The sequence below is a fragment of the Ursus americanus genome, chromosome 21, assembly GCF_024610735.1.
Source record: "Ursus americanus isolate L20-20 chromosome 21, mUrsAme1.1.p, whole genome shotgun sequence".
In the NCBI taxonomy this organism is placed as follows: domain Eukaryota; kingdom Metazoa; phylum Chordata; class Mammalia; order Carnivora; family Ursidae; genus Ursus; species Ursus americanus.
The window spans coordinates 12,876,708-13,015,294 of NC_142147.1; the positions used below are offsets into that span (position 1 = coordinate 12,876,708).

A 138,587-nucleotide genomic window follows, 5' to 3' on the forward strand; every position below is an offset into this window, starting at 1 on the left:
TGTGAACCTCTGACTGTGTGCTCGTTTCAGCCACGAAGTGGGAAAATTTGAATACCAACACGAGATATAAAAGTGCACAGCTCTGTAAACAAAAACTTGTAACACGAGGACTGAGGAGGCTCTCATGTAAGCGTGAATTCCCAGGACACGTGGACTCACCCCCAGCTGGGACAGCTTCTGGAATACTCTGTTAAGGGTGTGACTCCATAGACACAACAAGATAACTGCCATCCCAACTGGGATTCCCGTTACCAGTAGCAATGTTAACTCCTGGAACTTTCCTGGAACTCGAGGTGGTCCTGGGACCTCCTTCCCACAGGGGAAGGCCTGGGCACCCTTTAATCTTCTTAGAGCAAAATCCACTGGGTAAAATTATAATTTGATATGGCTGCACTCAGCCAATGGAAACTCATAAACCGTCTTAACACCGTAATGCGTTGTGGAAAAGAATCGCTAAGTACCACGAAACATATGAGAACCCCAGGCTTCCATTCATCTCTAGCTTTATGCGAGGGCAGCATATTAAAGTGATTTCAACTTCAGAGCAGAGCTCCCCAAAGAGTGCTCCAGTCTTAATTAAAATGTCAATGAAATACAAAAGTGCATAGGGGACATTCTCAGAAATCATTCCCTTTTAACTTCCGGCTGGCTGGCTGCTCCTTCCCTCAAGCCTGCTAGCTTGGCCCCTCAGTACCGGTACTCAACCCACCCTTCTTCTCTGCCATGGGGGGGGACCCTCGTCCAGACCCTCACCATCCCCACGGGAGACCGGACGGAGGTGGGCGGCAGATTCCTGCTTGAGGCTTCTCTGGATCTGAGCTGCCCGAGTTGAGGGCCTGGATTAGCGTTACTTGTGTGCATAGCCCAGAACTGCAGAATAAGGGGTACACTGGAAAGGTGGGGGGACATAAGAGAAAACATCAGCTTCAGACCAATTGGGTGCAACATCAGCAAACTGAGGGAAACAAGAGGGACATGGGAATTTTTTTTAACTCAGGAATTGAAAATGCAGATAGCTGTGGGGCTAGACAAGTGACAAATGATTGAGGATGTAGGGAAGGAGCAGGGGAGGAGGGAGTGGTGGGGTTTGCCGTGAGCTAGAAATCATTGTCCCCTCAAAAGGGATGGTGGCTACTCAGCTTCAAGATTGTTTACATGTGGGAGTGCAAACCTGGCATCACTCTGCCTTCTGAGTTTGTTAAGGAAAATCCAGAAATCTGCATTTTTCAAATGTGAAATCTTATGATTTTGTATTGACTACTTATTAAATATTAATATTAATATTTATTAATATTATTTTAATATTAATATTTATTAATACTATTCAAATATTTAAACCTTTGCATGGATCAACATAGGACCAAAATAAAACATGTGTGAATGAATTCCGGTCCCGGGAGGGGACTATTAGGTCCCAGGCATGTCCCTTCCTTAACCTCTATATCCATCCATCTCTCCATCCATCCATCCATCCATTCATCCATCCACCCATGCATCTATCCATCCCTCCATCCATCCAACCATGCATGCCTCCATCCCTCCATCCATCTATCCATCTCTCCATGCATCCATCCATCCATCCATCCATCCATCCATCCATCCATCCAACCATGCATCTATCCATCCCTCCATCCATCCAACCATGCATGCCTCCATCCCTCCATCCATCTATCCATCCCTCCATGCATCCAACCATGCATGCATCCATCCACCCATGCATCCATCCCTCCATCCATCCATCCACCCATCCATCCAACCATCCATCCTCCACTGAATATTCACCAATGCCTCCAGGTGCAAGTGAATACAATAGAAACAGAAATGAGTCTAACCACAAGTTCAGTCTTACCTCCAGGCCCATTCTGATCCTATCTTGGCTTGAGAGAGGGAAGTAGCCAGATACAGTATTTAAATAACATTATGTGTGTTTTAAGCACAGACCAGGAATTAAAAGGCAAGCTTTTTGGATAGACCTGTCTTGACTTCTAAGTTGCATATGACCTTGGATTCGTGCCTTCCCTTCTTTCTCAGAGCACAAGCCAAAGACCCTTTTATGAGACTCTCAATTGTCACAGGGACCATTGCTGGTCTGGTTCCTGACCTCACTTCAGGCCCCAGGTCAATGGTCACTTTTGCGTTGACATCCCCTCTGGGGAGCTGGCCTTCAGAGGCTCACCTACCTGAATCATGACTTCCTCCCTGTGTCCTGCCTGGACCATAACTGCAGGAAAGGCTTCCACCATTGTGGACTTGTTGCATTTTATGTTTTTAGCCGAAGGAGAAAGTAGTATCCATCATCTCCTCAGAGATAAGCGACTGCCTGGACTGCAAAAAAGCTTTTGCCAGAAGGGGAACTTCCTCCTGTGTCCCCAGGTGTCCTCATGCATGGCAGGGGGAGAGGGAGGGGAGGGGGGTGGGTCTCTTAACTGCACGAGCAAGGCAGGCCCTGCTCTGTATGTGGTGGCCTTCCTTGCTGCTGAGCTGAGGGCCTTGGGAAGAGGCCAGTCCTAATTATCCCCCACCTAATGCCACTGATTCCTTGTGAGGGCAGGGACCTCGACTTGTCACTTGTACAACCCCAGGGCCCAGCACGGAGCCTGCACGTAGCACGTGTGACATTTGCAGGTCACCGGCCCGCTGGGGGAAAAACCATGTTGCTGATGGGGAATTAAGGATCAGAGAAGAGAAGAGACTCACCTGAAGCCTGTTCCGCTCTTCTCCCTCTTACAGTCTTCACACACACACACACACACATACACACACACACACACACACACTCAGATACGGATACACACATACAGACCCACATTCACGTGCAGACAGGCACACAGTCACACGGAGACATCGACACACATGTGCGCGCACACGCCCCTACCTTCAGCTCCCAGCTCCCAGAGGCCACTCGTGCAGCAACGCACCCAGGCCTCCTGCTCAAACGCGCCGTCCCGGGTGCAGGATGACGTCATTTCTCTCACACCTCTGTCAAAGGAACCCGGTTGTGCTAGTACTTGACTGTCATGGAACTTTACATCAAAAACCAGGGATGTACTGTATGGTGACTAACATAATATAATAAAAAATATTATTATAAAAAAATTAAATTAAATTAAAAAAAACACTCAACTGTCACTCAAGCTGCCCCTTGGGAAAAATTGTCCCTGTTTAGCAAGGATCTCTACCTGGAAAGACATTTCCTGTCATTCCTGAGGTCCCACCTTGGAGGAAGCATTTACTTCCCTTGAGGCACAAGGAGGGGGCACACCCATTTGTGGGCGCGACCAGACTTGACCTTGGGCTGACTAATAAAGCATGGCTCAAATGTGTCTGGGGTTGCAAAACTGCAACATAACTTCTGGGCTCTTCTGTATGCAGAGCTCAGGATGCTACCACTAGATCACGGACGCCCGCTTTCTCTGTGCCTGTTTTGCTGAGTCCAAAGTTCCTGTTCTCCTTATCTGCTTTTCCTGTGTGTCATAGATTGGGGGCCTACGTGTTCTCCTGCACATAGTCATGGGGTGGGAGCCTTTCAGGCTGTGTTTTCTGATCATCCAGGCTGGGGTCTTTATTCAACTGTTCTTCCGAATGTGTGGGTCGGCCTCCTCTTCAGGGCATAACTTGGCCATGACTTAACATGTGTGTTCTTTCAACTGTGTCGAACGCTCTCCTTTCATGGGGCTAGCAGCCCTTTTCGAGAGGCAGGGACGGGGAGAGAGGCTTGGGTTTGTTCTGCTTTCGTGTGCGTCTGTTGCTAAGAAATAGTGTATATTTTGTTCATCTTATCTGTCCTTCCAGCTTTCAATTGATAGCAGAGTGTGTGTTTCTTCTGTAAGAACTAACCACATTTATTCAACAGATTACACATTAATTTCACTGCCAGGACAGCATATGAACAGATAATCTACCAAAAAAAAAAACGTTTTGAATTTCTTAAAAAGTGAATTTAATTATAAGTAGTAACATGTGCTAGAGAATTATAATTATGAAAAGTCATGTTCTGTGAGCCTGAAATGACAGATTATATTTCAAAGACTTATTGCGGAGGAATTAAAGGACCCAATTTATTAGTTGTAAATGTATGATTATTGAAGCTTTGCTTGAACACAAACGCGCACACACACACACACACACACACACACACACACACACACGATCACAGCATATTCGAGCCGGGTTTAGCACGCCTAATCCTTTCGACAAGAATCGTATTTTGCACCAAAAGCTGCCACTCCATTAATTTGTTTGTGAGACAGAAACAGGCAACTAATCTTTGTCTCCTGATCCCTGAATAGCAATAATTTCAAGCACTTTGTGAGCATGTTGTGTGTGTGTGTGTCCCTCCCTCCATCCTCACAAAGTGATTAGAAAGTCGACGCGGATCAGAGAGCAGAAATGCTCTTGTCTACCCCCCCTTTCTTTATCCCTTTCTTCCCCTACTGATCATTCTAGTTCTTATGAAACATGAGAGACTATGGACTATGAGAAACAAACTGAGGGCTTCAGAGGGGAGGGGGGTGGGGGAATGGGATAGACCGGTGATGGGTAGTAAGGAGGGCACATATTGCATGGTGCACTGGGTGTTATACACAACTAATGAATCATCGAGCCTTACATCGAAAACCGGGGATGTACTGTATGGTAACTAACATAATATAATAAAAAATCATTATAAAAAAAAAAAAAGAAATGCTGTTGTCACGGAGGAAATGAGGGTTTTGCGGGGATTGGTGGGGAGGGCAGCGGCGGGGAGGGGACGGCAGCCTTTGCAGAGGACCTGGGATCCAGCCTCGCTGGTTCACACGACAAATACTTACTGACCAGCTACTACGTTCCAGACAGCAGACTAAGTATATTCAAGGAGTTATCTCAATTAAGCCTCTTGGGTCAACCCCCCAAGGTAGATATGTTGAGAACTAATTTTACAGACGGGGAAAAACTGAGGTTCAGAGAGCTCATGCAACGATTAACCCAAGGCAACTGGGTTTCTGGAGCTGGTACTTGAGTGGCCGAAAGCCTACCTTGTCCACACAGCTCCCCACTCCTGGCCCCGGTGGGACTCACGGGCTCCCTGGAAGGCAGAAGCACTGGGGGCAGTGGCGTGAGCGTGAGGTCTGTGCGTACAGTGCTCTCGGAGACGGGGGAAGAAAAGGAGGGCTTCGTGGTGCCAGGTCAGGTTGGGGAGGGTGGTGTCAGGGGAGACCCGAGAAGATCAAGCAAGACTCTGGAGACCGTGATCGAGCCAAGCCCTGAAGCATGAGTAGGCTTCCCCGGGCTGAGGAGAAGAAGTCCCAGCAGAAGGAACAGCCCGTGAAGTTGACAAATTCTGAAGTGTACAAAGTCTTGTGTTTGCAAACATGGGAGGAGGGCTTATGGTATAAGGAAAAGCAGGGGAGGAGGGAGGCGAGGCCGAGACAGGAAGTAAGCCTGGAATAGGCATGAAGGAGGGCCTCCAGCGCCAAGCTAAGGGGCTTAGTCCTTCTCCTGTAGACAGTGGGGAACCATAGATGGTTCATGAACATGAGTTGGTGGTCTCGGGGAACGACGTAGGCAACTCTTTTGCCTACAGGCGGGTCACATAGGCCCGGGGAGGCCGCAGAAGCCAGAGAAAGCACACCCAGTCCAAAGGGGCAGCCACTCCTTGGCTCCAGTCCACTGTGGACAGAGACCCCGGATCTCCCAGCTTGTTACGAGAAGCTAGAATCGTGGTAGGCGGATTGCAGCAATAGTCCCAGCTTTTTCTGTCTTCATGCCTTTAAATGGGCCTTGGTAGCTCTTCCCGTTACGTGTTGGCGTCTTCTCCCCCACCACCGGATCTGCTCATCGACATCTCATGGGCTGTAACAGAGCCTGGCTTTCAGGCGGCCTTGCACACTTCCACTGTCTCCCTTGGGAGTGTGCCCCACCTGAGCACCCAGGCCTGCCTGCTGGGAGGTCGCAGACCACGTGCAGTGGACCGTGTGGCCGTCCCAGCTTGGCCCACATAGACCAGCCCACCCCAGCTGACTTGCCAGCTTTGCAGAAACAAGCGTGAGCCCCCAGACCCCACCAGCCAGCCAGCCTATAGCCTAATGACAAATAATAAACGTTTGTTGTTTCACACCACTGAGTTTTGGCGTCTTTTGTTACGTGGTGATAGCGAACTGATACAGTGATTAATTTGTGTTTTAAGAAACAACAGTGCTGACATCCTTCCCCTCCCCTACTCCCCCCACCTCCCCCCACACACAAATAGAGGGGCCAGAGACTCAGTAAATATTTCCGGTTCACCAAACATTCCAAAAGGGTTCCATTCTAAGTTGCTGGGATCAGGGAGAGGGGAGGAAGCCTACGAACACGTCACACCCTGCCACCTGCTCTGTCCTTCCTGCAGGAGGTGCTGCTGACTGAGGAGGCCACTGTGGCCTCTGTCCTCAGTCCCCCCCACTGCTGGGCCCATCTGCCCCAATCCAGCCATATCTCCCTCAGCCCCAACCCCCAGCGCCATGTCTGGGGCTGCAACACCCAGCAGCCCTGAGCCCCAAGCATTTGAATCTGAAATCTCTCCCTCTTTGGATACCACAAAGTTTGAACACTCTGTGGTCTGAGAAGAGCCGTCGGACAGGCTGCACCCCATCCTCCAGCCTCTAGTGGGTCTACAGAGTTCTTACTCTGGGCCTGCGTGCCTGGCTCAGAGGCCAGCGAGGCTCAGGGGTCAGGGCGGCCTCTCAAGTTGGAGCCTACAGCTAGATCTTCCTCTGTCCCCCAGGCCTTGCGTTGTGTGAATTAGAAATGCTCTCTCTGGGCCAAGGACCCTCCAGCAGCCGCGGACAGACACAGCATGTCAGGGCTGGTCTTAGCTGGGTGTAAGCCCCGCTCAACACGCCAGCCAGGGCCCTTGGTTTAAGGCAAAACGTGACATATATTAGAACTTCAATCAGCCCAGGTTTTATGGAGCCCTGTCCTTCAGTTCGGAAGATTCTTTCCCCTCCTCAGCCTTTAAGGCCCCATTTCAGTGATGCCTCCTCCCATTTCAGGGAAGTCCTCCCTGATCCCCTCCTTTGACCGAGACTTCTCCTTCTGAAACTCTTGAAGCCCTGGGAGCCCCCTTCTTCAGCTTCGGCCTTGTCCTGGGGGTCCTTTGTCACCTGTTGGTCACCCCTCCACCATGTGAGCAAGGAGGGGTGCTCACCTGCCACCCATGTGGGTGCCCACAGGCTCCAGGGCAGGAGTCAAGGTGGGGGGGAAGTGGTGCCTGGTGAAGATTCCCCAAGGAGATGGGGCATTGCCTACAAGGTGCACTGTGGACACCCCCCCCCCCCGAGCTTTCCTCGGCTTCCCTCCCAGCTCCCCCTCCGCAGTGCCACCTAGATCCCTCTCGGATTCTGCCACAGAGACACTGACTCCAGTGAGCCTCCACTGGGTACAGGAAGGGGCAGTGGCTTGTCAACCCCTTAGTGCTGGTCACCGAGGGGGGAGGCAAGGACTAGGTGAGTTTGACGAGTGGGAACAGGACATGGAGAAAGTTCCAGATTAAGAGACTGACTTGGGCATCCCAGTCGGGGCTTTGGGAGCCTGGACGGGTCTTGGGTCTCTGGGCTGTGGCAGGGAGGAAGGTGGACTGAAGTCAAGCTAAGGGGAAGGAGGGAGCTGATGCCCTGGGTAGCAGAGAGGAGCCAAGTGGCATTTGTGGCCAACTTGGGGGAGGGGGAGGTCGGGGTGGTACTTACAGCAAAGAGATTTTCTGGATTCTTAGAAAAACAATAGCCAGGGCTTGTTGCTGGGGCAGAAGGATTGGGGTCACCAGCTGGCTAGTGACATTGTGATTGGTTTCTGATGCTTCGGAATTCAAGGGCAGGAGGCACTCGGGGACACCCGCTAACCCTCGGGCTCCCTAGCCCTCTCTCCAGCCCCCACCCGGATCCCACAATATGTACGATGTTCTGATTGCCCATTTCTCCTTCCTTCTCACTTTGCTCTTCTTTCGCTGGAGTGTGTGGTGGGGACAAAGTCTTAGAGGCGTTTCCCTGGGCCTTATAGAGACCTCACGGGCACGTCTCAAAGCCATTGGCTTCTTGCCTGATCACCTACTGAAGGCCATTGCTTGCTAGTTGTGGAGTGGGGTACAGGCCTGGGCTTGGGTGGGGGAGGGAGCATTCTGGATGGGGGCTGGTGGATTAAGGCTATCCCTAGGTAAGGAGCCACCAACACACAGTCCTAGGATCTCAGAAGGGTAGTACCAGAGGCGTCCCCGGGTTCCCATTGTCCTCAGAGCTCAATCCAACTCCTTAGCTCAGCCAAACAGCATCATCTGGCCCCACCGACCCCCCCAACTTCATCTTCCTTTATTGCCACACTGAACCCTTAGGATTATTTGGGTGCAAGCAACAGAAATACACCCTGACTGATTTAAGGGCAAGGGGGTTATTGAGGTGATGACAGACAGGTGGGCAAGAGCCTCACAACTGGGGCAGGGGTCAAGATGGGGATACCAGTCCATGGGGCCCTACAGCCAGTACCCTTGGGCTGCCAGCACTCTATGTTTACGTTCACTCAGGATTTCATGGGCATCCCATTGGCTGAGTCTAGATCACAAGCCCACCTGTAGGGTAGCCAGAGGAAGGGCCTGGTCCAAGAAGGTTTCAAGGACCTTCTTGGCTGCTGAAGTGCGAAGGCAAGTGGCTCAGTTTACCTTCCCAGCAACACTGTCCTCAGTGGGAAGGACAGAACTCCCCCAGAGGAAGAGGGCACACATGCTTGGAGATCAAACCCACAAATGTTCATTGTGCCCTTCACTCACTCTGTGGTAGCCACAGTGCCTTGCTTATTGTTGCTCAAATACAATAAGCTTGCTTCTACCACGGGGCCTTTGCACTTGCCATTCTCTCTACCTAGAACACCCTTCCGTCAGTTCTGCACATGTCTGGTTCCCTTTCTTTCTTTAGAACTCAGATCTAAATTTAGTTCCCCTCAAAGCCTCCCACTGCACCACCTTTCTCAAGTTTTCCCCATCAGATCATCTTGAGACCATTCTTTGTAAGTCTTCCCACCATCCAAGATTACATCATCTATGACTGTGTCTGCTTTGTGTTGCTTGTCTCCTTCCATTAGAATGTAGGCACCATGAATGTAGTTAGTCATTGCTGTAGATGCTTAATAAGCTTAACAAGCCTCTTCCAGGTAAATATGCAAATAGGAACAAGGAGACCCAGACAAGGGGTGGGCAGCCTGGCCAAGGACGCCCAGTGATGGCATTCAGGGTGCAAAAGCCAAACTTTGCCAGCACTAGGTGTCAGCTGGCTAGGAGCTTGGGCTCCACAGCAGATTGCCTGGGTCAGTGCTCACTGATTGTGCCTCAGTTTCCTCATCTTGGAAATGAGAATCCCAGATGTGAAGTGCATGACTATTTTATTACTGAATAGGTGGGGAGCGGCTACAAATGCATCTGCAGAAGTCCCTGTAAAGTCATGCTTCTCAAACTTCACCTTTCCCAGAGTTATAATAACCTGGGAATGTCGTCTAAAATGTGGGTTCTAAGGAAGCATCCCGCCTACACCCGAATTCTGATTCAGTAGCTCTAAAGTGGAATCCTAGAACTTTCCAAGAACAGCCTCCCATGATTTTCAGTTTGAAACGGATAGGCTATGATTGCACCTTAAGGACACTAGATGGAGCCACCAGCCCAGAGAAATTGTCCAACCCAGGCCGCTGGGAGCCCTAAGGCTGCTTTACCCAAGAGTGGCCACCAGATGGCGTAGTCTGTCCTCAGAAGGAGCCGCACCTCTGAGGTACAGCCGGCTGGGAAACGGATCGCCCAGCCTTACAGAATCAGTAGTCTGAGGGGTACACACACATCTTTCCCTACTAAGGTGGATTTTAGCCGCAAGCAGGAGCCCCGAGGCCAGGGGAGACCCAGTTTTTTTCAGGGTGATAGATCTCCAACCCCCTGTCCCGATCAGAGTCCCATCTGCTGGTGATGTCAGCGCTCTCTCCCAGGGTAAAGGCTTTGCACTCAGTAGGTGCTCAACAAAGACCTGATCACTTGAGTGGATGCACACACACACATACACACAGGTCTGCTTGGTGAGCCCTGTGGAAAACAATTATTATAAAGATAGTGATCGTTTCGTTATTAAGTGCCTACTGCATGCATGCCAGGCACTGTGTTAAGTGTTTAGTACACACTAACAGAGCCTCCCCCATAGCCCTGAGAGGTGGTTATGACGATTATTGCACATAGAAGGGGCATGAGGTTCTATGGGGTTAATCACATGGCCAGGAAGCCATAGGCAGCACTCAAGTGTGGTTGCAGAGCAAGGGCTCTGAACCAAGGAGGGCTTCCTGGGGGTGAGTTCTGAGCAGGTTCCAAAGTAGGGGAGAGTCATGGACTGGCAAAGGGAGAGCATTGGGAGAACACCCCTGAGCAAAGGGGAAACCAGTGGGCTGAGGGAGGTGGAGAGGCAGATGTTTGGCTGCAGGGGTGCTGGAAGGGGATGGAAGCCAACCGGGGGTGGGGAGCTGGCTGACAGGGGACTCAGTCGCTGGGGAGGTAGCAGCTGCTGTGGGGGAAAGAGTCAATAGACTCAGGGTCCAGTGCTACACTTACATGCTGTGTGTCCTTGGTCAAGTTTCTTAACTTCTCTGGGCTCACTTTCCCTCATATTCATAGCCCAGTCACAGGTTCATTGGGAGGACTGAGTATAGTCACCTATGTGAAGGCACCTGCCACCGTTCCCAGTTCAAAGTGAGCCCCTTCGAGTTGCCGATTTTCTTTCCCATATCATGGAACCTAAGCAAATCCTTCTCTGTGCCTCAGTTTCCCCATCTCTCCAGGGTGGCCGGGTCATGTCATGGTTGGGTCCAAGGGCTCTGGTGTCAGAGAGCCCGGGGGTCTCCCAGTGCTGATGCTGGGTGTATGACCTTGAGCAGGGGTCCATCAGAGGCATCCAGCTGGGGCGGGGGCGGGGGGTGGGGATGGCGGCTGTAGGCTGCTGCACCAGCCAGTCCCGAATGCTGTTCCAGTAGGAGGACATGGCCGTGGGAGCGGCGGGGGCAATGCACTTAGGCTGAGGCAGTTCCCAGAGGGTTGACCGCTGGCCTACAGCACATCAGCAGCTGGGGCCACAGGTCCTCGGGTCCAAGACCACCCACTGCAGAGGCCAGATTACAGGAGTCCTCTCTGCAGCCTCCCTGACGCCCGGAGCCCCGGCCTTCTTGAACACATCCAAGTACGGGGAGCTCACTACCTCCTGGTATTCTGTGCTTCTCTTTGCCTGCTCAAGCAAGCAACGGCAAGAATGGAGTCCGTTCCTCGCTGAGGCCCTGGAAGCCGTGGAGGCTGGATCTTGGCCCTGACATTTCTTCCACCTCATGATGTCTAGAGAGGAGGGCCCGACCCCCAGGAGCCGAGGAAGGGGTGCTTCTCTGCCTGGCCTAGTGGCGTGCGGACAGAAAGGCAAGCAGGCAGACCGACACTCTCAAAGTCCGTGATGGGCACAGCCCCATCCACTGAGGACGCACATGCCGCCCCCCGCCCAGCTGCGTCCCACCTGCAGAAGCAGCCCAGTGGAGACCCTTCCCAGATATCACACGCATCACCCAGGATGACTTTAAGTACAAACAACAGAAATGCTGCTCAAATTGGATTAAGTCTAAAAGGACTCATCAAATGGAAAAATCCAAGGCAAGATTGGGTTCAGGTAAAGCTAGATCTGGGGGTCTCAACAAGAGTCCCCAAGTCTGCATCTCCTCCTCCCTCCTCCCTCCCCCAAGTGGCTTCCCTTCCTCAAGGGGGCTCCCAGCTCCTCCTCCTGCTGGCCTGGGCCTCGGGGGAGGGAGGGGCCGTATCCCAAGCCAAGTTCAGTGCGCTGTGAACAGAAGAATGGAGAAAAGTGCTGAGCAGGCACAAAGAGCACCAAGTTCTGTCCTGACCATCCCAGCCAGAGACCACACATCTGGACAAAAACAAAGGCACAGGGGGAGTGAGAGGGGGTGGGCAGGGAGGGAACCCTGGAAGGAGGCAGTGACTCAGGGACTCAGAGACCTCAACGTTGGCGTGGTTGGGAGAGAATGAAGGGCCAACGGGCAAGGTGGGGGCAGCAAGGAAGGAAGCCAACGGCCCACTTGTCTGTCCCTGCCCAGACAGGATCTTTAAGCTGTCTGAAGGCCTTTGTGTCCACCGGGCTAGTCCACGAAAGGTCAAACACGGTCTTGCCTGTCCTCTGTCTCTGCCTCTTAGGGAGGCAACTGTCTCAGCCTACCTCATGGACACTTTAAGGCCTTATTCCATTCCCCTCCCCCCATTGGGAAGTCCTACCTGAAGTCTACCCCAAGTTTCTCCTGCTGTTGGTCACAAATGAACAACTCTGCCTTCAGATTCCCCAAAGTCTAAAGTGGTCTGTCCTCACCCCACTCCACATGGCAGGAAGGGAAAACCTAGGACAGAATCCTGGCCTTTATAAGACAAGAGAAGCCTCAGAGCTTTGAGTCATCCAAAATGACTCTAGATAACCCAACTCAGAGCCCTCAGGTGCTCGTTCTGGCCTTTCCTTTTACTCCGGGGACCACCCCACCACTGCTTCCCCTGGTTACTCAGCCTTTCTATCCATGTCCCCACATCGAGGGGAGAATCATTAATTAATTCAACCATTTATTTGACAAATACAGTACCTCCTTTGTGAAGAGCCCTATGCTAGGTACCAGAACAGCTGCTGACATTCTAGTGCAGGAGTCCAGAAACAAGTAAGAAATTGAAGAACAACATTGTTTCAAGACTCTTGTAACTGCCAGGGAGGAAATAACATGGGTGGGGGGTGCTATCCTTCTGGGGGATGGTCAATCCAGGAAAGCTTCACAGAGGGGGCTGCATTTGAGCTGAGACCTAACAGAAAAGAAGTGTGCAGGCCAAGAGGGACAGGTGTGTCAGTTGGGTGGCCCAGGCAGTACATTCTAAGATGGAGTTGGGAGTTCTGTTTGCAGAAGATGCTCCAACCTCCCACCCCAACCCCCACGCCCCACTCCCTGCCAGAATGCATGGCCCAGCTCTATGCCCTTGGCTTTGGGCTGGGGAAGACCAGCTAAGGATTGGAAGGAAGAGAACAAGATCAGGGAATTCGTTCCTGGGTCCCTCCTCCCACCAGCATCAGAGGGGCTCTTGGGCTGGCTGCATGGTTCAAGGCATCTGCTCTGCGCAGTTCTCTCTCCTGTGGGGTTCCTGTGACTCCTGTCCTGTCACCCCTCTGAGCCTGCAAAGGTCACAGTCCTGCAGCATCTGGCCCAGGTTCCTGCACCACAGGCTGGCTTCCCCAGCGCCCTGCCCTCAGGCTTTGGATTTAATCCGTTCAATAAGCTTTCCTAGAATTATCCTCCTCCAGGAGGGCCATCTGCCCCCTCCTGGGTCCTGGACTACAGAGAGAGGCCATGGCAGGTCAGGGAGGGCCCCCTGCAGGCCGCGGCAAGGAAGTGGGGTTTTGCCAAAGAGTGGGTTTTAGTAGGCAAAGTGGTCTAAAATGGTCTGTCCTCACCACACTCCACGTGGCAGGAAGGGAAAACCTAAGACAGAGTCCTGGCCTTTATAAGATATAATATATATCTTATCCAATATATAATATATAAGATACAATATAACTAATAATAATATTTTATTCTGTTATGTTAGTCACCATATAGCACATCCCTAGTTTTGATGTAATGTTCCATGATCCATTACTTGCGTATAACACCCAGGCAAAGGGTTTTAAGCAGAGGGTAGCCAAGCCTTCTGAGCCTCCGAGCCTGGAATCCAGAGGCCTGGGTCTGGGGCTGGGACCCAGGCAGAAAACCTAAAGGGACCTGGATTTCCTGGCTCCTGAGAAGGTCCTGCCTCTGCTCCTCTGGGGCTCTGTATCTTGACGTCGCTAAACCCCAGCACCTGGAACCGTGCTCAGAAAAGTTTTCCCAAATGAATGAATGACTGATAGAAATTTATCCCGTACCCTGATGTCTCCTAATGCAGCCTGTATGAATTTTCTAGGGCTCCTGTAACAAAGCATCGCAAACTGGGGAGCTTAAAATTGACTCTTGCATGGTTCTAGAGGCTAGAAGTCCAAAATCAAGGTGTTGGCAAAGGCCATGCTGCCCCTGCAGGCCCCAGAAAGAATCCTTCCTTGCCTCTTGCAGAATCTGGTGGCTCCTGACGATTCTTGGCATTCCTTATCAGGCAACTAAGTCATTTTAATCTCTTAACTTGATTATATCTGCAAAGACTACAGCTGACCCTTGAATAGCTCAGGGGGTCAGGCGGGGGCAATGACCCCACATGCAGTCATACCTTTGGACTCCCCCCAAAATTCAACCACTAATCGCCTATCGTTGACCCGAAGGCTTATTGATAATCTAAACAGCAAATGAACCCTCTTTTGATGTTATATGTATGTATCGTATGCTATCTTCTTACAATAAAAGAAGCTAGAGAAAAGAAAATGTTATTAAGAAAATCACGAAGAGGAGAAAATACATTTACAGTCCTGTATTGTATTTCTGGAAAAAAATCTGCATAGATGTGGACATTTCAAGGGTCATGTTGTTCATGGGTCAACTGGATTTGCAAAGGAGGACACATTTACTACGGATCCCGGAGGTTAGGATTTGAACATATCCTTTTGGGGGGAGCACGGTTCTCCCCACTACACAGCCCCTTTACACTGCCTGTGTTAGGACTGGCTGGAAGATGCTGCAGGCCCAAACCCAGCTCCGAATCTTGGCAGCTGTTATGCAAAAGTTTGTCCGGTTGCTTTCGTTTCGTGGTTGCACCACACCAACATGGGGCTACGAGGATTAGCAAGGTGGGTTCTTACGGCAGACGGTGAAAGGGGTACACAGGGAGCTCATGGGTCACTAACAAGTCCATTCGCAGCAGACACAGCCTCTGCCATCTGGGTGCCTTGGGCCCCAGTCGCTGCAGGGCACTGCCACTCCTCCCTCATTTCCGTAGCTGATGCCTTCTCTAAATGGGTACCAGGCCCCTACCCTGGACACCAGTGCCCTCCGAATGCCAAAGCCCCACGGGTTGTCAAGAGCCATAGTCAGGGTGCCTGGTGGCTCAGTCGATTAAGCATCTGCCTTGACCCCAGGGTCCTGGGATCGAGCCCGCATCGGGCTCCCTGATCAGGGGGGAGTCTGTTTCTCCTTCCTCTCCCCCGCCGCTTGCACTCTCTCATGCTCTCTCTCTCTCTCACTTGCTTAAATAAATAAAATCTTTTTTGCTAAAAGAAGAAGCACAGTCAAAGCTGTCTTCTGCAGAGAAGCCTCAAAGCTATGTTGTATAGGCCGCAGTGTCTTACAAAGCCTTCTGGGACACGGTAAACCCTGGATGGGGCCGGTGACGTAAATGAGCACAGCTGAGCGAGAGGAGTCAGGAGTCACATGTGAGGCAACAGAGAACAGTGGGGACTGTGGCAAACCAAAGCCCACGCCTCATCTAAACGGGACAGCTGTGATTTAGCTCCGGCTACTGGCTGCCATGTGAAAATTGGCACCCAGGATTGCCAGATCTTGGGGCATTTTTGAAAGAAAACCAGAAAGTCCGATTTCTACATGAAGGTGCCCAAGTTTCAAAATGCTGCTCAGGCTGGATTCAGCCCACAGGCCACGAGTTTGCAAGCCCGGCTTTAGTGAGACAACTTTTTCCATCTCCCCAGCTCTCCACTCCGCAGCTTGACTCTCTGGCTATCCACAGGACGTGGACATGTATCAAATGGGGGCAGAGCCAGGAACGATCCCCCTCCCCCACTGACCTCGGACTCACCCTCCCTCAAATAGCCAGGGCTTCTCCCTGGGGTCAGGCTGATGGGTCCGGCTCCCTCCTGTGGAGCTAAGTCCCTCCCTAGGGAGGGCCTCCTTTCAGACTGGGAGCTGGCAGGCCCGCAGCACAGGGTTGCCAGGCAAGCCTGTGCATGTCCGAAGCCCACTGAGACCCAAGCTTCGGAGGCTTTTCCGGTTCTCAAGAGAAAGTCCAGACTCCTCACCATGACCCCTGAAGGCTCTCACTAGCAAATGTTTCCCGAACGTTGCAGCTGGTGACTTTGTTCCTCAAACTGGTCCCTGCTGACCCCAATCCCATCTCTTCACCCTGCCCTCCCCCCACCCTTTTTAGATAGAGGGAACCTCCTTCCCCAGGGCCTCTTGCTGTGTCTTCCCTCTCTGGACCTTTGCACGTGGGGTTCCCCAGACTGTGCCTGAAACGTCCCCCACCCAACACTCCTGTGTCTTTCTGTAGGTAGTAGCTCGGAAGTCGCACGTCCCTTCTTCCAGGAAGCCTTCCCTGACCATCTATACTAGTTTAGGGGTTGAGGACAGATGTTCCCATAGCCTGCTGGAGTTCCCCTTAGCACTTAATTCTCTTTCCTGAGAGAGGAAGGGGACGTGTGCGTCAAGGACAGGGACCCTAACTGCTGTGTTTCCGAGTGTACCCAGCATCATCCCCGAGGCCAAGCAAATGCTTCAGTATTTGCAGTAGGAAGAAAGGAAGGGAGGAAGGTAATAGGGAAGCAAGGAAGGAGGGGAGGGGAGGGAAGGGAAGGGAGAGACCCTCCACTTTTCCCTGTTTCCATCTTTCTGTCTCTTTCCTTTTCTCTCCATCTCTCTCCCTGCTCTCTGTTCTCATCTCGAAAGTTCTAAAATCTCTTCCTCGGACAATCTGTCGGCGCCGCGCGCGGATCATGTTTCTAAGTCTGCCTTCCCGTCTCGGACCCGCAGGCTGTCCTGCCCTCGCCCCCACCGCGGGCGAGCCTCCGAGAACCGCTGCTCCCCAACCTCAGGACGTGGAGACTCTAGAAGGGTCGCGCCAGCTGTTTCCCCGCAGGGTTCCTGAGGCCGGGCGCCCGGCTGGGAGGCAGGGGTGGCAAGGTCGCGCAGGGGCCCGGGGCACACCGAGGCCAGGAGTGGCGGGCGGCGGGGCTCAGAGGCGGGGAGAGGAGAGAAAAGAGGGAGGGCGGGTGGGGGGTGGGGCGGCGCGGGGCGGGCCTGAGCGCGCCCCCCTCCCTGCGCAGCCCGCGCCCTCCCAGCCCAGCAGGCCACATCTGGCGGCGGCCCCCTCCCTTGTTTCCGCTGCTTCCAGACTTCGGCGGTGGCTGGAGGCTGCGCATCTGGGGCTTGAAACATACAAAGGGGCTGCCAGCAGCGGCGGGAACGGGCGGCGGCGGCGCGGGCTGGGGCGCGGAGGCCGGACCATGCGCCGCTGAGCCGGGCCCAGCCGAGGCCACCGAGTCGAGCGGCCCCTCGGAGCGCAGCGCCGCGCGGTGGAGCAGGCGCCAGCCAGGCGGCGACGCGGCCACACGCACCGAGCCAGCGACCCCCCGGGCGACGCGCGGGGCCCGGGAGCGCAATGACCGAGGCGCGAGGGGCGCGGGGCGCGCTCGCCGGCCCGCTGCGGGCGCTCTGCGTCCTGGGCTGCCTGTTGGGCCGCGCCGCCGCCGCGCCCTCGCCCATCATCAAGTTCCCTGGAGATGTCGCCCCCAAAACGGACAAAGAGCTGGCTGTGGTGAGTTGCAGCGCCTGCCTCCGGGAGTCAAGTTCGGAGAAACTTCGGGGAATGGGGGTCTCCAGAATGGCCACCCCCGCGGTGGGCACGCGGCGTGGGGAGGAGCTTCAGGAAATGGCTTGGGGGGGGGGGTCTTTGGCTAGCTGAAGGAGGGACCTCTTTTGCAAACCGTAGGGGAGCCTTAGGAATTGGAGAAGGCCTTTGATAAACAACTTGTCAACTTTGGAGACCGGCAGGGTGGTGGGCAGGGTGGTTGAGAAGCCGAGGTGGTGGTAGGTCAGGGAATGCTTTGGAAACAGCTGGAAGGGACCTCGATTGTAAATAACGGCGGCATTGTCTAGTATCTGGGGGATTTGGCAAGGGGGCCGCTGTGTAAACAACTTTTGGACACATCTGGGGGCTTGGTTAACAGGCCCTTGGCAAGCATCTTTGTAGGCCTTTGGCCAAAGGCCTGAAAGGGGTCTCTTTTGAAAATGGAAGATCTTTTGAACCCCTGTGAGACTTTGGGAAGAGGGTCGTTTGGCACACGATTTGGGTTAACTTTTGCACGCATGTGGCTAGGAACTCAGGGCAAAGCAGAGTTTGGCCAACATCAAGGAACCTTTGGCATACATCTGGAGAGAGGCCCTGGAGGGGATCTTTTGGCAAGTTTTGGGGGCAGGAGGGAAGCAGAGAGCACATCTTTTTCACCTGGCTCAATGAACCAGTTGGCCTGAAGGGTCAAGGGTTGCACCTCGGAAAGTTTCCTCGAACTTCTCCAGAGGGGTTGGAGAACGGGAGGAGAGAGCTGGCTGGCCAGGCACAGGGAGGGGCAGGCACACGAGGGCCCTGGCGCGTGGGGCGGGGGCGGACAGAGCCCCAGGCGCAGGCCGGAGCTCAGCCAGTCAGCCCTCCCTCCTGGCGGGGCTCCGAGCTGTGGCTCAGAGGTTGTTTTGCCAGCGCTCTGGGCTGGCCGGAGGAGCTCCCCCCTGACCAACCCACCGCAGCATTACACAAGGGGGCTGGGGGCTTCCTCTCACCCTGTGAGCCCCTCAGGGGCAGGGACCCCTCCAGATGTGTCTCCCAGCCTACAAGACATCTGCTTCCTTACTCTTTCAGCCACCCCCCAGAAATCTCCTATTCTTCTTCATCCTGGTCCCCAACTGGCCCAAGACAAGACTTTTGTACCCTCTGGTCACCCTAGGAACCCCTTCTCGGGATGTGACCCCACCACTCCCTTTCCCTGCATATAGGCCTCCGTCCCTGCTATGTCAACGGGTTGGGAGACCTTACATTTTTAGGGGGCTACTTACTTTAAAGGCCTGGAGCTGTCTTGCCTGATGAGGTGGCTGTGGGTTGAGGGTGAGCTTTGGAGCCCTAACAAAGCTCCATGGGTCCCCACACCTCCTACAGCACGTGGAAGTGCATGTTGCCCAGAGGCCATGCAGGGGGAGACTTGAGGAGCGCCTCTGGACTTAGATTGCCTGGCTTCGCATCAGGGAGTCACAAGCGACTGGCCTCCTTGGGGAAGTGACCTCACTTCGCAATCTGAGCTGCTTCTGCAAACAGCATGATAGTGGGGTCTCAGGGTTAAGGGGGAGGTAATCCTGGACACCTTGAAGGGTACCTGGGAGTGGTAAACACTCAACAAGAGATAACCTTTGTTATTACTCTCATTGTCACTACTATTATACCCTGTATTCCCCTTTCCTAACTACCCCTCAACAAGGTTGGGACCCCTGTAATAAGGTCTCCGGGTTCTTTTCATCATTCCAACATAGCACAAATCACACATCCAATTTTGCATTGACTGTGGTCCATCCGCAGCCCCGCACTGGGATTTGAACCCTGGATACTAGAAACATCTGCCGTGTTCACCAGTTTCTCCCCAGTACTGGCACAGGGCTTGACACACAGTGGGAGTCAAAAAATATTTGTTGAACAGATAAATAAGCTGGCTGGTCCCTGAAACTGCCCAGAGCCCTGCTTGGTTTAGACCTCAGTAAGCACCAAGGGCAGGATGGTTTTCTTTTTAGAAATGACAGCTCCGGGATTTGAACCCAGGTCTATCTGCTGCTAGAGTCCAGGCACATAAGCCTTGAATCTCCTTGCAAGGAAAGTGAGAAATGCCACTGTCATCAGCAGTCAGGTGAATTAAGAGAGACGGGAGGTAAAGGAGACTGGCAGGGAGTTCTAGTTCTGAGCATGGGCTCTGGAGCCAAATGGCTTGGGTCCGAATCCACCTCTGCTATTTGTGAGCTGTGGGATCTTAGGCAAGCTTCTTAACCTCTCTGTGCTTTAATTTCTTCCTCTGTATGAGAGTTAGAATAACTGCATTATAGAGTCACTATGTGGGGCATATAGCAAGCACCCAACACGTGCCCCAGGTCACGCGTTACAGCTTCTATGTCCCTCAGCTAGTACGCCACAGAGCTAGTTTGGAACCTGGGATTCTACCCAGGACCGTTGGGTCCCGGACGACTTGGGTCCATAGGATGCCATCCTCACGTGGCTGCTGGCCTCGGGGCGTTCATTTCTTCCAGCAATATCTGAACACCTTCTACGGCTGCCCCAAGGAGAGTTGCAACCTGTTTGTGCTGAAGGACACGCTGAAGAAGATGCAGAAGTTCTTCGGGTTGCCCCAGACGGGGGAACTGGACCAGAGCACCATCGAGACCATGAGGAAGCCGCGCTGCGGCAACCCCGACGTGGCCAACTACAACTTCTTCCCCCGCAAGCCCAAGTGGGACAAGAACCAGATCACATACAGGTGCCCAGGCAGGGCGGCCGGAGGCAGGGCGCCTGGGCTGTGGGACACTGGGTCTCCTTGGGCCTTGCGGTCTCCCTTCCCGGGGCCCCGGGGAGTACCCGGTGGGGGCCTGGCAGTTTAAGGAGTTTCCTACAAAGTTCTCAGGAACTAGAGTCAGACCAGAGCTTGAATCTCACACTTACTAGCCTTGGGGCAGCGGGCTACTTGGGTTCCAGAGCTCAGGCTTTGCAGTCGACAGAATGGGGCTAAAACACAACCTTCCTCATAGGTTCATTGGGAACTAAGCCTGGTCACATATATAATGGGGTACCAGGATATATATCAGCGTCCAGCCCACAGTGAGAGCGTAAGGCATGCGAGTCACCGTTGTTCTTAGATGGGCTCATTAGGGCGGTTGGAGGGATTTGATGACTGGCTGCTAATTGAGTTTTATATTCTATCATAGAGTTGTTATCATTGGTTGTTAATTGGGCTGAGAGCTCTGCTCTGTATGTCTCATGCTGGATTCCAGGGGTGAGATCCCTGCCCTGTAGCCCTGAATGCACTCACTATTCATGCCTCCCCGCCCACCAGCCAGAGGTGAGGAAGGAGACTCCTGAGCCAGGGCGTGGAGATGTGGGCTGGTCTAGGACTCCACGGAAGCTCAAGGCATTCTGGGTGGGCTGTTCTCCCAGTAAGCTCTGCTCCACACGCACACACATACGCCTGCCCGTACATACACACTCATGCACACTCATACGTGCAGGCAGAAACCTGTGCACTCCTTACACTCCCAAACTGCACATGTGCACGCACATTCGTACACATCCATGGTCACACACACAGCTGCACGCACACACTTGGGCATGTACGAGCATGCTAGTGTGGCTATGCACACTCCCATTGCTTTGTGCACACAGACACACTCCCACGCATTTCCACCCCCTGCAGGATCATTGGCTACACGCCTGACCTGGACCCCGAGACGGTGGATGATGCCTTTGCTCGCGCCTTCCAAGTCTGGAGTGATGTAACCCCGCTACGGTTTTCTCGTATCCACGATGGAGAGGCTGACATCATGATCAACTTTGGCCGCTGGGGTAGGCAGAAGAGGGGTCAGCAGAGGGCCGGTGTGGAGACAAGGGGCGGTCTGGCCATTAGAAGGACCTGGGGTCCTGAGAAGAGCTTAGGCAGGAGAGTAGAAGATGTGGGCAGCCACATGGACGTGGGGGCAGGTGTCGTGATGGTGGGTAGACACTAGAGGCAGTGTAATCCTGAAAGCAGGTGGTCTGTCTGCACCGCCCAGCATGGTACCCGCTAGGTCCGCAGGGCCATTCACATTTAAATTAGTTAAAATTAAACTGAAAATTCAGTGTCTTGGTCACACTAGTGACATTTCAGCTGCTCAGTGGCCACGTGAGACGAGTGGCTCTTGAATTGAACAGCACAAAGAATATCCCCATCACCGCAGAAAGTTCTGTTGGCTATTGCTGGTGGACACTGAGGCATTCTCGATGTAAGAGGGGTCGGAAACAGCGGAGCAGTGTAGACTTGCGTTCTAGATGTGAGAGGGGTCAGAAACAGCAGAGCAGTGTAGACGTCAGAGGAAGTGGGCTAGAACCTGGGACCGAGGGCACCATGTGGGTTGGTCTTGTGTACGCCGGTGGCAGTGTAGACATGAAGGTAAGTGGTGTGGACATTACGAGTGGTATTGCAATGTGGGTAAATGACATGGGCACAGGCAACCCGTGGGTGGGTGGTGTGCACCTGGGTGGCAAAGTACACGTGAGGGTTAACGTTGTCGATATTGGTGATGGTATGACTTGAGGGTAAGCGATAGGGCTGAATCGGCCATGTGGTTGTGGCGTGGGTGATACAGACAACAGTACAGATGAGGGATAGTGAGAGAGCGGTGAGGACATGGGTGTGGCACGGTAGTCTGCAGGTAGGTATGATGTCACTGGCATCGGATAGGCAGTGAAGATCAGCAGTAGAGAGACACTGGGGGCCATACAGGCTTGAGAGGGTGGTGTAGACTGTAGGAGGGTAATAATCAAGTCAAGAAAACTCTACTGAGACGCTGTGCTCCCAGGGCTGGATAGTCACACTGGGACACGGAAGGGGACGGATGTCAGAGTGGCCAAGGGACCACGGACAGGGTGTGGCTGGGTTTCCGGGCCCAGCTGGGGCAGCTGGAAGCTGAGACCCTATGTGTTGCAGAGCATGGAGACGGATACCCTTTTGATGGCAAGGACGGGCTCCTGGCTCATGCCTTTGCCCCGGGCCCCGGCGTCGGGGGAGACTCCCACTTTGACGACGATGAGCTGTGGACCCTGGGAGAAGGACAAGGTAAGAAAGTGAACAGCCGAGTCATGGCCGGGTCTCCTCTCCGGTCCTCTGCGTGCCTCACTGTCCCTGGCCACCAGGACCGTGGCTTCCCTGGCCACCTCCGGGCCCTCCATCTGCTCTGATGGGACCAGGGAGCTTGCAGTGGGAGGGAGATCCCATAACGCCGCTGAGTCAGAATCCCGGTCTCCAAAGAAGCGCCCGGAGCGGCTGACCCTCCACCCCGTGTTGTCCTCAGTGGTCCGCGTGAAGTACGGGAACGCCGACGGCGAGTACTGCAAGTTCCCCTTCCTGTTCAACGGCCGGGAGTACACCAGCTGCACGGACACCGGCCGCTCCGATGGCTTCCTCTGGTGCTCCACCACCTACAACTTCGAAAAGGACGGCAAGTACGGCTTCTGCCCCCACGAAGGTGAGCGGCCGCCTGCCCCAGGCTTTCCTCCTCCGGCTCCACCTCCCCAGCTCGCCCCGCCTCTCCCCCTGCCCTCCCACTCCTCCGCAGGCATGACGCTACCTGGCAGCCAGCATCCCCCCACTTCTTTCCGGCAGGTTCCACCATGCTCGCGTGCGCCACGGCTGTGTCCTCGTCCTCGCATTTATTTTCATGATCCTTTCATTAAATCGCTTGCTTGGTTTGTTCTGCCATTAGCAATAATATTTGTGAAATCACAGGTTTGATGTGCTAATGATTTTTTTTTTCCTAATGTGCATTAGAATGAACTTAGAACTACTACAATGCCCAGTGGTTCTCTCTAGAACCACTCTCTACCCGCCCCCCCACCCCGGGCCAGGACGGGGGCCTCAAGGACATGAGGAGAGGCTGGGGGACAGATCGGAAGCCCAGCACTAGGATTGGGAGGCAAGACTCAGACCCTGGGGCTGATACCCTCCCTGGCCTGGGGACACCAGCCCTCGGAATTTCAGCCGCTGTTCCCAGTTCTGATGCTGACTCTTCCTGTGTGTGTGTGTGTGTGTGTGTGTGTGTGTGTGTGTGTGTGAGACACACACACATCTGGGCGTGGGGGCTGTTCCCTATCTGCCTCTCCGGGTCTTTGTCCTTGCTTGTGTTTGCGTCTCTGTGTCTTGGCAAAGGCAATAGGCCTGACTCAGTATTTTTGTATGTGTTTTTGCCAATGCTTGGGACATCACATTTTCAGACATGTTGAAACCATATAGAGGGAGACGTGTTTAAAGGGGTAAGGGTACTGACATACACACTCAATCCTTTTTTAATATATCCTTCACAATGAGACACACTTCATAACCAGAAATCATAAAAAGACAGCCTGTTCGTCTTCATATTTGGTCCCATCATTAGATTGGAGGATTCTAGAGGTCAAAAGCCCAGAAAACTGGGGGGCTATGGGAGAAAATCCAAAAATTAGTTTTGTAAATACGTGTTTCTTTTCCATCCTGTAAAGATTCTTTGATCTACATATGCCTCTGTCTTTTCGGCTGTAATTTTACACGTTTGGGAATCTCTCTGACCCCATGGCAACTGAACACCGAGCCCCAGCCATCTTAACAGAAGGAAAGGAACAAAGAGCTGGTTAATCGTGTTCCTGTTTACGCTTTTAATACCAAAGCTCACGCGATACTTTGTATTAAGTAAGAGTTCAAGCCATGGACCATTAATAAGTCAGAAACTTTTAAACAAAAGCATTTTATGTATCTTGCATTTCCCAGTAGGGATTCAAGCAGAGTTAACCCTGCCATGTGTCAGTCCCTGTGATCAGAACAGAATGCCTTGATCGTAGAAGTGGAAACAGCTGTAATTCATAAGTTTGGTTTTTCCCTGCGTTGGCCATTAGCCATTTACTTGGTCTTTGGCCAGATGCAAGTACGTACAACACGCACGTGTTTGGGTCTTGGGATAGATGTTCTGGTTACTCAGCCCCTCCTGACTGCTGAGTCAGTGTCTGCTTCTCTTTATCCTTGTTGGGGGCAGGATCTGAAAGAAGATGGGGGCTTCCTGGGTGGTAGGCATGCAGCTGTTGGGAGGCCAGAGGCAGAGGCTGGCCTCCGTGGAGGTTAACACTTTGCCTTTCCTTCTCTGAAGCCACCATGGCATCTGGTTTCAATTTTGTCCCTTCCCTGAGTCTCATTGTTTCGGGTGTGGAGAAGGTCTCTTGGTTGGAGAGAGGGGAGTAGTGAGGATAGGGGGCCCTGATCCTGTGATCCCTGGCCCCCACTTTGGTCATAGTGGAGTTAACGGGGGCTGATGAGATCACCTCTGGCGCCTTTGCGCACAGATGGTCCTTGTTACGCACTTGTGGTTTTGCTAGTTGGCAATTCTAGAGACGCACCATTTTGTAGTTTTGGGGTGGGTGAAGGCATGGGGGAGCAGGGGGAGAACCCAAGACAGACAAGCCCAGACTCTGAACCCCACTGTCCCCCAGTTCTCCAGTCATAGCCTCTGTCTTGGGGAGATTGGAGTGGGAGCTCAGAGTGTGTGTTAAAAGGAAGACACACAGGAAGACACCACCTCCCTTCCGTTCTCCTCTTCTCCTCCTCTCTCTCCTGCAGGGACTACAGCAGGGCCATCCAGGAAAGCCCCTGGGGTCGAGAGGGAGGTGAAGCTTCCTCTGTGTGTGTGTGTGTGTGTGTGTGTGTGTGTGTGTGTGCGCGCGCGTGCGCGCGCCTGTGTTCTGAGAGCTGTTTTCCTATCTGTCCAATGGAAAGACTCTTGTGGTCCTGCCAGCCACAATCTGCATGGCATGGGCATGGTCAGGCAGCATGGACTGTGACCTTGGGGTTGTGGGCCAGGCTCTGGAGACCCCGTGCTGTGTGCCTGGTTTTAACCATTTCATTGATGGGAGGAGGACGTTTGGGTGGGTTGAAGGAGGCATCCCTAAGGTCCCAGAGGAGGGATGAGCTGGCCAAGGAGGCAGGAATGCTCTCCAGGAACCTGGAGAAACAACAATTCACCAACCACTAGAGACGGTTTTGAATATTCTCAGGATGCTACCACCTCGCTGGCCACCAATGCTGTGCCCACGCCGGTGCCCCGCTGCTCCTCGGCCAGGCAGGCGGTGGCCTCTCACATTTGCACCCCTCCCCTCTCTCCCCCTCCCCCCAGCCCTGTTCACCATGGGTGGCAACGCCGACGGACAGCCCTGCAAGTTCCCGTTCCGCTTCCAGGGCACATCCTACGAAAGCTGCACCACCGAGGGCCGCACGGACGGCTACCGCTGGTGCGGCACCACCGAGGACTACGACCGCGACAAGAAGTATGGCTTCTGCCCCGAGACAGGTGGGTGTCGCCGCCTCTCCCCGCCCCTCAGGGCCAGCACGCTGCCCCCCCACCCTCACCTCCTTTCCCCAGGATGGGGGTGCCAGCCAGAGTACTTAGCGGCTGGGACAGCATGGGCACCCACATCAGGACCGACGGCGGGCACCAATAGCCTGTTGAGCCAAACTGGGGATGCCTGATGTCCGGCCAGCTCGGGACCTTGTCTGAATGGCCCACGTTCCCTGGGCTTCCCTGGTAATTGTTTCTCTCTCTCTCCGTCTCATCTTGAAGTCTCTCTCGCCTGCCTTTCTTTGCTCTCCTCTGTATCTCTAGCCTCGGGTTTCTGTTTTGCAGTAAGGACTCCCTGCCTCCTTTCTTCTCCCTCCCTTCCTTGCTTCCTTCTGCTTCCTCCAGCGGATCTTAAGCGAGCACCTGCTTTCTGCAGGGACCCCACGCGGGTCCTCCTGCGTGAGGGAGCTCGCGGTCTAAGGAAGTATGTGGGCACCACTCGCTCTGCCCAGCCCCTCTGCGTCTGGTGCCCCTGGCCCCATCCGTGCAAGGCTGATTAAAGCTCTGGAATCTGGCTGCGTGGGTTTGACTCTGGCCCTGACACTTCTAGCCGTAGCTGCTCGGGCAGCTTTCCTAATCTCCCCGAGCTCCAGTTTCCCATCCAAGGAACGGGGGTAACTACGGTCCCTACTGCACAGGGACGTAGAGACATGTATAAAGTGCCTTCTCCAGGGCCCAGGGCTGAGCGAGGGCCCGGGGAGCGTGGTTCGCTAACATCCGCATCGTGTCATTCCCTGGGGGTGACCTCAGGTGCCTTGCGGCCCCCTGACCCGTGTCCCTCTCTCCACAGCCATGTCCACTGTGGGCGGGAACTCGGAAGGCGCCCCCTGTGTCTTCCCCTTCACTTTCTTGGGCAACAAGCACGAGAGCTGCACCAGTGCGGGCCGCAGCGATGGGAAGATGTGGTGCGCGACCACGGCCAACTATGACGACGACCGCAAATGGGGCTTCTGCCCTGACCAAGGTACAAGGCTCCGACCATTGGGCAGAAACACCAGACACCGCCCCGCCCCTGCCCCGGAAACCTTCCTGCCCCCCCCCCCACCTCAGGCATAGACACCGCCCCCCCCACCCCCAGACACCCACCTGTGTTGGTAGAGACACTGTGTTGGTGGAGGTCCTGCCTGTCCATGGAAATGCTGCCCTTCCCCTCCACCTTGACCACCCCTCCAGGTGGGGTTCTTACTACCCCAATCATTCAGTGCTGGGCACAGGGTACCCTATACCAGAGAATGAGGCCCTATGAGGCATTCCTGCTCCCGTGGAAAAGGCATTCCTGCCTTCAAGGGGCTGGATGGGCAGGAGAAGGGAGGAAAACAGAAGCAGCCTCGTCCTCCAACACCACCCTCCACGCTACACAAGAGAGCCCCCAGAGCCCTCCTTGCCCCTTCGACGCCATCCTTTGCCAAGTTGTGAATGGGGGATCTGTGACAGTGCTGAGTGCTGAGGACAGAGCCACCTGAGACAGCTCTCTGCCCTCCAGGGCACACAGGCTGGAGCAAGAGAGTGACCAGGAGATAGACCAGGACCTTACCACGAGGTCAGTGCAGTGAGCAGCCTGCCCGGGGGCACTGTGCCCACTCTAGTCGGCAGGGCCTGGTGGCATTGGGCTCAAGGCTCCGTGGTGGCCCCAGATGGCCAGGTGAGCCTGATATGACCTGCTCTGCTCCAGTTTCTACCTCAAGGTCGGAGTCTCCCTCTGTGGGAGCGGCTCGGGACTCCAGAGCTGGTGTGGTACCCTGGTGGCGTGTATCAGTTTCCCAGGGCTGTCATTCCCAAGCGTCACACACTGGGTGTCTTAAAACAGCAGGAATTTATTCTTGTGCATTTCAGAGGCTGCAAGTCTAAAGTCAAGGCTTTGGTAGGGCCACATGCCCTCGGAAGGCTGCATCGTCCAGTCTCTGCCTCTTTTGTTACATGGCCTTCAGCGTGTCTTCTCTTCTTAGAACGACACAGGTCACTTTGGATTAAGAACCCCGTCTACCCCAGTATAACTTCGTTTTAATTTATCTGTGAAGATACTATTTCCAAACAAGGTTACATTCACAGATGCTCGGGGTTAGGAACTCAACTTATCTTTTGGGGAGACACAGTTCATCCTACAACAGGGTTTGCGATGGGGTTTGCCCTCCGTGGCTGAGCCTGGGCAGTCACTCCCAGGGAGAGTGGTTTTTACTGCTTCCCGGGAAAGAAATGGTGGACCTGCTGTCTTACCTCTTTGGAGACCCTGAAGTGCAGGTTTTGCCCCTGCTCTTTGTAGAGAGACACAAAGAGCCAGCAAACAGGATTTTTAACAAGTGGGACTTGAAGTAGAGGATTTGCGGCTGTCTCTTGCTCTCCTTCATAGCTCCCAAGAATTCCACCCTGGAAAGGGACAAAGGGACTTGGGCTGACCCTACTTGAAAGCAATGGGCATGGTCTCTTGGTCCCAGAATTCTCAGAAGGAAGAATCCATACGAGCCTCCTATGCGGCTCTCAGCCCCACCATGCGATGTCCTCAAAGTCCCTGTTGCAGGGGCCAGAGCCTTGCTTCTCTCTCATCTCTCTCCCTGTCTCTCTGCCCCCTCCCCTCCTGCGGCCCTCAGGGTACAGCTTGTTCCTGGTGGCAGCCCACGAGTTTGGCCACGCGATGGGGCTGGAGCACTCCGAGGACCCTGGAGCCCTGATGGCGCCCATTTACACGTACACGAAGAACTTCCGCCTGTCCCATGACGACATCAAGGGCATTCAAGAGCTCTATGGTAACCCTCTGCGTGGGGGCCTCCGGATGGGGGCCTGGGGAGGTCCTGCAGCCTGGGATGGAGGCCCAGGACTCCCCAGGACGGCAGGAGATAAAGGCAAGAGGCAGGAGTGCTGATCTGTTCTGGGGATAGCTGAGCAACCCTCCCAGGGTTAGTCCCTTCCCTTTGGATGGTCCTTTTCCTTTCCAAATAACACCATCATTCATGACGCTCTCGGCTGCCCGGAGCCGCTGCCTGAGCTCGGCAGGGGAGAAGCCGGCTTCCCATTTTCTTGGTGAGTAAACGGAGGCCCGAGGAAGGTGACCCTCCTGGCCCAGGGTCACCAGGCTTCAAGCACCAAGTTAGGTTTAGAATCCAGGACAAAGAGCTAAACACAGGGCAGAACTGCCCAGCATATGGAAAGGCCCTGACGACACAGGGGGTGAAAGTGTCTAGTTTTCATACTGATTCTTTTATTTTAACGTGTAATAGGCAGAATTCAACCGGAGCTTGAAACCAGTGCTTTATTTATTAATGCTTAAAATGAGACTAGAGTGGTGGGTCCTTTAAAAAAAAAAAAAAAAGTAGCTATAAAGTGGTTCTGGACCAAGTCACAGTAGTGGAAATGGTGCTGGGAGGCAGAGCTGCGGGCACACGGATTCGGGAAAGAACACGAGATTGAGGGAGAGACGCCGAGTTCGAGTGTGTCTGCCACTCACGGGGAGCAAGAGATAAAGCAGGTCTTTACCTCCCTGGACTCAGTTTCCCCATCTCTAAGCTGTGGCCAGTTGCCATGAGGAGCAAAGGGATGGATCCTTGAGAGAGTGCCACATACCAGATGCTTGACACAGAGGCGGCCGCTGATGGCCCTGACTCTCCTGAGGGCTTAAGAACCTGAGCTTTGGGTTTGAATGGTTGGGCGAGTCACTCAACTTTTGTGGGCCTCAGTTTCCTCATCTGTAAAATGGGAGCAGTAACGGTGCCTCCCTGCCCAGGATGTGATGAGACTTGGTTCGGGTGACGTCAGCAAAGAGCATTTGTCATGTACCCAGTGCTCAGCGTTCTGGTTTCTCTTTAATGTCCTTCCCCCACATCCAGGCATCATCTCTGTGTCTCCCGTGGCCTCACTCCAAGGCCAGAATACTATTTCTTCTGACGCTTTGCAGGCTGGGTGGGCAGCCCTGGGGGCTTAGTGTGGTGGGGAGAGCCCCTGGAGCTGGGGAGAGTCTGAGGTCGTGTCCTCCTCCTCCAGGAGCCTCCCCTGACACTGGCACGGGCACCGGCCCCACTCCAACTCTGGGACCCGTCACTCCTGAGATCTGCAAGCAGGACATTGTCTTTGATGGCATCTCTCAGATCCGCGGGGAGATCTTCTTCTTCAAGGACCGGTGAGTGCGGGAGCTTGCTTCTTGTCCTTGCCTTCTGCCCATTCTCCATTATTCTTGTGCCCCCAGCCCTTGGTCAGGGAACTCACTGGGGGCTTCACAGAATGGCCTGTGTAGACAGTCGTCCCGTGTATCACACAGCCTCCAGATGTCAGTGGCTTACCGCAATGGGCATTTCTTTTGCTCTCTCCTAATCTGTGGGTCTGCTAGGTGTCTGGGCTTCAGGCTGTGGTTGGGTTCGGGTACGTTCTACATGTCACTCATTCCCCTGGGGTTAGCAGCTGCTTGTGGCAGATGACGAGCACGAGAGGCCAAATCAAACCACACAAACACATTTAAAGCCTCTGCTGACTTCATGTCTGAGAATATTCCATTGACTGAAGCAAATCACATGGCCACGCCCAACACCTACTGTAGAGGGGGGTGCCGTGAGGTCACATGGCAAACCCACATGGATGTAGAATTCTAAAATAGGGGTGGAGGGAAGAATTGGGAACAATAATCCAGGCTCCCACAGGTTTTCTCCCGGAATGGCCTTGACCCCAGATAGCCAAATCGTTCTTTGTAGGAGGAGCAAGTAGCCGCAGGGGAGAGGTGGTACCCTTCATGCTAGAGATAAAGTCCCCGACTCAGTCAACCAAGAGCTGAGACTCACCCAGCTGCCCTAGCCCTCCCAGAGAATGGCACGCAGTATCTAGGACTGCATTAAAGGGTCTGTCCATCATGTATCTATCCATCATCCTTTATCTACTATCCATTAGTCTGTCATCATCCATCCATCCATTCATCCATCCATCCATCCATCCATCCATCCATCTGTCCATCATCCATCCATCCATCCATCCATCCATCCATCCATCCATCCAGTGTGATAGTTGACAGAATGGGCTCTGGACCCAGATTGCCGGGGTTGGAATCCGGGACCTGCTACTTACTGGTTGTATGATTATAGGCATGTTAATTATGTGTTTCCATTGTACCTCGATTTCCTCATCTATAAAATTCTAACCTATTTCATGGAGCTGTTGTAGGGATTCGATGCTGTAAGATTAGATGCTTAGAATAATGCCTGACACAGGGTGAGTGTATTCGATCATATTAGGTAATATTGTCAACAAACAATTATTTGGAGCCTCCCGTACCAGCTACTTTGCTTTAGAGCTGGAGGTGGGAGATGCTGTGCTGGGAGCAGAGGGGCCACCTAATGCCTGGAGTAGCATTCTCAAAGAGAGGTCCGTGGCCTCCTATACCAGAGCCCTCCAGGATGTGAATGTTAGGAGTGTGGCCTCTGCGCCCAGCCCCAGGCCCTCTGACTGAAATCTCTGGGACAGGGCCCTAGGCATCTACATTTTCGCCAATTCCCCTATGAGTCTTACGCACATTGAAGTGTGAGCAGCCTCAGTCAGGTCTGGGAAACAGAGGCAGGGATGCTGACGGCAGTCCACAGCTGAATAAAAGGAACAGAGTTGCAGAAGCATTTGGAAGATGCTTGCCTGGACATCTGCGAGTGTCCAGGGCCTTTAAAGGAGAAGCAGATCCGGGAGGGAGTGACGAGCTGAGAGGCTGGCAGGGTGTTTGGGTCAGGGGGCCCTGCAGGACCTGAGCCACAGAGATGTGAGAATTCCTGGCTTGGGGGAAGGACGGAGGGAGCCTGATGAGGCTGGTAGATGTCTCGTGAACTTTCGTGAACCTCCTTCTCCTCTGGTCCAGGCATTGGGCTGGGTGCTGGGGGGTAGATGCCCTGCTTTTTGCAGAGTCTTCTGGCCAACAGGGAGATGGCCAAAATGCAGAGAGAGAGAGGAGACTCAAAATGCAGTAAGAAGTCAGGTACCGTGGGGCCCCGCTGCCTAGCACTGTCCTTAGCCTGGAGCACTTCCCACTGACGAGGCCCTGACCACGTTCGGAGCTGAGACCTGCGGCGGATCTAGGAAAGGGTGCAGAGCCCAGGCCCGGGTTTGGAGCCATCCCCTAATTCTAAAGGATGCTGATGAGTGTTTGATGGGTTCGTTGAATTAAGCAGTAAATATTTAAGCACCGGACATGTGCAAAAATGGGTGGTAGGCACTGGGGGGATGAGAAGGGTCATAGTGCAAGATAATTAAACTCAAAACCAGATCTGGGTTTGAATCCTGGTGGTACCATAATCTCTCTGAGCTTCATTTGCCGAATAAGGATGGTGGTACCTTCCTGCGGTGAGATGTTCTGGCTGCAGGTAACAGGGAACCCTGCTCAGACCAGCTTACACAGCAGAGAGAAACTGCTCTCATCTGGTACGAAGTCCAGAGGTGGGGCTGCCTCCAGGGGCAGAAGGAAGCTCAGTGACTCAGTGATGTCTTTGTCCACTGCCATCCTCTGCATTGATTTCCCCTCATGGCTGGGTCCCTCATGGTCACGCAGTGACTGCCAGGGACCATGGAGGCTGCAGGCTTCCTTGGCCACATCCCACGGGAGAGCAAAAGGTTCTCCAGCTGTGAATTACAAGTCTGTCTGTTCGATCTCGTTGGGCCCACATGAATCATATAGTAACTGCTGAATCAATGCCCATTGCCAAGAAATGCTAAGCTCTGAGAGGCTTAGACCAGTGGTTCTCGAACGTTGGCATGCATTAGGGTCATCTGGAAGGCTTATTAGAACAGATTGCTGGGCCCCAAGCCCAGAGAGTCTGGTGCCCAGGTCTCGAATGGGACCCAACAAAGTTGTGTTTCCCAGTTCCCATACGAAGGATCATCATATAGGATCATCCCAGCATGATCCTTCTCCTGGTCTGGGGACCACACTTGGAGACCAGTGGCTTAAGCTCATCAGAATGGGGATGGGGTCCGCTGGCGGGTGAGCTTATGACACACAAAGTTCTTGGCACTTACTAAGCCCTCCATAAATAATAATAGCTCTCACCCTTGCCAAAGTGCATGAGTCCATTCCATTTCAGTTCAGGAAATACTTCGAGTACCATTGGCCCCTGCCTCAGCGGACTTCTGATCTAGTAAAAGATATAAGACATTTTAAAAAACAATCAAAGTATTCCAAGGCACACAGTGTTAAAAGGCTCAGAGGAGGGGGGCGCCTGGGTGGCACAGCGGTTAAGCGTCTGCCTTCGGCTCGGGGCGTGATCCTGGCGTTATGGGATCGAGCCCCACATCAGGCTCTTCCGCTATGAGCCTGCTTCTTCCTCTCCCACTCCCCCTGCTTGTGTTCCCTCTCTCGCTGGCTGTCTCTATCTCTGTCAAATAAATAAATAAAATCTTTAAAAAAAAAAAAAGGCTCAGAGGAGGAAGAATATGGTATGGACAGAGGTAGTTAGGGAAGGCTTCCTGGAGGAGGGAGCAAAAATGTGGCATCTCAGCCCTGGCATCTTGCAGAAGGGCTCTGCCCATTCTTCAATCCTTCTCCAATGTGCCTTTGACCTTGTCTCCACCTCTGAGGGCATCATCGCTGGAAAGTTTTTGAGTGGGCTTGGGAAGGCATCTGTGGGAACAGCGGCAGAGTGACCGAAGGTGTGGTTTCCTGTGTCCCCCCCCCCCCAGGTTCATTTGGCGGACAGTGACGCCACGGAACAAGCCCATGGGGCCCCTGCTGGTAGCCACGTTCTGGCCTGAGCTCCCGGAAAAGATCGATGCTGTGTACGAGGCCCCACAGGAGGAGAAGGCTGTGTTCTTTGCAGGTGTGTGGGAAGGGCTCTGCCTCACCCTCGGCTCCCCGGGGCCCTGCACCATGGTTCCTGTGCACCTGTGGGCGCTCCTTCTCCTTTCTGGATCTGTTCTTTCAACCATCAGTTCCGAAAGCATGGGCTGCATCTGGGAGATTGGCTCAGACACCCAGCATCAAACAGCACTAGCCCACAGAGTGGACGTTCCATTACCTTTTAATTTTCAATCCTTCTAGAAGGAAATCCTTCCTCTTCTAGAAGGAAAATCACAGTTCAGTGTCAGCACCTCTAACACTTTTGCGATGCTAGAGCCTTTGGCAGGCAACAATTTTAGCCAGAACTTTTTAAATGGCGATGTCATTTTTAACATTTAAAATGAATTTATTTCCAAAAGATAAATGTCTTTCTATGGATTTCAAGATAAATGGCTTGAAGGCAAAATATAAAGAATAGTACGGAAAGTGTCTGTAGGTGGTATAAACGATCAAGGTAGGGTCACGTGGCCAACACTGGGGAAACCCTGCTCCTTCAGCATTCAGCTGAACCTCCCATGTGCCAGGGCCCAGGCCGTGCCCTCACGGAGCTCACAAACTGGTGGGGGAGACGGGAAAGCAGGCTTTCATGAGGAAATGTAGTAAGGGTGTGGCGGGGAGGGAGGGCCGTCAGGAGCCTGCTCTGGTCTGAGATGTGGGCACAGGGACAGCTTCCTGGGGCAGCCGGAGGCTCGGCCACATAACAGGTACATGTTCCACCAGCCAGCTCCCCATCCTCAGCCGTCCCAGAGCCGTCCTGGACTGGGGCGCCAGTTAGGAGAAGGCCTTCATGGCAGGTGTGGCAATTAGCATACCTGGCTTGGGGAGCGAGCAAGGGCTGCAGGGACCCCACTGCTCCCACTCACCTCCTCGGCCAGGCAACTTCTCTAAGCAGTTTGTAAAACCATATATGCGAGTCCCGATTCTGGGCACTGAACCGGAACGGAGTGGGACCCCGTGTCCCTGTGGAGAATGACCACAGTGGGGTCCCTGGCAGACAGATGACGGGAGGAACAGGCCAGGCTGAGGGATTTCAGCACCAGCCACCAACACAGCCTTTGCTTCCGCCCCAGGGAACGAATACTGGGTCTATTCAGCCAGCACCCTGGAGCGAGGGTACCCCAAGCCGCTGACCAGCCTGGGGCTGCCCCCTGATGTTCAACGCGTGGATGCTGCGTTTAATTGGAGCAAGAACAAGAAGACCTACATCTTTGCGGGAGACAAGTTCTGGAGGTAAGGGGTTGGCTGCGAGGGCGCGGTGGTGGAGGGGCGGGGTGCGGGCGTAGAAAGGAGAACAGCCCAGCCAGCTGCGTGGGCGTGGAGAAGACGCTCTGTGGTTTCCTGTTTCCTGGGTCAAGGTCGGTGGTCTGGGGCCATGGATACCCCCTCTCTGGCCTCTAACCTGCCAGAGTCGCAGGGTCTCCGAGAGGTCCCCGAAGGGTGAACATCCCTGTGCATGTTGCTGGTACGGGGCTGGTCAGAACCTCCTTTCCTTCTCCGAAGTCTTTCGATGGGGTCCATGTCTGCCTGGTCTGGAGCCTTCCATTTGGGGGTGACTCGCTGCAGAAGGGGATAATAAAAATAAAGCTAACAGCTGCTACTACTGGTGCTATATGCCAGACACTATTTCAAGGGCTTTGTGAGATTAGTATTGTTACTGTTATTCCCATTTTGCAGATGAGGGAAGTGGGGTTCAGAGAGGTTAAGTATCTAGCTTAAAATCACAGAGCCATGTCGTGGCAGGTTGGGATTTGAACCTTGGAATTCTGGCTCCCAGAGAACACGCTGTTTATTCTTCACTGGTCTATACTGTACCTGAGATAGCGGGATCCTCAGAAATAGGGGTCGTGAAGGCAGGGAGTGCAGAGAACAAAATATGATGAAGACAGAGGTGGGTGCACCAGCTGCCCGCAGGAGCCTCCAAATCGGGCCCCCCGGGAAGCAGCAGGCACCCTCTGGTGTGTCTGACACGGACCCAGTGTCTTTGGGTGCAGACTGGCAGGGGGCCAGTTCGGAAGCCAATAGCTCCCTATCAGAAGAAAAGGGTTCAATTCCAAGAGGCCACGGTCAGGGCTACGGGTCAGGGAGCCCAATATCCAAGAGTGGTCAGTGGAAGGCCGCCCAGACTTCTGGAGTTTGATTATAATTTTTCACATTTCCCAGACAAGGAAACTGTGGCCCAAAGAAATTAAATAACTTGGTATACGTTACTTAAATGCAAGTGTGTGGACCACAGGGCCAGGATGATAACCTCGTCTCCCGTCCCCGAACCCCACGTCCCGCCACGGTACCCTCGGGGTCATTCAGTCAGTGGGAAGGGGTGGGGGGTGCAGGGGCTGGTTCCTGCATTCCTGCTGTGGCTGCTACTTCATCTGGGCCCTTTGTCTGCCCTGGAACAGTCCAGCTTCCCTCCCAGGCCTCTCTCTTCTCCCCCTTCCCTGCTCCCCGCCCCCAGCTGCCCTGCATTCAGAAGTTGGTTGCCTGTGTCAGGGAGGAATTCCAGACACATTGCTAAGACACTTAGCAACTCACGCTGATGGATATCTCAAGCCTCAAGAAAGAACACAGTCAGCCAGGAAACCTCGGAGCGGGCTTTCCGCCCACAGGCTCCGGAACACTCCTCAGCACCAGCACGTACTACGAATGGCATCTCAGCGTGGCAGGCACCCTGAATCTCCAAATCTTAGAGTGTGGACAGTGAGAGGCACAGACACACAGAAACGTGATTCTCAGAATCAAATCATAAAGACTAGAGTCTACGATTCAGGGTGTGGGAAGGACTTCTCTAACTGCCCTCCAGTGCCCCCTGTGGTCATAAAGGACAGATGTAGCCACGTGTGAATACAAGTGTGCATGCACGCCGGCGCGGGCCGTGGCGGTGCCTTGCTGGGTTTCGGGCGGGGTTACCTGCTTCCCGGTCCCTTTCTGCAACAAGCCCACCTTCCAAAGCTGAGGTCCAGGATGCCCTGCTGTAGGTCGGTGACACTTAAATGCAGCAGAGCCGAAGTCCTTATCCAAAGCTCAGGACTGGGTTTCCAGAAGAGACAGATATGTCTCCCAAAAGAGGTGGTTGATGAACTTGAGACATTGTTACTGGAGGTCAGTCTGCAGAGGCCCCGGAGGAGAACAGAGAACCCCCGATGACAGATGCAAGCATCTGCCTCCAGCCTGGCATCCCCTAGTTTATGCCAGGGAATACTCAGGTCCTGCTTCTGGAAGCTTCCACGAATATTCAATATCTCCTATGCGCCAGGCACTTAGCTGAGTGCTGGGAGGCAGTGGTCAAGAACTAGTCACACTTTTCCTTGTGGAGCTTATGAGAGAATGAGGGAAACAGACATACATGCATTTCACCTTTATTTCTTATTTAAGATAGATACTATTATTAGTCCCATTTTCCAGGTGTAGAAACTGAGGCTGAAGTGTCTCAAGGATACACACCCGTGGAAAAGCTGGGATGCAAGTGTCTGTGTTTTGTTTTGTTTTTTAAAGATTTTATTTATTTATTTGACAGTGAGAGAAGAAACACAAGCAGGGAGAGTAGGAGAGGGAGAAGCAGGCTCCCTGTTGAGCTCAGAGCCTGATGTGGGGCTGGATCCCAGGACCCTGGGATCATGACCTGAGCCAAAGGCAGTCACTTTGACTGAGCCACCCAGGCACCCCGAAAGAAACTTCTAAGACAGCCAGCAGGAAACACTGTAGGAGCCTGGGGACAGAGAGCTAAATGGAGAGCTTTAGGCCCCTGCAAAGCCAGCACCTTCTAATGCCATGATACCGTGTTCTTCCCAGAGGAAAAGAACGTGGAGGCAAATTGGTTCACTTCTCTGAGCCTTGGTTTCCGCATCTATAAAATGGGATTGCTTCCTGCCTTGCCCGCCCTCTGTGAGCAGACTGGACACAAGCAGAGGACACACAGCTCCGAGCCGGGGCGTTGGGAGGCGATGTGGGTGGAGTGCTGGGACGCTGAGCTGCAAACTTGGTTTTGGGATGCCAGGTCACGAGGAAGCATGTTAGGTTTTGCAAGCAGTCTTATGATGCAGCTGGGATCAAGGAAGGGTTTTCTGGCAGTTCTCAGGGTGACAGGGAGAGGGGGACGTGAAGCCCCCTGCAGAATGGAACTTACAGGGGAAGCTGTTGTTGGTGCCTCGGGTCGGGGTGGTCAGGCTGGCCGTGGGGACGAGGATCCACCCTAAGGCACAGCAGAAGAAAGCCTGGCTGTCACCAGAACGGCATTCAAACATGGGTCTGTCTGGAAAATGAGCTCCACAAGAGCAAAACGTTATCTTGATTCATGAACTACCCACAGGCAGACAGACGGAGGGCTCATTAAGTATTCAGGGAACAACGAGTAGGTTGAGTGCAAGTAGAGAAGCAAAGGAATCAAAGTGACCCGAGCACTTAAAAAATTCTCCCCGAAATGAAAAAGGTGGTGGCATTGCTAGCCCGGAAGAAGAACATGCCAGCTAATACTCAGGGTATCTACCTGGATAAAGGGCACGGCCCAGCATAACTGCTCACTCTGGTGGCTGCAGCAGGGACGGCAGTGGCGGGAGGCCCGCCCCGTGACTAACAGGGCCTGGACTCCCGCACCGCCTTGCAGTGTAACCTGGCCCTCCGTGCCAGGTGAGATCATCTCCCAGGGTGTGGGTTGTCACTCCACCTGATGGATAAAGAAGCAGCAGTTCAAGCCTCTCCGTGAAAGGCTGCGTAGGCTGTAACCTATCCTTGGGCTCCTAGTCCAGTGCTCCTCATACCACAGCACACAGCAGGGATCAGAGTTTATAAAGGGACTAACATTTCCCAAATACTTACCAAGTTGCAGATACGGAGACAAGCACCTTGCATACGTTCTTTCATTTCTTCTACAGGTTAATTAAAAACATTAACTACAGCCCCATTTTACAGGTGGTAAAATGGAGGTTCAGAGAGCAACTTGCAGCCCTGGAGCCAGACAGGCCCGGGTTGGATTACCACTTGGAAGCTGGGTGCCCCTTCGAAGCCTCTGGTCTGTAAAATGGGTATCACGGTATAACCGTGTCCTGGCATTGTCACAAGAATTGACTGAGAAAGTATATGGGAAGTGGTTAACACACCGCTTTACGTGTTAGCAGTAGTCACCAAATTGCTTTTACGGGATTGTTTAAGGTCATGTAATTCATGAGTTGTGGGGTTGGGACCCAGAGCCAGTCTGACTGCCTGGCCTTCCTTTGCAGCTGGCGGCCTCCCAGCAGGGCTGGGTCTGGTTTCCCAGGCTCAGCCAGGACCTGGTAGCTGGGCCCTCCCAGCCAGGTTTGGAGGAGGGCTGGCCTCTAGGGAGGTGCCGCGGCTTCCTCATGTCCATTTGCTTGCAGGTACAATGAAGTAAAGAAGAAGATGGATCCTGGCTTCCCCAAGCTCATCGCCGATGCCTGGAATGCCATCCCCGACAACCTGGACGCCGTGGTGGACCTGCAGGGCAGTGGTGAGCTGCCCGGGCCCCTGTCCGCTTTCTAGGACATGCCTCCCCGCCCCCAGCCCCGGCCCAGCTCCGCACAAGCACACACTCCCTCATTGTGCAGGGAGGCAGGCGGCGCTCGGTGGGGAAAACAAACCAGCCCCTTCAGCCCGGTGCTGGGAAGGCATCCAGACCCCTGACCTCTGCTCACTCAGCCGGCTCCAGGCAGTAAGACCCAGAAAGGCCCCTCACAGCTGCAGGGCCTGGAGCCAGGGAAGGGGAGGGCAGGAGGCCGGCTGGAACAAGAAACGTGGGCTCTGTGCCCTGGATTCATTCTGGGGTTTGGTCCAGGCCCTTTCAGTTTCCACAGGAGGCCTTGTGACTGCCTCCCATTAGCAGAAGGATGGCTCCATTTGAGACAGGACAGATTGGGTCGTGCCCTGTGGCTGATGTGGCAGAGATCTCCCATTCGCCGGTCCCTCGCTGAATAAAATACAACCAGTATCGGCAAGGGATAGCATTTGGAGTCTGCAAACCATATTCCCGAGGAGGCTTCTGGGAGGTCTGCAGGGGCCTGGAAAGGGGTCCGGTTTGGCTTTTCAGAAGAGGTTGCAATTAAATTCCACAAAGATTTCTTTTGAGCCCCTATCTTATGCGAAGCACATGGCCCTAACCTGCCGTGGCGAAAGGTCTCACATGTCCAGGAAAGAGCAGTGTATCATCGAGGGGCTAGGTCAAGGATTATCTTCAAGAATCAACTTCTAAGGAGTGCCCAATATGTGCTGGGCTTTTCAAGGAAGTAAATGAGATCATGTATGTCAGGAGTCACACAGTTGAAAGCCCATGGGGGCCAGGCCAGTAGCGCAGATGCGTGAGGCAGGCCAGGCAGACAGGAGGGAGGGGTGGGGTCTGTGGTAAACCAGAAGGTTCATGGCTCATTACAATCATCTGCTTCTCGCGGTTGCTGCAAAAATGGGGGCCCCGTGCGGTTAGATAGTCTAGCTGTTTAAAAAGGAAGTGAGAAATGTATATTTTCGTGTGAAATTTCCAGATGTTTATATGTTGGCACCTTACTCAGAATTCAGAACAAAACAAAACAAAACAAAACACTTGTGTGAGCCAAATACAACCCAGCTGTAGGCCTGACAGGGCTAGGAGTCTCCTGGTTTGCCATCTCTGGTCTATGGGAAGTGCTTCGTTGGTGTCCGTGCTCAGCGGAGTGCTGTTGTTTGTATTAATAATAGTGCACGTTATCTGATTTCGTCCTCTCCACAAGCTCTGAGAGGTCGGTGTCTTTATCCCCATCTTCGAGATGAAGAAGCAGAGACTTGGAGAGCTTACTTCCGCAGCCATTCCCCTTCCTCTGGTCTCCAAGGGGTCTTCTCTGGTTGAAAAGCTTTTTCCCTGTGGCAGGTGACTCTCAAAGCTCCCAGGAACCTTGCATGTCGGAGGATGGAGTGATGACAGCTTCCCCTCTTTCTCGTCCCAGGTCACAGCTACTTCTTCAAGGGCGCATATTACCTGAAGTTGGAGAACCAAAGCCTGAAGAGCGTGAAATTTGGAAGCATCAAATCCGACTGGCTGGGCTGCTGAGCAGGGTCTGGTTCCCCCAGGCCCTGCCCCTCCGTCGTCTTCTGCCTACCGAGCCCTGAGCACCAGGGGAGGACCTGGATGGGCCTGGCAGCCTTCAGCTCTGTAGTTAATCGGCGTGCTCACCCCTCCCTGGTAATTTAAGGTTCTGGAGAGTGGCTCTGCCCTGTGCCCAAGGAACGGTGCTGACTGTACCCCTCCCAGCTGCCCTCACCTCCCCATCTGTATCCCACCAGCCCTCCAGAGCCACCCCCAATATTCTCAATCTCTTTGATATTCTCAAGGCAGCCCTGCCTTGGGCTTCCCTGGTGCTCCCACACTTCAGGCTCTCCTCCCGCCACGACTTTCTGTGGCTTACAGCACCCTCAGAGCCAACAGACAGAGACTGTCTCAAGAGGGCACTGGTGGCCCGACAGCCCAGCCTGGCATGGGGCAGTGGGATAGGGGCGTGGTCCCGCGGCCGCCCCGCACACCTGGCTTCTCACTGCTGGCTGCCCTTAGGACCTCTCCTACCTTAGCGGTACGCTTCATATGCACTTTGTTCTTTTCTTTCGATTTTTATTTTTCCACTTTGACATGGAATTTCTTGACAGAAGGACTCAGGTTGTCTGAAGTCACTCTGCGATGCATCTCAGCCCACGTGGGGATGGTCACTTGTTCCCTCTATTAGTACTATGCCCCGACCCCATCACTTCCTCCACTGGCTGGAGGAAAACCAAGCCACGGCTCCCGCTCAGCCCCGCCCCCCCCACAGTTCCCCATGGGAAATGTCAACGAGTATGAATAAAGACACCAATAGAGTGGCAGTGTTTGCCGGCTGTTTGTTGCCGAGCCTAGAGGGGCCATGGCCCCAGGTGGAGGAAAACAACTTAAAAAGTTTCAATCTCTGCTCCCTGCGGGGGCTCAGGTGACATTTGCTGCAAAGGTCAGAGCTGCCAAAATAAACAGCAAGAGACCCTCCAAGTGGGTGAGCTGGTGTCCCTCTGTCTCCTGGAAAGAGCCTAGAAATAGCAGCAGTTCTCTCACTTTGCTGGCAGGGTCTCGTTCAAAGCTTCCTTCCTTTTTGAGTGTCCCTTTCTTCGCGGACAGCAAGGCCACTTCTAACGCTACTACTAACAGTGAACAACAGTAACACACCCTCTCCGTTACTAGAGCGCTTACTAGGTGCCAGGCACTCGACACACATCACTTGGTTTAACCTCTACAACAACCTAAAGAGGGGGAACCTATGATCCCCTTCTATATAGAAATCCCGGAGCTGCTGGATAACAAATTGAAGGCCTGGGATTATTTCAGAGGCCCCTTCTGCCTCTGATAGACTTACTGCTTCAGGCCTCTCATGGTGGGGTTGGTGGGGAAGGGGGCGAAGAGTAGACAGGACTCTCTGGAGGTGACTTGCGTGGGCCAGGAGTCATTTTTTCTCCTCCCTGGGCCCTGCCTGATGGCTCAGGTCCTTGTGGGTCCTAAAGAAACAGACTTCAGTGCAAGTTTCTGGCTGAAGAGCCACATGGGACTGCCAGCCTCTACTCAAAGACCCCCAAGGCTTATATCATAATTGTCATATACTATTATTAGTCTGCTCCATTACACTGAGAACATTCAGCTGCTCCATGACGTAATACCTGAAAGGCGCCATTTGTTGACTGCTTTCCTATGAACACTACACGTTTTTAAAAAACTGTTACTGCAATCCTATGGGGCAGAAATTAATCATTCCCCATGCTTAGATGAGAGTACAAGCTCAGAGAGGGTGCGTGAGGAGCTGAAAGCCACACATCTCTCTGGTGGGGTTGGAAGATTTGAGATTCGGCGGTACTAAGCGTGAAGCACCCCTGTGCTATGGCCCAGACCGATGCTCACCGTGCCCTCTAGCCTGCAGTGAGCAGTTGACCGGTAATTGTAAGTCATTCCCCATCTTCCTCTGCTTCTCAGCGCTCAGGGCTTGACCAGCTGACCTCAGGGCCTATCTTCCTCAGCTCCACCACCAGCCATATAGGTCCCGATAGTCCCCTGAACTTCCTCAGGGTGAAATGGAACCACAGCCCAAATCATTTCCCTTCTCGGGGCCAGGTTCCTCATCAAGTGTGAAAAGCAATAGTTGTTTCTTTTTCTAGTAACAGTATTGGGAAAGCTCAGTTTTCCTTGGGAGAGCCATCGCCCAGGTCAGTCCATGTTTTGAGGGGAATATTCCACCCCCGGTACCAATCTTTGCGTATACAGGACTCTTTCAGCGGTCACTGACAAACATCCACCTCATACTGGTTTAAGCAAAGCCAAAACATATTCCAGGTATCAGACGCGTACAACAAAACGCACCCTGGATATAGTAACTCACTTCAATGGAACAGCCTGGCAGTGGCTGGACTGGGGTTCTGTTTATCTGAGTTCTGTATATCCTATTTGACAGAAGGGGCCCACTGAGGCTCATGGAGACCCCGACTTAGCCAAGGGCACTCACAAAGCCCGTGAAAGACATTGCTACTCCAGATGGGCGTGACCCGCAAGCAGAGAACTCTGCCTAAACTGTCTTGGGGTGCCCTGCTCCAAGGGAGAAAGTCACCTCTAGGGGGTGGAGCTATATGACCAAAGAGGAAGAGCGATACCTAAAGGGGTGTGGCTAAGGCTCAGAGGGTGGAGCCAGAGCGGGGGCGTTCGGAGCCAGAGGGGCGGGCCGAGACAGGACAGTGCCTAGGTGACTCGCGCCTGCGCGGAGGCCCCGCAGCAGCACCGCGGGCTGGGACTCGCGTGAAGCTCCCTCTAGGTCTCCGCGGGCGCTCGCTCCCGCGTTCCGCATCCGTCGCGGCGTCCGCTCCGACGCCCGGCTGGGCCATGAGCCAGTGTGCGGAGGCGGCGGCGGTGGCGGCCACCGTGCCGGGCGTAGGCATGGGGAAATCCGGGCTGCGGCCGCCCATGGTGCCCCGCCAGGCGTCCTTCTTCCCGCCGCCTGTGCCCAATCCCTTCGTGCAGCAGACGCGGATGGGCGCCGCGAGGCGTCTCCAGGTGAGGGCGTGGGCCCGAGAGAGGAGACGGAACCAGGGGAGGGGCGTGGGTCTGACGGTGGAGGCAGATGCAGGGGAGGGAAGTGGGACGGAGAGAGGAGGCAGATCCAGGGGAGGGGCGTGGATCTGACAGGGGAGGCGGAGCCAGGTGAGAGAGGTGAAGGATGTGGGTCTGAGAGAGGAGGCAGGTCTAGGTGAAGGATGTGGGTCTGGGAGAGGAGGCAGATCCAGGGGAGGGGCCTGGATCTGCGGGGGAGGGGGGAGGGCTGTTGTCTGAGGGAAGTGTGGATATGATGGGGAGGTATCCGAGGTGGGGGGGTGCCAATCTGAGAAGCAAAGACTGAGGAGAAAGAGATGTCTGTCTGAGAGGTGAGGGCTTTTGAAGGCACCATGAGTCTGGAAGGGGCAGAGATGTGGGTATGAGAATTGAGGGCACTTGGAGGATGGTCTGAGGGTGTGTGAGAAGAGAAAATGCAAAGAACATGTGGGTCCGAGAGGCAGGTCCTAAACAAGGGAAAGCTGAGCAGGCCAGTGGCAGAGGAAACTTTCCATGCTGAGAAGGGAGATGGATCTGTGACAAGAGCTTCAACTTCACTTTGTTAGAGTGGGGGGGGGGCAATCTATAGGAGAGTGGGCTTGGAGAAGTCTTTTTCTTTTTTTCTTTTTCTTTTGCCTTAGGGAAGGAGAGGAGTCAGTCTAGGAGGTGAAGAGTGAGGGAGAAGGCAGAGAACCCAGGTCTGGAATTAGAACAAGTAAGGCTGGGATGATCTAGCTGAGAAGGGGCATCAAGGGTAGGAAATCAGAATCTAGAAAACAGGATAATGTGGATCAGCTTAGTGTGTTCAGAAGTCTTCACCCTGAATCTGTCCTGAATCAGTCTTCACTCAAACACTTCTAGATTCAATACTTCTCCAAACTTTCTTCCACTGTTAAAAACTGCTAAATACAAAAAGGAAGTTTCCTTTTCTTTCCTTTTTCTTGTAAAATGCTCTTTTACCATTAGCAGTTACAACTCGCTCTGTGGACTTCCTCTTTGGTAAAGTTAGTGATCAAAGAACAAGATAGAGTGTGCAAGCTACATTTGTCCTGTGTGTTCTGCATGAAAGAAGGGTTTTGATGTTTTCCTGTCCATCTCACACATTTCTTTACTCCAGATTTGAAATAGTGTTATTTTTGCATAGCCCACTTATATGCACTGAGACCATTGTCCTTCACAGTGGAGGCGGGTCAGAGTAATGGTAAATGGGCATCTGTTGAAGAAGGGTGTGAGAGAGGAAGAGGAGGATAATGTAGTAATACCTCTTTGTAAAGAAACCAAATGTTTAGGGGCGCCTGAGTGGCACAGCGGTTAAGCGTCTGCCTTCCGCTCAGGGCGTGATCCCGGCGTTATGGGATCGAGCCCCACATCAGGCTCCTCTGCTATGAGCCTGCTTCTTCCTCTCCCACTCCCCCTGCTTATGTTCCCTCTCTCGCTGGCTGTCTCTATCTCTGTCAAATAAATAAATAAAATCTAAAAAAAAAAAAAAAGAAAGAAACCAAATGTTTAAAATTTGATCTTCATGTCTTTAAATGGATAGATGCTCCCTTTGTATCTTAAAACTTCTGAAACACTTGTAAATACACTAACACTCAAGATTAATTTTAGTCTGATTTGGTCAAATCAGTCATTCTTAAATGTAAGTATGTCTATTTGGCTTCATAGTTTGGAGAGAAGATCAAAGTGGCATATTTACAGGGAGACTAATTGTTGGTGTTTGGTTTTCTTTCTTTTTTTATAGCATGACCTATTACTATTTGGAGAGCACTTTCAAATAGCTGTACAAGAGCTGTCGTATAATGGAAAGATCACTAGACTTAGTCGGAAAACCTGCTCAGGCCGTGCCGTTTATCAGTTAGTTGTATGACTTTGGCCAAGTCACCTAACCTTTCTGAACTTCACTTTCATTTATTAAATTGGAATAGTCTTACATCAAAGAAGGGTTAAAATTAAGTGACATATGTTAAAGAATCTGGATTGTTTGGTGATCTTGATTGTTATGCTATTTGTTGCCTATAAATCTTATACTGAACTTAAAATTTACTACTTATATTGAGTGGAACTGAATAGATCTAGGTTTTGTTTGTTTGTTTGTTTTTAATTTAAAATATAGACCAGAGATACCAAAGAGGTCTCAATGGCTTGAACAGTCTGGGCAAAGGGAAGATTTAACCAGACATGATTAAAAAAACAGTATTGTCTGTATTATCAAGTTTAAAGGATGGATATACTTTGACTTAAGTATGACTTACTATGACCAATTCAGAATAAATTTAACCTTGAATAATGATCAATATCTTGCTTAAGGACCGTTGTCACTTTTGTATCTCATTGTAGGACTTTGCTTTTTGACAATTTAAGGGCCTGGTACTTAGTGGCATGGAAACAAGTAGCCTAGCTTTCATTTCCTCAATAGAATATGGAACTGAAATAAGTGTTTGGTAGTAATTGTGGGTCATTTATACATACCAAAAGTATGTGTTGAATGTCTTTTATGTACCAGGAACAATGCTAATTTCTGGAAATACAGCAGTGAACAAGAGAAATAAGAACTCTGCCTATCTAAAGCTTATGTTTCACTGAAAAAAGTTAGAGACAAGTACAAAAATACGCATTTCCATGTTTTAGTAGTGCTATGAAGAAAATCCAGAGAAGAGAACCTTGATAGAGTGTTGAAAGAAGGCCTCCCTACAGAGATGATGTATTACCAAATGGAAATATGATGAGGAATCCTCTTATTTTGTCAAAGGGTTACTCCAAGTTGGTTTATTTACTGTTAAATACTGTTATTTGTTGGAGACCTGGAAATGGCACACAAAAAAGGTTGCCCAATATTTGACAGCTTAATTAAAATCCATATTAGCTACTCACTGTGAATGTGAGTTAGCTTATATGAATATACTATAACCTCATTCTAACTCTGTCTTCAGGGTCTATGCTGTGGTCCTGTCTTGCAGTAAAGATTATTTCTAGGTCATTTGCAAGGCTGTTTGCAAGGCTTTTTTGACCTGCCTTGAGTCTTTTCTCCAGGGATGTTTGTCAAAACAATAGAGACAATTGCTTAACATAACAGCTACCTGAGGCAGTGAATAATGATTGGAGCAAACAATAGGCTTAACCAAACAGCTTTGGAGAAGAAGCTAGGGAATGAGATGCCCATAGGGGACATATTCATGTAAATCTAGAAGGGTAGCCACAAGTATAGGTCTGTTTATATACGCAAGGCTATGCACGTGACCTGAAAAACAACAACAACAACAACAACAACAACAACAAAAACAAATGAGACTACCCTAAGCTCTCACCTCTAACTAACCATCGGGCTCTGTACAAACAGCAGGTAGAAGCTAAGGCAGAGCTGTGAACCTCTACTTGGCTAAGTGCTGAAGGTCTGCTCCAACATGCACACAGAGACTCTTTGCAAACACTGGGAAACTTATTGATTCCAGGCACCTAAGGAAATCTTTTCTAATCATTAGCTGACTACCAAACAAATTGGTCAGATTATTCAGTAGCCACACATGACAATGACAAAGAATACATCCTTTATAGAATTAGTTCATAATAGTCACTGAACAAACAAATAACAACAGACAGCAACAACATTACACCCTGGTGATGGAAGAGAATCTGATTTTCAGAGTTGTTATGTTATTGAAAATGTTTGGTTTTCAACAAAAAAAATTGCAAAATATGCAACAAACAATAAAATATGTCCCATAAATAGGAAAAATAACAATGAATATAAAATATCTCCAAGGAAGCCCAGATGTTGGACCTACTATCCAAAAACTTTAAATCGGGTATTTTAAATATGTTCAAATAACTAAAGGAAACCATGTCAAAAGAACTAAAGGAAAATGTGAGACAGTGAATCACCAAATAGAGATGATCAGTAGAGATAGAAATTACTAAAAAAGAAGTACAATAGCTGAAATGAGAAATTCACTAGAGGGTCTCAACAGCAGACTTGAGCAAACAGAAGAATTAGCAAATTTAAAGATAGATCAGTTGAGATTAGTTAATCTGAGGAGCAGAAAGAAAAAAAGGTGAGGAAAAGTGAACAGAACCTCAGAGACCTGTACAACATTATCAACTGTATCAACATAAGCATAATGGGAGCCATAGAAGGAGGCAAAGAATATTTGAAGAAAAAAATGGCTCAAAACTTGCCAAATTTGGTGAAAAACGTTAATTTACACATGCAAAAAGCTCAATGACCTCTATTTATAATAAACTCAAAGATATCCATACGTGTACACATCATAATCAAACTGTTAAAAGGCAAAGAAAAAGAGAGAATCTTGAAAGCAGAAAGAGAAATAACTCATCATACACAAAGGGATTCTGAATAAGATTAATGTCTGATTGTTCATCAGTACCGTGGAGGCTAGAAGGCAATAGGATGATATACTCAAAGTTCTGAAAGTAGAATATTGTCAACCAGGATTTATATAGTCAGAAAAACTATCCTTCAAAAATAGAGGAGAAATTAACAAAAACTGAGAGAATTTGTCACTAGTACACATGTCCCGAAAGAGATACTACAGGGAGACCTTTGGTTGAAATGACACCAGAGAGTAACTCCAATCCACATGAAGAAATAAAAATGCTGGTGAAGATAACTAAATGTATAAATATAAAAGACAATATAAATATAATTTTTATCTGTAAATCCTTTTGTCTTCTATGTGATTTAAAAGACAACTACATAGGAGCACCTAGGTGGCTCACTCAGTTAAGAGTCCAGGTCTTGATTTCAACTCAAGTCATGATCTCAGGGTCCTGGATCAAGTTCTGTGTTAGGCTCCACACTCAGTGGGGAGTCTGCTTCTCTCCTTCTCCCTCTGCCCCTCCCCCCACTTGTGTGCACACTGTGCTCTCTCTCTAAAATAAATAAATCTTTTTTAAAAAGACAACTACATAAAGCGATGGTTAGAAATCTGTGTTGATAGACATACAATTTATAAAGATGTAATTTATATGACAAAAATAGCAAACAAGAAGAGGGAAGAAATAGAGCTATAGAAATACAATTTTTATATACAATTATGATTAAATTGGTATTAATCCAAACTAGGTTACTGTAAATGAAGCTGGGAACACTTAGGGCAACAACTAAGAAAATTAATTTTTAAGGAAGTGTCAAGGGAATTAAAAGGGTACACTAGAAAATATCTACTTAATGTAAAAGAAGTTCATAATGGAAAAATAGAGAAACAAAAAATACACAGATATGTAGAAAGCAAGTAGCAAAAGAACAGTTGTAAATCTTATCAGTAATTACATTAAATATAAATGGATTAAACACCTAATTAAAAGCCAGAGATGGAAGAATTGATAAAAGTATATAATCCAACTCTATGCTATCTAAAAAGGCACACTTCAGATTCAAAGACCCAAATAGGTCAAAAGTAAAAGGATAGAAAAGATATACCATGCAAACAGTAACTAAGAGTGAAATAGAGGGGCTATATTAATATTAAATAAAATAGACTTTAAGACAGAAATTGTTACTAGAGATAAAGGAAGACACTTTATAATGATAGAAGTGTTGCATCATCAAGAAAATATACCAATTAAAACCATATATGCACCTAACAACAGAGCCCAAATACACAAAGAAAAACAGATTGAAGCAGAAAATAGACAATTCAACAATAGTAGTGAGAGACTTCAATTCCCCACTTTCAGTAGGGTAAAACAATGAAACAGAATATAAACAAAGCAAAGCCTTGAACAACGCTCAATTAGACCTAAGAAATATATGAAGAGAGCACTCCATCCAGCAATAGCAGAAAATACATTTTTCTCAAGTGCCCATGAAATAGTCTCTAAGACAACTATAGTAGACCTTAAAACAGGTTTCAATAAATGTAAGAGGATTACATTTGTATGTTATCCAACCACAATGGATTGCAATTAGAAAAAAATAACAAGAAATTTAGGAAATTCACAAATATGTGGAAATTAAATTACTCCTAAATAATCATTGATTCAAAGAAGAAATTATAAGAAAAATTCATGAATACTTTGAGATGAATGAAAAAGAAGACAATATACAAAAACATATGTGGCTAGCATTACCTTGATAACAAAATCTGAAAAAGAAATGTTAAAAGAAAGGGAAATTATAGACCAATTTCTCTCATGATCACAGATATAAGAACCTTTAACAAAATATTAGCATGTCAAATACATAGCAATATGTGGAAAGGATAACATATCCTGTCCAAGTTTGGTTTATCCCAGGAATATAAAGTTGGTTTAACATACAAAAAATGTATATTTCAATGTAATTTATCATATTAACCAAACATGATAAGAAGCATTTGATCATTTCAATAGATGCAGAAATTTTGTTATTCATTTGACAAAATTCAACATCCACTGATGTTTAAAAAGAATTTTCTGTAAGAAAAGGAGTAAGAGGGAACTCTCTCAACTTACTAATGGGCATCCATGAAACACCTTTGGCTAGCATGGGTGAAATATCGAAGCTGTGCCCCCAAAGGTTGGGAACAAGACAGATGTCTTGCTTAACACTTCTGTTCAACGTTGAACTGGGGATCCTAGCCAGTGCAATAAAATAAGAGAAAGAAAAAAAAGACATAGAGATTAGAAAGGAAAGTGAATTTCCTCAGTCAAAGAAATTCAAATACCATATGATTTCTCTCCTATGTAGAATTTAAGAAACAAAAACAAAATGAGCAAAGGGGAAAAGAGAGAGACAAACCAAGAAAGAGACTCCTAACCATAGACAACAAAATGAAGGTTGCCAAAGGGGAAGCGGGTGGGAGGGTTGGTAAGATAGGTGATATGCAGATCAAGGAGTGCACTTGTCTTGATGAACACTGGGTGATGTATAGAATTGTTGAATCACTATATTGCACATCTGAAACTAATATGACACTGTATGCTCACGAAACTGGAATTTAAAAAATTAAAAATAAAAGAAAAATTATAACTGTATTTTCTTTTAAAGATTTTATTTATTTATTTGACAGAGAGAGAGACAGCCAGCGAGAGAGGGAACACAAGCAGGGGGAGTGGGAGGGGAAGAAGCAGGCTCCCAGCGGAGGAGCCTGATGTGGGGCTCGATCCCAGAACGCCGGGATCACGTCCTGAGCCGAAGGCAGACGCTTAACGACTGAGCCACCCAGGCGCCCCTATAACTGTATTTATTCACAGGTGTCATGTTTGTATATGTAGAACATCCTAAGAATCTACAAAATGCCTGACAACTAGAACTAGTTAGTGAACTTGGCTAGGTTGTAGGACATAAGATTAAAACTTAAAATCAATTACATGTCTATATACTAGTAGCAAACAATTGCCAAGTAAAATTAAATAATCTTCTTTGTAATAGCAATAAAATAACATTAAACAATTAGGAATATATTTAACCAGAAACATGTAAGACCACTACACTGAAAACAACAAAACACTGTTGTGAGGAATTAATGAAACCTTACATAAGTGGAGAGATACGTTATGTTTATAAATTGGAAGAATCACTTATTATGGTGATAATTCCTCTAAATTGATCTATAGATTCATTGAAACCCTAATAAAAATCCCAATAGGCTTTTCTGGGGGGTGGAAACTGACAAATTAATTCAAAATGTATGTGGAAAAACAAAGGAACTAGATTAGCCCAAAAAAAGTTTGAAGAAGAAAAAGCTACAGGACACACAATACCTGATTTTGAGACTTACTAAAAAACAAACAAACAAAAAAAAGCTGCAGAAGTTGAGAGAATGGGGTGTTGACAGAAGAATAGATGAACCAATCAATGAAACATAATGGAGAGCCCACACATATGTGTTTGGTTGATTTTTGACAAAGTTGCCAAGGAAATTCATTATGGAGTATCAAGTGTTTTCAACAAATGGTGTTGGAACAACTGGATAGAGCTGTGGATAAAAATAAACCTTGATCCCTAGTGCATACCACACACAGGAAGTAATTTAAGATGGGTCATAGACTGAAATAAAAGCTAACACCATACAGCTTCTAGAAGAAGAGAGTATAAAATATCATCGTGACCTGGAGGTACGTAAAGATTTCTCAGAAAGGACACAGAAAATGAAAACTAAAAATTGATCAATTAGTTAGTCTACATCAGAATTAAAATTCTTCTCATCAAAACATACCATGAAGAAAATGAAAAGGCAAGGCATGGACTGGGAGAAAATATTTCAATACATATAATGACAAAGGTCTTGTATGTGAAACATGTAAAGAATTCCCACAAACTGATAAGGGAACAACTAACAAACCAATAAAAATGGGCCAAAGACTTGAACAGACACTTAACGTAAAGAGTTAAAGGAATGACCAATAAGCACATGAAGAGTGTGCTCAACATCGTTGTTCATCAAGGAAAAGTGAATGAAAACCACAGTGAGATATTACCTTACACCCACCTGAGTGGCTGCGGAAGGCTGACAACACCAAATGTCGGTGAGGATGTGGAGGAACAGAAACTTTCATACTTGTTGGTGATGTAAAATGATACAACCACTGTGGAAAGCAGTGGGGCAGTTTCTTACAAAGTTAACCATACCCTGACCCCACAGTTTCACTCCCGATAAAGTAAAACTCTACGTCCACGGAGAGACTTGAACAGTAATGTCCACGAGAGCTATATTCATAATAGCTAAAAACTTATAATAGGCTGAATGTCCATGCACGGATGAAGGGATAAATGAGTCGTGCTGTATAATCCTCTGCAATTGTAAAGGCTTTACTACTGCTACCTAATGACGACCTGGTAGAATGTGAAAAATGTGAAGGGAAAGAAGCCCAGACATAAAAGAATGCATCCTGGGGGATGTCTATGGGACACTCTAGAACAGGCAGAACTAGGGAGAAAAGGAGCCTGTCACTAGCTGCCAAGTGCCAGGGAGGGTGTACTGACTGCTGAGCGGCACAAAGGGACTTTTTTGGGTGATCGGACTGTTCTAGATCTTGAGTGCGGTGGTGTTTGCATAGGGATATATATTTGAAAAACTCCTAATCTGCACACTTCAAGTAGGTGCATTTTGTTTTATGTAAATTATGCCTTGGTAAAGTTGATTTTTAAAAAAAGCATACTAAGACAAAATGTTGGCAAGGATGTACAAGTGACCTCAATTCTCTTACGTTGCCAATGACGCTTTAAAATGAGGCAACCACCGTGGAGAGCGCTCTGGCAGTTTCTTATCAAGTGAAACGATTTATGACCCAGCAATTCCACTCCTCGTCTGAGAAAGGAAAACACATATCCACAAAAAGGCTTGTATAAGAATGTTCATAGGGGCTTCGGTCCTAAGAGCCCATGACTGGAAACAACCTGAAAATTCATCCATAGGAGAATAGATAAACCAATTGTCCTATAGGCATACAGTGGAATCATATTCTGCAATCAAAAATAATTGGTTACTCATTTACAAAATCACATAGTTGGATTTCAAAAACATTATGTTAAGCGGGAGAAACTAGACACATAAGAACACATAATGTATGATTCATTTATATGACGTTCAAGAGCAGATGAAACTAATCTGTGGTGATAGAAATCCAGCACCGGTTGCCTAAGAGGGTAGGGATTCACCGGAAGAGGCGCAAGATGACTGGAGGGTAGACGTGTTCTGTGTCTTGATGGGGGGGTTGGTACAAGAATATACGTTTATCAAAACTCACTGAACTGTCTCCTTAAGAGCTGAACATTTCCTTGTATGTAATTTTGACTTCAAACACGCACACATGCACACACATAATTTGACAGAAATCAAATTATATGTTAAATCATTTGACAGAAAAGTAGAATCATTTTGGTGTTTCCTCATAAATTATTTAATGATGCTCAGATTCACAGTAAGGGCCAGGAGAGGCAGAAGGACAGCGCTGCTTGGGTAGTGTAGATGGCTAGTAGAAGAAAGATAATTTGGTGTGCATAAGGATAGTTTATTTCACTTGAAAGTCAATATGGTGGGACGCCTGGGTGGCTCAGTTGGTGAAGCGTCTGCCTTCGGATCAGGTCATGATCCCAGGGTTGTGGGATCGAGTCCTGCATCGGGCTCCTTGCTTCGCAGGGAGCCTGCTTCTCCCTCGGCCTGCCGCTCCCCCTGCTTGTGCTTTCTCTCTCTTTCTGGCTGACAAATAAATTTTAAAAATCTTTTTTAAAAAGTTAGCATGGTATAGGATTAAGAGCAAGGGCTTTGTAACCAAGTTGGGTTCAAACCCTGGCACTGCCACTTAGTAACTGTGATCTGGAACAGCCACCCCTAAATTCCTCGGTGCCATTCTTTCCTGTATGTAAAACAGCTTAAGGTTGTAGGAATCAAATAGGTTACTACATGCCAAGTGCTTCTCATGCCTGCTACATAATAAGCGTTCATGTATTATTGGCCATTCTTACTAATTTTCATTCTTACTCTTACTTGTTTTTTATTTTATTTTTTCCTTCTCCATCTCGTTGTTGTTAGCTATAAAGGACTGGCAGGTATATAAAATAACGCATTTAGTCTTTCACACTCTAACGCCTTCATTAACACCCTTCCTTCCACTGATAGCTCTCAGAAAGCAATTTCCCCTCTTACCTTGCTAGCTTCTGCTTGTCTTTCAAGACCATTCAGCCTTCAACTCCTCCAGGAAGCTTTCCCTGACTGCTCAGTGAGATACTTTGTTTCCCCCAGCATCCTCTCGGCCACTTTCCTTGGTAAACAGATCACGTGTTCTTATAGTACCTGATTTTCTTCGCTGTTGCTTTTGCTACGTCGTAGGTGTTGTGTGGCAGGATATAGTACCTTATTTTCCTTTGTGCTTGGATTCATGTCTGGTGCAGGGTAATAATGTTCAATTCATCCTTTGGAGAACACATGAACACAAAACTTTCCTCTTCCATGTTTCTGGTTGATAGCCAGAACATTAAAATACTGTCCATTCATTTATTTCATTTATTTTTTTTTTGTATCAACTTTGGCTTTCAGATTTTCCTTCTTGGAATTATCCTGCTTCCAATCCGTGCCTTGTTGGTCGCATTAATTGTATTACTCGCATGGCCATTTGCTGCCCTTTCAACAGCATGCTGTCCCGAAAAGCTGACCCATCCAATAACTGGTTGGAGGAGGTAAGAAAGAATAATGTCTAACTGTTAGGTAAGTCAAGATAAAGAAGAGTTTACCATGGTTTTGTCATCGAGCGATAGTTTTATCTACTGCTGCCTACTCGATATTCACCATTTCTTTCTGTTTCTCAGATGAAACGGTTCTTAATTCATCAAACGGAGAAAATGCTGCCAGAGCACCTTATGATACTCTTCTGTTGAAGTTGTAATTTGCTAACATTAAAATATTGTTTTCTGAGTTATTGCTGAAAAGTGATAGATTCCCGGTTCTGGAAGACGCACTTAGTATACCTGAAACCATCACAGCTGAAAAATGCCTAGCTTTCTTCTGCTCTCCCTCAGTCTTGACATTTGCTTCTGTCCCTCAATAGTAATGACACACTTCCTGCAGTGGTATAATTAAGTGGATCAGTTACAGTGTTTTTAATGCTTCGGTGATTATTATTAATAACAGTTTAATTCTTAAGCAATATAGCCTAGCTTTTTAAAACATTAGCATGGAGGCAGAATGGAATTGCTTCTCGAGCTTCATCTAATCAGCAGGGTATTAGAGAATAGACTCATCACAGAGTAACAAAGTTACTGGTAGAAATTCATTCCCACTGGGCTGAGCCAACTTGTTGCCATATGTTTATCCTGAGAGTGAAGCCTTTCAAAATGTGGATTCCTTGGCATAGGAAGCCATGGGTGAGTTTTAGGGCACTGTTGAACTCTCTAAAATTGTGCACATTTTTTTCTTTGTACCCAGGGTCCATTCCTTTCATCCAAATCTCAAAGGAGAAGGTCCTCCAAAAATTTTGAAAATCGCTGTTCTAGAAACTTTTAAAGAAATATGCAATTTGCTATTCAGTTCATGTTCTAGCGAATAAACGTCAACATTCAGCCCAAGGCTGGTTTGAATTAGAAGTGAATCCAAGGCTGGCAGTGTCCCCAGAGAACTAATACCACCTCAATCCTTGCAAACCACACTCCTTTGTTTTAGAATTCAGGGTTGCGTGTCACTAAAAATACTTCATGAGAGATTTTTTCATCATGCACCAATCCCTTTCAATTACCTCTTTGGTTTCTACCGTTAACGGCTTATGGAGCCCTATAATGACGGAGGGAATAGTCCAGGGATCCAGGAAACAGATTTACTAAATGTTATGAAAAAAAGTTCTATCTTTGCCAATTAAGCAAGTACCTCCACTTCCTCTCACACAGGTACCGTTGAAATTAGTTATGCAGTACCAGACTTTTAGCCTTTTTGAAATCATTTAAATAGAAACGTTTAACAGCCCTGAATATGCAATATTTTAGAAGGCGGTCGTCAGAATCTACATCATTGTAAATCAAAAATAAGAGGTGGCAATTCAGTAACGGGGTGAGCTTTTTATCCTAATGGAAATAGACATCTGAACTTGAAAGGGCAAGAAGGAGAGATACAGTCATTTCCCTGTGCCCTCTGGAAAAGTGCTTTGGTTTTCTGTGTCTCACTTCTTACTATGAAATGAAAGTCAGAGACACTTCCTCAGTGGCCAGTTGCTTCATAGCCCCTCGCTGCATTATGACACGAGTGTTGAGAGAATTAGACAGGAAACCTGTTTTTTAAAGCTCTCATTAGATGTCTTATGGGAAATACACGTGTTTTTGTTTTTCATGAAAGCTGTATGCTTATTCAGATCCTCAGGTGTCCATTCTGTATTTGCATTTCTGTAAGTGGGTTTTTGTGTCCCTACTCAGTTGAGCTGTTCAAGGACAGAGACGGGATCTTATCTGTCTTGTGCGTCCAGCACAGGTCACCTGGCACAGTTTGATGAATTAATTACTCTTTAGTGACAGAAATTCTTTTGTCAAAAGTAAGCAATTCGATATCTGAAATTCTTTATGTGCATCTATGTTCCAGGGAAGTGAGATGGTGAATTTACCTTTTAAGATTTTGGATGAGGTCTAAGAGCTATAATGGTATAGGTCATAAGGCTTTTAAAAAAATAACTCTGAGGACAGATTCAGCTCGAGAGTTCTAGAATTGTTGGGAGAGATAGCAGTATCATTGTTACCCAAACGTCCATTCCCAAGGTGACTCCTCGGAAGAACAGTACTCCTGTGGGTTTCTCAGTGGGGTAATGTGTGTTGAAAATTCATGTTTATCCCTTTATAGTCACAGAACAATAGAGCCACTTAGTAGCCATATGTCCTTGGGAAATTTGGCTTCTCTGTGTCTCGGTTTTCTCATCTGTAAAATGAGGGTGCTAATGAATTATACCCATTTCATAAAATTGGGCTGAGGTTTAAAGAAATGTAAAGTCCTTAGATTAGTGCCTGGCACAAAGAACCCTCTGTATAACTGCTAGCTCTTCTTAGCTCATATTTTAAAATGAAGTGTTCTGACATGTTTGGGGTTTGTGTTGTGTTTTAGAGTAAAGCCCTGCCATTAGCCAAGATTAACAAGGTTAATTGTGTCTTTTCTTTTTTTCTTTTCTTTCTTTTCTTCTTTCTTTTCTTCTTTTTTTCTTTTTTCCCTTTCTTTCTTTCTTTCTTTCTTTCTTTCTTTCTTTCTTTCTTTCTGTCTTTCTTTCTTTCTTTCTTTCTTTTAATATTTCTTTCCAAAGGAAAATCACTCAACCAGTTTTAAAGTTTCTGGGTCATGCCATGTTCTTTTCAATGGGATTCATAGTTACTGTGAAGGGAAAGGTCGCGAGTCCCACGGAGGCCCCAATTTTTGTGGCTGCCCCCCATTCAACATTCTTTGATGGAATTGCCTGCGTTGTAGCCGGGTTGCCTTCGATGGTATCTCGAAACGAGAACGCCCAAGTCCCTCTGATTGGCAGTAAGTACTTATAAGACAATATAGATATTTTCATACTCATGGTTCACCTTTTAAAAAAATCATCTATAGTTTATTGGTGGGCTTTTTAAAATCTTTCAAATAATGAAACACTTCAAAGCTATTTCCTTACTTTTAATGAGGAACTGTATCAAAAGAAGGAATTTATGATAAATTCCTATCTGTTCCCTTAGAATTCTTTCAAATTCTTACCTTTGTCCCTGTACCATCACTGCTTTCTGTTCTTATATCTAGCTAGAAAGACCAGGCTTCGAGTACCAAACATGCTTGATTTTTTTTGAGAGCGAATTTAACTGAAGAATTTGTGAAAACACCAGTTACATGCTATTTCACGAATTTCTCTTTGGGGTATTAGGCTGAGAGACACACAAAGTCTTTCCTCTTAACTCTGTTCTCTTATTATTGCCCCAGAGTCTCCATGGGGGACCAACGTGAAACGCTTTGAAAATGATGATGTGGAATGATAAAGTGCCTCCTGCCGTAAAAAATAATGAAGCAAGTGAGATGTGTATCCCACCAGATGCTTTGGTCTCTCCCTAGGGTGTGGGTCTCTAAGTAACCGCTCCCAGTCGTCCCGAGGTTATTACAAGCATCCGGTAGTGAGAGAGTGGGTGTGGAAGTTGTCCGATGTTACCTTGGCACTCCTGGAGAAATAGCAAAGTTCCGCTTTGTCACTCAGCTAAGAAAAACACACACATGGGGCGCCTGGGTGGCACAGCGGTTAAGCGCCTGCCTTCGGCTCAGGGCGTGATCCCGACGTTGCGGGATCGAGCCCCACATCGAGCCCCACATCGGGCTCCTCCGCTATGAGCCTGCTTCTTCCTCTCCCGCTCCCCCTGCTTGTGTTTCCTCTCTCGCTGGCTGTCTCTATCTCTGTCAAATAAATAAATAAAATCTTTAAAAAAAAAAAAAACCACACACACACATACACACACTCTCTCTCGCTCCCTCTCTTTTTTTTTTTTCAGTGTAACCGCCTTGCTTTGTGTAATATGGCATTTTCCTGAAGAGCTGTTTAGCAATAGATTTTCAGTAAATTGAGGTTTACTTTGCATGTGTGAGGAAGCTACTTACTTAGAAGACTGTCGTGCTGAAAATTTGAGTAAAATCAATAATTGCTCCCTATCCGTGTGTACTCTGAATTCACATAAGCAGTTTTCAGGATATTCCTAAAATAAAACAAGATAATCTTGTAGTATATACTCCAGAGCTTTAATGGCAGTGGAGGAAGAAGACCTTCGGGGAGAACATTGCATTTGCTTTCTTTCATATCCTTGCTGCTGACTTCTGTTATATCAATGAAATCTTTGTAGGTATACAAAACCTTCTAATACGCTGTGAATAAGAGCGGGGCAAGGACGGTCTCCTTGTTTAAGTTCTCTTTGATTTGCTATATTTTAACTTTACATAAAAATTGTTTTATGATTTATCCAGTATCATTGCTGTGGTAGCTTTAGCTAAAAAAAAAAAAAGAAAGAAAGAAAGAAAAAAAAAAAGACTTGTCTCTGATCTTTTGTTTTAAAGGACTCTTACGAGCTCTGCAGCCAGTGCTGGTGTCCCGAGTAGATCCGGATTCTCGAAAAAACACAATAAATGAAATAGTAAGGCGAGCAACATCAGGAGGGCAGTGGCCGCAGGTAAACACGGGAGACGTCCGTTTAGATACATTGCGAGTTTACTTATTGTATATATGTAAATCATTTGGACCCACAGAAGGCAGCATCTGGGGACACCTACTCTGGGTGTCTGGAGCATGATGGAAACAGAACAAATGAGTGAGTATTAAGAAGTCCTCATCCCCATGAGATACTCCATGGGGTTAAATGTATCATTCTTTCTTATCCTCCAAACTCTTTGAAACAATTTTTGTTCTGTGTCATCAAAAGTAATTGTCTACCTCTGAATTTATTTATTATCTTAAAGACAAAATATCAAAGCTCAATTCTATTCATCAAGATGGTGGGTTTATTGAAAAAAAACCAATTACGATCTTTGTCTTATTCGAAGTATATTTAGACAGGGCTTTTCAGTTCAGGGGGTACATCAGAATCACCTATAGACCTTTTTTAGACTTTACCGTCTTACTGACCCCATCCCCTAGAATGCCTTTCGAGGGTGAGGGAGGGGCAGCATTTTCTGGATAAAGGGAGCCTTCTGGGTTATTCTGGTAAGTATCGCCCTGCCTTGGCCCAGGTGTAAGCAGGGGACCTCTAGCAGGACTCATGATCCTGCAGTGATCTGGCCACCCATGATGACGTGTTGATGTTAAAATACCAAGGGGAGTTATGACCCACCAGGGGGTTTAGAAACCAGGGCACGTGAGGAATGATTTAAAAAGTGACCAGGAAGAAACGGCACTCAGAATAAGGGTTCAATCTTTCTCTTTGGATCCAAGGACTATATCTAGGACTGGTAGGCAAAAGTTAACAAATAGGTAAGGTATCAGCCCATTGTGCTCATCTCAGGGAACTTTCTGTCCAGACGTAGAATGATCTGACCTGAAATCCTTTTCCAGAATTTTCAGGCACTGGCTAAGCAACCACGTGGGGGGGACATTGTAGAAAGAATTCAAGCATTGGCAGTGCTGGATGGCTTTTAATGCCCCTTCCAGATCTGAGATACTATGATTTACTCTATATCCACTCATTGTTAATAGAGGAGCTGTAGAATTTCCATTGAATGAACCATATTTGGTATTCTACCCAGGTGTGACCTGTTTTGTTTTTTTTAATTGGGGGATGAAATTGCATACACTCATCATTTTTGTTTTATAAATAACCCATCATGGTAGCACTTTCGCCTAATAATGTTTTCCCTTTCTAATTATTATTAAAAAAAATACCAACTGAGTACACATACTAACTTCTGTGGGTGCAGGAATTTCTGTCTTTATTTTATGTACTTAACGATTCACTCATTGCCAAATTCTAAAAGCTTCAGAAATCTAAAATCTAGCTTGTTCAGTTAATGGGGAAACTACGCTGCATGTTTTTCAAGTGAAGAATAGAAAGGACTATGTTAAAAGCTAAAAATACTTTCTCAAAAAAAAGATACTAAATTGTATTTCATATGTTTACTAACTCAAGTAAGCATAAAGCATGTTGTAAGTATTTTCTCCTTTTCCCTCCTCCACATAGCCAGGAACTGTACGTTGTAGGAGTGAATAATATCCTTTAACGGGGAAACAGAAACAAGAAAGTAGCAATGATTTGGTTAAGGGTATACAGCAGTAAAGGAAAGAATTTAATGTGCTCTTTGACCACAACTTAGGGCCTGCATCTTTTTTAAAATTTATCCAGATCGTTACTTTGTCATTAAGAAACATTTACTAAGTGTATTTTCTATTCCAAACTTTAATCCATTTTCTGATTATCTCAATGGTCAGAGGGCCGTTCTTTTTAGAGGAAAACCGGATAATTCGATTCTAGCTTTCGAAAGAATCAAGTATCAGCATTTCATTTCACTTTTGTCTTATTAGAATTGGCAGCTCTTTGTGAAGTCATAAGAAAGTGACTAAAGAGGTAATCTATTAATTAGACTGAAATATTAAATCTACGTATTCCTTTTCTCCCAAGATACTAGTTTTCCCAGAAGGTACTTGTACTAATCGTTCCTGTTTGATTACTTTTAAACCAGGTGAGATCAATTAAATTACGTACTATAACAAAGTATGGACAATTTCTCAAATGATTTGATACTAATACACAAAACAACTTAGTTTGTCCTGGGCATTTCTTTCCCAAAGAAAGTTGTTAGCATTGTGACTCGCAGAACTCACTCCTTTACTTTCTGTTTCGGTATCATAACCGCTTCTTCCTTGGATTGTCAATGTGTATGTGCGTGTGTGTGTGTGTGTGTGTGTGTGTGTGTACGTGTGAACCATATTTGATACTGTATCTAGTTGCGTGCACACACACACGCACACAGAAACCACTGGGATATTTTTCTTTTCCTCCAAGGATACCCTCACAGACACCCCAGGTTCCTGCGTTATCTACTAGAAACTATTTCAGTGATCATTATATGCCTTCAGATGCCTTCTACGCTTCACTCCTTTTTTTTTAATATTATAAAGTCACTAATTTCATAGTCATGTGTAATTTCATACATAATTTCCTAGTAACTGGTCATACTTTAGCATGTTTTCGTATTGGCTGCTGGCATGCTCAGAGCCAAAGTTAGGACTCCCTTCTAGCAAGTGGGGTCGTCCTTGCTCCAAGTATTCGCTTTTATTTAGATTTTGTTCTCCTCAGTTTCTCTTGATCTTGACTTTGTTATTACTTTTTTTTAAACCCTTTTGAATAATGAGTATTTGGAAAATGAAAACATGTAGAGATGTAAACAAATCTTTACAGTGACTTGGGCATAACATGTATTTTGGTTTCGTACCTCTGAATTTTAGAACTCTCTCATTGTGGTAAGCACTAGGGATTTACCAACATTTAGCAAACAGTTTATGTGTAATCTTAAACCAGTAAGGATAGGTATGCTATTTATTATTAATTGTCTTCGTTGTAAACCTGATAGTCATGTAAGGAAGATGCTCTAATATTTTGCTGTGGTTATAGGAGCCTTCATTCCCGGAGTTCCGTTGCAGCCTATCCTTCTCAGATACCCAAACCCGCTGGTAAGCATAGTGTTTTACTTGGGGAAAACCTCAGACATTCCGAACAGCAAAAAATTCTCTAGTTATCCCTTTTAATCTCTGAATACAGCTCTGACTAGACATAGTGGAAGAACATGGACAGACCCCATTCCCCTTGCCACATGGAGCGTTTAGAAGTTTGCAAGACAGGCACGTACTCGTGGACACCAGCATTACATTTTGTCTCTGCTGTTACTAAGCTCCGGGAAGGTATTTCCTTAGCTTCTGGAACTCTGTTGTCACAGTAATGGTACCATTAAGTCTCCGATTCAGGGTCTTCTTAGACCGGGTAGGAGAAAACCGGCGTAAAGTTGTGATTTTCACTAAGCCTACAAGGAGCCTTTTCCTGATTCAGTGGTTATTACTGGAAGGATAAGTGGCATAGCAGGATAAATTTGGGATTGGCTTGGTGTTTCCTTCCTGGCTCAGTACTTACTAGCTGTGTGACTCTTAGCAAGTAACTTAAATAAGAAGGTAGATAGGAAAAGAATCTGTCATCCTATAGAAAGTGCACAGCTGGCTTAGCAGACAGTCTCTCTGCTCCAGCCAGGTCCTCCGTCGTCCTCCAGATACAGATGGTGCCACCATTTTCCTATAAAGAAAGATTTTTCGGAATCTGTTTTGGTCTGAGAGGAACTTTGTCTCCTAGAGACTTTACATAAAAAGGCAGGCTGTAATTAATTATCTATGTTATTTAAGGTCAAGCGTTCTTGTTCAATTCAACTTTTCTTTCAGTGGCTGGCTTCTCACCTTTCAACATCGTACTTAAAAGATTAAAATCCATCAAAATTAACTTATTGTATTTCTGCTTTTTCACATTTACTCAAATTCTTTCACTATGTACTACTTTAATCTTTTCTTCCAAATACCTATCCCCTTCTTTTTTTTTTTTTTTGAGAATGGGTATATTCTGGGTTTTGTAAGCAAATCAATTACCAAGATATGTTCATACTAGGAGAAAAATAGCTAAGCATGCACATAGTTTTATTAAAACTTAAGAGCAACTTAATTCCGTAAAATGGTAAGTGGCTACGTATGGAAAACAGATTTTTGCTCTATAATATATAATCCGAGGATTCATACGGCAATTCACTGCTGATAACAGACTCATTTTACTTTTCCACATACTGCTTTTAATTCAGAAGGAAAGTATATGAATACTAATATTAAAATAAGATTTGGGTTTTATTTGGTATTTTTTCACTGAACTAACAGTCTCAATACTTCTGTTATTGTAGGACACTGTGACTTGGACATGGCAAGGATATACATTGTAAGTTGCTTCTATTATTAGCTTATTTAAACTTTATTCAAGTGAAGTTAAAAAAAAGATCATTTATTCCTTTTTTAAAAAAATAAGTCTTATTTTTTTGTAAAAGTAAAGCTTTTTTTTAAAGATTTTATTTATGGATTTATATATTTATTTGAGAGAGAGAGAGTGTGTGTGCAAGTAGGGGGAGGAAGTGGGACAAGTAGACTCTGCCCACTGAGCCAGAGCCTGAGCCCAACACAGGGGTCGATCTCACAACCCTGAGATCAGGACCTGAGCCGAAATCAAGAGTCAGATGCCCAACCGACTGAGCCACCCAGGTGCCCCTAAAAGCAAAGATTGCTAATCAGATCCTAAAATCTCACCACTGAGAAGTCTCTGTAGGGAACATCACTATCTGGCCCGTTAGCCTCAGGCCCCTCCCAGGTGCAGGATTCTAGCTGTCTGCCCTGTTCTTATGGGTCTCCAGTGTGTATCTCCCAATTCTTAAGAACCAGTCCAGTGACCTGGTTTGCATCCTACTTAGCTTTAATCTTGTAGTTTTATTTCCATTGCAGACTTAGCCTATTAGCTGGTGTCTCCATTGTTGTTTCACTACCTCGGTTTAAGCAGTCCAGAGCCATTGCGTCATGTGGCCTGAAATAGCAGTGATGTGTCTGATCTGAGCTGAGAAAATAGCTAAGCTTTCAGTTCCGTTCTTGAATTTTAAAAGCATAGGGATCAGCAGTTTCTATAAACATTTAAGAGAGGAGAGGAATACAGCTCACCAGTAAGCAAGCTGAAGTGAAACAGGCCTTTAGAAAGAACGAAACATGTAGCATCTTACTCTCCCTCCAGACCTTTTGTCGAGCTCCCCCTGGGTAAGTCTGAGCCCATTTACAGTGCGGTGAGAGCCATGTATAAAATGCCTGGATTTGGGGCGCCTGCGTGGCACAGCAGTTAAGCGTCTGCCTTCGGCTCAGGGCGTGATCCAGCATTCTGGGATCGAGCCCCACATCAGGCTCCTCCGCTATGAGCCTGCTTCTTCCTCTCCCACTCCCCTGCTTGTGTTCCCTCTCTCGCTGGCTGTCTCTATCTCTGTCGAATAAATTAAAAAAAAAATCTTAAAAAAAAAATGCCTGGATTTGAGGACTTTGCGCGGGGGCTTACCCAGCACTGCCTTTTTACTACTGAACTTTGAGAGTTCACATAACATTGTTGATGCATAGACAGCCACTTGGACCTATTTAAAGGGGATTTTGTTTGCTTGGGATTTATAGTAAAAGATTTTTTCCTCTCAGATGGAAAATTTGAGAACTGATACTTACAGTCACAATTTATAATTATATGTAGAATTGGTACCTCTACCTAAATTCCTTCTTTTAGCTAAATTCCTTGTTTAAATTTTTACATTTCTTGTCTGAAGTAAGTCCTTTAAGTAATTTTTTATAGATAAATCATATTATTTTTCGTCTTCTTCTTCTTCTTCTTTGAAAGAGATAGAGCACAAGGGGGGGAATGGCAGAGGAGAGGGAGAGAGAGAATCTCAAGCAGACTCCCCACTGAGTGCAGGGCCTGACCCAGGGCTTTATCTCACAAACCTGAGATTATGATCTGAGCTAAAATCAAGAGTCAGATGCTTCACCAACTGAGTCACCCAGGTGCCCCAAATTTAGTTTCTTAATAGCAAAAACAGGTTGGTTGTTTTCTTAAACATGTAGATTAATCCACTCTGCCAGAATTCTGGGTCATCTGTGTAAATGAAGCAAAATAAAAATCCCATTGACATCCTATCGAGAGAGTCTACCTATGTATTAGAAAGCCATACACAGAAACAACTATTTCAAAAATTTTCTGTGAGAGGGTTGGTTATAATCACTTTAAAGCCTTTGTCCTTTGTCCAGTTTTACAGTGAAAGAAAATTTCTCCATAACTAAAACATTTCTTATTAATTGGGACAGTTACGAAAAAGTTTCTGCTCTTAGGGAAAGGCCCACTGATTTCTTTTCTTTCTTTCTTTTCTTTTTTTTTTTTTTCATATCAGAAAAGAGTTTAGAAATGTAATGTTCTACTCAGAAACTGTCCTATAAACACATTTATGTACCTTAAAATGTGGCCTCGGTAGTTTCTCTATTAGGCCTACGAGTCTGAGTTGTCAGGGAGACTTCAGATTTGGGGTTTAGTGTGCTGGGCTGCAGTTCTGACTCACAAGGGCATATTTGTTTTTGCCTTTGGTGATTTAACTTTTGAATATCACGAATACTTGTGCGAGCCCAAGGAGTGTGACAGCAGCAGGGTGGCGTTTCCAAATGCGGGATATAGATGTAGGCTGATGCAGTGGAGCTTGCGTATAAAGAAAGGATCGTTGAGCGATAATACTAGATGATTGTGTATTACCATGTAACAATGGCCTGTTCTTTTTTCTCTTCAGCTTTCAGCTTTGTATGCTTACTTTCTGCCAGCCCTTCACGAAGGTGGAAGTTGAGGTAAGTCATTCAACACGTAGCCTTGGCACTGGAGATTGGGCCTTCCCTTTCATTTCGAACTTCTAGTCTAGAGAGCCCAGCTGTACAAAGGTAGGAAGTTAAGCCCACCCTCTTTAAAAGAAGCCCTGCTCTTTCACAAATTGTCCACCTGGCTCTCAGATCCAGCCCTTAGAATCATACCAGGAAGTACGGCTCACTTCTGGGAACTTCCGCCTGTGGCCACCCCTGGCTGCCTAGATTTGCATAACTGCTTTCTATCTTGTTCCTTTCAATGCTGACCTCACCCAGTGGTATGGTCGGCTTCACATTCTCACAAAAGGAGCCGCAGTCGCTGACGGAGCCCTAGAGCTCCTGGAAGACTTTGTTCTGTCCGAGTGGAGAGGCACGGCCATCAGAAGCCCCCACTTTTGGAGTCATTCTGCACACGGAAGGCCTGAGGAAATCCTATCTGGAAGGCCACTCATATCATCAGGACAGTCTTTCGGCTTGAGTTGCAGCAACAGGCAGGGAGTTGGGGAGTAATTCCATCATTCTGAAAACTCTGACCAGATTTTTAAGACTCCGAAGGTTGGTTCCAGAACTGTTCTTAGGTTCTAGGAGTGACGTGGAATGGACCCCTAAATGCAGAATCAAGTTGGTTTTAGTGATACTGTCAGGTAACCTCTGAAGAGAGAAGGTCAGAATAGTGAGGCAGGCTCTTGATTCCGTTTTCCAGTGGCATCCAGAAATCGTGTAATGAGAACTTGAAGTTTGCATATGTAATTCGGAGTTCTGAGTGCGGGCCCATTCTCCAAGTGACAGGACATGGAAATCGAAGTCACGAGAATACTGTCTTTTACTTTGTCGAAGAGCTTAGTCATTTAGCCACGTAGAGGGTGTCAGCAGTACCAAGTGGCACAGGAGGGCAAATTATATTTCAAAATGAGTTTTACTTCGGTTGAAGTTTTTCTTGAGACTTGCAGGTTGCCTACTTGCCAGGAAAAGATCCCACATTTAAGACCAGCTCGGTATCTCTCAGTGTGCCAAAAAATACTCGTTCTTGGAATATATATATAGATGTTCCTAGAGAAAAACAATGGTCTGTGCCCTAATAATTAGTTTAAGAAGTACCAGGATAAACAAAATGAATCAGATTCCTTTCCTCAAGACCTGTGAGTGCCTTGGAGATGGTTTAACCACAGTACCCCTTTTTCTCAGGTGTTCCATAGGATACGTTTTGGGGAACCCTATCAGGAAGCAATATTGTATTATTTCTAAGTACTCCAAGCAGGCTCTTCCTTCTTTAATAGATGTTCAGATCAACTAGCCCTGTGTTCTTTCTCTAAAAAAAAGAAAAAAAAAGAAAAAAGAAAAAAGAACAGAAAACTCATACTTAAGAGCCACGCTGTCTTCTGTGCAGATTTGGAAGATACTGTGTATGCAGTATCTATGCTGCCCCTTCCCATGTACCCTTCCCCAGCAAAAACAAGATCTAGCGACAGATGCGGAAATGCGCGTAGAACTCTACTTCTTTTGTCTACATGTGTCAGTGGTCAAACTGTTACAACAGAGGTAGGCGAAGTCCTCTTTTTGGCCCTGAACATTATTACCACATTTCCTTTCTGTATCATGGCCAGTCTTGTCCTCTCCTCTCCTCTCCTCTCCTCTCCTCTCCTTTCCTCCTTTCTTTCTTTCTTTCTTTCTTTCTTTCTTTCTTTCTTTCTTTCTTTCTTTCTTTCTTTCCTTTTCTCTCTCTTTCTTTCTTCCTTCCTTCTTTCCTTTCCGATCACAATACTTGCCTTCTCCAGCCAGTTCTTAGACCTGTCTGCATAATCTTTCCTGGCAAAGAACATATCCCTTGATAACTTCACAAACAAAATGGCTGCCAACCTGCTTAAAATAGCAGAATCGGGGAGATTCAAGGTATTAGAATTGTGGCACACGGCAAGAGGGTGGGGATGTGTGGCCTTCAAGTTTCGTATTCTGAGTTTCATTATATTTATTTTAGATTGATGGTGCTACCTTTCACTCAGGGCACTCCTCACTACTTTATGACTTCTGAATAGTTAATTCCCCCAGGTTGGGTGCAACTGGAAAATGTATCCCACAGCCTGTCAGGTGCTGGGTGTGTCCACACCCCAACTCAAGACTTTCAAGAGCTGGACACTGTGTCCAGGCTTTTGTGCTACGTCCACGGAGGCCCGGCTTAAGTGGCTACACGCGTGGCTTACCTGGAAGGCTCAGTGCGCTTAGCTGTGCCAACGTCAGGTGACTTAGCTACTCAGCAGCACCCTCCCCCGCCCACCACCACCTCCATGTTCTTTAAAACTGTTATAAATCCGGGGCACCTGGGTGACTCATTTGGTTAAGCATCTGACTCTTCATCTCAGCTCAGGTCTTGATCTCGGGGTCATGAGTTCAAGCCCCACGTTGGGCTCCACACTGGGTGTGGAGTCTACTTAAAAAAAAAACCCAAAAAACAAAAAACTGATGGAAATCCTAGTTATTATTTTTCCACATATATTTTTAGAACTTTGTGTATATTAATTAGGTAAGCCTAATTGAAGATGTATCGTTCAAGACTATAGTCTTAGTTTTGTGGTTTTTAAAATGAACTTTGAGTGGATCATTTGGTGTCCTTTTAGACACTCTCCCCTGGTGAGTCACAGGACATCCCGGGATGTAGATGGCCTTATCCGTTCATCTTTTACAAGTTATCCCTTCCTGATGATGATTTTCCAACTTTGTAGTTATCAGAATCATTAGAAAGCTAAAATCTAGGGAGTGTAATATTGAGGGGTGTTTTCTTGTCTCCTCTCCCCACTCCCTCTCTGCTTCCTTGACAGATACTTATTTTTGAGAAGGCCATTATTTTCTTGACTCTTGAATCTTAAAAATATAATCCATTCCAACCCGCGTGCCCTCTGTAATTGGTCTTCCAGCATCCGTGAACAATGAGGCCATGTGTGTCCAGAGAGGGTTCTACTGAAAGTTATTCTCTGGATCATCGTGGCCTACTGGGTGTGTTTAAAGTGTCTTTTTAGTGGTTACTTTTATTGGCCAGCTACTCACAAGTATGCCTTTATAAGCAGATGGTTTAGGGCCATAAGGAGGAAGATCGCTAGTAGGAAACATCCCAAAAGGTGACATAAGTCCAAGAGCCTGCTAGCTGTATCTCAGAGAGAGAATCCACACAAAGCTAGACTATCAGGCATTATGCGGGCAGCAACTGGTTTATGAATGGAAACAGGACATTCACAGTGACCATCAGTCTGTTTCCTCCTTCATAGGCTTTTTCTCCATTTATACTCAAAGCCACCCATTATAATACAGACACATAAAAATATTTGTCTGTAGGCATACAGACGTATTTTGTTTCAGTAAAATTCCTTTGCAGACCTTTAAAGGAGCTTCTAGTGGAGAGCGTTAGACCTACAATACTTTACAGTGGGCAATCCATTGCTAGAAGTAGTAGAAAGGGATTGTTTTCATTAAAAAAAATCCTAATTTAGGAAAGGATTGTAATAATGAGTTTTATGATCAATACCTGTAGATAGATAACAACTTTTTAAATCTCTAAAGAGTTCATTACTCAGGAAGTGTTCAAATATATTTATTTAGTTTACGTAAATATCCAAACACACTCAAATGACTTATAGTTTTGAATCTGAAATGAATGGGCCTTTTAGAAAGCCTCTGTCTCATGAATGCACGCACACACACACACACACACACCATAAATATACTTGTTCTCACAAAACTAATTTCTTCTGAAACTTGGTATAATTCTGAAATTTCTAAGTAGTAGTAGAGAAATGGAGTGTTCTATTTTTTTTTTTATTTTTATTCTTTTAGAGAGAGAGAGTGCATGATCGGGGTGGGGGAAGAGGAGCAAAGGGAGAGAGAGAATCCCAAGCAGACTCCACACTGAGCATGGAGCTGGAGGCGGGGCTCGATCTCACGACCCCAAGATCATGAATGACCTGAGCCGAAATCAAGAGTCGGGAGCTTAACCGACTGAGCCACCCAGGCGCCCCGATAAATGAAGTGTTATAAAAGAGTATTAGCTGGGGTTTTGTTCCAATTCTGCTACTACCGACCTGTATGTGCTTGAGTAAATGACGTAAGCCTCCCCTAGCCTGTGTTCTCACTGGGAAAATGGGGGTGATAACACCTCTTTTATAGGGTGGTTAGCATTTAATAAGGTGACTGAAATGCTAGCACGCAATAGGTGTTGAATAAGCATGTACCTGTATTTCCCTTACCATCTAAATTGCTCCGTTCTTTTGGGAAGAGAGCAGCAAATGTTAGTTCACAAATACCTTCCTTCATTCGTATTTGCTCTTTTTGAAGCCTTCACGGAAGAATCATGGAAACAGCCAGAACTGCACATCTGTTGAGACTGACTCGTCAAAATCCTTTTCTGTTACTTGGAAAAAGAAAAGGCTGTTGGTAGTATTGTCCCTCATCAGTCTTTCTCCTTTTTTATAAGCATTTATTTAGTAGAAAGGAATGTGCTCAATGGGTCAGGAAACAACGAATAAAGCAGTTGTACTGGTCCCGAGTACTCATGTGAAGGATTGGCTCTGGAGATCATCGGATCGCCTTCAAAACAGGCTGAAGGATTCTGACTTTATCTTGTGCATAGCCTATGGCCCAAGAGATGGTGGGGCAGTCTGGGGCCAGAAGGGCACAGGGGGTGTTCCTATGGGAAACACGTCCATTAGCCGCCCCCTTTTATGGGGCAGGACGGTGCCGAGCCAGCAGGCGGAGGACCAGAGCACACTTAAGTGAGGAGGGCAGAGGCGCTGGTAGCCAGTCTCAGGAGCAGTGGAAAAGAATTGGAGACATTCACGTGGGCTTTTGTGGGCAAGGAGAGCCTTCCCTCTACCCACCTGGGTCCCACAGCTGGGTCTGTGAAATAATCTCACCACGGCCGGACTCATAGGAGAAAAAGTATACAGATTTATTAATTTTTAATATGTGCACAAGGTCATCACAGGGAATAAAAGGTAAAATCCCCAAAAAGTGGTGAAGAAGGGGAGGGAGGGTGTAGGCCCCTCAGCAGAGGGCCAGTGGTCTTTAGGAAGGACAAATGGACCCTGGGAAGACTAGAGCGGGAGCTATGATAGCGTGTGGTAAAGTTTGTCTGGGTGTGATGTCGACTTCGGTCGCATCTCCTGTGGTAAGAGTCCATCTGCCCTGTTTGATGAAACTCCCCAGGAGGGAATTTACGACAAGGGAGTTCCTTTTAGAGGGGCTGACCTTAGGCAGATAAGGGAAGTTCGGAGGAAGCCTCTCCCTGCATTTGCCATTAGGCAAGTGCCTTTAGCTCAGCATAATCAATGAACCAAAGGGGCACATGACGGGGCAGCATGTCCCGAACTCCTCCACTGTCTTCTTTCTAAAGTTGAATGTGAAGTGCCATTGAGGGCAAAGGAGATTGGCAACATGAGAAGCACGGACTGTGTCTGAAGCATTAAAATATGGCGGCCGCAGGTCCAACAGGCATTCCCCAAGCAGAGGTGAGGTTCAGGTTAAGTAACTTGATCCTCACCTGTCGCAGAGACATTAAGGAAACAGACTCGAGATTAAGACCCTGTTTGGGGCACACGTGCATGACTGAAAGGAAAAAGGAAGACCTTCAGCGAAACAAACAGAACTATTTTGTACCTGGAGGCAGTATGGTCACCTTGGGAAAATCACACAATTTTCAAGCAGCCGTGAGGACCCTGTGGAACTTGACACGAATTTGTAGTAGACTCAACCCACGAGACTGCGGACCTTCCTTTGAGCATCCTCAGTGGTCTCTCACAGGGATGGGCAGGCAGGAGCAGGAGAGGTGATCACGGGTCTGCGGTTGGCGCTATGGATATGGCAGAAGGGGGAGGTTCTGGGTGACGGAAGGTCCACATGGGTGTGTCTGACTCCTGAAGTCCAGTGGAGACAGGCCGCCAGCTGTTGCCAGGACGGAGTGGAGGAAGAGAGACGGGCATGGTCCTGAGAGTGACCAGAAGGTTCTCACAGCTGTGACAGACCAGGTTAGAGAAGTAAACAAGAGCTCATCCGAGGGGATGAGTGTCATTGTCATTGTTATTGTCACTGTGGCCAAGGCACAGCTGAGAATACCTGTGGCCAGGTGAAGAGGCTGTGAGATCAACATGTCAGATGAGCCATCCGTGTGGATACTCGGGATAATGAGAGAAGAGGAAGGTGGAAAGGAAAATTGGGGGTCCTGAAGTCACTAAGGTATCGAGCTGTATGTTAGGGGACAGTAGTAGACAATGGCAGTCATGTTTCCCTGTCTTCGGCCGATCCTCCTTTCCAAATAGAAGATATGTTTTTGCTGTGAGCCTTGACTGACCGCATACGATATAGAAATGTGATAAAGAGGGCAAGGTCTGTTCCAAGGAGAAGTGACTTTTTATGAGAATTTCCATTGTATTGCCTCTCAGGAGGCATGCGGGGGGGCCTCGAAGGCCCGTGAGGGTCAAATCCAGGTTTTTAATTATTTTGTACTCTCAGTGGGATTTTCTTCTTCGAGAATAAAATGCCATGCCAATATGAGAGTTATTAAAAATCGTTTTATGGAAAATATTACCTGCACTAAAAGGAATTAAAGCCACGGTTCGTTGTATTATGTTTGGTTAACAGTGTAGCAGCAATTTATTTTTCAGGGTTTTCTGGATGTGCTTTTATAACCTACAAATTAAGCGTGTTACGGACGATCATGTGGCCTTTTTTAAAAAATGAAGAATTATATGCCAATTTAAAACTTTATCATTTATTTTGTTAGAATTATGAACATTGATTTTAACATGCATTTTCTTCCTTGGATTTCATACAAAGCAAATATAAGAGATGAAAGTCTAGAACAGGATGGAGGGAGTTTTGAGAAATACTTACTTAAAAAGATCCGTTGTTGCTCTGGATAGATAAGTGATGTGGGGACCTCTGGTGGCTTAGTTTATTTTTCCATCTTAAAGAATAACTAGAGACCACGTGGAAAGCTAGATGCAGAATTCCAGTTGGAGCGGGCCTTCAAGATCATCGAGTCGAACTTTTTCGTTGGACAAGAGAGGGGAGTGAGTCCCATCAGGGCTGAATGGCTTTTCCAGGATTGCACAGCAGAGCCAAGGCCGTAGCCAGGCTGAGTGCTCTTTCTACAGCGTGCCCCTGCTCCCTGGGGGAGAAGGTTAATGACGGTGCATATCACACAACACACCCTCCCGTGATTCGTATCCGTGTTATCCTACAATGCCACTTGCATCCATGCTGTCCCCTTCACCCTCACTCCCTCTGTCCGTGTCTTACTTTCTCCCACAACGTGATTGTGGTAGCCTCGTGGGCTTCTCCCCGCTATTAGCCTTTTCCTCTTTGGCTTAGCCATTTCCTACCACCGAGGCTTCTGCTCAAAAGCTTGGACTCGGTCACCAAACTCCCTCGCTCAAACTTCATCTCCAAATCGCCCTTGCCCACCCAAAGGCGTCTTAACGTGATTAACGAGATTTGACAACAGGTCCGCATGAGTCCAGAAGTGGTGTTATTTGTACAGATCGTTCTTTTTCTTTCAAATCGCGGTCCTGCCCCTGCGCGTGGCCTTGCCTGTATTGTTTAGCCTCTTCAAGCTCCTTTCGCCACCCATCAAGTGGAAATGGTGGAGCTGGCCTCCAGGAATTGTTGAGAGTTAATCTTATAGGGTACCCAACGCACAGTAGGCGCCTAATGGATGGTAGCTTTTATTGGTGGACTTGACTCCTCTGTCATAATTTTTACCCCACTAAATGGAAGCCCCCTTGACGGCAGGGGCTTCCTTGTCATGTCTTTGGGGCTTAGCGCAGGGCCTGGCATACAGTAGGTGCCTACTCAGTATTTGTTGAATGTAAGTGGGCCGTGAAAACTTGAGCAAGTCATTTAATCTTTGTGAACCCCAATCCTAATGACGAAAATCGGGAGGATTGGTGAAATGAAATAATGCATGTAAGATAATAATGCATGCTGCTTGTTCGTAATTAGAACTCAATGAACAGTAGCTATTGGCGAGATCGTGTTTATCCTCAAAAAGCCAAAATCAAGTCTTAGCTCTTCTGTAAAGCCTCTTTGGCTGCTTTTCCCTGCCCCCTGGCCAAATTAATCATTTCTTATCCCTCACTCTCATACTCCAGGAAGGATGGTTTAGTGGGGAAAACAAGGGTTTTAGAATCTGACAGAACTTGGGCAGAGTCCTGGTCATGTGACCTGAATAACGCTAAGCTGACTTAATGACGCTTTTAAGCCCTGTCATTGAGGGTAATGATACTTAGCACATGCTGTGTTGGTCTATCCTATTAAAATACGGGTCTTTTTTGGAGCGGGAATAGAGTCCCGTTAATCTTGCCCGGACTATAGTAGGTGTTCAAAAACGATGTAATGACTTAAATATAGCACCAAAATCTCATTAATGTTCGAAAGCTGTAAATGAAACAAGGACGGCCCCAGTGAGGCAACACTGAGTATCAAGGAGAGAAAAAAAAAAGAGTAAAACTTAGAATGGTAAAGCAAAGCACAGGGTTTGGCAAAAGCTAGACAGCCAACACTAAGGGTTAAAAGAAAGTAGAAGAAATGACAAAAGGTGACATTTGCACAAATGATACAACACGCCCACACAGGAGTGGGTAGAGAAGATAAACTGTGAGAGATACGCTGCTACCCATACTCGCATGTCCACACGCGGGAGGAAATGCAGCGTGGAGGAGGAGATCTTTATACCTACAGCTTTCCAGCTTCCAGAATTCCAGGCCCCAGCTCAGTTCATCCTCTTCGCCATCAGGGAAGTGGGTGATCATCGCCCTCTTGTCAGAGTCCAGGCGACAGTGACGAAAACTTCAGGGACATCCTCGTGAACACGCAGAAAGACCCAGGCGTGGCTGCCGATCCGCTGAGTCCAAGCATAGTGTTCTTTCCACTACAGCATGTAACCTGTGTGCTGGAAGGGCGGTGGGGGGTTTCATATAATGCTAGAGGGCTTATGAGTTAATATTTGTAGCCCTTAGCAGACGTCTTAGGCCTAACAGCTGTGATAAAAAATTATGTTTGTCTTTCAGTTTATGCCTGTTCAGGTACCAAATGAGGAAGAAAAAAGCGATCCCGTCCTTTTTGCTGGTAGAGTCCGGAATTTAATGGCAGAGTAAGTGTCTCTGTGTGATCGCAGTTAGTAAATAGTTTTTAAATGATTGGTCAAATGGCATTTCACATAGTTTTAGGATTTGGGTGTTGTGTTTTGTTTTGTTTTGTTTCATCCTGAGGGCCTCATTCCCTAACTCATTTTGGTAAGGAAAGTGACGTGTCTGGGAATGTGGTCAGTAAGACAATCTATAAATATTTTCCCCAGATGCAGCCCCAAACTAATGGAAATGAGTCTTTGTCGGAAGGGGAGTAAGGAGGCTTCAAAAACCAGAAGAGACCAGCCAGTGACTTCCACGGGGTGGCTTCTGCTCAGCTGGCCTGTCGCTGTCACACATTCGTGGCTCGCCTTCTGTGGCCCAGCCTCCACAGACCTGCCAAGGCCGGGTGTTTCAAAGGCATTAATGCTTATAGCCACACAAAGGAGAAAGTTTGCAAGGGAAGGTAATAGATACACAGAAAAGGGGGGAAAGTCACCCTCACTAAGGGATGGCTAGAAATTTAGGATTTGTAGATTATAAACATAAGGCAAATATTTTCCTGTCTTAAAGGAGTTTTAACTGGCCATGACCCTGCTTAGATAAATCATCTCTCATCCTGTAATGAATGAATGTGTGTAATACTGTCCTACCACCCAGGCAGCCCTGGAGCCTTCCCAATGTGCACCCCACGCCAGGCAGCACCCCCCTCTGTCATTCCAGTAGTAGGCTTGGCGCTGACAGGCCAGCAATCTGTATTCCTAGTACAAATTCAAATGAGAAATCTAAATCTAGCTTCATAGCTGAATTTGGTATTATAAGCAAGATTATATATACATGGATTCATATTCTACAGCAGAATAACTTTATTTTCACAACAGCATAGATGTTCAAAAAATTTTTTTACTATGTGTACCTACATGTACTTGATTTTCCCAGTTTCTAGGCTGGCTACAAAATTTGCTTTGAGGTTGTTTTCTTCCCTTTCTCCTGTTTTCATACCAGCTTATGTCCAAAAGTTAGGAACTAAGATCAATTTTAGAAACTGAGAGAATTTATACCAGATAGGTTGACTTCCCAAAAGGTGCCTAAAAACAGAGCAAGGTTTGATTAGGCAGCCTTTTTCCGAATTTGGAGGCATGGAGGTATAAGGGCCTTGGATAAAGAGTAAGAAAGACCTCAATTAGCCGTACAACCACGGACAACCCTTCTGTAGCCCCTTTCCTAGTATGTAAGGTTGGAGTTAAAGTCTTTGCCTTGCCTTTCTCCTGGTTTTGGTTGTCATGAGTCTCATGGAGGAAAGTGGTCGACAGAGGCATTTGAAAATGGGAAAGGTGCAAGCTAGCGGTGGTACTGCGACTCGTAATGAATATTTACCCAGTACCGTGCCGGGCCATTTACTCGGGTTATCTAACATACTCTGCACAGCAGTTCTTGGAGCCAAACAAGGGAAGTGAAATTCAGAGAGAGATACCGTTTGCCCAAGATCATAGCAGGTAGTGAGGGTCTGGGCTGGGACTCAAATCCACGTTTCTTGCTACCCAAGCCCCAGCTCTTACCGGGCATCTCTACTGTCCAGGGTTATAAATGATAAATTCCTGAAACATTTAAAATTTTTATTTTCCCAAATAAAAATATCCTTACACCAAAATATGTAGTAATCAAAAACAGCCCAGTTGTAAATAGAAAACATACTTGATTCTTATCGCATCTGTTGAAAATGTGACATTCTTAGCAGTGAGTCGACCAAATCAAATACAGTTGAAGACAGAACTTTATGATTCTCACTGAATGTCTGTGAATAAAAGTTTTGTGAAGAGGAACCTTCAGGAAATTATTTTATGTACCGCACAGGATTTTTTTTTCCTTAGTACTCAGTGTTTTTTCAAGTTGTTATTCATATCTATTTTTTTCAAATCTAGTTCGTTATTAGACCTCTGAGCAGGAGGGAGTAGGGGTCATGCGCTCCTCTGAGGCTGGAGTATGTTTTAAGTGTAAAAGAAATAATGAGCTTATTCTCAGTTCTCTTTAGTATTTTCAGATGACTGTTACGGAGCAAGAAGTGATCTCCAGTTTTGAGAGATGAAAAACTCAGGTGGCTAGCAATTTGGATAGATTGTCCCCTTACACTATAAACAGAGGCCATTTATCTGTTTAAATGGCAGTTCCACAGTCCTTTTTAGTTTGTCTTTACAATAAAGAACACTGTGGAGTAAGTAATTGTTCCTATGTACAGATGACAAAAGGGAGGCTTAGGTTAAGAGCCAAAAGGTCCACAGCTGGTAAGAGACTCCCCTAGAACAAAACCTGGGTCTTACTGCTTTCCCGGAGACCGAAGTCAGCTAGTAGCATGGTCACAGTTAAAACCCTGAGCAAAACGACCAGCTGACCAAAGCATGCAGACAGGGGATTAACTTGGCCACAGGAAGTCTGTGCAGGAGAGAAGTATGTCTCTTTGGCAATAATAAGCCAAAGCTACTGTTTGAAAAAGTAGTAAATACTTTCCCATTTACTATTGTTTTTTGACCAGTTCAGGCCTGATGAAAAAATCATTACCTTTTTTGGGGAAAAAAATTGAATTTGTTTGCATTTCAATGCCTTTCAGAGCTTTGGGAATTCCAGTAACAGATCATACCTATGAAGACTGCAGATTAATGATTTCAGCAGGACAGCTGACATTACCTATGGAAGCTGGGTTAGTGGAATTTACCAAAATTAGCCGGAAATTGAAGTAAGTATATTGTTAAATTGCTACACTTTCATAAAGGCACCCCCCAGAGATCTGACATCTTATAAGTTTCTTTTCTCTGGTTTCATTAATGCCCAGCTCTAGAACCCACACGGTGTTTATTAAGGAAGATGGGGCTGTAAATTCATCTCCCATTTAGTTCATCTAGTGTTTTTTCGAGAACGGTCAACTCAGAAGCATGTGTATTGGTCACAGGAGGAGGCTGAGAGATAGTCAGTGTGGAGCAGCACAGATCTGCCTCTCTCAGAAGTGTCTCAGGGCAGTCTGTCCGTCCGGCTGCCCTCTTGCAAAAAGAATGACGTAATTAGATGGTACTGCCTTGTGGTGGTCAGACCTTCTCGTGTGAAATCTGAATTGACTTGTAGAGAATCAATTCTGACCATCACTGAATTTTTTTTAAAAAGATTTTATTTATTTATTTGACAGAGAGACAGCCAGCGAGAGAGGGGAACACGAGCCGGGGGGGGCGGGGCGGGAGAGGAAGAAGCAGGCTCCCAGCAGAGCAGGGAGCCCAATGTGGGGCTCGATCACAGGACTCCGGGATCACGCCCTGAGCTGAAGGCAGACGCTTAATGACTGAGCCACCCAGGCGCCCCTGACCATCACTGAGTTTTAAATACTTACCCTAGATCTCCTTTTTCTTCAGGGTACATACTTTTCTTAAGGCAAAAACACCCCTTTGTGCTTTTATGAACAACCCCTTCGAACCATCTGCTAGGAAAAGTATCACCCCCGATTCCCTTCCTATTACCGTTCATTCTGTTTTGAGCCCCATTGGGGATTTGCAGAATATATTGATTCAGTTGGCTTTGGCCTCCTCCCAAGGAGAGAGCTACAGAACTCGTTATTGTATTAGAAGTCAATATTTGAAGATAATATTTTGATAACTGATAGAGCAAATATGGTTCATATCTTCTAAGTAACAAACATGTTTTGATATTCTATTCACAATATTCATATAAATTTGAAAAGTTTAGATAGTTACTGAAATTGGATACAGAAGAAACTGTGTGTTAGGTCACCTGTTAAATTCGACAAGACAAAGGCAGGATGTGATGTGGGCTACGGTACATTTTCTGGTGTTTTGGTGTTTTAATGTTTTATAACTAATATTGGAGGAAGTGTGTATTGTCTAATGAATCTCCCTATCACAACATTTTGTGCAATGTGAGTTCATCATCAGCCTGGAAACTGTTGAAACCAAAAATTGCATATTTTTTTAAAAAGATTTTATTTATTTATTTGACAGAGATAGAGACAGCCAGCGAGAGAGGGAACACAAGCAGGGGGAGTGGGAGAGGAAGAAGCAGGCTCACAGCAGAGAAGCCTGATGTGGGGCTCGATCCCATAACGCCGGGATCACGCCCTGAGCCGAAGGCAGATGCTTAACCGCTGTGCCACCCAGGCGCCCCAAAAATTGCATATTTTTTTAACAACTCAATAAGTACTGTTGACTTACTAAGTAATATTTAGATTAACGATATGATTTATTTTTTTTTTTGCGAGTTATTTCTTATTCTATCACATTGCTCCTCTTCTCAGTTACTTTTCTTTTCCTCAGGCATTTGGGAAAATTATAATCTTACTAATATCCTTCAAAAAAAGTCAGAAGCCTGTGTACACGTTCCATAAGTACTCTAAAATACCATTTTATTCTCATTTTCAGATGTAACACTTAAAATATTGTTCCCTCATAAAACATCCATGTGGACCGTTAAGAGCTGACGATACATATTTGTGATTCTTTGTTTAGGTTAGACTGGGATGGTATTCGTAAGCAGCTGGATGAATACGCAATAATTGCGAGTTCTTCAAAAGGAGGAAGGATCGGAATTGAAGAATTTGCAGAGTATTTGAAGCTGCCTGTTTCAGATGTCCTGAGACAACTCTTCGCACTGTTTGACAGGGTACGTTCAAACGTCATCTCTAGTGGGCAGACATCTTGCCTCTGCCTGTCTCCACGGAGCATAAATCAGTATGGCATTAGAAACACATGGCAGGGGACTATTCGAGGGAGCAAGATCGACCCCAGGTTTAATTTCATGATCTGGTTTTTCCCCTTAAGTAATAGTAGTTTAGTGACATCATTGTATGTGTGTGTGTGTTACAACAATTAAGGTGGTATCTAGTTACTTTAAACACCAGGTCAGAAATAAATATTGTGACCATAAAACCATGTTTGTAATATAGAATTGGAAAGGCTTCTATAACTGGCAAGAACTTAAATCTTTATGTCAAAATTCATTCATTGATGACAGGGGTGGTACTATTCTATCCTGAAGGCTTCTGGACTTCCCCCAAAACGTGTGAGGACCGAGTAGATTTTATTCTCAAGTAATCTTTTATGACAAAGGTTTCAATTAAAGCTGGACTGTTGGCCGTTATATTGGAGGTACGGTTTTCTGCTTACAAATATGTAAGTACAGGCAGTTCGATAACTGAATTGTCCAGAGGTTTCCTTAGGAAAAATGTATCAAGATTTCAAGTTCTCGATTTTTCATGTGTTTTTTTTAACATATAAAGTTGACAGTAAAGTTTACTCTTTTAGTGGCAGTTTTACAAGTGTTCGTAAATGCATCCAGGCATGTAAATACCACTCCATTCAAGATACAGAACAGTTGCAAAAAAACCTTCCCTGTAGACATCTCTTTGTAGTCAAATCCTTGCCCTGCCCTTAAGGCCCAGCAATCACTCCGTCTCCATAGCTTTGCCTTTTCTAGATGCCATGTCAGTGGAATCAGATATATATTATCTGAGTCTGGCTTCTTTCATAACGCATCTGAGACCCACCATGTTGTTGCACGTATCAGTAATGTGTTCCCTTTTCTCGCTGAGTGACATTCCATCCTATGGACGCCCCGTTCTTGGCGTATCCAGGCCCCAGTTGAGGATCATTTTGGTTTGTTTCCAATTTGGGACAATGATGAATAATACAAGCTATGAATATGCCTATATAGGTTTTTATGTAAGTCTAGGCTTTCATTTCACTGGGGTCAGACCTAGGATTGTGATCTTGTTATTGTCTTATCTGAGAGTGACTTTATTTTGCATTCATTCCTAAGGGACATTTTTGTCGTGAATAGAATTGACGTGAGAGTTCCTCCCTTCCAGCAGTTTAGTGATGGTGTCCTACTGCCATAGGTCCTCCACGACTATGCTGCCTTCCCGATTGTTCTTTAGTTTTGGCTCTCCTCCCCAATCCTCCTACTATGGCCTTTTGTCCAGGGGTGGTTGCCTTTTGCATTTTGATTTGCGTTTCTAATTTTTTTTTTTTAAGATTTTATTTATTCGACAGAGATAGAGACAGCCAGTGAGAGAGGGAACACAAGCAGGGGGGGGTGGGAAAGGAAGAAGCAGGCTCATAGCGGAGGAGCCTGATGTGGGGCTCGATCCCATCACGCCGGGATCATGCCCTGAGCCGAAGGCAGATGCCTAACCGCTGTGCCACCCAGGCGCCCCTGAGTTTCTAATTGTAATCGGAAGGAGAGATGGGCTTGGCCGGGCTTTTTCTATCCAGTCTGCTCCAGAAATCCCGATTCTCTATGGACCATTGGGAAAAGATACTTTGCAAAGAAATTAGAGCTTGATGACAGAAACCAGGACAGGGCTTCTTTTTCTCTTTACCCGGAGCACACTCACGTTCCTAATGACTCATTCCGTGACCTCTAAGATGAGCCATCCTTCCACCTGATGCAGTGAGGGCAATCTTCTCTCTGTAGTGCCCAGTCCCCTGTGCTTGGCTTGCTTGCAGCGCACAGATCGTCTTCCCTTGTCCGTGAAACGAGCATGTGCCACCGCAGTCGTACGACTAGGAAGTATAACGAAGATTTAGGAGAAAGGAGAAGTACATTATTGGCTATAATCGCACAAGTTGGGAAAATGGAAGCTCTTCTTACTTGTACTATTACCAGTCTCTCTGTGAGCTTTGTCGTCGCATCTTCCTTTTTGGCTCCAGAAACCAGGCAAGTAATTTCAAATGAAGCTTCTATAAATACGAACTTGGTGACAGGAAGGAATATGGCAGGGATAGACAAACAAGGACAGGAGATGGGGAACTGGGACACGAAACAGGGACCAAGGCGGACACGTAGAGCATATCTTAGACTTTGGGCTCATCAGGATTTTCCATCAACCTTAGAAATAATATCTATGGAGGTTGCCCTCCCTTTTCAGGTGTCAGACTGTCACTGCTAGCAATTCCAGGAATGTTAGGACACCCTTCTGTCTCTTGGTGGCTGATGATCCCCGTCGTTTCTCTGGCACTGTTAAGGATGGGAAGATTTGGAAGTGGGGAAGGGAGGGTACAAGGATTAAAATAACCCCCAGTTAGCCAGGTTGACTCACTCTGAACTAGAGGATACAGCGAGTCTTGGCAGCCAAGTTGGCCAATCACATTTCCGCATGGACGGCTTCCACCGGCTCACACGTCACTTACAACCATGAGTGTTTGTCACTTCTTTGTATAGTGTGACTTGGCTTTCCCTGTAGACCGTGAGATGGTCTTTCCAGCACTTTTCTTTTGATCTCCCAACATACTGGAAGGTACAGAAAATAGCCCAGAGAATTAGGAACCAACGCGTGAGACCTTCCTTTCTCTCCTTCTTTCCTTTCTCCTTCCTTTCTTTTTTCCTCTTTCCTCTTTCTGTCTTTGTCTGTCTGTCTTTCTATCCTTTTTTTTTTTTTTTATCTTTAACGTATCTGCCTGTCTGCGCCTGTGAAGATTTGCTTTGTTTTGAGAAGGCGAATTATGCAATTGTTGTTACGCCCCGGGCACATACCCACTTAACTTCCAGGCTAGGCTTGTTTCCTCAGTCTCTTTAAGTCATTTAGCTGGGGAATGTTCCATGGGAAAGACAAGAAGTTCAGTAATGACACAGTTTGTTTCTCTCAGAGTAGCTTATCTTGCTAAACTCAAAGCTTAATGAGGGGTGGGGGGTCGGGGGAGGAAGGGTGGGAACGAGAAAGGGTGGGGTGTTCCTGTGCTCTTCCAGCAGCTGTAAAGTTTTGCAGCTCAGACAGCTGCCCTCGGCCTCTCTGTCCTCCCCCAAGTCTAATGAGGTTGTGTTGGGATTTGGGGGATGGGAAAAAGACCTGAAAATCTCTCCACATCCCCTGACTCTTTCTTCTCATGTACATTCTCGGCTGGTCTATAAAGACTTCATAATGGTCTTGTCTCAATTTGTCCCTAAAAAATACACTGTCTCTTTAGCTCCTGCTGACAATCCAGACATGTCCTTCCAGACTCTCGGGGGATCCGATGACAAGTAAGGTCCCACAGAAACATGGCATTCACCTTCCAAAGCATGACGTAGTTCATTAGTTTAAGGTCATTTCCTCTGGAGAGGTCCCATCCCTCTGAAAAAAAAAAAAGGAACTTTTTCATCTTTGCGTTGAATTTAGCTTCTTTATTTTTTACAAATGTATCCTGAACTCTCCGCCTCGGATTGGTCGGATGTCCAGACGAGTCAGAGTTGAACACTGAGACAATAGTTAAAAACAGTGGTGTCTCGACATTTTTTATAGTCAGTAATTCAGTGTTAAATTCTAGACTTTTTGCCAGCACTCCAGAAGGGATTGAAGTGTCCTTAATGGGATTAAGAAACAAGACTGGTTGAACCAAACTCATTATAACACAGTCATTTTTACAGTTCTAACCATGTCTCAGAATGTCCATAACAGCATGCCTGTTCCTCGCACCCTCCCTGAGCACCGTGTCCCCCGAGCAGAGCCACGTGCTGTCCCACCAGCAGTCTCTGATGTACCTATAAGACAGAGTCCTCAAATACTTCAAGACGCAGCTCACCCCTCTTGCTAGCTTGACTAGGCACCATGTTATCTGCCTCTTACCTCTTACTAGCAGCAAGTCCCATCTCTTCTAACTGCACCTCCTGATAGACTCAGCTTAATATCTCATCAACGCCCATCCCCACCACCATACGCACACCCACTGGTGGCCGAGCCATATTTCAGGGGTCAGCAGACCTTTTCTATAAAGAGCCAGATAGTGAATATTTTTTACTTTGCAGCACGTATGGTCCCAAACTTTCAGGGCAGCTTGTACAACCAAAGAGAATAGTTCGTCTTATCCCGCTCAGAAAGATTTCTCTGTTTACCTGCAGTCACCTAAACCACAAAAGTGTCCCCACTCAGCATGAGCAAAAAATCTGCAGGCTGCAGCACCCTACCTTCTCCCACAGGAAGGGACAAGCCAAGATGCCAGTTATTGTTGGCACTCAGGATTTCATGCTGGAACGAAGACCAGGAACCAGGCAGACAGGAAAGAACTTGGGATAAAGAGACGCATTCATTCCACATAATGTGAAACAGTAATAAAAGATCTACAGAAGTTTACAATAGCCGAAAATGCTGGATTGTCCAAGTGCTAAAGTACGCACACACTTTTCCTGCCTAATAGTTAAACAAAGGACGTAGTAAATGCCAGAAGAACGAAGTACCCGTTAGAAGGCCGAAAGGGGGAAAATCATGACAGTTTTCAAAATTATTTTACAGAATGGAAAGAATAAACACCTATCTAAATTTTTTCAGGTGATGGTCTGTTTTGCAATGTTGTTGGTAGAGAAGGCAATGAGCTCGTGCTAAGCTATATATAGCTGAGGAGTTAGAAACCAGTCTCTCTCGTCTCTGAAGACAAACAGTATAACACTAGTAAAACCAAGGGAGGCTATCAGCAAGAGGCAGACAGAGCAGACAAGAATAAAGATTCAGAGGATCGGTTTTGAATCAGATGTGGGGTCTCCTGCAAATGAACAGTGGTCACTCGAAGGATTGACTGCGGTCCATCTCTCAGTCCTTAAACCTTACCAACATGCTTTATTTTCATCAGCTTAGGACATAGAGCAGCAGTCAGCAAACTACAGCTGATTGAGCCAAATCCAGCCTGGGGCCTGTTTTGTTAATAAAGTTTTATTGAGACACAGCCATGCCCATTTCTCTATTTACTGCTTGTGGCTGCTTTCTGTCTACAGTGGCAGAGGTGAATACTAACAACAGTGAAGTCTTCTTTAAATTTCCAGCTCAGGTTTGATGTGTAATATAGTATTTCATAGTTCATGTGAAAAGAACTGTTGATTGCAATCTCAGTTAATCAAGATTTGTTATGTGAAATTTACCCACAATTTGTATGATGCAATTAACAGAAAAAGGCTATAACCTTCTCTCTATGCAGTTGTAGGAGTTATCCTAAATGGTGGTCCTATGTGTCTGATCATTTCCCTGTCCATGTCTTAGGTTGACTTAGCTCCTCCATTCAATCCATTATAGTATTTTCTCTCACCGAGTGTTATTATCTCGTTATAAATCTCTGTTATAAATCTGTTATAAATCCGTTATAAATCTCCAGTGAAGAATGAGAATTATACTCTTCGTTTTGGCTCCTCCATGCAGGTATACCTAGGAGATGCTTAGAAGGAAAAGAAAGGAGGCTGCATGAGTTAAAGCTTAACCTTTTTTTTTTTTTTTATAAGCACAAGTGAGCTATCGCTGGCCTCCTCCATGAGCACAAGGAAGTAAAGAACAGAGCTTTGTAAAGAGCAAATTGTGTCAGACCAATTTAATTTCCTCCTATGACAGAGTGACGGTCCAAGATGATAAAGAAGAAGAAATAGATATTATCTATATGGGTTCTAGAAAGGCTTTTGATTTCATCCAACATGACATCCTCATCAATAAATTAGGAAGGTCTGGTCCAGATCATGCCGCAGTTGGGTGAAAGTCCCCCTTGACAGAAAGGCTTTGCTGCAAGTGGGAGCTGAACGTCCTTCTGGGTTCAGCGCCCCCACCTTGGCATTCTGTTTGGAGGAGCACCATACTTGATAGGATGCCACCAGGAATAGTTGTGAAAAGCAGACAATATGTCAAAGCGGGGATAAGGGTAAGTATGTCCTTAAAAGTGGTGGAACCAGACCCAAGAAAAAAGCAGGTTAAATTAAATCAACATAGAGCATGAAAAACACTTGGGCCGGAGAAGGAAAGGAAATGCAAGGCAAGAATGATGCCGCTGCCACCATTTCAGGGCACGTGAGGATCTGGACTCCCAGGATTCTAGAGCTGAAAGGACCTTTCCGTCCAACTGCCCACCTTCCTCATTTTGCAGAAGGCAACCAGCCTGAGAGAGGAAGTGACGTGCTCAAGGCTACACAGCTGGTTAGTTGCAGGACTGAGACTAGAATGGCTTGTCAGTATCCTTCTTCCTTCAAACTGTCACTGTTGACTTTATATGCATATATATATATATATATATATATATATATATATATATATATATATACACACACATATATGGGCTTCTTTATACATAGATGGGTTCTTAGGGCTTTTTTACATATCCTATCGCTCACCCATTTCAAGCCTACAAGTCAATGATTTTTTGAGTAAATTTGCCAAGTTGTGCCATCATCTCCATAAATCAGCTTGAGAACATTTCCATCACCCCACGGAGTCTCCTGGAGGCATTAAGTGTTAGTTCCTGTCCCCAGCTGTCTCCCAGCCCTAGGCAGCCACAACGGAGTTGTAAGTCCTTTGGTGTAATTCTAGACCCGGTCTAGAAGAAAGACTTTCTGTCTCCATGGGTTTGCCTTGTCTGGACGTTTCATGTAATGGAATCATACAGTAGATGGTCTCACGTGTCTGGCTTCTGTCAACTTCGCCTCATGTTTTTACGGGTCATCCATGCGTTAGCGTGTATCGGTAATTTGTCCTCTTTGCTTGCCGAGAAGTACTCCATTATATGGACGCATTGCATTTCGTTTATTCACCAGCTGGTGGGCGTTCAGGTTGTTTCTACTGTGAGGCTATTATGAATAATGTGGTTAATAGCATTCATGTTTCTCTGTTTACTTTTTTCACATTCAGTAAATTGTCCCCCTCAAATGGAGGTTGAATTTTCCATCAAATGTGGCCTTCTCCCCTAGTCTTTTTCCCTCCTGATCTGGGCAGTAGCGTTCCCCCAGATGGCAACCCACGTTGCTATTAATGTTCTAATAAATAGCCTCAGGGGATTCAGTAGTCCAGAGAAGAGAAGGCTTGTTAATCTAATAAGTGTCCTTTATTCTAGGATGGCTTATGAGAAACTGTTAGCCAAATGCCCTCCATCTTCATAGAAAATGAATGAGAGGAATTGGATTTAAACCTCAGGGAAAACCACTTCAGCTGGGCATGAGGAGGCGTGTTTTATGGGGCAGTGGTTGCTATCAAGTTAATTTGCAATATTATAAAAATAAAGCCCATGTAATTTCCTCCGAGAGAAGTTCATATGAATGGGTTTACATCTGTCTGAGGCCAGATGGCCCTGTGATCCCCTAAAAGGAAGACAATCCTTTTGTGGTGCTTTCTTCTGTGGGGCGAAGGAAGACATTTGGCCTTTGGTGTTCACAGAGGCCATTTCATTGTGCCCGTGAGACCAGTTATTGGAGTCATTGTATCATAAAACCAGTGGTTGGCGAGTTTTACACAAACCACTGGGTGTGGCAGAAGGAGACATTGCTCCCGTGCCCTGAACAGAGCAGTGTCTCCCAGCTACTGCTCTCTTCCTAACAACAGCTAGAACAATTGTTGTTCAGTTCTAGAAATTGTACAACTTACAACATAATTTTACATCTCCTCTCCTCTTGACTTCATAGTCGAGCTTGGGTAGTTCCCACTGAGAGACCGATGGCCACATGGCAGTTCAAAGCCCTTTCCAGTATTTTCTGCTGATCTGCCTCTCTCTGCTGTCGTTTCTGGGGATAGACGGCGGTAATGGCTACACGATAATGTGCATGTACCTAAAACCACTGCACTGAACTCTTAAAAAATAGTTGCGATGGTGAATTCCATGTTATGTGTGTTTTACCACAGTTTTTAGAGATTTTAATTCAGATTTCAGAACAAGACACGAAGAAGTATATACTGTATGATTCCGTGTATTTACGGCACGGGAGTCAGTTGATGGTGTTCGATGTCAAGATGAGGAGGGCAGGGAAGGAAGGGAGGAAGAGTAGCTAGAAAGCAGGAGGGGGTTCTAGGGTACGGGGATATCCTATCTCTTGATCTGGCTGTTGTGACGTAGGTGTGTACGGTGTGTGAACCTCTCTGAGCTCTCCGGTTGTGACTTGTACGGTTTTCCACGTGCCTGTTACACTCCAAAAATGGTTCCAGAAATGTGGATCCTTAGCCCGACAGCAGACCCTAGAGTCAGAATCTCTGAGGATGGGACCTGGGGACCCTGCATCTTAAAAGCCTCCCTTCCAAGTTTTTCTTAAGAGCGTTGGATTTGGGGAATCTTTGCTAAAGGAAAGGGATTAGGGAAATAGCCTCCCAACGCCCAAGAATTCCATTCTGCGCTAACAGGAGATATGCCTTAGAAAAGAAATTCTTGATACCTTTGAATCATTTAGCTTCTTCAGGTCGGAAAGTGCATGTCATCTTTCAGGTGCCAAGAGATCAGTGATGTATAGAGATGTGTATTTGAATATATTACATTTAAAAATATTATTTCTTGTAATTCGTCATACACACCATAACGTACCCTCTCAAAACTGGCAGGTGCTAGGACCTAATGGAAGTCAGGCTTTCAGTAGGAGGGGAGACATAGCACCATGGGGCGTGGCGCCCTGCAAGCAGGTACAGAAAAGCCAGTTCTTCCACCTGTAAGCTAATGAGACTCCATTTCACCTCTCTCCACACCATCTCCAAGACATCAGCGGCTTTTACACTTGCTTGTTAAACCAAAAGCATGTTTCTCGCAAAGGCTTTATTGGAAGGGGCCGATCGAGGGCTTGGAGAAGCTCTTGGAGGCCTTCTTGGAGGAGGTGGTCAGAGAAGAGGAGGTGGAGGAGGAGGAGGGGGACGAAACATCGGAGGGCTAGTTGGAGGAATTGTGAATTTCATCAGCGAGGCTGCAGCCGCTCAGTACACCCCAGAACCGCCGCCCACTCAGCAACATTTCACCAACGTGGAGGCCAGCGAAAGTGAGGAAGTTCGTCGGTTTCGGCAACAGTTTGCACAGCTGGCAGGACCGGACATGGAGGTGGGTGCCACCGACCTCATGAATATTCTCAACAAAGTCCTTTCTAAGCACAAGGACCTGAAGACCGACGGCTTTAGTCTTGACACCTGCCGGAGCATCGTGTCTGTGATGGACAGCGACACGACGGGCAAGCTGGGCTTCGAAGAATTTAAGTACCTCTGGAACAACATCAGGAAATGGCAGTGCGTCTATAAGCAATATGACAGGGACCGTTCTGGGTCCCTGGGAAGTTCTCAGCTGCGCGGGGCTCTGCAGGCCGCGGGTTTCCAGCTAAATGAGCAACTTTACCAAATGATCGTCCGCCGATACGCCGAGGAGGACGGCAGCATGGATTTCAACAACTTCATCAGCTGCCTGGTCCGCCTGGATGCCATGTTCCGTGCCTTCAGATCCCTGGACAGAGACACAGACGGCCTGGTTCAAGTGTCCCTCCAAGAATGGCTGCAGCTGACCATGTATTCCTGAAGTGGGCGCCCAGAAGCCAGCGCCCTCCCCGAGGACGGGACTCCTGAAAGCCTCGCCTTGCCTTCTGCACGGAGACTGATACCCTGTCCCAGAGCTGTCATTGCCCGAGAGCTCGTACACCACCCTGCACGCTTCTGAACCGGGGCTGCCCTTCAGCGCTTAATTAAAACAGATTTCTTTTTAAATGAAAAATGTTCTGAGTGGTTTGTATGTCAGCTCTTTGAGATACTGGCTGTCTATGGACATATATATGCGATGGGGGGGGGGCAGAGCCCCCGTGGAGTAGATTTTAATAGGGCATTGGTTGTTTGGTGAGTGAATTCCAAAGGCAGGACATTTGCTGTTATTGAGAATGAAATTTTGAAAAAACCCTGGAATAAATCAAGAAAGCCCTCAAGAGATCTATTTTTCCCTTTAAAAAGGTGAGGAGGAGGGAAGTTCAGAATCTGTTTTTCTCTTAATAATTCACATCTGGTTTTTCCATTATATATATAAAAAAAGAAAGAAAAGAAAGAAAGAAAAAATGTTTTCCTGGAAATGTATTTAACTGTATAGAAACAGGTTCAGAAATGAGAAAAGGAGGAATTTCATGTAAGGTAAGTATCTATGTGTTTTTAACGGTGGAGCAACTGTCTAAAATTCCAGAATTCCTTAGTCCTGTTTCTCCAGTAGAAGAAGCATGCAGCAAGTTTGTTTTGTTTGGATGTATTTGTAAAGAGGGTCAGGGCGTTGGAGAATGAAGGGTGGACCCGTAGTCCAAAATGTCACCCTCGATCATTCTTGCAAGCGCTTTATACAAAATCAGGCATGCCCAGCACACATTGGCCGGCTCTTGTCGTGTCTTGCCCTGCCTCAGAGCTAGGAATGTTTTGTTGTTGTTGTTCCTCTTGGAAAACTGCAGACAGAAGGAACGTAAGCAAAGAAGGGGGCGGGGAAGGAAAAGCATACAGTGATCAGTTCTTTGGTATATAAAGGAACATAGAGATATATAGAGATATATAAAGATATATAAATATTATTGACTGTTACAGTGGTTCTCAGTCCGGACTGTGATTCCCAATCACGGGGAGAGCTCCTTAGGAATACTGATGGCGGAGTCCCACTCCAAATGGGTTAAAGAAGACTCTTTAGAGGCGGGGCCTGGAGATGAGTATTTTTAAAGCTCCCCAAGGTAACTTCAATAAGCAGCCAAGGTCATCAGCCAGGACAGTCATTCCTTTCGTGTGTATGGCCCTTGGTTTGGCTCTATCATTTTGATTCAAGCAGTTATGATGGGGCTGGCAGAATCCAGAATCCCCGAGGAAGTAGACTGAGCCAGAGGGGCTGCGTATGCAAGCCTTCAGTCTCCCCTCCCCACCCCCCTACCCCACCTGCTCTTTCATTGGCTCCCACCCCTCCTGCTTCTCTGACTCAGTGCATTCCCTCTCTCTCCAAAGGCTACTTTAGGGGGTCCTTCTGAGTTGGAAGATAAATTCTTCCTTCCTCTTTTGACTCATTTAGAGGTAAGTTTAACTGTGGAACTGATGTAACTCTCCTGTTAAGAGCCCGCAGCTGCGGGTGAGAAATCCCCAGTGACATTAGGAGAGGTTGGCATTTGGCCTCTGCGCTCACCATCGTCACCATCATATAATATTTATGAAACACCACAGGCGTATAATTCTGCACGGAGCCAAGCCCAGAGACCACATCCGCCTTCCTCTAGGGACCTGTAAATGTAAGCTTGCTCTGGTGGGCTACTTAGCCAGGTATGGTCACATCAGAAAAAGGCTGCTGCCAGCAACCACATATTACTATCAGGATCCCTATTTTAGAATCTGCCCATTCATATGTCAGGCATGAGCGTAGGCCTCCAGCCAAGAAAGGGGAAAACTGCCAAGATGCCTTTTAAGGTCCTCAGAATACTAGGTTTATAATTTAACCTTTCCACATGATGGTTGTAGAAAGGGCAACAGAGCCTTACCCTTGTTTGTCCTCAGTTAATTCTAAATATTTTATGAAGCTTAAGATGGTTATCTCATGCTGGGGGTGGTATTAAGTATTTTTCTTGCTCCTCGCGTCAGGGGATTATCTGCTTTTATGATTCTCTTCCTGCCCGCACAAGGCAAAACATCCTGAAGTTACCTACATTTCTCTTCTGTTCTCTTCTGAATTTGTATAAAATGTGTACAGGTAACCCCATCACTAGAGGAGAAGCTAGAAAATCCAGTCTCAACTCCGGACTTCGTTAAGTACTCAAAACTTTGGCATTGGCTAAAACCGATAGCCTGACGAAGGATTGAATTTCTTAGTTTTTATCCAAAAGTTGACATTTTAAAGGCACATTTTCAATGTAAGAGGGAGTATTTATCTGATGATTTTTGTTTCTTATTTTGCCATTTTTACATGGAAGCCTCCTATAGGCTGAGACGAAGGTCTTTGATTCATGTCATTCCACCCCATGATATTTCAATTTCTTTTTTTTTTTAAGATTTTATTTATTTATTCGACAGAGAGAGAGACAGCCAGCGAGAGAGGGAACACAAGCAGGGGGAGTGGGAGAGGAAGAAGCAGGCTCATAGTGGAGGAGCCTGATGTGGGGCTCGATCCCATAATGCTGGGATCACACCCTGAGCCAAAGGCAGACACTTAACCGCTGTGCCACCCAGGTGCCCCGATATTTCAATTTCTAACATTAAGCAATACAATCAATGTAGTAAGTTGAAAATAATACTCAATGATTTTAAAAAGCATGTGAAGTTGTACCATCTACATTTTAAAATTTCAAAACATCCCGTATGATTTCTAAAACATCTTTATCTTAATATAATCCACTGGATTCTGTCACCTGTAACAGCAGGAAAAAGAATGTAGCTCTGTACCCATGTACGTAGGCTTGTACCTAAGAAAAGCAGACCTCCAAGGATATTCAAAATGTGTACATCATCTTAAAGGTCACATTTGAAATATCTTTTGAGTAGTAGTGCATGTATTTTTAAGAACTGATTTTTTTTTTAAGTGAGAGATTTCATCAGTAATATTGCACAACTAACCCATAATGGGTCCTTTAAAGAATATTCACAGATACCCCTGCAGGGCCCTGATATTTAACACATCTATTGATCTTGAGATGCTTTCAAAATTACTTCTTAAAAGTGTCTGTGTTTAATGCTAAGTGGATTAAAGCAATTTAATTCCGAGAAAATTGGTAATACAATTATGTCTGTGGGTAGAAAATACGCTCTTAATAAGAATATTCGAGTAAGCAGAACACCTCTTCCCAGGCTCCTCTGGAAAACTGAGAACTTACTGTATTTTAAATATAGTACTCCTTTGGATTGGTAAAGTTAATCTTCAGAGACTCAAAGCCTTTTTCTGTTGGCTGTCGGTTCTGTTTTTATGTAGACATTTCTAAATTGTTTTGATGGCATTGATTATCTCTCATTTGCAGGGATGATATCAATTACAACACACCAAAGACAATATAGTCCTTATCTTTGGGAGTTCACCATCTCAACGTGTATTCAGAACCACATCCTTAAATGTTGCTGGACTTTAAGGTTGTAAAACATATCTGATTCGGTAGGAATAAAAATGTTGAATAATTCGACTAGGAAAAGCCTTAGGGAATGGCTACCTGAGAATCAGACACAGGAACCCCACCATTTATTCCTTCTGGAATTTTAAATGGACCATGTCTGCACACGTGATGGTCTGGCTTCCCACTGGTCTGAGAAGCCTGTGTCGTGTGATTGTGGGGATGACAAGGCACTGGGGCGCCGAGAGGTCACAGTGACACCCAGCCTTCACTTCCATGCTTTTCTGATCCTGCTGACTACCAGGGAGAGGACAGGGACCACCATCTACTGTTTCAGCCAGCCTCAGTCACCCCTTCTTTTTGCAGTGACCCAGTATGAATCCATAGGTCCTACTCGGGGCTGTCCCGGCCCCCAGATTAAGACAGATTATGGAGAGATTAACATCTCCTTCCAGAAAGCTGGGCTCCTCCTTTGAAGTGGGGCCCTGAAATATTTTCAAGTCTGGGTGGTTTTTTTTAAGTTTATAATTCTTCCTGAGAAATTCTCAATAGGTTTTTAAAGAAAAGAACCACAGATTTGAAGGATAATTTTTGTCATGGAATTTATTTGAAATTAAAAAATTAAAGGAGCGTGTTTTGTTGTATACTTTGTAATTATCTGTTTCTGAATTTATTTTATTAAGCTACTTGCTTTAATTTGAATGATTTAGAGTCCAATTACCTAAATTTTCATTGGAGTTAATGGTAATAGCATGTTTTATGACCTCAAGTAAAGCTTATGTCTCATTTTTTAAATTTAAAATCAATTAATTAACATTTACTGTATTATTAGTTTCAGAGGTAGAGTTTAGTCATCAGTTACATATAACACCCAATGCTCATTATATCACATGCCCTGCTTAATGCCCATCACCCTGTTACCCCATCCCCCCCACCCCCCACCCCCAGCAAGCCTCAGTTTGTTCCCTATAGTTAAGAGTCTCTTATGGTTTGTTTCCCTCTGATTTCGTATTATTTCATTTTTCCCTCCCTTCCCCTATGTTCATTTGTTTTGTTTCTTAAATTCCATATATGAGTAAAATCATATGGTATTTGTCTTTCTGTGATTGACTTATTTCACTTAGTGTAATACCCTCTAGTTTCATTCACATTCTTGCAAATGGTAAGATTTCATTTTTTTAATGGCTGAGTAATATTCCGTTGTGTGTATATATATGTGTGTGTGTGTGTATTGAGTAATATTCCAGTGTGTGTGTGTGTGTGTGTGTGTGTGTGTGTGTGTGTGTATACATATATACATCTTCTTTATCCATTCATCTGTCGGACACCTGGGCTCTTTCCGTAGTTTGGCTATTGTGGACATTGCTGCTGTAAACATCGGGGTGCGGGTGCCCTTTGGAACACTGCGTTGTGCAATTGCTGGTTCGTAGGGTTCTCATTTTTTTTTATTAGCCAAAATGAATTAGTTGAAAGGATTATTTCTAAGATTCCTTCCAGTTCAAAGTTTCATTATTCTGAATTTGGAACCTTAACAATGTATTATTTTATTGATCCAGTAATAAAATACCTGAGAATAATTTCCATGCTGCTTCTTTCCCCTTCTCATTACTAAGATGAAAACTGACATATAATTTCGCGTGTGAATGATTATCAAGCGTCTGCTTCTTTTTGTCATCCAAAACCATTCAGAGATAAGACTGTTCTCGAATATTAGAGGTCCAGAATATTACCTTGTTTTGTGAATAGCGGTAAGACAAAGGGTCCTTTCTCCATCTGCAAAATGAGTTATGATGGTTTTTTTTTAAAGATTTTATTTATTTATTCGACAGGATAGAGACAGCCAGCAAGAGAGGGAACACAAGCAGGGGGAGTGGGAGAGGAAGAAGCAGGCTCATAGTGGGGGAGCCTCATGTGGGGCTCGATCCCATAATGCTGGGATCACGCCCTGAGCCGAAGGCAGACGCTTAACCGCTGTGCCACCCAGGCGCCCTCTGAGTTATGATGTTTGACCTCTGTTATACATAGGGTTCAGTTGGTATAGAGAAAAATTGGATGCCTCACGATAAAGAGACAACATAAATTCAAAAGAGTATTTCCAATCACACAATCTATGATGGTATCTTCATTGTCCATCGACCATTCTTCCATCTCTTCTTCAGACCTTCCATTCAAGACTTCTGTGTTGCTTCATAAAGCCAATGGAGGAACAGATGTACCCTCTAGTGACAGCAGGTCCATGATTCAGTGAGCGGCTCGGCCTCTGATGCTAATGAACAGCAGCCCTCTCTGGTGTGCAAGGAAATGAATGGTGGTGGCACAAGAAGGAAATGATGTCACTTAAAACTCCACTGTCTCTGAACTTTCTGGGGTGATGAAAATGGTGTAGCTATTGATTGTGGTGGTGCATACGTTACCCTGGTGCATACGTTTGTCGAAGCACATTAACTGTATGCTTAAAATGGGTGCTTTTCATTGGATGTAAATGATACATTTTTTTAAAAAAAGATCAGCTTTTAAAAAAAAAAATTGGCTCAAGAAAAGGAAGCGGGGCCCCTGGGTGGCTGGTGGGTTAAGCGTCCGACTCTTGATTTCGGCTCAGGTCATGGTTTCAGGGTCTTAGGATCCAGCTCTACCTGGGCTCGGCCCTCAGTGGGGAGTCTCTCCCTCTCCCTCTGCCCCTTCCCCATTCACGTGCTGTCTCTCTCTCTTTCTCTTTCTCTCTCTCTCAAATAAATAAATAAATCTTAAAAAAAAGGGGGGGGGAAGAAAAGGAAGAAAACAGCTCCTTTATAGGTAACCAGACAAAAATTGGAAGTCAGATGACCTGAGTTGAGGTCCCAGGAATAAACCCTATTCCTTAAGGGAAATCTTAAAATACCTTTGTTTCTACCTTCTCTGGTGGGAAAGGGAAGTTAAGTTATTCCTCCTTTTAGTTCCCACCCTGCAGTAAGATAAAGGAGTAAGGTAAAAGTGACTCTTGATCTTTTGAGTCTTGGTTGCTTTAAGGAGCAGGTCAAAGCTGCAATTTTCTTCCCTGGAAACGTGTACACACCAAAACTGCACACCTTGTCAGGGGCTTCATGGCTTCCCCTTTCCCCAAGCTCATCCATGAAACCACAGCAAAGAACACTTGCCTTAGCTTGAAAGTGAACCCAACGTCATAGGTAAGGGTCAAGGAGGAAAAGGTAGTGTTTGTTTTCAGCGCTTAGGTAGCTACGTGTGCCAAGTAATGGAAATACACCGCCACGCAAAGAAAGCAATCCTTGCCCGAAAGGAGCTCCTGATGGTCGAAGTGTAGACCCTCAGTCAGAGTTAAAGATGACACTCTTACTGACGCCAAACACCATTTGTTCATCTGTCAAGCACTGCGCTAGCTGTGTCGTTCCTAATTCACACTTTATCTGGGAATTCATCACTTGAAGATTTTGCTGCCAAAATGCTTCTGACACCTGGGATAGTATCATCACAGGGCTTCTTTTCAGTTCTCTTTCCTTCTCCCCACTTCATCCTCAGGGTTCCTGTCTAGGTGAGTAGTTCACGTGTAGGAAACTCTGCAATCAGTCAGCCTGGCTTAGAATTATCAATACCTTCTTCTCTGTTGCCATCATGGAATACCTCCTGAAGTGTAGAGATACTCATATCGTACTAGTTAGACTCTTAGAAGTTCAGGATTTCCTGGGGCCTCCCATCACCAGGTGGCCACTGACATGGCTCCGGTTTGCTGCCTGGCTCCTGGTTTGTTACAGAGAAAGCCTGCGAGGAAGAAAGACTCCATTTGCTACTGCTGCCTCAGTTTCCCTTTCCCTTCCTTTCCATTGTCTGCATGTAGGGGGTTGCTTAGTGACCCTGGTCCCCCTTTAGTGACCTGTTGGTCATGGCGGGGCCACTACCAAGATTCTAGATCCTGCCTGGTAGAGAGGCTTCCACCAGGGTTGAGCTCAAGAACCCACACCGGGTGCCACGGAACCACTAAATGGCCACAGTGATCCAATGTTTATATTCATTACTAAACAGAAATATATTGCCGTCCCCTCTCAGTGCCAACTTTTTTCCAAATAGGCTCAGTGCACGATGACATTGAGCTGTGTGACATGCCTGGATTTCACCTTTGGGGCTGCGATTAATAGTAATTCAACTAGTGGGCCCGCTAATTGATTTCTCCCCTCCTTCCACAGAACCACGATGGCAGTATTGACTTCCGCGAATATGTGATCGGCCTGGCTGTCTTGTGCAACCCTGCCAACACAGAGGACATCATCCAGGTGGCATTTAAGGTACTGTCGGCCCCACTGAAGCCTCTGGGTCTGCCTTGTGAACAAGAGTTGACTCGAAGCGTATTATTTGGAAATCAGTATCTGTTACATGAGTTTATAGATCCGCCACGACGTGTACACGGGGGTAATGCAATTAAGACAATTGTTCCTGAGAATAAAGAAAACACCGGCATCCAGTTAAGCACAAGGGCGGTCTATGGGAGCAGCCCCGTGAACGGCCACAAGAGTGAAGAGCCGGTGATTTCACAGATGAGCTTTAGAAATGATTTCTTTCCAGCCTCTCCATTTTGAAGCCCCAAAGTGCAGTTTATAAATAAACACCACCTGTCACCAGCCATCCTAATTCACCATCTGGAAAGTTCCCATCTATCCTGATTTTCTCACTCTGTGTGCCAGAGATAATTTTAAGTGCTCTTTTCTGGGTGGGATTTATGTTGTTGTGATGGGGCCAGGTGAGCGTCACGATACACGTCCCAGGTCCCCACCCTGTAGGTTTTCCTGTAGTATCACATTTATTTCCACAGCAACATTGGGGAAGGGGGGGCCGATGAGTAACACCCCATCCCCAGGGGGACTGGGTGGTGGTCCGAACTGTGAGGACTCCGACTCCATTTATCACGTCCATGCCCAAGAGGAGCGGGGAGAATACACTCCCAGAGTGTGTTTTGTTTTTCTGAGATACAAAGTGCTTCATCTAATTAGTATTTAAGGAGGGTGTTCGCTTCCAGTTCTACGGTTGTATCGTCTGCTCTCAAGTGAAACAAAACCTCGATTTCCCTGCTTGACTTGGTACTGAGCTATGTAGACCGACTCATCCAGACTTGGCCGTCTCTCTGCTTCCGTCCGCCATGACAACTGAGGACCCTCTCTCTTCCTGTTTCCTACTCTCCTCTTTCCCTGGATTCTGAGAAGAATATCCCACTGTGATTCCGACAGGTTTTCTTTCCCCTCCATCATCTAGAAAAGTGCCCTTTCTCCAAGAGTCCTTTCTCGCGTGTTAGAGGCCACCAGGGCAAGCCTCAGGAATGTTCGCGCATTCTGTCATTGACAGAGACGTCCCCAAGCTTACTTTTTATTTCACATTGGTTTAAACTGAGTTAACTGCGAGGCCCGTAAAGAACTCAGTGGTTGATGCTTAGCAGATGGTCATAAGGCAAGGGCCAGAACTTTTTCCAAGTTTAAAACGTTTGGCTTTTACAGACTTATTCATCATAAAACCTAAAATTATACACGTAGCTAACTTATTCCAATCCAGATATTTCTGTTTCTGTTTTGGGATTGTATACGTAATTATAAGTTGAGCTGAGCAAACGGTCACTTTGGGTTTACCAATGAAAGACCTGATAGAAAATTTGGCCCTCGATCCCAGTAATTATTGTTTTTAAAGACGTCGTGAGATTTTTCTCTAGCCTAGACCTTGGTTTGGTGTGGAGGAGGGAAGCAAGGAGGACCTAAAACTATAATTAGCTCTTTTTCCAGTAAGACAAGGGTCATGCTTTACATTGCTTATTTTTTCCACATTCTTTTTCAGGGGTGTTTGATGTTTTTGAAAATATTTTGGCACACTTGTATTTTTCATGTAGTTGTATCCTTTTATACGCACAGGGCCCCGTCACTTCCTTTTATCTGGGAAGCCCTTCACAGTGAACTCCCCATCCTTGAGCTCATTTCATCATCACAGAAACCCGTGGAGGTGGATTAGCCAGAGTTCTTCAGTCGTGAGCAACAGGCATACACTGTGTCGTAAGGCTGGGGAGGGGGCTCCAGGGTTGACTCAGAGGCAGCGAGGGCACAGGCTCCCACTGTGGCATCTCCAGCTCTGCCCTCAATCACCCTACAGGAAGGTCCAGACGGCCTTGAGTCATGTGCTTGCTGGAAGGACAGGATGTTTGGGCCAAGAGTCCCACCATAGTCCATGCAATGGACAGGTATCGTTCCCCCAAAGGACACTGGGCTCTTGAGCTTCCCACCAGAGCCCAGAGCTTGGGATTTACCTCAAGTCTGGGAACTCTGTAGCAGGGAGACTATGGCGAGTGATGAGTAATGGAGGGAAAGTGAGCGTTTGCATGAGGGGCACGGTCTGGGGTAGCCATGATGAGGCCAGATGGAGAGGAAGTAAAAAGCACCCAGTAAGGACACTCGAAGGGAATTTCCACAGGAGCGACAGCCACCAGAACACCAAGTGTGACAGATGAATTGCCAAGGATTCTGTCGGGATGGAAGGCCTCTCGTGAAAGCTCAGAGCCTGTGAGGAGTGGGGTTGGGTGGGATCTCCCGGCAGTTCCTGCTGGAAGTCCAAGGCCCATAAAGAGCCCTGAGCTGCAGTTTGTGCAAACAAATGTTAAGTCACTTGTCACTCTGGGGCTGTCTTCTCTTTGCCTTGGGGGCTGAGGGACAGAAAATGGGCAAGTCTCTGCTTTCTGAGCTGGTCAAGTGCGGGTGTTTTCTCCCACCCTGCTGGACAGTTAAAACATGAGTCGATTTGTGCTTCTGGTTCTTTCCGTGATGCTCACACCTTATCTAATGCCTCTGGTTTTCTGGTTTTGGTCGTGCGTTCAGTCAGAAGTGGAGGCCTTGAGGCGCCTGGGTGGCACAGCGGTTAAGCGTCTGCCTTCGGCTCAGGGCGTGATCCCAGCGTTCTGGGATCGAGCCCCACATCAGGCTCCTCCACTAGGAGCCTGTTTCTTCCTCTCCCACTCCCCCTGCTTGTGTTCCCTCTCTCGCTGGCTGTCTCTATCTCTGTCGAATAAATAAATAAAATCTTAAAAAAAAAAAAAAAAAGAAGTGGAGGCCTTAACGGCAGGCGTTCTAGATGTTGCCTGCCTGGATTTGGGTGCCGGCCGTACCACCGACCCATTGTGTGACCTTGGGAAAGGGACCTAACTATCTCGTGCCTCAGCTTTCGGGAAGACAGAGCTAATGACAGCACCGACCCTGCGTAAGGCTGTTGTGAGGGTGAAATCAGGTAATACAAGGAAAGTGATTTGGACACTTTTGATCGGGGCCTGCAGGGAATCAGTGCTTGCCTCGTTTAAAAACATGAATGCCCAGGAGAAGATTTTGAATTTGGGATATTAATTATCTAACAACTATCACTGTCTTGCTGCTTGACTTCAATCCGTCCCACCTACCGCCTTTTCCTTTCGGCCTATAAACATTTTCAGACTCTCCCTTCCTAAAGACAGCCTCCTTTTGTGCTTGGCCGATGCCCCGTTTCCCTCCTTCCTGTTATTCCAGGAGCCCATGCTGGTTGCCTCCACCGCTCACCTCTCTTCGTTCCCGGCTTCCCATGACCACCTGGCCTCCTGCTCCCCGAAGCCATGTTTCCCAAAGACATCCGGATCTCCTAACTGCCAAACCCAGCAACCCTCTTTGCTTCTGGCCTGGCCTCTCTGTGGTGTCTTACTCAGTGGGCTGTTACCGCTCTCAGACTGTCTCTCTCTTTCCAGAAAGCCTTCCTGAGCTCCCAGTGGCACGCTCCTCATTTCCAGTTCTCCCTGAATCTTTTTTTTGCCAGCTTCTCTTCCCTGCACACACTTGAACTCTTGCAGCTCCCCAGGCTTCGCATTGCTTTTTGCATTCTCCGAAAATAACCTCCAACACCCCCAGAGTTGGCGGTTCTTCCCCGAAACCATGGCTCGAGCCTCGACCACTCTCCTGAGCTGAGATGCTGTGTCTCATATGTCCCCCCGCACTTCTGACTCTCTAATCTCTCCAGGTCCAGCTTTTGATCTCCCACTCTGGGGAATGGACCCCACTTTCCCCCAGGTGCCCAAGCCAGAGTGCTGCCGCCCACTGTCTCTCCTTCTTGCCATCCCCACAGGGCCCCGACTGCTGGCCAAGCCCTCCCTTTGCTTCCTCGTCAGTCTTGCCCCTTCCCATCCTTCCTGTGTCTCCACCCCACACTCTTTATTGCTTTTCCCACCTCTAGGCTTTCCAACCTTCTGACTCTAATCCATCCTCCACACTCTCAGTTCCCATATGACCACACCACATCCCCCACAGTCATAATCCCACAGCGTGGGGTGAGGCGGCCCACATCCATCATGGCGTGACTCCGGCTTGTCCGTCCGTCGCCTGGTCTGAGCCCCCTGCAATCACTGCCAGCCCCCGTCTGTTCCAGGAGTATCTCTTTGTGTTCTAAGGCCCAACTCAATCTGTCACCTCGGTAGGGGTGACCTCTCCCAGGGGATTCATCTCGTTCTCCACAGGACTCCCACACCCTTTGGTCTCACTGTTGTTGTAGCCTGTGCTTTCATTCTGTCTCTTCCCATGACCAAGCCCGGTGTCTCGAGAGCAGCAAAGACCATTCTTCCTTCAGATACGTCTCCCTCTTCCCTGACACAATAGTTGGGTGACTCACTAAAGACTTCCTTTCCCGAGATTAGTCCGTATCATTATGGCCCCGCCGGGAACTCAACCTTGTATTTTATTTCCTCTTTCCTTCAGCTCTTTGATGTTGATGAGGACGGCTACATAACAGAGGAAGAGTTTACCACCATTTTGCAGGCCGCCCTTGGGGTGCCCGACCTGGATGTTTCTGGTCTCTTCAGGGAAATAGCCCAGGGAGATTCCGTTTCCTATGGTGAGTAGGCGGCTTGGCTTCTGCTTTAGTTGACCAGGAGGGCATCCCAACTACAGATGGACCCTCAGGCAGGAGTGTGGTTTCCTCCACTAACTGTACTAACAATAGAAAGAACAGGAATGATGATGGTGACAGGAATAATAGTAGTAGTGGGATAAGGGGAGCTAATTACTGAGGACCTACTTATATGCTAAGCATTCTTCTAAACATTTTTAAATAAATCTTTACAGCAATCCTATTTAATCAGCACTCTTAATATTATTTTATTGAGATGCATGGAATTTAACTTATCTAAGGTCATCAGCTAGAGAATGTCAGAGCCAGGATTCAAAAACCAAGAAAGTTTGGTTTTAGAGCCTGGACCTCTACCCTCCCCACCTTATCTCTCATCTGCTGCCCCTCCTGGAAGGGTCTTTTCCTTCTGCTATCACCGTGGCCACGCAAAACTGAGCAAGTTAGCTAGAGAGGTTGTAACTCCGCTAGAGGGGTACGGACTGGGGCACCAGCAGTAACTACAGCAGCTGAACCGTCTGTCTTCACGTTTGTCGTGAGCTGCTTAATAAGCTTTCATGCAGGCTTGTTTCCTCCCGTCCTGTAGAGGGCATCCCCGTGAAGTCGGGACCATCATGGCGGAGGAAGACCCTGCAGCCAAATGGCAGGTCCATCCGTCAGGGACCAAGCTTTCTCCGGATGGCTTGAGTCCACACATCAAAACAAATCCCACATCAGTTTCCATGTATTTCCCAGCACAGTCGTTGAGAAAACCACACCCGAGTGGAGAGGCCTAGGTGACTGTTTCCCTGTCTTGGCTTTGATGTGGTCATTCACGGCAAGTTGGCTTCTCTTCCCCCAGCCTTTCCCCTTGCGCAGGCTGCAGGGGGATTCTTCTGGAATGCTTCTTTCCTTGTGGTGCTCAGAGAGTTTCAGCTGTTAACTTTCATGGGATGGGAGAATTAGATCACACACTTCTCTCACTCTCTGTTTTTAATTACTATCATCCTGCCTGCCCTTTACTCTATTTTAGTAATTAAATACCTAGGGCACTTACTCTATTGAGTTCATGGAAGGAAGGAAGGAAGGAAGGGAAGAAGGAAGGAAGGAAGGAAGGAAGGAAGGAAGGAAGGAAGGAAGGAAGGAAGGAAAAATGGGAAGTACATACTGAGATAAAATGTATGAGTCATAAACCCCATGTGCACTAACTCTCTGACCATTTTCCTTTCACAAGTAAGACTCTATTGCTCTGAGCTGCCAAATTTGGAACAATTATTTGGAGTAACTCTTTCAGTGGAAATTATACCATAAATGTTTTGTTAGGTAGTCATAACTTTACCTGTTGATTTTAACAAATTTTTAGGGAAATCTGCTTTGTTTTCTAGAATTTGATCTTTTTAGAATATGTAGAATATCTCTCTTTCCCCAATATTATGTCAGTTTCCTTTTCTGTAGCAATGTTGGGAGGTATTTAAGTATGATTTATGAAAGAATAGCTATTGAAATGTATCAGAATATGACCATCTAAATTGTTTTCCTTCTCAGTTTTCCATTAGCCAAATTAATGCCCAAATTCCACAGATTAGCCAACTCATAGAACTTCTGGAAATGAGTTACTTTTTTTTTTTTTTAACGAATTACTTCTTAATGGCGCTGAGATCCCCAAAGGCGGCACAGACCTTGATCTTTTGAACAGAGCACAAGTCTTGAAAGACAGACATTGGTTTCAGTAGATCAACTCTCATGTTTACTTTCCATAAAAGTCACATAAGTCCTCTGTGCCACAGACTCGTGCAGATAAACCTTTATTTTGGATGTTAAGAAAAAATATCTAAAGACCGTGTTAATAGTTTGCCTGATTTGGAAACATTTAAGTGGTCTATTAATGCAAAGAATGATTTGGACTCAGTCCAATGGCTTCCTCATCACTGAGACCTGTTTCTGTAGACTCTGGGTTATCAAGAGGTTTAAAAAAAAATAGACAGAAATAGAACATGGGGTTAAGAATCTTTTTATTATAGAGCCAAATAGATTGCTGATTCCAAGTCTAGGCTCCTTTTGCTGTATGAGGTCAATAAAGTTTTCCCCATCCAAACAGAAGAGGAGAGAGGGGTTTTGGAGTGGAGGAGAAGCACACTACAGAAACTCCAGGTTATTGGAGGCTCGACGTTCAAACTCTGCTGGCTAACTCAGCCTTCTAGACCTCTCCCTCAGTTCCTAAATCTAAAACACGCAAGATAGAGAGAGGCCCACTACTCCAAGGTCTTGTGCATCGATTATGATATATTGTACATTCTACTTGCCTTTATGGATCATAAGTCAGCGTTCAGCTTTTCAAGACTGTGTATTTACATACCGGAATTAAGGGTTAAAATAGTTTTAAGAACCACTAATCGAAAGTCATGGGCAATAGCATTTTTAAACATTTTGCATTATAAAAATTAACGGCGATACCGAAGACTGAGTGAAACATAAACACAGACTCATAAAGTGAGTGCTTGTGTTACTACTGCCCAGGTCAAGAAATAGAGCTTTTCAAGAACTCTGGAAACCCCTGTGCACCCTTTCCCAGCAACAGCCCTTTCCTCTCTCCTAAAGGGGGGAGGGCTGACCTGACTTTAGAAGGTGTACTCTAACTTGCTTTCCTTTTTAGCATGTCACCCCAAAATCTTTAAGTATAATGTGTTAGTTTTGCCTGAGTTTTAGAACTTCACATAGTGGACTCCTACAGTCTCTGTTGTTTTGTGTGTGGCTGTTTCCATTCAACGTTATGGCTTTAAGACTCGTCCACAGTGTTACACCATAGCCGCTCCTTCGTCTTCATTGCTCTGGAGCTGTTCTGTCCCATGAAAATGCTTCGAGTCTCCATTTCTGCTGTTGACAAGCACCTGAGTGCTTTCCATTTCTCACCTGTCATAAGTAGTGTGGCTGTCAGCATTCTCGGGCCCGTCCCCCAGAGCGCAGCACGCACACATTTCTCCGGGTTATACACTTCAGAATAGAGTTAACGGGTCACGGAGTATGTGAATCCTCAGGTCTACTAGATAATGGAAAAACTATCTTGTGAAGTGGCTGGACAATTTTGTATTATTAAGGCCGTATGAGTCTGTGTCATGCCAAAGGAAGATTCGCCTCCATTTATTGGATTTTGTTTGTTTTTTCCCCCCTCTTTTAGAGGAATTTAAAAGTTTTGCCCTAAAGCATCCAGAATATGCTAAAATATTTACAACCTACCTAGACCTTCAGACGTGCCACGTGTTCTCACTACCAAATGAAGCCCAGCCAGCTCCCTTGGTCGCCAGTAATAAAGTCAGCCCCGAAAATCGTGACGAGAGTACCTCAGACAAAAAAGACGACTGAAGGCAAATGGTCACAATAAGGAAAAGCTTTTACTTGAAATTGCGAAGGCGTTTATTGATAGTGTTTTCAAAGTGATTTCTGAGTAATAATGATGTCGAAAACAGAGAGCTTTTTTTAAAAATAAAAATGATAGGGGCACCTGGGTGGCACAGCGGTTAAGCGTCTGCCTTCGGCTCAGGGCGTGATCCCGGCGTTATGGGATCGAGCCCCACATCAGGCTCCTCCGCTGGGAGCCTGCTTCTTCCTCTCCCACTCCCCCTGCTTGTGTTCCCTCTCTCACTGGCTGTCTCTATCTCTGTCGAATAAATAAATAAAATCTTTAAAAATAAAAAAATAAAAATGATAGATTTTCTTATTAAAATGCTTTTATCCACGTATGTATATTATTAAGTAATATTCCCTTTATTTTATGTTCTATTGTGCTCTACCGATTGGTTTCCTGGTGATAAATATGTTTTCATGGCTCTTCCAGTTTAATTTGCAAAGGCAAATGAACAGAATGGTCTCACCTGTTTACTGATGGGCATTAATCAGCACGGCAAAGAGTTTTAAAAAGCGCAAACACTTTTTAATCTACTTGTCTCGAAAAACATGAAGTAATAGTTATCTCGAATCCCGTCCCATTCTGGAAATAAGAACATTGCGGGCTTTATGCCTCTAACTTCACAGATGCATTATTTCCATTTCCGGTTCAGTTTCTTGGATCACTGAGTATGATGGATTGGAAGGGAGAGCTCCCGATGATTCGATGAGACTACTTAGAACTCCTATTCTCTTTATTGCAGATTTCCTTACCCACCTGCTAAGGAAATGATACCGTTTTGCACGATCTACCATTTAGAACTTTGTGTTAAAGGGCAAGACTATGGCCAAAGGCTAAGTGGGGATTGCCCTATTGTAGGTAATCTTGACTGCCCGATGAGAACATGACGTTTGAGTTGGGTAGGTCAGAATGCAGGGCTTACCCACTAACTGGTCAGAGTTGCTCCATTTATTATAGAGTATTGGAATTAACGCATTTTACCATCCAAGTGGGAGTTTTCTTTTGTTAAGCGTCCTCTCAAATTTTAGAGCTTGTCTGAGACGGCTAGAGGGAAAACACAAAACGTTCCAAAGTTATCGAAAGCTAGGGAATCCAAAAACCTACTTATTAAGGTGAGGCAGCAGCTTAACCCCCTGGCAGGAAGGTGAAAGTGACATCTTTCCTTCAGGTGAGGCAATAACTTCCCCCAAGTGCCATTTTTATTGGATGTCACGCATCATACCTATTGTCAATGTCATCCACGTTTTGAAATTTTGAACCAAGAACCAGTGTATATAATGCACAAAAAATAACTGGTTCATTTCTGAATTCCATCTTTGAATTCGATCTGTTTGTCTTGGCTGTGTTTCTGAATATATTGCCGATTTATCCCCAAACTCATTTTTTTAAGCCGTTTGTGAAGGTGGGAAGTGTCACGAGTCATCATTTCAAACTAGTTTTACCCATTAAGCTGTGCGTGTTCTAATTTAATGGGTGAATTTGGATACTTGCTTACTAAAATGTGTTATCCTTCAGTGTATAGGATTGTTTGCTTTTTCTACGTCTTAAAGCGGTTTAGACAGAGTATCGAATGAGCTGAAAACAGTTGCTTGAGTAATTAGAAAAGTACCTCTCTATAGTAGTGTTTGCACACACAGTGGAATGAATGTACTACTCAGGTACCCTGATTGCTTTTTATCATAGAAAAGCCACATTTACTCCTGTTAATTATGAAAACAGCAGCATTGTAAATTGAAATTTTTCTGTGAGGCTCTTGAAAACGAGCCCCTTGCTTTCCTGTTTTAAAATAACATCTTATGCTCCTTCAGTCCACTTCTGCCAATGTAATATTCCTATTTTATTATGTTACTTGAATAAACAAACCTGCTACATAAAATTCTTGGCAATTAAAAAATTCTGGTTTTGCCATTTTGTCTCAAAGGTAATATTACCTTTTTAATATCATGGTTTGAATGTGTTTGCATATTTATGACTGTGATTAATCATTCTTGTTTGCATTTAAGCTTTATGAAATGTCAGGCATGATGTTACTCTAAATGAAAAACTCAAATTTTAGCCAAAGTTGCCATAGTTAGCGTTCTTAAAGCAGTTGACTTTCGGCGGTGCGGTGTGCGCGATAACACGGTCGCGATCATCGGGATCCCTATAGCCTCGGCCTCTCCTTCAAATTTCCTTCAAAGAGGCTTTTCTCCTCTGAGAACTTGAAGTAAGGAATTAAATTGCATGAGATCAGTTCAATGCACTGTGGTTTCCTATAATTGTCTGAAAAAAAATAGGTTGCTCTTTGAAATGAGACATACTAGATCCTAAGTCCTCGAAACCATAAGAATTTCAATCAGAACAGTCCTGTTGCAGGATAACGACGTGTTGCGTGCTTATGGACCAAACTGCTAGCATTATGTGTCTTTCGTACTCCTCTGCCACTGCTTCTAGAGTTTCGGGAGGCCGGCTAGGATCGCTAGCAGGGGTACCTATCACGGACATATAAAAGAGACTGCCTCCCTTTTAGACGTGGTGTGGGCGGCTGTGTGCGTGAGGCACAGCAGTGCAGATATCGGATTGCCAGACTGGGGAGGTCTCCCCTTCACACTATGGCAAATGCAGGGGGGGTAATTGGCACTCCAGGCGGGGTGGACAGGAGGGCTCCCTACCGCAAAAATCCTTGTGTACGGGCACCCGGGGTGGCTCAGTCAGTTAAACTTCCAACTCCTGATTTTGGCTCAGGTCACGATCTCGGGGCCATGAGACTGAGCCCCGGGTTGGGTTCCGTGCGCGGCACAGTCTGCTTGAGATTCTCCCTCTCTCTCTGCCCCTCCCCCTGCTCATGTGCTCTCTCTCTCTCTCTAAAATAAAATAAATAATAAAAAATTTTTTTAAATCCTTGTGTATTTGTTTGTATATAGCAATCATGAAAGAGGATAAAAAGTCATCGGTCAGAAACCATTCCCTAGGCAAGCAGACATACTTAGAATCTTTCCCCCCGGCCCCTTTCTGTTCTGTTGGATAAACTTCCATTTTTCTGTTGTTCGAGTGTTACACCAGAGTGTTAAATGGATTGCTGCTTGTGAGCTGATGGAGGTGAAGGCCCGCACAAAGTTCTTGATACATATCCAATTTACACCTCACAAACTTGAGTCAATAGGCTAATAACCTGTGTCCCTTTTAGCCCATTTAATGTAGCACTTGTTTCGAGGTAATCGATCAACTTCTCGAGCATGTGTAAGGAGCCACGTGTTCTAACAAATGTGTCCCCTACACCGGGATGCCAGCTTGCTGTTGTTTCTAACACGTGGACCGTATCGTTGTCTTCTCATGCTTAGGAAAGAATCTGTGTACATTAGAAAAGATAAACAAGAAAAGAATAAACAGAAAAATCATGGTAATTTCCACCACCCCAATCTATAATTACTAATGTTTTAACATGTTTTGTTTCACACTTTTTTCCAGAAGCTCTTACATTCTCAAGATAACAATATACACGTTACTATACGCTCTACTTTTTCACGCAGAGTGCAGCCTTTTACAAGGTCATTAAAACGTCCTGGACATGTAAATTGTTCTGTGTCCCTAATATTCCTTCAGATAGCGAGAAGATAATATCTGTAGTATTTTTCTCATCCGGAACATGTGAGTTTGGTTTTCATTTTGGGATATTATAAATATCCAACTTGGTACTCCGAAATGGTTCATAATTAGGAGTAGTTTGCCAAGGGACTTAATTATGCTTTCTGAATTCCAAAATGAAGAATTCACTAAGGATTTTATAATTATTAAATTTTGTTTTAAGCTAATTTTATTACAGGAAAAATGATATTGTTATCCCAGATTACATAGAGTAGAGTCATTTTAACATCATGTAGGTGTTCCCAAGTTCATGTCTTTTAAAGGTAAGTACAGGGGCGTGTGGGGGGCTCAGTCGGTGAAACATCTGCCTTCAGCTCAGGTCACGTGGGATTGAGCCCCAGTTGGGCTCTGAGCTGGATGCGGAGGCTGCTTAAGAGTCTCTCTTTCCCTGTCCCTCTGCCCTTCCCCCCCAAAAAGGTAAGTACATTTCATCTTTTAAAAAATATTTATTTTTCCCTTTGTAAAAGTAACAGACTTACTAATGATTATAGTAAGTAATAACAAAAATGGCCACCAACCTGGAGTGCTTACCATGTATTAAGCATCGTGCTAAATGATTTACAAGTATCAATTAATTTGAGAACTTAATGAAACATAGGTACTGGTGTCCCTGGTTTTACTGAACAAAATTTAGAACTATCCTTAAGTCACTCATTAAATGGCAGAGCTTGGAATTACAACTAATTTTGTCTGACTACAGAGGCCATGCTTCTAATTATTTACATATAGCATCACCGTTGCCTGATCTATAGAACTTATAGGTTAATATCTGCTCTGTATTTTCCTACTTGTGGGTTCTAGATACCAAATTGTGACTGAGTTCTTAAATGGAAGAGAGACCAAGGTGGTTCCAAGTGGTTCTGAGCAGTGGTTGAGATAGGAAAAGATGGGTGAACCGAGGCCCAGAATAGGTCGAAAACCCAGAAACTTTCCCATGTGAATAATCCAAGTTACTGTAAATCAATGACGAGGTCAACTTCAGGATCCTACGGTCATCTTTTTCCTTGGTGGATAGTGACGGAGCATGAGTTCTCTACTTCTTATGGGTCCCTCTGTTGTGGGTCCCTTTTTAGTCACATCTCTGCTCTCAGAATAATGTTACATGACCAACAAGATTGAGTTTGAGGGAACTGAAGACTAAGTCAAAATTGGGAATACCTAGAACCTTCCTTCTCGGTGTCCTGGAGCACCCCCTTTGTGTTCTCCTCACTTATACCTTTATCCTCTTATAAATTCCCTTGCCAAAGAATACAGTGATTGTTCCAAAGCATAAACCAGTTATCACTTCTCCAGTTACATTCTTTCAAAAACCACCCATTGCGATTTGGATGCAATCCCAAATATTCAGCTTGGCCCACAAGGCCTTGCATGGTCTGGTCCCCCCTCTGGAGGTCTAGATCTCGGCCGTCTTCTGTCTCTCCCTCACTGAACTCCCACCACCCGTTCTTTCCTTTCCTCACACTGACTAAACCCCTTCCAGCCTCAGGGGGGCTCTGTACCCGGTGTTCCCTCGGGCTAGAATGCTCCTCACCTGGGTCTCTCTTCTTCACTCAGATTTAAAAATGAAGCAGCAGCTTCATTGAGATGATACCCACGTCGTACAACCGACCCACTTCAAGCGTGCCATGCAGTGCTTTTCTCGATGGTCCCAGACCCGTGCTACCATCCTACCTGATTTTTTAAATGTTTGTGTTTTCGGATTCGGATTCTAAATCAAATGTCACATCCTCAAATAGGAATCCCCCATGGCCTGATCAAGACATCCCGCCCTGTCTCAGACATTCTCAGTCCCATTTGTCTTTGTGGTTGGACTTAAACTTCTGGGAAGTTATTTGTTTCTATGTTTACTCCCACCACTTAGAATGTGGGCCCGCCACGGAGCAGACATTATTGGGTGAATGAACAATGATAACGTTATGCTTTCGTGATCGTGCCTCGCATCGCATGAGAGCAGAGATCATCTTTACAACAAAGTTGAAAACCTGGCATTGTGACATCCCTAACACTCATGGAGAAACGGACTGGGAGAGGTTCTATCACTTGGCCAGAGTTAATAACTGGCGAGCCCCAGGGCTGGAATTCAAACTCAAGGCTGTCTGGCTTTAAATGAGGGGACTTTTGATTAAGGCTGAGGTAACTTGAACCCATAAAATAACTAAAGGATTATATGACAGGTTTCAGTTTCCAGAAACATGGATACTAGATAATCTGAGAACCCTCTGGCCACAAAACCCATAGAATGCTGAGCAAAATGTCACAAACATATTCGAAATGCTAGCCGAGCACACAGAATCCCAAGGGAGACCCTCACTGGCCAAAAACCAAAAGAGAGTTGGAAACCAGAACTGTGTGAAGGCATAAAAATTCCAGGTGACACGTGGACGTCTGTCCGTCTCGGTAACAAAGAGTCTCAGTATTTTGCAGCTCTACGAGGCAAAAGACAAGGTTTCTGTGGGAGGTGGGATTTGGGACCAAGATCTCAGGGGAGAAAAGCAGACATAGGAAGGGCTACATTCTCAGGAAAAGAATAAACCAGAAAAATTCAACTTCTGGCAAAGGAAGACGGAGGAAATGTTTCTGTCTCGGCCTGGGTTCTAAGCTGGGGGTGAAAAACCTTCCCTCTGATCTTTTAAAAAATTTTTTTTCACATCCCTTCTTTTCAGTGTCTTAAGACTCATTTTATGGCCCAGCCGCCGGTGTGTCTTGGCGAATAATCTCGTGGGTACTTGTGGAAAGAATGAGCATTCTGCAATTGCTAGGTGTGATGTTGCTCAAATGTCAGATCCAGTTCGTTGATCACTCGAGACGCCCTCTTCTACCTTACGGGGTTTTTATCCATTTGTTCTAGCGGTTCCTGAAAGAGCGATGTGGAAATCTCCGACGACCATGTAGTTTTATCAACCGTCAGTTCGTCTCATGCTCTGCCATTCGGCTCATCATCATTTTCGATTGTTATGTCATTTTGATTAACTGACCCTTTTGTCGTTACGAACATTTCTCTTTCATTCCAGTAACACCACCTGTCCTGCTATTAAGTAACGGCTCGACCCTGCCGGCTTAGGACTAGTGTTTGCCTGCTTTATCTTTTTCCTTCCTTCCTTCTTTTAACCCATCTGTGTCTCTATCCTTACGATGCATCTCTTACATGAGCATTTTGTGGTCCGTTCGGCTCTCACTTTTCATCTTGTCTGGCAATTTCTGCCTTTGCGGGAGCATCTGGTCCACTTCTGTTCAATGTAGGTATCGATATGATTGGACTCGAGTCTACAGCTTGCTTTTCGTTGTCTACGGGCTCCATCTGTTCTTTGATCTTTCCTCCTTTCTGACTTCTTCTAAACTATTTTTTTTTTAGTATTTTGTCACTTTATATTTTCTTTTGGCTTGTGAGTTATACTTATTTTACTTACTTTTAGTGGTTGCTCCAGACCTTACAATACATCTTTCCCTTAATCTTGTCTACTGTCAAATACGAGTATGCTTTTTTACTTACAACATCGGAAGCTTACAATATGCTTCCGTTTTCTCCCATCCAATCATTCGTACTATTGTGTTTTCAACCACACAAGACACGTTTACCACGTTTGTTCTAAACGGTCAAGTAAAAATTTGAGGGAAAAAAGGTCTATTTATCTACATATTTACTATTTCCAAGACTCTCTATTTCAATTTCTTCGTATAATTTCACCTTTCCATCATTTTTCCTCAGCCTGAAGAATGTCCTGGAACAATTCTTAGAGTACAAGACTCCTGACAATAAATTCTCTCTACTTTCTATTGTCTAAATATGTCTTTATTTTGCCTTCATCGAAGACATATTTTTGTCAGATACAGAATTCTGTGTTGACATCCTGTTTCCTGTCAGGGCTGTAAAGATTCCATTGTCTTCTTGCTTTCATTGTGTCTGATGAGAAGTTAGAAATTATTCTTTTCGTGGTTCTCTCGTATATAATGTATTTGTATCATTGGGCTATTTTCTTTTCTTTTCTTTTTTTTTTTTTTTACATTTTTTCTTTATTACTAGTGTTGAGAAATTTTATTATGATTTTCCCCCAATTCTAACTACTGTAGAATATCACAGCCGGGGTAATGACATCGATACAGTCAAGACTCAGAACATTTCCGCCGCCACAAGAATTCCTCATTTTGCTCTCTATAGCCACTGCCCCTCCCCTCCCATTAACACCTGTCCCCCTTTGCCTCTGACAATCACTCATCTCCTCACCATGTCTGTGGTGCTGTCATTTCAAGGACGTCGTATCCGTGGAATCATACAGTATGTGATGCTGGGGAGACTGGTTCTTTTCACTCGGCATATTTCTCTGGAGATTCATCGAGTTGCTGCGTCTATCAAGAGTTTGTTCCTTTCTAGTCCGTGATATGGACATACCACCGTTTATTTCACCCTTCACCCACTGATGGACATCTGGGCTGTTTCCTTTGCTCTTCATGACCCTCTAGGAACAGAAAGAAACCTCTTTAACCTGATCGTCTGCCAGAAACCTCTAGCAAAAAGCACACTGAATTATGAAAGCATTCCTTCAAAGTCAGAAAGAAGGCAAAAATGTCTGCTGTCATTTCCTCTGGTTACCATTGTAGTGGAGGTCTTTGCAAGCACGGGAAAACAGGGAAAAGATCAAGGAATGAGACAAGGAGAATATGAGGTATAAACAATTTAAGGGCCTCTACAGATAAATTATTAGAATTCATAAGAGAAACTTAATATACCCTTAAATTGCATTTCTACACACAAGGAATCAATTATTAGAAAAGGAAAAATTGGAAAGGAAGATATCTGAAAATAAATCAAAAATACATTTGTGAGAACTTTATGGATGAAATTACGAAATATGAGTAAAAGTATGTTAAATAAGGGCCAAGTGGAAAGCATAGGAAGATCTAATTACATTTATAGGCTGACTTGATACGATAACACGTGAATTTTCTGCCAATAGTTCCATAAATTTGAGCAATTACAAGCAAGATTCTTCTCTGGTATGGGGAGTGTGTGTGTATAACGGACAAGCTGATTCTAAAAAGCTTAGTGTAAAATGTATGTAGAAGTACAAAGAGCCACATATTGTAACAAGTTCTGAAGAAAAAACCCAAATTGCATGTGTTTGATATGGGGGCTTGCCACATCCGATATAAAACTGTATTATAAAGCCATGGTAATTAATACAAAGTGAAACCGTGCCGGTATAAAGTAGCCCATGTGATAATACAAAACAGGAAAGTACGGGGTGCTTTGGGAAGATTTAAAAGGGCACCTGTATTTAATGTTCACGGAGGAGGAAGTCCTCCCTGTGTCAGGAAAGAAGAGCAGAGGTTAGAGAGTGGAGGAGGGAGTGTTTCTTCTAGAAAGAATGAAATGTGCAGGGGAAAGCCAGGCTTACTCCTGGAATTATCGGAAATCTAGTTTGGATGGGGGTGGAAAGATCCCGGGGAGACTGACCTCTTACAATTAATGGCATTGCTTTCGAACAGACCTCTTCCCCAGTTACATTTCCTCTACTTTACAGGAAAAAAAAGGTGCGCCTCTCACCTCTTCTGAATCTTAAAACCCCACTTTAGTCCAGGGATGTGAGAACACCGTGGACATGGAACAGAGGAACAATTTGGGATACTGATAGAGGCATCGAGAAAGTGAAGGGGAAACTAATTAGTTAACAAATACTTGATGGTGTTATTTAAGTCATTAACGTATGTATTTAATGGCCGTGGTTTTAATTATTTGCTTTCAACAAAACTGAAGGAGGAATCAATCAACCTGCTAGTGGATCATTACAAATAATCTCTGATAGTAGATTACTAAGTGATTTTTGGCAAATAACTTGAAAATAATTTAAATAATGTTCTATACCAAATCCTTCCATTCCTACCTCCGACATATACACAAATAAGCTTACATCCATAAAAAAGAAAAAATGGGAATAGTACTGACAAGGAACCATGAATGCTTGTAGCAATAAGCAATACAGGTGAACAGATGTGAGACACAGAGAGAAATCCTACCCATCTTATTAAAATGCATTTTATATTTGATACTAATTTCCTTTGTATTTGATAGCAGGAAGAATTTATAATACATTCCACTCAATACATTCAAAGTAAAAGATCTAAGACACACAGAAAGATTAAGAGAATTATGGTAGATGACCCGTAAAAGGCTGTTACGCGTTACCTTGTAACGCAGAAATGCAAAGGGTAAAAGGAATATTATAAAAACATCTGGATCTTTAGGGAAAACTTGTTCACATATGTTATTATTTTTATATTAATTTAATTTTATTTTTTTAAAGATTTTTTTTTAAATTTATTTGTCAGAGCGAGAATGAGCTGGGGGACAGGGCAGAGGCAGAGGGAGAAGCAGGCTCCCCGCTGAGCATGGAGTCCAATGCAGGACTCGATCCCAGGACCCTGGGATCATGATCTGAGCCCAAGGCAGACGCTTTTAACCCACCGAGCCACCCCCGCGTCCTTTTATAGTTATTTTAAATACAATATACACACGTTGAAAGGCACAGAGCTCACGCGAGCCATCCTCTTACCCAAAAAGTTCCCGTAAATCCCTTTACACTCAGTAATCCCCATCGCCACAGAGATGACCACTATTTTAATTTCTATCATTACAGATTAGCCTGCCTGTTCTAAAAATCCTACAAATGAACTTTTAAGGTAGATACTTTACGTACATAAATTACGTACTCTGATGTCCAGTCCCTTTTGCAGAATGTAATCGAGGCTCACCTCTGTCGGTGAGTACTGCCACACAGTAGGATTCTGTTGTAAGATTTATCTCATTTCCTCATCCATTCTTCTGTTGACAGCCACTCGAGCAGCCTGAAGTTTCCCCTAAATATTTATTTTACACACACACACACACACACACACACACACACACACACACACACAGAGTTTTCTTCAATGAGAAAGCATTCACAATACACACTTGCACATTTTTCCACATTTCTGGGGGTCAGTCATTTCCTTGTGAGGGTTTTCAGTTAGAAGGTCTTCCAAATTCAATCGAGTTAATTGGAGCAAAATCTTTGTGCTTCACGGCGTTGTCAGGAAAAAGCCATTTCCCTTGAAGGGTCAACACAGGCCCGTGAGGGACATTGATGGGCCCGCCGAGGTCCCTTTCACTCCCTTCTGGGTTACTTTCGGACAGGCAGGCTGACCAAGGATTTGTCAGAGCTCCAATGAAATGGACAGGGGAAGCTTGGAAGGCTAGGAAGGCTTTCTGAGGCAGCCGATTTATCTGAACCCAGGCGTTGTCTCGGAAAATCGAGCCAACCTGCAACTAAACGCAGTACTTGTTCACTAATCCCTGAGCCGTCCCTGGTGCCTGGGCTTTTTCTTTCCAGGCTATGTTTTCCCTCCATCCAAATTCCACCGTGATGGAGGCCTAGCATTCTCTCCTCCGCTCTGCCATGATATTTCTGGACACACGAGCAAGCCAGTACTCTCAACCTGAGAGTTTCCTAGTGAAAAAACAAAACATAGAAATCCCAAGAGAGAAGCGCCGTCACCTTCCCCAGGGACAGCGTGGCTCTTTGTTTAAATTATACCCAACCTGCTGGTGAGGCGCCTTTAAACGGCCCAAACGGCCCCATCATCACCCTGCAAGGCCTGCGTCATGGACATTGAGAACAACTCTGGCAAATGGAGAAGAGTTGGGGGAACATTTAGACATAATCATAAATGGCCCGGAAGAGAAGGAACCAGATAATTGGTCCCATGGAATGTTCTATGGCTCTCTGATCCTCGGAAGACATTTCTGGGGAATGATTGTGTTTTTAGCATGAGCTCACTCAGAACAGCCTCAAATAGACCTTAGCTGTGTCTCCACTCATCCATGGATTCAGCAGGTCATTTGAATAATGGGCCAAAAAGTGATGTGTGATTTTTTTCATAAATCGTTCTGAAAGTACTGGCAAAAAGAAGCTCCCTCTTTGGACCCAAGCAGCGTCTCAAAAGAAGCAAGAGCCCCCGTTTGCAAAGGAAGAAGCTGGGATCCTGTGAGGTGAGGTCACTGCCGGGTCCCCTCTGGGAGCAGAGCCGGCTGAGGCTTCCAAGTCCCCAAACCCCCAGGTCAGCTCTGCATCCCGCACAACACCCCTAAACCGCTTCAGTCTGGCCCTCGGAGCCTCAGCTCCTGCATCTGGACAAGGAAATCCTAATCGGGGCTTTGTCTGCTGCAGAGGCCCCTCGGAGGGGGACAAGGAGACAAGATGCCTCAAGACAGGCCACACGTGAAGGGGGGGAGTGGTCATCTGACCTGGGCTGGAGACCCCCTTTGCTGGATCGCCCACAGGGCGGCCCTTGAGCCACACGAAAGGCCTGCCCTTCCTCAGCCATTGTCTGCGTTGATGGATGAATTCCTGTGGCGGTCACCCAGCCCCCGGCCTGTCTGTCGACAGCAATGACGCATGGCTCCCCGGGGTGGGGTCAGCACTAGAGGAGAGATTGAGTGTTCTGGGGTGGGAGGAAAAGCCTTGTTTGTTCCCAGAGAGCTTGATCGCCAGGCTTGGGGCCAGGGCTCCAGCGCACATTTGAGGGCGGGGGAGACCTGCTCATGGCAAGAGGCTTCGGAGGACGGTGGCCTGGGACAGAGCCCGGGAGGCACCTGCCTGAGTGCTCAGGCTTTCCCCGTCCCACCCTCCATGTCTGCCTCGGCTCACTGTTTTCCAAGTGGGCCTGTAGTGCACAGAAAAGAAAGCCAGGGTCAGGATACTTAGGTTCTAGGCCCTGTGTTCATGCACTGACTTACTGCCACATCCCTTACCCTTCTGGGACTCAGTGTCCTCATCCATAAAATGGGGTTATTCCCTCATCAACATACTCTTGTTACCGAGCATTAGTGAGTCAGTTCAGACCGAACCCCTGTGTGTGTGTGTGTGTGTGTGTGTGTGTGTGTGTGTGTACATGCGAGAGAGAGAGAGAGAGAGAGAGAGAGAGAGAGAGGGAGAGGCTGAGAGAATGAGAAAGAAAAACTTTCAAGTTTTTGAAATATTTCCTTGAAAGCTGGCATTATTGTCTGAGCTTTGGAAAATCAAGGGATTCCGATGGATATAATCTGCTATTTTTCTCCCAAGGACCTCAGAGCTCAGCAGAGATCTTGCCTAGGTTGTCCTTCTAATACCCTGAGACACTCATTTTACAGATGTATTGAGAGGCAGGGGTAAGACCAGGGAGACTGGGACAGAGAGGTGGTTCAGTCTTCTCACCGCCTCCAAACAGGACCAAGGAGACACACAACGAGGGGACACTTTGATGGAGCCCAGGTGTGGTCAAGCAATACTCTGGGTGCAGGTGGAATGAGTGGCAGGGGCAGGGGAGTGGGGGTACCCACTGGTACCATGTACCAGGTGCTGGGTACTCAACGCCCTGTTGACAAGTTCTGAGGAATACGAATTGCCTTCCTCAGAACGAGCATGTTTTCCAGTCTTGTCAAATGGGATGTGACGTGAACCAGAACTCCAAACTGTAGTGGAAAAAAAATAGGCTCATTTTCTAAAGCTTGAATCAAACCAATTATTCTTTCCCCCTTCAGATCAAAAGAGAGCTCAGTTATGGCTTCTTGCTTATCCCCAACATCCACTAATAAATCCATTCCAAGAGGAATCCACTTTTTCTTTTTTTCCTGTAACTAATATCCTAGGGGGAAAAAATCCAAAGGTCACTCTATCATTGGAACTGAGTGGATTTAGTCTGAGGCTGAGGTCACGTCCCTTAAGAAAAAAATACTACTCCCAGTTAGGACACCCCTAGAGCTCCTCGGTTCGGAGTCCGAGCTCAGTCAGGAAAAGCCCCCGGAAAGCCCCCAGTGTACTTCCGGAGCAACTCACAGCATTGACTCTTCTCGAGGGCAGAGAAAGTAAACGGCAGCTCTCAGGTCCTCGGTTTGGGAATGCAACCACGTACCGGCCAGATAGGCTGGTGCGTCCGGGCGGCAGCATCAGGCTACGTGAAATGACGAAACACCAGACAGCATCCCCGTTTGCCCCTTCGTGGACCTCCGCGTGGACCGGAGTAGGCTGAGGGGCCCTGTTAGTCTTGGGTCGTTCATGGCGATACCTCAACTGCTTTTGTCACTGACGTCATCCTTTGGCCATCAGCTGGGAGACAGCCAAGGCTAGACGTGAAGGAGATTCTGGTATTTGCTGCCAGGTGGGGACCCCTTTGATGTTCAGCATCACGGTCACTCAACTCACCTCTGATTTCAGCCTCAGGGGCAATGGAGAACATTCTGGGCGGGCTCAGAGTCACCTCAGAGAACCTCAAGAGGGTGCAGGGCACCTTTCTGCTTCTTGTTCACGGCCTCCTGGGATGCCTGGCGGGGAGCCCTCCTGACCTGTGTGCAGGGGGAGTTGACGCCATTAGCTCCCACCCAAGAGGGGTGGGTGGTGGGAGCTGCTGGGCACATGTCCTGCCTTCCATCCTTCAGGGGACAATGCTAGGGGGCACGCTGAGCAAGGAGCTTCTGGGAGGCAATGGCAGAATTGAACCCCCACTGCTCACAGCACAACCCTGAGAACACCCCCTTATGTTGGCCTTTCTTCCTTCCCTGGGTCCCTCGTCCTCTTCCTTCACTCCTGCTGCCTGGGGTCACTTCCCAGATACACCACCTGTGTCCAAATCTGCATCACAGGCTAGGACAGCAGATTATGATAGCAGATTAAGACTTGATCTTCTGGAACTATGAGAAACCCATGTTTCTTGTGAGGCTGGAGCCACGGTCTTTCTGAGAAACCCCAAGAGGGGCGTACGTATCCAACCCATCTATCCTGCCGGTCACCTGTCACCCCTCCCTCTCGGCCACCGCCCAGCTTCTTCATTTCCCAGAGCTACTGCCCTGTGTCTAGGCTCTTCACCCAAGAGTGGACACCACCATTCCCCGGTTCACACCAAGACGCAGTGCTTAACAAAACATTGCGGGTCCTTGAGGCTTTGAGGAGGGAATTTGATTACAGAAAACAAACCCTCAAAACTGATGTCCAGACTTCACCCCTCTGGAGGCTCTTCTGCACTTACCGACCTCCTTTCTCGGCACAGGTGCTGTGGTGGGCTGGTTCTCTCCCTCCGGGGTGGGGGGGCTTGCAACTCCCCGCATTCTCCTCAGGAGTCCAGGGAGAGGAGAAGCGCTCCCTCTCCCAGCTGGAAGTCACCTGGGGCTGTGGATGGGAGCGAGCGCCCCTTCTCCAGCTCAACAGAGAGACAAGAAGTGGCCAGCAGACCCTCGGTGTGTGTGTTTGCGGAAGGGGCTGCTGGATCGGAAGCCTTCTGATCTTGGAATCTGTTGTGAGAAAATACCTAAAAGCAAAAGAGTCAACAACTTCACTTCTTCCATATTTAGGGGGAAATGGTCAGTCCACCAGGGCGAGATCTTGTCAGGAAACACCCATTTCCGTGAACCTCTCTCAACCCTGAGCCTATGTGTTTACGTTTCTTCACTGGTTCATCCTAAGAACATGGGTGGGGGCTCACTTTCCATCGCTAAGATTAGGAATTGCCAAAGTGGGGGCTCTTGGGTGGCTCAGTTGGTTATGCGTCTGCCTTAGGCTCAGGTCATGATCCTGGGGTCCTGGGATCGAGCCCCACATGGGGCTCCTGCTCAGTGGGGAGTCTGCTTCTCCTTCTCCCACTGCCCCTCCCCAGGTCATGCTCTCTTGCTCTCTCAAATAAATAAATAAAATCTTTAAAAAACACACACACAAAAGAATAGCCACAGTGCTCTCTCTTAAAGCAAGGAGTGGGTCAGGCCCAAGGAGAAATGCCACTCCCCCCAGCCTCAGCTCACAGAAACTGCTATTTGCCCCCCAAATGGTGGAGACCACACTTCCCAGACATACCTTCCTCCTTTGGCAGCATAAAGAACCCACTGACAGACTTGACTTTGTCCCCTGTCCCCAGTGCCTATCTTGCTTATAAACATGGAGAAAATGCCTGTTGCCAAGTACTCCCAAGGTTTGGCCAGGGCACCCCAGGAGTCACTCTGCCCCCCCCCCCCAATGCAGAGGCCCCGTATCCTGGGCTGGGTCTCACCACATGTGCTAGGCCACTCCGGCCAGGCTTTCTAGGAATCAGGGTGTGCTGAGTTGGGTCAGCCCGTTCTGCCTTCCCCACCTCGGAATACCAGGCTCGCCCTTGAGATGGGCGGTAGTCCTTTCCGAGGGGCATTACGCTGGGGTCTCACTCTGGTTTTGCAGGCTGACCTACTTTTTCTCATTTGCTTCTCCAGGTTACACCCATGTGATATTAAAGGGTACCATGGATGTGAACACACATTGCAACTCTCCAGTCCTTTAAGGGGTAACAATAATGATGATTTTATCAGATTATGTTTCCTCTCTTTCACGAGTTTGACCTGAGATCACAAGTAGATGGCAAGTTCTGTTGAGTGCTCAGTCTGTGGTTTTTCTTGCTTCTCATGTGGGAGAAAAGCAAACGCAAACCCACCACTTGACCAAGGGGGCTCGGAGAGGAGAAGGTCTGCATGGTGCCTGCACTCAGAGAAAGGGACCACATTCAAAGCTGGTCACGCAAGGTGGATGGGTGTTCAGCAGACAAAGGGGTGGGGTGGGGCCTTAGGCAGAGGGCACGACATAGGCAAAGACCAGGAGGGCCAAAGGCGCTTGACCTGGTCAGGAAGCACCCAGCGACACTCACGTGGCAGGAGTTCAGATGGAGGGCCAGCGATGATGGCTAGGGAGGTGGGCGCGTATGGACAGCCCTGGGGGCTCTTGCAGAGGAAAGCACCACCACCATGGGGGCCACGCTGGGGCCAGAGAGGCGGAAGTGCCAGGGCAGGGGCTGCAGACTTGGCCGAAAGGTGAGTGAGCAGGGCCGACGAGAAGTAAGGAGTCTGGGGTCCACTGGAAAGCTCATGCCCTCTCCAAAACTCAGAGAGGCCAGACGGCGCTCCCTGCAACAGGGAGCTCCTTCTGCCATTGACCCTGACATCCGGCCAGTCGATGCCACAGCTGCTTTAGTGACCCTCGGGCTCCTCTGTGAATGATCACAAATGGTTAGAGCCTGTCCCCGGTTCGAGATGACAGGCAGGTGTCCCGGGGGTAGTGAAGCTGGGCGAATGTTTGTGTTTCACAGGGATACAATCAATACAAACCAGATCAACGCGACCTGAGAAAGTCAATGACTGGGGAGGGGGAAGAAATGTGTCCCCATGGCCTCTTAGGCAATTAGCCTTGATGTCCCTGGCAGCTGCTCAATTCCAAGGGTGATCCCAGGAGTTGTGATTTGGAATCAAGTCTCTTAATACTTGAAGTCAGCAGGGCTGGAGGCTTGGCCCAGAGAAGAGAGAACCCAAAGTTGGGGGGGGGGGGAATGTTGCAGTAGGGGAGGGAGACTCATATCACTGTCCTCCAATATCTTCAATGTTGTTGTCTAGAAGGAGGGAGTCACCTTCCTTTGTGTGGCTCCGAGGGCTAAACCCAGGGCCAGCAGCTTGACCAAAGGAGTCCCGAAGACCCCGTGTGGTCTGAAGGTGGAGTTAGTTGCCTTTACAAGAAGTAAGCACTCCGTCATGGGAGGCAGGCAAGCACGTGTTAAGTGCCCAGTGCTTAGGGATGATACAGTGGAGAGGGAATGCTGCTTTTGGATGCACTCTGGAGTTCCTCCCCACCCATCCTAGAAATCTTGTGATTTATCTTGTGATGTTCAGCTGACCTGCTTTATTTGGAGGTCTTGTTCCTATTTTAGAAAATACGCAGCAACTTCAGAATTCTCTTTCTACTCTAGAAATGGGACTTGGAGCCATCGGCTTGGGAACCGTGATGAGTGGAAGGCAACCTGCAGAACCACGGCATCTTGGAGAAGAAGGGAGTGGGAGTGGGGGTGGGGGGTCGTCGATAGCCTTCGCTGCCCACGAAGAGCCGTAGTGTAAGCCGGGTTCCTGAGAGGCAGGAAGGAGAATGGGTAGATAGGACGCAGGAGACTGGAATTCATAAGAAGTTAAACAGTTGAGTCACTGAGCTAATTTCAAAGTCTGAACGGGGAAAAAAAATGAAAAGAAAAAGAAAAAAGAAAAGCAGACAATGGAAAAATAATGAAAGCTTTGAGAAGACCCCAGGTGACCAAAAACAACAGGAGAAGTCGGGAAAATGTAATTACACACTGATATGGGGTCCTCTGAGGCAGCCAACCCATTCTGCCCCTGGCCCGCCCTGCTTATCTGATTCTTGCCCAGTCCCGGGCAGCCCCCATCCCAGGACACAATCAGATGGGCAGCGGGCTCCCCATTTGGTCAAAATTGTCCACTTGCTCCTGGTTACAGGGCTCCTAAGTTCACCACGCACCCCTCCCTCTCAGTAAGGACAGAAATATCAGACAGAAGTGAATACTGGTGATCATTTCACCCATCGCACAGAAGGAAAAGCTGAGGCCCGAAGAGCGGACCCTGTGCCAAGTGCAATGGGGAGGATGGAGGAGTGCAAGAGTCCATTCATTTTCCCTCCTGAATGCACAGAGAAAGAAGTTCATACCGCTGAAGTTCGAGTTTGTGCTTCTGCTTTAAACGACATTTTCTCTGGGAGTTAATACAGGAGTCTCGCCAACTCAGTAACAGGCTTTTGAGGAGCAGACATCCCTCCTGTTCCACAAACCAAAAGCCACCTTTTCGTTGCCAGGGTGAGACTGGAGATGTTGGAGATGTGCTAAGAGCAGTCAGAATCTGTGTTCTGTCCTGCTCCTCTCTGCACACACTGGCCAGGCAGACCTTTCAAACACAACCTCGATTGTGCACTCCCCCTAGTCCGCCGTTCCCAAGGGCTTCCTCAGTCCGTGCCGCCCTCCCCACGGTAGCCAACAGGTGCCATTGCCTGCCTCCTCCCTCCTTCTCCCAGCATCTCCTCTGGAAGGCACTGCCTTTCCTGCCGTTCTGCCCGCTCCGACCCTTGCCCGTGTTTCTCTGCCTCAGTCTCTCCTCCCTGCTCTCCGGAGGGCCAATCCCGTCTCATCTTCCATTCTCTCAACTTGGGAGGCCCTGGAGAGGCTTCCCCAAATGTCTGCCCAGCCCAGGGCCCTCCCCAGGCTTTCCGAGTTAACCCACACTCTGGTGTGGTTTTCAAGCACTTGTCCATATCCCTTGATATCTAATTTATTTGCTTGGTTATTTGTTTTAGGCTTCACCCTCTCCTTGAGGTTAAGCAGGAGGCTTCGCTGTCTTGTTTACCATTGTAGTCCTGTGTCACACTGCTGTCCCTGACACATAGTGGTGGCTCAGGAAGGGAGGAAGGGAGGAAGAGAGGTGGGGAGAAGAAAAAAAGGAAAGGTCGGTGGGAGGGAGGAAGTTTCTTGTATCTACATATTCTAACCTGGACGGTGACATAGAGGAAACCATCCACAATACAAAAAGGCAGCCTACGGAATGGGAGAAAGTATTCGCAAATGACAGATCTGATAAGGGCTTAGTATCTAAAATATATAAAGAACTGATACAACCCAACACCAAAAATGTAAATAATCCAATTAAAAATGGGCAGAAGACGTGAACAGACATTTTCCCAAAGAAAACATCCAGATCGTCAACAGACACATGAAAAGATGCTCAACATCACTGACCATCAGGGAAACGCAAATCAAAACCACAACGAGATACAGCTCACACCTGTCAGGACGGCTAAAGTCAGCAACACCGGAAACAACAGGTGTTGGTGAGGATGCAGAGAAAGGGGAGCCCTTGTGCACTGTTGGTGGAAATGCAAGCTGGTGCAGCCACTCTGGAGAACAGGGTGGAGGTTCGCCAATAAATTAAAAATAAAACTACCCTATGATCTAGTAATTCTACTTCTGGGTATTTACCCAACAAGTATGAAAACACTAATTTGAAAGATATACGCACCCCTCTGTTTACAGCACTATGTAATAGCCAACATATGAAAGCAGCCCAAGTGTCCATCGTCAGATGAATGGGTAAAGAAGATGTGGTACATATATACCACGGAATATGACTCAGCCATCAAAAAGAATGAAAGCTTGCCATTTGCAACAACGTGGACGGAGCTGGAGAGTGTTATGCAAAGTGACGTAAGTCGGTCAGAGAAAGACAAATATCATATGATTTCACTCACATGTGGAATTCAAGAACAGAACAGAGAAATAAGAGACCAAAAAACAAAACAAAACAAAGCACCAGACGCTTAAGTACGGAGAACAAACTGATGGATACGGGGGGGCGGGGGGCAGCGGTGAAGCAGGTGAAGGGGATTAAGAGCATTATCGTGCTGAGCGCTGAGTCCGGTATAGAAGTACTGAATCGCTACGTTGTATACCTGCAACTAATATAACACTGGATGTTAACTAACTGGAAGTTTTAAAAAAGGGTTAACTATGGGCTGGAAGGCATCAGATGCAGCAATACTTGGGGGGAGGTTGGTGAGCTCCCTGGAGATAAGCCTCGGGTCTTCTGCCCTTGTACAAATGCAGCGTCCCCACTCGAGATCTGGTCACACACAACCGTGTGTGATGAATGACGGCACGGGAGGGGGTGGGAGCCTGTTCCGGGACTTTGGGACGGACCCGAGCTTTGGTCCATCCAGGGGGCAGGACTCACAGGGGTGGGCACGAGCTACCCCAAAGCAGCTGGCCAGCCACCCGCAAAGACATCTCTTCTAATCAAGAGTGGACAGCCTGCCTGAGGGGATGGGGGCGGCACGAGCTCCCTCCCACCCCCGGGAGGCTGGGAAGAGCTATAAGGACTCATGTGTTAGGTCGGGGCTGGTGAGGACGGTGCGTGGGGGTCCCTGCCAAACCTCAGATTCTAGGATGCCCAGACTGGGTCCATTTCCTGCTGAGGCCCCAGCGGCCTCTCAAGGCCATCAGGAGGGTGTTCAGCTTGTCAGGAAAAAGTCAACTCCCTAGGGCTTTTACTTCTAACTTTGTTTGCAGATAGCGAGCCTTTTCCGTCCGGCTCCTCATCCCGATCCTTTCTGCCTGTAACAATCACATTATTTAATTTAGACGAGTGAAGTTACCTTAGATCAATTATACTTATTTTTCCTGTGTAATTTCTAAAGCTTAATCTCTCCATTCGGGCCCAGCCTGGGGGACAGGTTGTCTAGCAGAGTCCTAAACAATTTCAGCCCTTAATTCAATTGTACTTTTACCACAGGCCCGGCAGCGAGCATAATTCTTTTATCCCTAAAATGTCTCATTAGCAATAATCTAATAGCACATATTAAAATATAGGTCACCGAGGTGGGCTGCCAAGTAGAAGCCTTGTCATAACTTTGAAGGCTGGACAGCTGACTTGTCCCCACAACACCATACCGCCCCCATCCCAGGCTTCACGCTAAAACAATTCAACGAAAACAGTTTACTTTCTGCAGTTCAAAGTTAAGACCTAACCTTGGCTAGGAAACACGGTTGCTATCTGTTGCCGTGGGGTTGGGTGGAGGGAGCTGTTTCTTGCCAACATGACGTAGTGGAAAAGATCTCTGGCCTCAGGCATTTGGGGCCTGGGTGCCCTTGTCCCAGCTGGACCGAGAACTTGCCGAGTGACCTGTGGGCCCGGCTCTTACCTCCCTGGCCTCAGTTTTCACAGCTGTAAAAGGGGAAGATAGTGGAGTCAGAACCTATGTTTTCTCAATTCTGGCACCCTCCCCCCACCCCCACGCTCAGTTGTCCTAGTATGCCCTCGGTGTTTTCCTTGAAATCAACTCACTCTCCTTAATTAAATACATTTGTTTTTAAAAGGAAGTTCAAGTATCAACATGGAAAAATCTCAAGAACATTTGCAGAAAGATTCGTGCAGAATGATGCCATTTGTATAAACTTGAAACATGCACAAAATGATATTTTCTATTGTTTAAACAGGCACAGGGAATCTATGCTATTGGAGGTCAAGGGAGTGGTTACCTTTGGGGGAGGATAGAGGAGATAGATATTAACTAGGAGGGGGGACGGGGGACTTCTGGGGTGCTGGTCAGTTCTTGTAGTGGTCTGAGTGGTGATTTTTATGGATGCATTTACGATGATGAGTACAATCGTGTGTGTGTTAAGCCTCACACGCACACATAGACAGGTGACCAACAGTCATAGCCTACTGTGATCAGAAGCGTTACTGATACCATAAACAGTTGATTACGCGCATTTGGTGTTACGTGTATTATATGCTATGTTCTTACCATACAGGAAGCTAGAGGAAAGAAAGTGTTATTAAGAAAATCCTAAGGAAGAAAAAATACATTCACAGAACTGTACTGTAGAAAGTCTGCACGTAACTGGACGTGCATAATGCAAACCTGTATGTTAGAGGGTCCGCTGTCAAGATCTAATCATTTTAGGAATACCCATTTATAATTTTAGGGATATATATCTCTCCTTGTGTAGAGACCCTTGTGTATCTCTGTATCTGTCTGTCTACCCAGTGAAAGCATAGATCCCTGCTTGAGAATTATCAACACTACGTAAGGACAGTGGTTGGCCAGGTAGGAGGGAGGAGAGGGACACACGTGGCAAGGAGTGCACAGGGACCTCGATCATATTGTTCATGGTTTTGTTTCTTAAGCTAGCTCAAGAAAGTCGGAGATATGGCACGGTTTTGAAAATCTTAAAAGTCATAAATAATGAAAGAACCTTGATATCCATCATCGATGGAAAACCAGTATCAAAGTCATAACTAGATGGTAAATGTAAAAAACAACTTGAAGAAAATGCTGGCCTCCAATTGTACTGGGCACCGTTGGGGCTGGAGGATGATCCCCAAGCCCGGCTTCCCTCTGCTGAAAGGGGAATCAGACATATGAAACTGGACGAAAACTTGTTTCTTCAACAGTCCAGCTTAAAGGGACAGGGAAATGGGGGCAGACTCTCCCCCTATCTGATTCTAGGTCCCTCTAAGCAGGGCTGGCGCGGCCCTCAGCCATGGGCCCTCTCATGGGCTAGCCCTGCCACTCTGCTTTAGAAAGGCGAGATGAGGCCCCTCTAAGCTCTGGCCACCCCAGACTCTAAGTGTTTTGGGGAGCTGGGGAGTGGGGGAGGTCTTGTTAGGAGTGGGGTGGAGGACAGGGAGAAAACACAAGAGGGACTATTCTTAGCAAAATGATGAGCCGAGATTGGCAGAATTCGGAAAACCTTCAGGAAGAGTGTCCTCCCCTCGCATGGCCCCTTCCCCAGCCTCGTGACTGCCTACAAAGCTGTCAGGCCAATGGGCTCCACACTGGGATTTGTTGCCACAAACCAGGGTTACCCTCAGGCCATCCCTGACACGGCCCTTTGAACTCTGCCTGTGTTCCTCTGAGTCGGGCTCTGCGCCCCTCTGCAGGTGTTTTGGGCTCCAGGTCTGCCCTCGAGCCACACAGGATAGAAGCACAGCCTCCCCTCTCCCATGGCATGTCCCCCCTTGAGGCCAGCGGCTCAGCCCCTCACTAGTCCCCTCCCGTCATCTCTGCCCCCCCAGCACTCATGCACACAGGGGGTCCAGTGGGATGTGTGGGGCAGAGTCTGGGCTGAACGGAGCTACAGCCCACACCCACCCAAGGACAGTATGAACCGTCTACGGAGTCGCCTCACCGGGTTAGCGGGTGTGTTTCTGTGTCCCTTGGAACAAGCAGGAATGGCCTGACGCTGACCTCTCTTGGCTCTGTCAGCACCCGGATCCCGCCGGTCTGGACCTTCCTTGCCAGTCTCCTCATCTCAGCTTCCCTGTCCTGTGTCGCATGCCCACAGGGTGTGTCCGGTCTGATAACCGCTCCACAGAGGGGCTGTGGGCTGTGGGAAGAGCCCTGGACCCTGTGTGAGGAGTCAGGGTCTGGGGTCTTGTTCTGCCACTAACCTGTGTGACTTGGGAGGTGGGGGGGCATGGAGGCAGAGAGGGGAGGGTTCTTCTTTGAGCCGCAGGATGAGAGGAGGTGAGCAGGCTACAGCACTAAGGAGGGGAGGCTTGGACAGGTGGGAAGGACTCGGGGTAGGGGAGGAGAGAAAGAAAACAGGAGAGAGACAGGGTGGTGGGTGGGTTGGGCATCGGGGACCAGGGTGGGAGGAAGGACTGGAGAAGACAGTGGCTACAAACAGACAGTGCTGGGGTTCAGACTGCGTCCGCCACAGTCTCCAGGTCCCCAGCCACAGAGGGGGCCAGGCCCTGATGAGCTGGGAGCTCGCATGGGGAGGGGGCAGTCAGGAGGTGGGGACCAGAGAGCGAGAGAGACGCTGAGCCACCAGAAAGAACAGTGATCAAGAACGTGTGCCTTGGAGCCAGCCCAGATCTGGGTTCAATCCCATGTTCTGTCCCATCCTACCCATGGGACCATGCACAAGACATTTGACCATTGCTGGCATTGAGTCTATAAACTATAAAATGGGGATGATAATGGTGAGTATTATATGAAATCATACGTGGTACATGCTCAGTAAAAATGTCAAAATGTCAAAAATGGAGCACGTATCCACGAGCCTTCAGTACGTGCCAGACACTGTGAAGCAGGTGGTCGTCGTGACGCCCTCACGCCTTTCACCTCCCCCGTAGGATACATACTACACTGGGCGCCATTGTAGAGACGAGAAGACGGGCGCCCATCAGCCCAAGGGGCACAGCTGGGAGGTGACTGGGCCAGGATTCGAAGCCCTACTAAGTGTGAAAGTTGAGTGTCACTGCACGGGCTTATCGTATTAGAGAGGCCAGGGATACGCAGTCCCCTAAGAAACTAGGAGGTGGGGTGTCTGGGTGGCTTGGTCGGTTAAGCTCAGGTCATGATCTCAGTGTCCTGGGACTGAGGGTGTCGTTGGGCTCCCCGCTCAGCAGGGCGGTGGCTTGTCCCTCTGGCTCTGCCCCTCCCCAACTCGTGGGCACTCTTCTCTTTCTCATATAAGGAAATAAAATCTTTAAACAAGAAAAACTAGAAGGGGACAGTGATGGTGTTTACCACGAAGAGGGAGAGAAAATCCCCGCCCTGAGCCCAGCTCTCTAGTTGCCCTGCCCTTGCCCTAAGACCACTCGGCTTTCTCCTTGGGGGAGAGGGTACGGAGGAGGAGGCCATGCCTCGGGCGTGGGGACTGAGGCCCTGCACTGCCATCGCTCACGGCCCTCAGGTTCCTGGGCACGAAGCCAGAGAAGGACAAGCCGGAGGCAGCCACCCCAGCCCTTAGCTTCTTTGTAAACAGCCCCATGCTGAAGCCTCATGGTGATCACCTTGATGAGGGCTCAGTCCCCACCTCCGTCCCCTCGCCCACTGCCCCCCACCTGCTCTGGGGGCTTTCTGGCCGCCCCTGATACTCCCACGACTGTCGCCCTGACGTTGAGCGTGAAGCAGCTTTTCTGCCTTCCGTGCCCTAGAGGGCGCCCATTCACCCCTGCCGGGGAGCAGACGGCTCCGCAGGAAGCGGCTCTGTGCTTTTGCTAAGTGTAGCCGAGCAAACGGAAGGCGTCCAGCGTGAGAGAAAGAAGGCCCCGGGGCCAGGCAAAGCACGTGTAAATTGCTCGGTCCCGCTCAGCCTGGGACTGTGGTCATGAAACATATCACTGGGCTGGAATTCTATTTCCTCCAAAACGGGAATTAAACATGCTATAAACATGCAGATTCCGGGTCCCCACGGCCGTTGCACTGAATCCAAATTTCTGGGACGGGACCAAGGAATCTGCACCTTGAACAATCTGCTAGACTAGTGTGATCTGCGATCTGGGAAAGGGGCAGAGAGGACAAGCCTCTAGGAAGAAGCAGTGACCTTCAGGGACACGGCTGCAGCTGGCATCACAGAGTCCTGATAAATAAGTCTCTTCCAATAGTGTCCTCGAAGTCCTTGTCATTGGTTCTCTTACTGAACAGGTGTGTTACCCCCATTTTACAGATGGAAAAACTGAAGCTCAGAAACAAAAGTCCCTCAGCACACAAGTGATGAAGCCAGGTTTTGAACTCACCCAGCTTTCTCTAAAAAAAAAACAAAAAAAAAAAAAAAAAAATTCCCATTCCATACTCATAATTGTTATACCAACCTATATCTGCTATGCCATCCCAGTCGTGGACTGTGAAGTCTGATGAACTTAACTTGAGATTCTGGAGAAGATCCCTACCTCCCACAGACATAGAGAAATTAGACTTTTTGAAACAACAGCAAGAAGAAGTCACACGTTATGCAGTACCGGGCACTGTTCTAGGTGCTTTGCCTGTATTTATTCCTTTAATCCCCTCGACAATTCTGTGGGTGGGCACTGTGGCCATCACCATCGTACCCATTTTACAGATGAAGAAACCGAGACGCACAGAGAAGCGGGGGAGCTTGGCCAAGATTTTACAGACAGTAAGTGGGAAGCAGGATTAGAGCTCATGCCATGTGGTTGGAACCACAAATCTGCATTTTTAGCAAGTTCACCATTTGCCATCTCCAGGCTGCAGAAAAAGCTGAACTTGGTCAGTTTCCTAGGAAGGGATATCAGAGGGCCAGAAAGAGGAGCGGGAAGGAGGTGGGAGGTAGCTGTGAGATTGGGTCCATATGTATTACTGGAAAAGAGAGCATGGAGGCCAGCAGGCAGTAATGTTAAGGGATTCTGGGACGGGTTTCATAAGGGTATCTGCAAATCCCCCAAAACTCTATTTAAAATGCTGTGTACATTAAAGATGGGAAACACAGGGAGATATGTACTGTGTTCTTGGATAGAAAGACTGAATATAGCAGAAATGTCAGTTCTCCCCAGCCTGATCTATACGTTCGGTGTAATCACAGTTGAAACTCCAATGGGATTTTTCAAGGAACCCAGCAAGCTGATTCTGAAATTTGGAATAGCATTGCCAAGACTCCCCCCCCTTTTTTTTTAAGATTTCATTTATTTATTTGAGAGAGAGCACACGCACACAAGCAGGAGAGAAGGAGAAGCAGCGTTCCCACTGAGCAGGGAGCCCGATGTGGGGCTCGATCCCAGGACCCTGGGATCGCAACCTGAGCCAAAGGCAGACACTTAACCAACTAAGCCATCCAGGCGTCCCTCCAAGACACTCCTGAAGAAAGAGCTGGAGAATCTTGCCCCATCAGATAGAGAAACAGATTTTAAAGCAATGCTGTTTGTTTTCCCAGCTTTACTGAGGTATAATAGACAAAGAAAATTGTATGTATTTAAAGTGTACAAGGTATTCATTTGAGAGACATATACATCGCAATACAGTTACCATAACTAGGTTAATTAGCATATCCATCACCTCGGTAGAGTTAGCTACTTTTTGCGTGTGAGTGGTGAAAACAAGTTAGATCTATTCCCTTAGCAAATTTCAAATACATAATACACTGTTGTTAACTATAGTCATCATTCTCTACTTTAGATCTCCAGAACTTACTCATCTAAAAAAGTTGGTACCTAGAAAGCAATGTTAGTTAAGCCATCGAAGGGAAATATGAAGGGAAAAACTGTCAAATTTTAAATGGTAATTTAGGGAAAGATCAGGGAGGGGAAGATGTCTTAAAGTATAAATACATAAGCCAAAAGAAAAGTTAAAGTAAGATTGCATTAAATTACATGAAAATTAATAACCTTTATTTACCGAAATCACCACATAGAGAGAAAAGACATAATATGACCAAGTAAAGATGTTTGCAATATAACTGACAAAGATTCATGCCCAGAATATTAAAAACTTCTGTGCTTCAATAAGAAAAGACAAACAAGGGGCGCCTGGGTGGCTCAGTCGGTTAAGTGTCTGCCTTCAACTCAGGTCATGATCCCAGGGTCCGGGATCGAGCCCAGGATCGGGCTCCCTGCTCAGCAGGGGAGTCTGCTTCTCCCATTCCTGCTGCCCCTTTCCCCATGCTTCTGCTCTCTCTTCCTGCCCCGTCTCAAATAAATAAATAAAATCTAAAAGAAAAAAAAAAGAAAGAAAAGACAATCAAGCCAATAGAAAATGATACGAACAAATAAAAATTACACAAACACCACACTATCATTTTACAGGAGAAAGAGAAACACAACTGGCCAATACGCATGTGAAAAGATGCGCCACGTCATTAGACGTCAGGAAAATGCACGTTAAAGTCACATTGAAAAGAGTGGCAAGAATTAGAACTTTAAATAACACCAAGGGTTGGGGAAGATGTGTAGAAAGTGGAAGTGGGGGCGCCTGGGTGGCACAGCGGTTAAGTGTCTGCCTTCGGCTCAGGGCGTGATCCCAGCGTTCTGGGATCGAGCCCCACATCAGGCTCCTCCACTACGAGCCTGCTTCTTCCTCTCCCACTCCCCCTGCTTGTGTTCCCTCTCTCGCTGGCTGTCTCTCTCTCTGTCAAATAAATAAATAAAATCTTAAAAAAAAAAGGAAAGTGGAAGTGAAGAAATGACTCTGCTGGGGAGAGTTTTAATGGGTACGACCATCTTAGAAAATAGTTTGACATTCCTTGAGAAAGCCGAACAAACACAAACCCTACAGACCAGTACTTTGCAAAGTACAGAAACTCTAGAAACTCTCGCCCATGTGCAAAGGAGTTGTCTGTACAAATTTTATAGGTCGCGTTGTTGAAAGATAAAATAGCTAGAAATCATCCAAATGTCGTTCAACAATTGAACGAATACATGGATTAGTTATTATTAATAAAATAGAAGGAATATAGGCAGCCATGAAAATGAGCGAACCCCACCGTCGTGGGTGAGTCCCCAGAACAGTATATACAGCCAAAGAAGTCACAGACGTATCTGTAGTGTGATTCCTTTTATATAAAGTTCCAAGCAGGACAAAATCATGTATTGTTACGGAAATACGGGTACTAGGAAAGGAAGACAAAGAAATGATTAGTTGCTGAACACAGGGTAGTGGGTACCTTCAGGGAGAGCGGTGAAGGGGTATGTTGAGGGGGACGCAAGGGCGGGGAGGGTACAAGACATGCTCTATTTCTTACCCCACAAGGTGAGTTCTTATATGGTCATGTCATTAATATTATTCAAAGTGGAAACTGTTGCTACCTGCTTTATATACTTTTCCTTAAGTATGATAAATTTCACACTACATTAAAAATGCTGCGTGTGTGTGCCTATTTCTAGAAGAATCCATGTTTCATCAGATTATCTAAGGAGTTCCTGGTCTTCCAACAGAGCACGCCTGGGCATAGAGGTTTCTGGGGGTTCCTCCTGCTCTGATATTCCCCGGAGGCGCCGAGTGTCCTTGTGCCAGCCCGACTATGGCTCGCCCTGGTCAGCTGACCACAAGTCCCCTCCACCCCCTAGACCGATGCAAACTAAGGGTGAGTGCCCTGTCACCATAGCTCATGTGCCCACCTTAAGGCCAAAGGATGTATTAAGGTGCTCCTGCCGTGGAGGGAGGGCCCTTTGCCTCCCAAGAGGCTGAATCCCCTTGCCTTCCCTCCTTCCCTGTCTCCCTCCCCAGCTCCTCTCCTGACCCGCCTTCTTCCTGGGGTTCATCGCATGTTGCCATTGGACTTGCCCATGATCCCAAAGCCTGAAACCAGCAGAGCAGAAGTCAGGACCCCGGTGCTGACTCCCGGCCCAGGGCCGCGTCTGCCACACCACCTGCCCTCCTGTTCTCTCCTCGCCCAGCACCTCCGTCCTCCTCGCCTGATTCCCCCGCCCCCGGCGGCCACAGGGCTTGGCTGGGCTTGAACTGGCGAGTCCACAAAAGGATCCGTTTTTATTCAGTTTTATGCTGAGTGAGACGGGAGCATGAGAGAGAGGGACAGGATCTGAACTCAGTCCCAAAAGATCTGGCAGCTGAGTAGGGCTTAACCTTCAGAGGCAAGGACAGAGTTTGGGAGGCCGCTCGGAGGCTGTGCAGTCGTCCAGGGGAGAGATGGTGGCAGGCCAGTCCCCGTGGAGGTGGGCAGAGGTGAGGCAGCTTGGACCCACAAGAGTCTGCAGTAGCATTGGAAGTGGAAATATGAAAAAGAGGGGTCAAGGCCAACTCCAAGGTGTTTTGGCCTGCGGAGCCAGAAGGAAGAAGATGCCATCACCTGGACTGAGGGAGGACCGGGAGAAGCATGTTTGCAGGAAGGCCAGGGAGGGGAGCTCAAGAATTCTATTTTGGACCCAGTAAATTCCAGGTGCCTTTTGTCCACCACGTAGAGACGTGCAGTCTGTAGTTGGACCCAGGTGGAGGATGTGACTGTGCGGGTCAATGGCGGTCAGATGCGCTTTAATACCAGTGGCTGATTGCCGTCTGCTGGTGGGGTAGGAGCTCGGCAGACAAGACTGTAAGGCCTGAGCCACCTCTGGGTAAGCTGGAAGCCTCAAGGACCAGGGGACTTTCACGGAGGTGTTCTGGAGGAGACTGATTTCAGCATATGGGGGTCTTTTATTGAGGGGACTTTTACGTTATTTGTAAATGCAATGCAAGTTATATCAGTGAGCGAAGGCCCCAGGGCAGGTCAGCTGCAAGGACGTAGGTCTAATGCCCTGGTTTAAAAAAAAAAAGAAAGAAAAGAAAGAAAGAAAGAAAAAGGGAGGAAGGAAGAATGGAGAGAGGGAGGGAGGGAGTGAAGAAAGGAAGAAGGGAGGGAGGGAGGATGGATGGGAAGGAGGGAGGGAGGGAGGGAGGAAGGGGGGAGGGAGGGAGGAGAAAAGGAAGGGAGGAAATCTATAGGTAAACCTCTCCTCTTCTCTGGCCTTAGTTTCCCCATCAGGGCAATGAAGGCACAGGATCTGATAGGATCCTCAAGCCACATCCCGTACCCAGCCCCTTGGATTCCAAATGCCCTCCGGGGTATCCTTTGTGTGTCAGGGTCTTGGCGTCGGCTGGGAGATGTCCAGAGCTAGACTGACAGCACCAGCCATCACCTTATGCCCATGGCCTGTGTCACCAAGTGCCAAGGTAAGTGGAAATGACGCCTCCCCAGAGATCAAGTTAGCTCTGATAATGCTCCAGCCGTCTGCCCACCCACTTGCCCTCAGGCCACCTGGAAGGGCAGAATGCAGGGTATGGAGAGAAGCCACATGGCCCCATGGCTCTTGGAGTGATGGGCAGGGAGTCTGGGCCAGAAAGGGAGAGAGACGCCTTCCCTTTCAGTCCAGCCCCAGCCTGGTGTTTCCACTGCCGTCCCCCAGAAGTCTCGGAAAGCACAGGCGAACTCTCGGGGCTTGCTGATTGGCCCTCTGATGGCGTGCAGGAGTGGGGGGGTCCCTCCCTCCATCCCTGTAGAAACACTTCCAGTGCCCCGCCCACACTGTTCCTGCCAATGCAGACCCCACCACCAGCTCCCTACTGCCAGTACCTGGGATGCTGCTAGAAGCCTTTTCCTGGCAACTGGAGCAGACTCAGCCCACACACCAGGCAGGCTGGAAATGCTGGCAAGTGAGCACCCAGGGCACAGACTTAATGGATAAATACTCCAATTTCCTTGCCCGGGAGCGGGACAACAAAGGCAGGCTCTACGCAGTCTCCCAGAGGCCCCGGCAGGGCTGGACATCAGCTGCCCACAGCTGGAACTGCTCCTTCACATCCCCTCTGTTGGTCCCTTTCCCTTTCTTGCCTCCCGTCCCCACGCTTATACAAGTGCTTCCAGAAGTTGTCTCCCGAATAAGCTACTTGAATTCAAATCTTTGTTTCAGATTCCGCTTCTGGAGGAATCCAACATAAACAACCCCGACCAAAGACACCAAACCCAACCAGTGATTGCGATCTCTTCTAGTTCTGTTTTATACACATTTCTAGAGCACGAGCTGTGTGACAGGATATATTGGGTACTGTCCTTGTCCCTAGAAGGGAAATCACACAGATGACTGAACTAGACAAATATTCAAAGCAGTAGAAAGAAGGAGGTGGTTGGGAGGTGGTGGTCAGGGAGGGCTGTACAGTGGAGGTGACATCTGAGGTTTTGAAGGATGAATAGGAGTTCTCCGGGTAGACAAGAGGAAGATGGTGAGAGCAGAGTTAAAAATCCAGAGGTGTAAAAAGGCACAAGATGTCCAGGATACCACTAGTCGTTGAGTATCTCCCATGTTGCTAGAGAATAAAGTATATTTTTTTGGATCAGGCAAAGGGTTTGTAGCGAGAATGAGGAGAGAATTAAAATAGCAAGAAATGTGACTGAATAGACAGGCAGAATCTTGTCTGTACTGCTAAAGGTGGTTAGATAGTATCTTGAAAAGATCGGAGGATTTTAAGAAATTGTGGGTTATTTTTTTCTGATTGCCTAAGTATCAAATGCTCATTATAGACAAGTTGGCAAATAAAGTATAAAGAAGAAAATAAAATTACCTTAAATCCAGGATTAATGAAATCACATTGGTGTGTTGTCTCTCGCTGGGGGGCCACAGAAGAGGAGGCAGAAGCGTGAGGTGATCAGACTCGAGTTTTAGAAGGAGCTCTGGCAGCTGGTGCACCTCAGGCGGCTGGAAAGGTACTGGACGTGAGGTGGTCAGCTGGGAGGCTGTAGCAGTGAGAAGACGGGGATGTTGCGGTGGGCGGCAGGGGAGGCTGGGGCTTCCCGGGCTGTTCAGAGGTGGGAGACTCGGGACCAGCTGGGTGGGGCATGGGGTAAAAGCAGAGGAGGGAAACGTGATCATTAGAGAGATTCTGAGGGTCTCGATCCACCAATCGGTGGAGGGGACAGAGGTGGGGAGCCAGGAGACCTGGGTTCTCATTTCAACTTTGTCAGTTCCAACCTGTGGGTCCTCGGGCAGGTCCCTTGAGTCCTCAGAGCCACAGTTCCCTGATCTGAAAAATGGCAAGATGATTTCATTCCTGCTTTCCTCACGGGCTTATCAAGATAACCCCTGGGTCAAAGGAGATTGACAACCTTGATGGATGGGAACCTGTGGCTCCAGGCTCTCCTGAAACTGGCTCAATCCTTCCCCTGACCTTCTTCTGCCTCTCCTCATCAGCCCCCAGAAGGTCAGGGCAGACTCACCACCCACTAATTTTCCCTTCCTCTCTACATCCTTCACAGAGGATATTTGTCATGCTGGTCCCTCTGGCAAAAATGCCCTCAGCACCCCATGCACCACCATGAATGCATTCCGTTTCCGTAGTCATTGGTGCCTTAGTATGTCTCAGGTGTTAGGAACACGGTGGGGTACAGGACAGTCAAGGTGCCCGCCTTCATGGAGCTCATAGGCTACCCAAGAGGAGACCTATAATAAACAAATAAATACATGTGTATACTGATGTAACGGAGGGAGTAAAACAGGGTGATGTGTTAGAGAGCGGGGGTGTATTTTAGATTTGAGTGGTCAGGAAGGGACTACTGAACTATTATCGGAACAATTCGGGCGGAGGAACCAGCAAGTGTCAAGGTCCTGTGGTGGGTTTGAGCTTGGACTATTTAAAGAACAGAAAGGTCAGCCTGCCTGGGTTTGTCAAAATTCCTGCCCATCCCCCTTACGTGTTGTCACCTCTGTGGCGCCTTCTTGGATTACTGCCCCCCCTTTACTTGCTGATTCAGCTCCAACCAATTTCCATACCCCTGTAGTTACAACCAATCCTGACCACACTGGGTTGTAATGGACTCTTTACACACTGGACTGTTAGCTTTTTGATGGCAGGAGCTATCTCCATGGCTCCTGGAGCCAGCCCTGTTCGGGCACACAGCAGGTGATCATTTGATGACTGAAGAAATTAACCAGGCAAGTGAATGAATGCGTGAATACCAGGTCCAAATGGCTCACTCCTTTATTTGTTTAAATGTTGCCTTCTCAAATTCCCTGACCAAACTGCCTCCCCTTCTCCCCCTCCCAACCCCTTACCAGGCTCACTTTTCCCTTTGCACATATGACCTCCCCACACACCATACAATGTGTTTATTTATTATGCCTCTTGTTTTCCTGCCAGGCAGAATGGTAAGGGTACCCTGTCAGGGATTTTTGAATAAGTTGTGCAGGACTGTCTCCCAAGAGCCTAGAACAGTGACTGGCACATCGCAGGCATATGT

The 138,587-nt window shown here is 47.1% G+C and overlaps 3 protein-coding genes and 1 long non-coding RNA gene across 4 annotated transcripts; 3 read left to right on the forward strand and 1 right to left on the reverse strand.

The window, feature by feature from the left end:
* Positions 1-17,004: 17,004 nt before the first annotated feature.
* On the forward strand, positions 17,005-41,479 carry MMP2 (matrix metallopeptidase 2). Its single transcript, XM_045806811.2, has 13 exons — positions 17,005-17,491; positions 20,014-20,240; positions 21,171-21,319; positions 22,440-22,568; positions 22,804-22,977; positions 25,645-25,818; positions 26,657-26,830; positions 28,452-28,607; positions 29,839-29,974; positions 33,496-33,632; positions 34,723-34,882; positions 39,001-39,110; positions 40,573-41,479. Exons 1-13 carry the CDS (start codon positions 17,336-17,338, stop codon positions 40,674-40,676), a joined length of 1,986 nt encoding a protein of 661 aa, XP_045662767.1. The 5' UTR covers positions 17,005-17,335; the 3' UTR covers positions 40,677-41,479.
* Positions 41,480-43,362: 1,883 nt separating this feature from the next.
* LPCAT2 (lysophosphatidylcholine acyltransferase 2) lies at positions 43,363-105,473 on the forward strand. Its single transcript, XM_045806812.2, has 14 exons — positions 43,363-43,673; positions 54,686-54,825; positions 57,414-57,631; positions 59,174-59,286; positions 61,225-61,285; positions 62,218-62,276; positions 63,533-63,567; positions 65,975-66,029; positions 75,092-75,174; positions 77,754-77,879; positions 79,651-79,804; positions 97,078-97,176; positions 101,626-101,761; positions 104,928-105,473. Exons 1-14 carry the CDS (start codon positions 43,503-43,505, stop codon positions 105,110-105,112), a joined length of 1,635 nt encoding a protein of 544 aa, XP_045662768.1. The 5' UTR covers positions 43,363-43,502; the 3' UTR covers positions 105,113-105,473.
* CAPNS2 (calpain small subunit 2) lies at positions 85,386-93,530 on the forward strand. Its single transcript, XM_045806813.2, has one exon. It carries the CDS (start codon positions 88,630-88,632, stop codon positions 89,386-89,388), a length of 759 nt encoding a protein of 252 aa, XP_045662769.1. The 5' UTR covers positions 85,386-88,629; the 3' UTR covers positions 89,389-93,530.
* A 2,509-nt stretch (positions 105,474-107,982) lies between the features above and the next one.
* Positions 107,983-115,592, reverse strand: LOC148108221 (uncharacterized). The gene is made up of 3 exons (XR_015728027.1): positions 115,472-115,592; positions 113,002-113,233; positions 107,983-108,483 (listed from the first exon to the last, which is right to left on the reverse strand). It is a non-coding gene; the product is annotated as an uncharacterized LOC148108221 (long non-coding RNA).
* Between the last annotated feature and the right edge of the window lie 22,995 nt (positions 115,593-138,587).

Coding starts and splice junctions, on each gene's coding strand:
- MMP2 (XM_045806811.2), top strand. CDS start 17,336: ATGACCGAGGCGCGAGGGGCGCGGGGCGCGCTCGCCGGCCCGCTGCGG. Junction 17,492..20,013: donor CGGACAAAGAGCTGGCTGTG/GTGAGTTGCAGC, acceptor CATTTCTTCCAG/CAATATCTGAACACCTTCTA. Junction 33,633..34,722: donor GAAGGCTGTGTTCTTTGCAG/GTGTGTGGGAAG, acceptor CTTCCGCCCCAG/GGAACGAATACTGGGTCTAT.
- LPCAT2 (XM_045806812.2), top strand. CDS start 43,503: ATGAGCCAGTGTGCGGAGGCGGCGGCGGTGGCGGCCACCGTGCCGGGC. Junction 59,287..61,224: donor CAGGAGGGCAGTGGCCGCAG/GTAAACACGGGA, acceptor TTTTCTCCCAAG/ATACTAGTTTTCCCAGAAGG. Junction 61,286..62,217: donor TTTGATTACTTTTAAACCAG/GTGAGATCAATT, acceptor CTGTGGTTATAG/GAGCCTTCATTCCCGGAGTT.
- CAPNS2 (XM_045806813.2), top strand. CDS start 88,630: ATGTTTCTCGCAAAGGCTTTATTGGAAGGGGCCGATCGAGGGCTTGGA.